Source organism: Carica papaya, chromosome 4 (genome assembly GCF_054855325.1).
Source record: "Carica papaya isolate Zhongbai chromosome 4, ASM5485532v1, whole genome shotgun sequence".
NCBI classification, from domain to species: domain Eukaryota; kingdom Viridiplantae; phylum Streptophyta; class Magnoliopsida; order Brassicales; family Caricaceae; genus Carica; species Carica papaya.
This window is the reverse complement of record NC_142312.1, coordinates 1,871,205-1,990,428: the sequence shown is the minus strand read 5'-3', so window position 1 is coordinate 1,990,428 and position 119,224 is coordinate 1,871,205. Positions and strand designations below refer to the sequence as shown.

At 35.1% G+C, this 119,224-nt stretch overlaps 22 protein-coding genes and 1 non-coding gene across 45 annotated transcripts; 11 read left to right on the top strand and 12 right to left on the bottom strand.

Annotated features, from left to right (window-relative positions):
* Positions 1 to 3,772: 3,772 nt before the first annotated feature.
* Positions 3,773 to 8,885, top strand: APK4 (adenosine-5'-phosphosulfate (APS) kinase 4). Of its 6 annotated transcripts, none has more exons than XR_015818248.1 (10): positions 3,773 to 3,990; positions 4,099 to 4,485; positions 5,394 to 5,531; positions 6,326 to 6,475; positions 6,576 to 6,694; positions 6,786 to 6,870; positions 7,033 to 7,079; positions 7,538 to 7,682; positions 8,144 to 8,254; positions 8,666 to 8,885. XR_015818248.1 is itself a non-coding variant. In XM_022052548.2 (9 exons), exons 2-8 carry the CDS (start codon positions 4,233 to 4,235, stop codon positions 7,634 to 7,636), a joined length of 891 nt encoding a protein of 296 aa, XP_021908240.1. In that variant the 5' UTR covers positions 3,773 to 3,990; positions 4,099 to 4,232; the 3' UTR covers positions 7,637 to 7,682; positions 8,151 to 8,377. The 6 variants fall into 6 exon arrangements, 4 of the variants coding, with proteins under 4 accessions (XP_021908240.1, XP_021908242.1, XP_021908238.1 ...); XR_002541259.2 differs by having other exon boundaries at positions 8,151 to 8,254; positions 8,666 to 8,884; XM_022052548.2 differs by lacking the exon at positions 8,666 to 8,885 and having other exon boundaries at positions 8,151 to 8,377.
* Positions 8,886 to 9,300: 415 nt separating this feature from the next.
* Positions 9,301 to 15,024, bottom strand: LOC110822343 (uncharacterized). 3 transcript variants are annotated; one of them, XM_022052431.2, is made up of 6 exons: positions 14,749 to 15,024; positions 14,158 to 14,305; positions 13,038 to 13,108; positions 12,732 to 12,935; positions 10,066 to 10,805; positions 9,301 to 9,740 (listed from the first exon to the last, which is right to left on the bottom strand). In XM_022052431.2, the coding sequence occupies exons 1-5, from the start codon at positions 14,974 to 14,976 to the stop codon at positions 10,596 to 10,598; spliced, it is 861 nt and encodes a 286-aa protein (XP_021908123.1). In that variant the 5' UTR covers positions 14,977 to 15,024; the 3' UTR covers positions 9,301 to 9,740; positions 10,066 to 10,595. The 3 variants fall into 3 exon arrangements, with proteins under 3 accessions (XP_021908123.1, XP_088073393.1, XP_088073392.1); XM_088217267.1 differs by lacking the exons at positions 9,301 to 9,740; positions 10,066 to 10,805 and adding an exon at positions 12,346 to 12,599 and having other exon boundaries at positions 14,749 to 15,016; XM_088217266.1 differs by lacking the exons at positions 9,301 to 9,740; positions 10,066 to 10,805 and having other exon boundaries at positions 12,346 to 12,935; positions 14,749 to 15,017.
* A 134-nt stretch (positions 15,025 to 15,158) lies between these two features.
* PUB49 (plant U-box 49) lies at positions 15,159 to 20,722 on the top strand. The gene is made up of 11 exons (XM_022052527.2): positions 15,159 to 15,607; positions 15,719 to 15,781; positions 15,896 to 15,999; positions 17,310 to 17,401; positions 17,495 to 17,584; positions 17,680 to 17,755; positions 17,874 to 18,247; positions 18,861 to 19,117; positions 19,202 to 19,490; positions 20,013 to 20,132; positions 20,236 to 20,722. Exons 1-11 carry the CDS (start codon positions 15,480 to 15,482, stop codon positions 20,455 to 20,457), a joined length of 1,815 nt encoding a protein of 604 aa, XP_021908219.2. The 5' UTR covers positions 15,159 to 15,479; the 3' UTR covers positions 20,458 to 20,722.
* A 5,555-nt stretch (positions 20,723 to 26,277) lies between these two features.
* Positions 26,278 to 28,366, top strand: SHR (GRAS family transcription factor). The gene has a single exon (XM_022052139.2). The coding sequence runs from the start codon at positions 26,652 to 26,654 to the stop codon at positions 28,155 to 28,157; it is 1,506 nt and encodes a 501-aa protein (XP_021907831.1). The 5' UTR covers positions 26,278 to 26,651; the 3' UTR covers positions 28,158 to 28,366.
* Positions 28,367 to 31,714: 3,348 nt separating this feature from the next.
* LOC110822317 (uncharacterized) lies at positions 31,715 to 39,899 on the bottom strand. Of its 3 annotated transcripts, none has more exons than XM_088217261.1 (3): positions 39,338 to 39,899; positions 37,883 to 38,489; positions 31,715 to 32,632 (listed from the first exon to the last, which is right to left on the bottom strand). In XM_088217261.1, exons 2-3 carry the CDS (start codon positions 38,435 to 38,437, stop codon positions 31,781 to 31,783), a joined length of 1,407 nt encoding a protein of 468 aa, XP_088073387.1. In that variant the 5' UTR covers positions 38,438 to 38,489; positions 39,338 to 39,899; the 3' UTR covers positions 31,715 to 31,780. The 3 variants fall into 3 exon arrangements, with proteins under 3 accessions (XP_088073387.1, XP_088073389.1, XP_088073390.1); XM_088217263.1 differs by having other exon boundaries at positions 37,883 to 38,468; XM_088217264.1 differs by having other exon boundaries at positions 37,883 to 38,385; positions 39,338 to 39,898.
* Positions 39,900 to 40,915: 1,016 nt separating this feature from the next.
* LOC110822330 (uncharacterized) lies at positions 40,916 to 45,555 on the bottom strand. Of its 3 annotated transcripts, none has more exons than XM_088217260.1 (9): positions 45,099 to 45,555; positions 44,723 to 44,919; positions 43,560 to 43,835; positions 43,396 to 43,454; positions 43,255 to 43,291; positions 43,045 to 43,116; positions 42,779 to 42,929; positions 42,289 to 42,459; positions 40,916 to 41,385 (listed from the first exon to the last, which is right to left on the bottom strand). In XM_088217260.1, exons 1-9 carry the CDS (start codon positions 45,303 to 45,305, stop codon positions 41,293 to 41,295), a joined length of 1,263 nt encoding a protein of 420 aa, XP_088073386.1. In that variant the 5' UTR covers positions 45,306 to 45,555; the 3' UTR covers positions 40,916 to 41,292. The 3 variants fall into 3 exon arrangements, with proteins under 3 accessions (XP_088073386.1, XP_021908110.2, XP_088073385.1); XM_022052418.2 differs by having other exon boundaries at positions 40,916 to 41,572; positions 45,099 to 45,554; XM_088217259.1 differs by having other exon boundaries at positions 40,916 to 41,572; positions 44,723 to 44,903; positions 45,099 to 45,237.
* Positions 45,556 to 48,096: 2,541 nt separating this feature from the next.
* Positions 48,097 to 51,881, top strand: LOC110822236 (ADP-ribosylation factor-like protein 8a). The gene is made up of 6 exons (XM_022052290.2): positions 48,097 to 48,337; positions 50,153 to 50,234; positions 50,323 to 50,355; positions 50,446 to 50,567; positions 51,238 to 51,399; positions 51,519 to 51,881. Exons 1-6 carry the CDS (start codon positions 48,300 to 48,302, stop codon positions 51,634 to 51,636), a joined length of 555 nt encoding a protein of 184 aa, XP_021907982.2. The 5' UTR covers positions 48,097 to 48,299; the 3' UTR covers positions 51,637 to 51,881.
* Positions 51,882 to 52,750: 869 nt separating this feature from the next.
* Positions 52,751 to 59,268, top strand: DG1 (Tetratricopeptide repeat (TPR)-like superfamily protein). Its single transcript, XM_088217258.1, has 9 exons — positions 52,751 to 53,432; positions 53,530 to 53,721; positions 54,852 to 54,933; positions 55,029 to 55,217; positions 55,665 to 55,778; positions 56,343 to 56,436; positions 56,507 to 56,664; positions 56,890 to 57,327; positions 57,920 to 59,268. Exons 1-9 carry the CDS (start codon positions 52,819 to 52,821, stop codon positions 58,754 to 58,756), a joined length of 2,718 nt encoding a protein of 905 aa, XP_088073384.1. The 5' UTR covers positions 52,751 to 52,818; the 3' UTR covers positions 58,757 to 59,268.
* Positions 59,269 to 59,527: 259 nt separating this feature from the next.
* LOC110822290 (Ribosomal protein L12/ ATP-dependent Clp protease adaptor protein ClpS family protein) lies at positions 59,528 to 60,588 on the top strand. The gene has a single exon (XM_022052367.2). The coding sequence runs from the start codon at positions 59,713 to 59,715 to the stop codon at positions 60,241 to 60,243; it is 531 nt and encodes a 176-aa protein (XP_021908059.1). The 5' UTR covers positions 59,528 to 59,712; the 3' UTR covers positions 60,244 to 60,588.
* A 2,387-nt stretch (positions 60,589 to 62,975) lies between these two features.
* Positions 62,976 to 69,150, bottom strand: TRB2 (Homeodomain-like/winged-helix DNA-binding family protein). Of its 5 annotated transcripts, XM_088217256.1 has the most exons (8): positions 68,998 to 69,141; positions 68,596 to 68,686; positions 67,601 to 67,800; positions 67,255 to 67,466; positions 65,933 to 66,017; positions 65,139 to 65,222; positions 64,278 to 64,624; positions 63,430 to 64,160 (listed from the first exon to the last, which is right to left on the bottom strand). In XM_088217256.1, the coding sequence occupies exons 3-8, from the start codon at positions 67,748 to 67,750 to the stop codon at positions 64,103 to 64,105; spliced, it is 936 nt and encodes a 311-aa protein (XP_088073382.1). In that variant the 5' UTR covers positions 67,751 to 67,800; positions 68,596 to 68,686; positions 68,998 to 69,141; the 3' UTR covers positions 63,430 to 64,102. The 5 variants fall into 5 exon arrangements, with proteins under 5 accessions (XP_021908090.1, XP_088073382.1, XP_088073381.1 ...); XM_022052398.2 differs by lacking the exons at positions 63,430 to 64,160; positions 68,596 to 68,686 and adding an exon at positions 62,976 to 63,395 and having other exon boundaries at positions 68,998 to 69,150; XM_088217255.1 differs by lacking the exons at positions 68,596 to 68,686; positions 68,998 to 69,141 and adding an exon at positions 68,414 to 68,577.
* A 1,378-nt stretch (positions 69,151 to 70,528) lies between these two features.
* Positions 70,529 to 73,856, top strand: FRO1 (NADH-ubiquinone oxidoreductase-like protein). 3 transcript variants are annotated; one of them, XM_022052544.2, is made up of 5 exons: positions 70,529 to 70,829; positions 71,119 to 71,207; positions 71,657 to 71,786; positions 72,256 to 72,285; positions 73,621 to 73,856. In XM_022052544.2, exons 1-5 carry the CDS (start codon positions 70,659 to 70,661, stop codon positions 73,672 to 73,674), a joined length of 474 nt encoding a protein of 157 aa, XP_021908236.1. In that variant the 5' UTR covers positions 70,529 to 70,658; the 3' UTR covers positions 73,675 to 73,856. The 3 variants fall into 3 exon arrangements, with proteins under 3 accessions (XP_021908236.1, XP_088073379.1, XP_088073378.1); XM_088217253.1 differs by lacking the exons at positions 72,256 to 72,285; positions 73,621 to 73,856 and adding exons at positions 71,862 to 71,974; positions 72,062 to 72,245 and having other exon boundaries at positions 70,542 to 70,829; XM_088217252.1 differs by lacking the exons at positions 72,256 to 72,285; positions 73,621 to 73,856 and adding an exon at positions 71,862 to 72,246 and having other exon boundaries at positions 70,542 to 70,829.
* Positions 73,857 to 76,504: 2,648 nt separating this feature from the next.
* On the bottom strand, positions 76,505 to 84,268 carry LOC110822430 (putative amino-acid acetyltransferase NAGS1, chloroplastic). Of its 2 annotated transcripts, none has more exons than XM_088217251.1 (10): positions 83,365 to 84,268; positions 82,162 to 82,249; positions 81,785 to 81,993; positions 81,463 to 81,614; positions 80,317 to 80,740; positions 79,438 to 79,535; positions 78,551 to 78,662; positions 78,136 to 78,295; positions 77,397 to 77,469; positions 76,505 to 76,952 (listed from the first exon to the last, which is right to left on the bottom strand). In XM_088217251.1, the coding sequence occupies exons 1-10, from the start codon at positions 83,725 to 83,727 to the stop codon at positions 76,796 to 76,798; spliced, it is 1,836 nt and encodes a 611-aa protein (XP_088073377.1). In that variant the 5' UTR covers positions 83,728 to 84,268; the 3' UTR covers positions 76,505 to 76,795. The 2 variants fall into 2 exon arrangements, with proteins under 2 accessions (XP_088073377.1, XP_088073376.1); XM_088217250.1 differs by lacking the exon at positions 83,365 to 84,268 and adding an exon at positions 82,435 to 82,998 and having other exon boundaries at positions 82,162 to 82,251.
* Positions 84,269 to 85,399: 1,131 nt separating this feature from the next.
* On the bottom strand, positions 85,400 to 86,553 carry WIH1 (cysteine-rich TM module stress tolerance protein). Its single transcript, XM_022052272.2, has 3 exons — positions 86,269 to 86,553; positions 85,940 to 86,105; positions 85,400 to 85,733 (listed from the first exon to the last, which is right to left on the bottom strand). The coding sequence occupies exons 1-3, from the start codon at positions 86,318 to 86,320 to the stop codon at positions 85,688 to 85,690; spliced, it is 264 nt and encodes an 87-aa protein (XP_021907964.1). The 5' UTR covers positions 86,321 to 86,553; the 3' UTR covers positions 85,400 to 85,687.
* Positions 86,554 to 87,017: 464 nt separating this feature from the next.
* On the bottom strand, positions 87,018 to 92,483 carry LOC110822394 (transmembrane protein (DUF2215)). 2 transcript variants are annotated; one of them, XM_088217246.1, is made up of 11 exons: positions 92,280 to 92,483; positions 91,857 to 91,984; positions 91,272 to 91,488; positions 90,849 to 91,006; positions 90,600 to 90,745; positions 90,002 to 90,064; positions 89,762 to 89,854; positions 88,821 to 88,982; positions 88,595 to 88,701; positions 87,910 to 88,082; positions 87,018 to 87,792 (listed from the first exon to the last, which is right to left on the bottom strand). In XM_088217246.1, the coding sequence occupies exons 1-11, from the start codon at positions 92,306 to 92,308 to the stop codon at positions 87,527 to 87,529; spliced, it is 1,542 nt and encodes a 513-aa protein (XP_088073372.1). In that variant the 5' UTR covers positions 92,309 to 92,483; the 3' UTR covers positions 87,018 to 87,526. The 2 variants fall into 2 exon arrangements, with proteins under 2 accessions (XP_088073372.1, XP_021908199.2); XM_022052507.2 differs by lacking the exon at positions 92,280 to 92,483 and having other exon boundaries at positions 91,857 to 92,057.
* A 597-nt stretch (positions 92,484 to 93,080) lies between these two features.
* On the bottom strand, positions 93,081 to 96,161 carry LOC110822469 (DUF4228 domain protein). The gene is made up of 3 exons (XM_022052600.2): positions 95,337 to 96,161; positions 95,093 to 95,262; positions 93,081 to 93,488 (listed from the first exon to the last, which is right to left on the bottom strand). Exons 1-3 carry the CDS (start codon positions 95,584 to 95,586, stop codon positions 93,357 to 93,359), a joined length of 552 nt encoding a protein of 183 aa, XP_021908292.1. The 5' UTR covers positions 95,587 to 96,161; the 3' UTR covers positions 93,081 to 93,356.
* Positions 96,162 to 97,562: 1,401 nt separating this feature from the next.
* LOC110822287 (cyclin-D1-1-like) lies at positions 97,563 to 98,345 on the top strand. Its single transcript, XM_088217249.1, has 2 exons — positions 97,563 to 97,906; positions 98,017 to 98,345. The coding sequence occupies exons 1-2, from the start codon at positions 97,619 to 97,621 to the stop codon at positions 98,167 to 98,169; spliced, it is 441 nt and encodes a 146-aa protein (XP_088073375.1). The 5' UTR covers positions 97,563 to 97,618; the 3' UTR covers positions 98,170 to 98,345.
* On the top strand, positions 98,344 to 99,038 carry LOC148266187 (cyclin-D4-1-like). The gene is made up of 3 exons (XM_088218036.1): positions 98,344 to 98,599; positions 98,696 to 98,811; positions 98,937 to 99,038. The coding sequence occupies exons 1-3, from the start codon at positions 98,344 to 98,346 to the stop codon at positions 99,036 to 99,038; spliced, it is 474 nt and encodes a 157-aa protein (XP_088074162.1).
* Positions 99,039 to 99,280: 242 nt separating this feature from the next.
* Positions 99,281 to 103,857, top strand: LOC110822286 (heptahelical transmembrane protein 4-like). Of its 4 annotated transcripts, none has more exons than XM_022052363.2 (5): positions 99,281 to 99,539; positions 99,681 to 99,732; positions 100,108 to 100,364; positions 102,299 to 102,569; positions 102,889 to 103,857. In XM_022052363.2, the coding sequence occupies exons 3-5, from the start codon at positions 100,111 to 100,113 to the stop codon at positions 103,540 to 103,542; spliced, it is 1,179 nt and encodes a 392-aa protein (XP_021908055.1). In that variant the 5' UTR covers positions 99,281 to 99,539; positions 99,681 to 99,732; positions 100,108 to 100,110; the 3' UTR covers positions 103,543 to 103,857. The 4 variants fall into 4 exon arrangements, with proteins under 4 accessions (XP_021908055.1, XP_088073374.1, XP_021908052.1 ...); XM_022052360.2 differs by having other exon boundaries at positions 99,285 to 99,539; positions 100,093 to 100,364; XM_088217248.1 differs by having other exon boundaries at positions 99,281 to 99,732.
* Positions 103,858 to 104,165: 308 nt separating this feature from the next.
* On the bottom strand, positions 104,166 to 104,239 carry TRNAT-AGU (transfer RNA threonine (anticodon AGU)). The gene has a single exon. It is a non-coding gene; the product is annotated as a tRNA-Thr (tRNA).
* Positions 104,240 to 105,356: 1,117 nt separating this feature from the next.
* Positions 105,357 to 108,139, top strand: LOC110822336 (Galactosyl transferase GMA12/MNN10 family protein). Its single transcript, XM_022052427.2, has 2 exons — positions 105,357 to 107,056; positions 107,818 to 108,139. The coding sequence occupies exon 1, from the start codon at positions 105,673 to 105,675 to the stop codon at positions 107,044 to 107,046; it is 1,374 nt and encodes a 457-aa protein (XP_021908119.2). The 5' UTR covers positions 105,357 to 105,672; the 3' UTR covers positions 107,047 to 107,056; positions 107,818 to 108,139.
* Positions 108,140 to 108,282: 143 nt separating this feature from the next.
* On the bottom strand, positions 108,283 to 112,564 carry LOC110806642 (P-loop containing nucleoside triphosphate hydrolases superfamily protein). The gene is made up of 2 exons (XM_022031594.2): positions 111,672 to 112,564; positions 108,283 to 109,234 (listed from the first exon to the last, which is right to left on the bottom strand). The coding sequence occupies exons 1-2, from the start codon at positions 112,418 to 112,420 to the stop codon at positions 108,583 to 108,585; spliced, it is 1,401 nt and encodes a 466-aa protein (XP_021887286.2). The 5' UTR covers positions 112,421 to 112,564; the 3' UTR covers positions 108,283 to 108,582.
* A 247-nt stretch (positions 112,565 to 112,811) lies between these two features.
* Positions 112,812 to 114,044, bottom strand: LOC110806556 (uncharacterized). The gene is made up of 4 exons (XM_022031490.2): positions 113,783 to 114,044; positions 113,637 to 113,703; positions 113,272 to 113,544; positions 112,812 to 113,168 (listed from the first exon to the last, which is right to left on the bottom strand). Exons 1-4 carry the CDS (start codon positions 113,855 to 113,857, stop codon positions 112,966 to 112,968), a joined length of 618 nt encoding a protein of 205 aa, XP_021887182.2. The 5' UTR covers positions 113,858 to 114,044; the 3' UTR covers positions 112,812 to 112,965.
* Positions 114,045 to 114,415: 371 nt separating this feature from the next.
* Positions 114,416 to 116,299, bottom strand: LOC110806398 (2-methylbutanal oxime monooxygenase-like). Its single transcript, XM_022031270.2, has 2 exons — positions 115,282 to 116,299; positions 114,416 to 115,181 (listed from the first exon to the last, which is right to left on the bottom strand). Exons 1-2 carry the CDS (start codon positions 116,230 to 116,232, stop codon positions 114,558 to 114,560), a joined length of 1,575 nt encoding a protein of 524 aa, XP_021886962.1. The 5' UTR covers positions 116,233 to 116,299; the 3' UTR covers positions 114,416 to 114,557.
* Between the last annotated feature and the right edge of the window lie 2,925 nt (positions 116,300 to 119,224).

Genomic DNA, 119,224 nt, shown 5'->3' with positions numbered 1-119,224 from the left:
TCTCAACTAAATCTTTTGCCCTCTTTCGGGTATCGACTCCTCTTCCTTCAACTTCCATCGAACCACTTTCATACTCCAATTAGCCGCTCACTCGCTTGAGTTGTAGATCTCATTAACTCTCTCAACCCTCCAAGTCGAAGAATCTAATCACTCTACTCGACTTCAATTGTGCAATTCGAATCTCGCTCTAGCATCTCCTCTTAATTTGCAGATAAACACTAATTGTATTATTATTTTCTTTTTAAGCGTACTTTTTTTTTTTAAAAAAAATTGTATTATTCTAAATTCAAACTTTATTAGACCTAATCAAACATTAGGATCTAATCTTCAATCTATATTTTATATATTTTTTTTGAATTCTAATTCCGTCTAATTAGATTTTAAAGTAATATATGTAACACCCCAAAATAGGATTTTAATGTAATTTAAAATTAATAAATATAATTTTTTAATTTTTCTTATTTAATTTAGAGTAAGCATGAAGTAAAAATTGAAGAATGATGAAATTAAAAATAACTTTGGAGAAAAAGAGTGAAAATTTAGATTCTAGAGATATTTTTGAAAGAAAAATCAGAAACCATAAGTAAAACTGCAATTTAGGAAAGTTATGCCACGTGGGACGCCCGGTCAGCAGCTCCGACGAACCAAGATGCGCCACGTGGTAGAGGACGCTGACGTGGTGCCACGCGGGGGGCCATGTGGACAATCTGCGTGCCCGCGATCGAACGACTCAGATCCGTTCCCGCACGCACGAATGGCTTAGATGCGTTCTCTCCCCAAACACGATCGGACGGTCCAGATTAAATCACGATGGATGATCCAAATTGGATCGTGATGAACGGTCTAAATTCACTCTCTATTTAATTGTGATTGAACGGTTCAGATAAAACGCGATGGACGGTCCAGATCAAAAGCGGATGGATATAAATAACTCTCATCCACACCAAACTCTAACCCTAGCCGCCAGACCCCCTCGTTGGAGAAGAAGATCCGGCCACCGAGAAGGAGACTGCTGCCACCTGCCGCCGTACCGGAGCCATTTCCGACCACTAAAAAAGGTAAAAATTTTCTCTTTTGCTTGGAATTCAATTCTAAATACATCTATGGCCAAATCAAAGTAAAAGAACTGGCCAATTGGCCGAAAAATGCAGGCAAAACCCGACAGCGCTGCCGCTAGGAATTTTACAAAACACCTTCGATGAGGCTCTTCCTGATTTCCATTCTGTGTAATTGTTCCACCATTTTGATCACCGTGTCATTCTCTACAAGTTGACTGGAGCAAAACACCTAACCACAACGTGAGCCAGAGGAGCCGCCTCACCAGAGAGCCCTACCGCCGGTGAATTTTGATTTTTTATATTTTTTTGGCCAACCGATACCCTTTAATAAATTTTCTCGTAGGGATCGATGCAGAATCAACTGAATTCGACCGAAAACGGTCGAAAATAGCCGACCTGAGGCGAACCGTCGCCGTGCCGGAATTCTAAAATTGGCCAAGTGGGGCATGTGATTGATTTTATGTTTGTTTAGGATATTTGTAGGTACTATTAGCGCGTTTTAATTTCTAAAGAAAAATTCAGAGAACCCGGGAATCGCCCGTAAGCGTAATCGAACAGCTTAACTTTTCGGATATCAAATCGAGTAAGGATCCCCTCACCTTATTCTCTATCATAGAATTGAAGTTTAAATAAATAATAATACAATATTTGTGTGAATTTAGAAAATGTGCATAATTAATTACAGATTGCTAATGGAGCCAGAACCAGAAATTCTCTACTGTTGCTTTGTTGATTATTTTACAATTCAAATGCATAATAGTACGTTATTAATTGATTTTATGGCTTTGAATGCATGTATGATTCATTCTATGTGTTTACTGCTAAATCGGAAAAAAATGAATGTTAAACAGTAAAAATTATGTGACGAAATGAATATATGAAACGACAGCTTTACTGGATATTATGAGAGATGGTAGACGGACCGGGTACATAAAGAACCCTACCGTAAATGTTGTCTCATAGCGGACGAGGTATGAAGACTTGATAATTTAGTGCTCATACCGAACTGGGTATGGGAACGACCTATTTCGCTCTTATACATGACATAGTATTAAGGTTTAGTAAATTAGCGCTCATACCAAACGGGGTATGAGGACGACCCGTAATTGAGAATGTTAAATGAAAGAATTCACGTGTAGTGAGAACATCCCTATGAACCCCCATTGATACCAGCAGATTGGTAGAAAAAGTAACAGTTATTGCTTGATTTATTGATGATGGATATAGATTTATAATATGTGCTATGATTGCTGATTATACATGAAATTATAATATGTATAATATTATTTTCTGTATAAATTATTTTTATGAATCTACTACGGTAAGTGAACGGTAAATGATTTTTATGATTGATAAATGAATTTGTTAAATTTAGTACTCATATTAATGTTTTTGATTTTTTACTAATATTTATTTATGTGTCGGTGATATAGTGTGATGTACTTACTGGACTAGTGTGACTCATTTCTTATTTAACAATTTTAGATCAAGAGAACCAAGTTCCAAAGTCCGAACCGCAAGAAAATTGCGAGTAGACGCTAGTTTTCTTTATTTTCCGTTTATTTCATTATTTCTTGTATTATTTTTTTTTAAATACTGAATTTTGCAGTCCCGTTTGGTTCTTTTAAGTTATCGTGTAGAGAATATAAAGCTTAAACATTTATTTCATTTCCGCACATAAGTTATAATTTATTTCTTTCGAATATTTCCGGGGTCGTTATAATTTACACCGTCTTCAATATGGTTGCACATACATCTATAAACATTAAACATGATGGAAATAATTTATTAATTATAATAAAACAATGTCCATTGCTCATCTCTCTGACTATATATACACATCTGAGACGAACTCAAAGCTGTAATTTTTCTTTTTAGAAAAAAAAAAAGAAAAATTATTCAATTAATTAAATATTCTCGCCTCCTTTACAAATTCATTTAGATATAAAAAAGAATAATATACACGTGTACTTGATTAAGCCAAGCAGAAAAATTATATTTTGAAGTTGTTACTTATCTGTACTCCATTTTGCCTACCTAAACTTTTGTATTCCATCCTCTCTAATTTATTTATTAAACCTAATTTGGATTTTCATGGATGTCCACGAACCTGATTTGACAAGAAGCACGTATTAAGTCTATGTTTGGATGTCAGTTTTTCTTGTGTCCTATTGGTATTAAATGTATAAAGTATAAAATAATATTTTCACACATTTATCTTTAATTATATTTACTTTATTATAACATTTTTATGCATTAAGTAGGTGCATGCCATGTAAACTCAACTTTTCTAAAGCTAATATTAATTCATAGAGTCCTAATCACCCTCCTTTTTTGCTAATACTTAACTTTAAGAATATTATTTAAATTAAATATAAGTTAGTGATGTTTATGGTACAATACTCAGTTGTTTGGTCTAATAGTATAATGTTTTTATTATTTTTTTTGCAGTTATTTTTATATATGAACGAATCATAATTTACTTAATAAAAAAATCAGTTTGTAATTTGGTAATCTATGTTTAATTTTTATAATTAATATTTAGAAAGAAAATATATAGAAAAAAAATGATAACTTTTTAATTTTATTTTATAAAAAATGTGTCTTAAGATAATAAATAAGTTACTAAATTAATAAAGTTTTATTTTATTTATAGAAATAACCGACGCTCTCCCGGAAGCGCGTGAAAATTGCAAACCGTTGATTCCTTTCCCCCCTCGCGAACTCTCACTTTCATTTGGCAATGGAATTCGTTGGTTTTAATTCTCATATATTCTTAATAAAATATAAATGATTGGGATCAGTGAGTGGATCACTGATCGGGATCTCCAGTATCGAGTTGTCATCGTCTGCCATCGCTCTGGTCAATAACAAAATCAAACCAGCTTTTCTCCAAAAACTGAAATCAAAATCAAAACCCTGCAAATCAGAGGTTCATCTCACTTTCTTCTCACTCAATCTAGCTGTATGTACACACACGCATATAACGAGTATACGAGACGATAAATATTTTGTTTTTGTTCTGTACTATATTCAACAGAGACCGTTAAAACCGCTGCCTCCTCCGTGAAGACCTCCCGACGCTCTCTTTTAATTTAAACGAAGTCTCCATTGAGATTTTAGCATCATCTTCTTCTTCTCTTTGGTGTTTGACGTTTACTGTCGATCGTGGCCATGGAGGTGGCGGGCGTCAGAGGAGCGCGATTTTTTATTTCCTGTTCGTTGCCGGATTTTGAATCTGGGATGTTGCCTCTGCCGAAGAATGCTTGTGTGAGACTGCCGGTGTCTAATGCATTTAATTTGGATAAGGGAGGGAAGCTGTTGGGACTGCTTGGGGTTAATGATGGCGGATTGAGCTCCTTGCAGCCGCTCAAGGCTACGGAAGAATCGATCACTTCGTTCTCTACTGGTTGTGCCGGCATTTCTGGTAACTTTTTCGTTCTGTAGTTTCTTCTTGTCTGATCATCTGCGAGTAAAAACTATGTGATTTGTTCTGAAAAAGAGGTCGTCTCCGTTTTAGAAGGGAAAACTTCTGAAACATTTCTTCTTGGGAATATTTGCTGAGTTGCTGCCAGTGAAAACGGTTTAGAGATGAGTTACGAAGTGCTTGCCTTCTTTGCTAAATGCCAAACCAAGTTATGGGATTACTGAGATTGGTTCTGGCTCTAAGAATTGACTATGTCCTTCACTGGCAAAAATGAAACTATGGTGTTTCGAGGTTAAAATGTGTGGCGGACTGTATTGGTGCTTGAATTAGAATACTATGTCATTCAGAACTGACTTGCGACTTCCATTGCACTGAGTAAGGGCGTGTAGTCTAAGATCTTCCCAAGAGGGAGAGTGCACATCATAATTTGTGGTAGTATAGGCTTTTGAGTGCAGGAATCAATTGCTATAGATGTTAGTCCTACTTGGTAATCTCGCACGAACTGGTTTCTTGTTCTTGCATATTCACTCTTTTGTGTCGTTCACAGAGAGAAGTTTGAGATGAGCAGAAGTTGTCACAGATTGTTCATTTTTCATTTTGGAGCATGTACGATTGAATGCAGGAAATTGGACATTTTTCCAACTCTAATTTTGTTGTAAATGCTATAAGTTATTCTCTGAAGTGACTCCTAAAAGATTATCTGAATGATTTAACAATTACATGTTGCTGGAAGTCAATCAATGCAAAATTAACTTATATGCTAAATCGAGGCAGTATAAATTCTATAATGGTTCTTTAGATTGTAAATCTTTTCTATGTGAATGTAATAGCGCAATTATAATTAATCAATTTTAAGATTTCTTGTCATGTGGCTCTAGTTAGTTTTCTAATTTTAGCGATCTAACTAGGTGAAAATCTTCGCCAGATGTCTCCCACTGGGTCAACAAACATTGTGTGGCATAAAAGTTCAGTTGATAAATTTGACAGACAAGAGTTACTTCAGCAGAAAGGCTGTGTCATATGGATTACCGGTCTCAGTGGTTCAGGTTTGTTGATTCTTTTACCTCTACATGAATTTGTGGATGTTTGATCTTGTCTTACAAGTCTTATGGTATATGATTAACATCCTGCATATAAAATAAACAGCTATAATTTATGGTCATCAGTATAGGGTTCATGTTTACCTTCTAACATTAAAATTGAACTAATTGTCTCTTGGTCGTGGGAGGACACTGATATTTATAAAGGTTCAGTGCAACTGGTTCACTGATATTCCCTAACTCTGGAAATTTCTGCTTACAGAAAAAATCTATAGAAACTTCCTATTTGCAGTGATCAACCTATGATTCCTAATGATACTTATCAGAATCATTGATATTTGTGCTAACTGATCGTTTTTCTCTTTTTGTTCCCATACTTATCATCATCCTATCTGTTCTGCTCCTAGATTCATCTTTTCTGCGCTTATTTTTTCCCCAAGTAAATGGGGTATAGAAAAGAATTATGCATTTCTCCTTTGGCTACCTTACTCCTATATACAGTTGTTGGGAGGATTAAAAACTGAAACTACAGTGTAATTGTCCATAAGACATTCTTTTTTGCAACTAAAATGATGAGGGACCTCATCAGTTCTGGTTGTTTAAGTTTGATTGGCTATATTCAGATCAAGCTCAATCCTGGATAAGAGTCGTTTCATGTTTTGCTTAAACTTGGTTGCTTATTCCTAGCTGTGTCCCCCTTGACTTTAATTGTGTCTTTATATTAGAGAACCAAAGAAATCACAAGATATTGAAGTTTATTTTTGTATCTATGGCTCTTTCTTCATGGACCATAATTTTAGGAAAAAGCACTTTGGCATGTGCTCTGAGTCGAGCATTGCACTCAAGAGGAAAATTCACCTACATTCTTGATGGCGACAATATCCGGCATGGTTTAAACCAGGACCTTGGATTTAAAGCAGAAGATCGAGCCGAAAATATAAGGAGGATTGGTATCTACTGCTTCAGTTCGTCATCTATGTTTTGTTCTTTTCACTTCTTTTCCCTTCTTTACTGATGATTCCAAGTTGCACGTCATTTCAATCTTTTCAGGGGAGGTGGCAAAGCTATTTGCAGATGCTGGCATTATTTGTATTGCTAGTTTGATATCTCCTTACAGGAGAGACCGTGATGCTTGTCGTGCACTATTGCCAGAAGGAGATTTCATTGAGGTATATGGGTTTTGCATGGATGAATGAAGCTTTTGAATGGAGCATAAGACTTTTGTTACTGGTGTAAGTTGCTAGCTCTTGCCCTTGACAGGTGTTCATGCATGTCCCACTCCATGTTTGTGAAACAAGGGACCCAAAGGGTTTGTACAAGCTTGCACGATCTGGAAAGATTAAAGGTATATATTTGGAAGAAGTAGATTGACTATTGCCATGTTTTTGCCTTTCCCCCATTTTTTATTCCATTGATCGTGTCAGTGATTGTTTTTCTCAGTTCACCTAGTATTTTTGTATTAGTTTGGACTTTTAACTTGGTGGTAATATGACTCTCAATCTCGCAGGTTTTACTGGGATTGATGATCCGTATGAGCCACCTCTGAATTGTGAGGTATATTTATTCATGGTGGTGGATAATGCCTTTTCCTTCTTTTCTTGTTTCTTATTAGAAGACTGGTTTTTCTTGTAAACTTGAACTTCTATAAAGATGGGCAAGAACACTAATAAGCAGATGTTGCTCTAAATAGCATTGTAAATTCTATTACTTCCCAGTTATCTGCCTATGTTCATAATTAAGTAGTTGACATGAACTAAGAGCAGTTCAGTTGTGGTAACTGGTGATATAAAACCAATTCAAGAAGGTGCAAAGTTCTGTTTTTGTTTATACCTTCACCTTTCATTCGTCCTTTGAACATGTCCAACCCAACGTTCAGCATAGAGGAACTATCCTAATTATGGAAAGTTAGTCTGTGTTCCATCAGTTATGGTTTTACCTTACTTTTCACAACTTCCTCAAATAAATAACTAGCTACACAATAAAATTAATTTTCCAACTGTCATGTTTTGCAGATAGTCTTACAAGACAAAGGAGACAATTGCACGTCTCCATGTGATATGGCTGAAATTGTAATATCATACTTGCAGGAGAATGGATACCTTCAGGCCTAGCTTTCAAGTACAGTTCTGTTGCCTAGTTGCTGTTGCTTTATCAATGGTAACTCTTTTTGTTTACTTCTGAAAGCAGGACCTTTCAAGGAAATTTCTCGCATTTGTCCAGTTCTAGATAAATAATTTTCTACTCTGAGATTAGTCAGTCTATTTGCTCAGTAATATTATTTGTGCTCTCTGCTCTCGCATAATTTAAGTTTTCCGAAATTCAGCTGATGGATGGTGGATTTGATCCTGGCTTTGATTACATAACCTGTATATAGTTTGTACCGGGAGGCGGTATCATGTTCATAATAAAAGTTAGTCCAGAAGTTCCTCGACGACTTGTACCCAAAATAAAAGACTTGTATTTATGGATCTATACTTCTCCAAGATTTCAAAGCAAAAACTTTCAATTATATGTGTAATTTATAATGTATCAGTGCCAAATTCAGTTTCAGTTCAGTTTTGAATTTGTTAGCTGTAGTCTATAGTGGCTTCCGAGCTTTTATTAACATTATACATCAGAATGCAGGTTCGTGTTTCCCGAGATGGAATTAGGATTCATAATTAGGGCGAATTATATGCTATTTATTGGTTATCGTGGAAGAGGGATGGGATGCAGGAATGAAGTTTGTGGTATGATAACTTCTAATCACATTTTTGTACAATCATTATGTAAACTTGGTAGAAAAAGGAGCAAGATTGGAGTCTATTGTAAGCAAGAAAATTACAAGAATATTATTGATTAAAATTCAAACTTACTATCTGCCTGCATGCACTATATGGCCATACATGACATTTTATACATCTCCATATATGTACATATATATATATATTATGTTTTTAACCCATAAGTTCTTTTGATGATTCGGGCTAAAACAAACTCACAAGAGATTGATTACCTGGTGTCAAAACACAAGTCCAATTACATGTTATTGAAGGTTATAACAGGAAAAAATTAGTTCTGTTTGGATAAGATTACCTACCGCGAATACAGTAGTAGTTGAGTGAGAAGTGACAGGTGACTGACTCCTCCTTTTATTGCAGGATTTAAATGACATGTCACACGAAACTCTCTTTCTTTTGAAGGCAAAAAAAATCAGAAATTATGAGGTTAAAGCTCCAAGAAAGTGCAGGTAGTCGACTGGTGGAGTGGAGCCCCGCGGCACCCTCCATATTATCAGGTCAATGTCACGATTTTTTTAAAATAAAAATATTAATTTTATTTTCTAATACTTTAAATTATTTAAATTGACCTTTATATTTTTATTTTTTTTAATTTTAATTATGTACTTTCAATTTTTTTTTTTTTTATTTAGTCTTGATAGTTAGTTGAACGAATTTCACGTTTAGATGGTATTCTAATTTTTAATACAATAAAAAATTAAAATTTTAAAAAAATAAGACCCTAAAACCACCTACATCCTCTTCTTTTTCTTTTTCTCCTCCACCGTAGACACGACCGGTTCTACTGTCGGCATTGCTGCTTCTGCGACGGGCTCCTTTTGCCCGCCGTGTCTAACCTCGGAGAGCTCAAATGGAGTTTTAGTTGCCTAAAGTCCTGATGAACCTAAACTGGATTTTGGCTAAATTCGAAATCTACCTAGAACCAAATTCTAATAATCAGATCAATCCATTAAATCAGTTCATACAAGAAACTATATATTATCGGAGGTTCAAAAGCAAGAGGAAAGCGTTAAAATAATCATTGAAAAACACAAGAAAGCAACCAACTTCCATAAGTGGATCAAGAAACTTTGTCATCCCAGAAAATAAAACATTCAAATTTCGTACTTTTGAGGGCTTGGTAATGGAGCCTCATTGACTAAATCTGACCAGACGGGCAAGCTAGCTAACCTCACCACGCAACCCTTCCTACCACCGACTTTGTCACCATCTCCAGTGCCGTCGTAACAAAAAGAAAACATATCAGCCCCTTACGAGCGCCGATGCTGCTAAATCGCCTCGAATATCTCCGAGAACCTCGATCGAGCTCTCACCTTCATTCAGAAGCGCAGGCACAATGGTCTCCTCCGCTCTGTCTTCTTCACAACCACCACCGTCGATTTCCGTAGGGTTTCAATCTCCTGAGTCATCTATCTTCTGTTTTTGTTAAAGAATTCTGTGGTATATGACATAAAAACTCATTATAAAGAGACATTTAACGCTTTCATTAGCGGTGATATTGTGTCTTAAAAGGTCTGAATTAAATAAAAAAATTTAAAAATAGTATAAAAATTAAATTAAATATTTTATTTTATTTTTTTAAACAAAATTCATTGTCATTGTGATGAAATTTTGTATTAACGGACAGTATAATATTTTTTTTTTACCAAAAAATAATAATATAACATGTTCATATCTATAGTTTTCTATTTTTATGTATACAATAAGATAATTTTATATATATATATATATATTTCCTTAAGAGAAGAGATTGTAACTACCTTATCCATAATTCGAAGAGAAATTGTGACATCCAACATGTGTAAGCGCAAATGCACGGTGCTGGTTTTTCATTTCATAGAAACTCAGAACTGAACTATATTCGATGCGGACGGAGATTTACAGAGACCAAGTGATGGCGAAACAGGACAATCGAATGAAGTACCGAAAGTAAAAACACAAACAAAAAAAAAAACCTACGGCAATTGCGAAATTGAATTTAAATGAAGGCGAGAGCTATTTCAGATCTTCGATGGCTTTGAACGGATAAGAAACAGAGCACCAGAGCCGTAGTGACGGAGACCGCGACGGAGCTGACGGTTTCGAAAGTAGTGGAGAATCGGCGTTCTTGCAGACTCCAGAGAGTGCTAGCGAAGGAGACCAGACCTTCGACAACCATTGCTAGGACTAGCGCCATGAATCAAATTTCAGAGAATGGGAAACCGGAGAATCATAAAGAATAGGGTGAGTTCTAAAGGGAGAAGAAGGTGGCGCTGTAGTTGGAAGCTGATCAAACGAACAGTGGAGGGGATTAATGGCGTTGATGGAGACCTCTCTCTTTTGGTTTTTTCATGAAAATAGTAATGACCATACAGTGTGTGTATGCATCATTATACGTGTGTCTGACAGAGAATTGGTTAATAAATGATTTAACGGTCTTTCGGCAGGTTGCAGACAAAGGGAAAAGAGGGGTTATTTCTGCGTTCTTTCTGGTTTCACCTTCCCTCCATTCCTGCAGTTTCTGCTCATCATAATAAATGCGTTATAAGTTCAATATATATTTTGACTTTTCAGTTTGATTCAAATTAATCTAATTATTAAATTATTTATCAAAACAGTTATTATAATTTTATCTTTAATTTCTTTTTCATTACAATTTCATTTCTTACATTTTCTATTTATTTTTATATATTCAGTTTGCTTTCAATTTTTAATTAAATTGATAATAATAATAATAATAATAATAAATTGAAGAATATTTTTATTAATTAATTAAAATTATTTTTTTAAAATTTCTTTTTTTAAAAATAAGTCAACCATATTGATGTATCTTGAATTGCGATAGTATTTATTTATATTTTAAAAATAATTTATTTAAATTTTTTTGTATTTATTATAATAAAATTTAATATATGTTTTATAAAAATTTTATTTACAAAAAATTCTACTAATTTTTTATAAATAAATTTACTAACCTATTGATAATACACTATCAAATTATAGAGTCAAATTTTTTTTTACCGATTTTATCCGTAAAAGTAAACACACTAACAAATCACGTAAAATCTTTGTTTTTTTTTTCTGCTTTCGCTATGGCGTAATTATAAATGCTTCAAAAATTAATTTTTTTTAACAAAATTGATTATTTTAAATATTTGGCGAACATATATCAAATTATAACAAAAATAAATATTATGAACTAAATTGTGATAATTATCAAAATTCAAAAAATAATTTGATAATTTATCATCTAAAATTCATTGTTTTAAACACAACTAAATAAGTTACTGAGATTTATAAATTACAATCAGAGAATTACAGCTGCATCGGCTTATTTTAGTTTATTTTTAGATTTTCACTTTTACCTTTATCAAAGTGAAAAATAATTTACCAAATTCCAACTTTTTAACTGCCAAAACAGAAAAAGAAATCCAACTAAATAAGCATAAGAAGCTTTTTAAGTTAGTTTTATGTGTTAATTTTCTTTTAATAAAAAAAATATCATTTTTCGATAAAAATAAATACAAATAAGTGTTAAAAAAATAGGTAATTCATACTAATATCGAAAAAAAAAATTAAGCAAAATGCGCATTATTACGGGACAAGTAAACTCGAGCAGAATATTTAAGGTTGATAATAAGAATATAAAGTTAGAATAGAATATCTAAGATTGTTTATAAGCATATAGTAAGAAATTAACTTTAATATTTTTGCTATGTACAAATGATATTTCAACAATTCTCTATAAAGGGAAGAAAGGGGAGCAGGGGGATTAAGCAGGAAAAGTGTAGGGCAGGGGGTAATTAGGAGGAAGAACAAAGAAGATTAGAAAGATAAGCAAGGAATTAAAATGATTGTCAGCTAAATAAATTTTAGGATTAATTATCATGATGCGGCTCATCTAACTTACCACTAAATCCTCCATGTATCTAAAACAATCTACTTCTCATCATCACTATCTCCAGAAGGCTTTCGCCTTCTCTCCCTCTTTTCTTTAGTAGGGTTTGTTTATAATCGTGTCATAATGATTATCTTAGAGTATGTGGCATAGTAGACACTGGTAAAGAAAATATTGAATCAAACATATGTAACTTACCACTAACCATATTAGGGAAATTATACTTCTCAATAAACCACTATATATGTTTTCTAAGATAAATTCAATACCAGACAGGCTATGAGTTGTGGTACAAGTCAACCCAGAAGTTCCTGCCAAGACTTGTCTGGTTTTAAGCAACAAGCAAGCCCTTCGAGATATCATTTCAACCATTGAGGAGACAAAACCAGGCCATCGGTTTCAAGTCTAAGCTCGTTTCTTCAGATTTTGATTTAACCGAGCAGAAAGATTAAATAAATAGTGAGTAGTAGTACTTGGCAAAGCATGTATTGATAACTTTGGGCAAGCAGAACCTCGCATTACGAGCGATTAGATAGAAATTGAAGTTACCTGCATTTCTCTGGCAATAGAAGGGAGCCATCTCTCCCCCCTAATTCTTCTCAGTTCTGCAACTCTTTCTTCCTCTTTCTTGGCTTTTGCTTTTGCTGCTCCCTCTTTAGCTTCCTGTCTAGCCAATGATTTTTGACATGCATCTTTGGCAGCAGCCAGTATATCAACCCCATCTAAAGCAACTGATTTGAGCTTTTTTCTAAACTGCAAACCAATGTAATTTTCAGGCAAAACAGAAATATACACAAGAAAAGTAAAAAGTACATCAACAATCATAACGGAGAATCTACACAGAAAAAAGCATACCTCCTTTGATTTCTCATCAATTCTGCTCCCAGGAAGGATTTTTGGTCTTTTTCTGGGTCCTTGAACTTCATCTGGTAGTACAAACATAATCTTCGGTCATCAACTCAAAATGGCATGAGAGAAATAGAGAGGGAAACCCCCCGCAAATCATTCAAATTCCTTAAGGCTATTTTTGGACCAAATTTACAAATACTATAGAATTCATATATAGCTACACAATTCAGTTCTGAGAAGTTGTATACTGTTATTAGGATGACAAAATTTTGAATTGTACAGGTTTTCACCTGAAGTTGAAAAAATACATTTCAAATTGTATTAAAATTGATATAATTAGAATTTGTTGTTCTAAAAAAAATTCCATATGAACTCATTTTTGGTTTAGTTAGGACGACTTTATTTATCTGATAGTCAAAAGAAGAGTATATTTTTATAAAAATTCTATAACACTTAAAATTTACTCCAAGAATAGTCTAATTTAACAGATCAAAACTTCTATAGATTGGTTCGATAACTTAACTAGAGATACAATGACTGGATCATACATGCACCTAATAATGCCGGAGGATTTCTCTCTTGCTCACATGAAGGCATGTGGACCTAAAGAAAATGAACAACTACCTCCACTTCTATGGCCTACAAGTCCCATGGCCTCCAATGGAGGAAAAAAGAGAAGATCCATATAGCTCATGGAAATGGAAGCCAGTACTTTTTCAGAAGCAAGGCATGCTTGCCGGCTTTTTTTGGTTCCTTTGCCAATCACTTACAGCAACTTATTAAACTAAATAATGGTGATAATAATAATACTAGCTGCAATGGGTGATGAATTGATCACGAATACTAATCAGAAGCCTCTGAGACATTTATGGCCTCCAACAGTTTCAGTCTTTAAATTAAATAGAAAAGATCCTGACTGTTTAAAAATAAAACTATTCTAAATCATCCATCCTCCACAGGCATGTTAGATTTTCACCATGACCACACTGTGGCTTTGTTGCCACTTTGAGAGGGTGTTGAATCGTATGTAATCTAACCTACAAGATCCCACAATGGTAACTGAAGAAGGCATCCAAAAGTTCATTGTGAGAGAAAAAAGGCAGAATGAATAATTAGATACACTCACCTACGCGATCAAATACTATACCGGGGGAAGAATATTTGAACAATCGAATTCCACCTTCTTCTTTTTCAGGCTCATCCTCTATCAAAGGAATATCCTGCTTTACAAACACTAATGTCTTCTCTAGGATTTCATCCAAAAGCTTCTGTCCCTGAGAGAAAGAAAACCAGTGAAGACAAAAACCAACTATTATCATACGGTTAGGCCAAAATTCAACCCCAATGGCCATTGGAAAAGACCATAGCTTCTTGAGCCCCGATCTTGGGTTTGGCCTTTTCCTGTGAATTATTAATTAGGTGGAAGGTCTTTGATTGGTTCCTGGCAAAATTTAGCTAGTTAAGAAACTGAGAAAACCACGAAGTCCATGGCATGGTTAATTGAGATTGAGAGATTAAGCATTGACAGTGATAATTGTTAATTTAAAGGAAAAACTGCAAAAGGCATGTTCAATTCACTTTTGCTAGTAAAGCTATAGTACTCGTCGGCAGAAATTCATGGAGGAAACCGAAATCATTCCCCGAAGAAGAAAGATTTTTGTTAAAGAAGTCAGAGCAAGAAAAAAGATTATATGAATATATAAAGGAGAGCAATGACCTTTATTTGGTAATGCTTGAGCTTCTTTGGCTTAAACCAGTAGTCTTCATCATCTTCTCTACAAGTCCTCGCGGTTGTCGTTGCAGTGGATGTCGACGTGCTTAAGGAACCATTGCAGGTGGAGCCAAAAGTGGTGGTGGCAGCAATTGATTGGATGGCAGATTTCCACTGGGGGTCTTCGTCTTCCTCTCCGCTACTGCTATCATGACCATCCATTGAACCCCTCATTTTCACTCCTCTCCACAGTGCAGCTCGGGCGAGGTTTTTGCAGAAAGAATTCAGGGTTAGACAGACACCCGAGGCGAGACCCAGAAAAGAATGGGCTTGACAGCCCAGTTATCATGGCCCAATGGGCTTCCGTATATATTGTAGTTTACATCTTAATTTGTCCAAGCGCTCAAACTTTCGCTTAAATGGGCTAGATGGTGATCCACGTCATCACATCACATCGGCTCCGGGTCGGAGTCGGCATGCTCACCGTCTCAAGAAAGGTCAGAGAAGAAATTTGGTTGCCCATCCAACGCCAAAAATATAACGGCAGCTTTCCTATCTTTCTCCCTCTTCAAGTAACCGAATCAAAGACATCAGCTTCTCGTTGTTCAGTGTTGGAAAGTACGCAGTCGCTCAATTAGCGAGCCAGACTACCAAAACCAGAATCATAAACCCTAATCAAATTTGATCAGGAGTTGATTTGCTGGTAATCTTGAGGAGAGCAAAGGCGAGACGGCGAGATGGGAAAGAAGCAGCATAGCAAGGACAGAATGTTCATAACCAAAACGGAGTGGGCAACAGAATGGGGTGGCGCCAAATCCAGAGAAACCCGTACCCCTTTCAAACGCCTTCCCTACTATTGCTGCGCGTATGTCCATGTCGTTTTATATTTTCATGTTTGCGTATGTATATACAGTATTTTATAGTTGCATCCTGCTCTTATAATTTTTATCTTTGTAATTGGGATTTTTTGGTGCAGACTTGCATTTACGCCGTTTGAGACTCCGGTATGCACGATTGACGGCAGTGTATTCGATATAATGTTCGTGTCCCTGTATCTTTTCTTCATAGTTCTCTGTTACTTCTCCTGCTTTGCAATTTCTCTTCCTCTTAAATATTGAATCATGGAGTCTTATTGGGTTTGTTGGTTTTGCAGGAATATCATGCCTTACATTAGAAAGTACGGGAAGCATCCTGTTACTGGAGCTCCATTGAAGCTAGAGGACCTCATTGCACTTACTTTTCATAAGAATGCTGAAGGTTAGCGTCTTCTTTTCATTGAGTCCGGTCTGCATTGCATGAAAGTTTTTGTTTTGGTTTGCATGCTTGATTTCGGGTGGTAGGGATGTTTTTTGCTTCAGGTCGTGAGAGTTCGCTGCTTTATTCATTTTCACTGAATAAGCAGAGGTAAAGGGTACAGACAGGAGAATGAAATAAAAATTACTACTGAATGAGTGCTTTGATGGAAAAAGATTTGTCCTTTTGACTAGCATATATGTGCATGTCTTCTTTAATAGGGCTGATGTTAGTAAAAACGAAGCTGGAGGTACCTTCATTTACATGAATCTGTTATTTGGTATAGATCAATTTGTAGAGTCGCTAAAAGTTTTCTGTGTGTATTAATGGTTTACTTGGAATAGTTCTAAGATGCAAGCACTCACTGGGGAATCAATATATTAGCAGCACAATTGAAGATATTGTTGCTTCCTTTCAAGGTCACTCTAGCTAATTTAGACATGTTTGGGTAGTATCTGCGTTGCTTTTAGGTCCTTAGACAAATTGCCAACAGTTGCAGATTAGGCTAGTATCTATCTTGCTTGTGGGTCCTCCTTCCACAAGTTGCCAATTGTTTTGGAAGATTGAACTTTTTTTGAATGGGATCTAGTCCAGATCATATGTATGGAAAAACAAGCAACTAATTTCTAGATATTTTTTTTTTAAATAAAAAAGTAACTAATTTAGGATATGTCTATGAAGTGTTTCTAACACAGTTCCAGTTTATTTAATTTAGAATATGTGACTTCACTAAAGTTACCTTGAATTTGAGTAACTCATTCTTTTCACTGTCGAGAGTTTTCCTTGTTTTCCACAAAACTGCTTTTCTGCATGGAAAATGCATGGTTGTTTGATTAGTGGTGCATGTTGGATGATTAGCTCAGCAATCATTTTGCCTGGTTGCTCAACGAGTAATCCCACTAGTTTTTTGAGGTAGGATAGGACTGCACATTTTTCCCATTTCAGTATTGTGCAAGGAAAAAGCACAAGGGATGGCCATACATGCATACGAAGGTATTAGAAGTCCCAAGGTGAATATTGATGTGATGTCTAGTGTTTGGTAACTTTGGCTACAACTTGCAACCTTAGAATCACGAAATATTTATATGGATGGAAGTGTTTGCTAGCAACCTTCTTCTGATGGTTTTATTGCTGGCTATGTTGGAATGTGATCTGAGTTCTTGCTGGTCTTGTCTTTAAATGCAAATCTTATGCTTTCTCTTTGAGTTCTTTTTGGTTCTACCTTATTTCTAATAGCTTCAGTATACTGAAACTCTTGGAGACCTTCTCTGTAGGAGAATACCATTGTCCTGTCCTAAACAAAGTTTTTACTGAATTTACTCACATCGTTGCGGTGAAGACTACAGGAAATGTCTTCTGTTATGAGGTTTGTTTTCTCTTCAATAGTCAATGTGAGTCATTTTCTCTGTTCTATATGTACAGTGTGGGAATACTATAAGCTCCTTGTTACTCTTTTTAGGCAATTAAAGAGTTAAACATCAAGACTAAGAACTGGAAGGAGCTTCTAACAGATGAAACATTCGCAAAGGAAGACCTTATAACCATTCAGGTAGTATATACAAACTGAATGATCTGCATCTAGTCATTCTTCTGGCTAGAATGTAAATGACTTATCTACCCATATTTTTCTGTTGTGTTTTTCAGAATCCTAATGCACTTGACATTAGAGTTACCCTGGAGTTTGATCATGTCAAACATAGTCTGAAAGTTGATGATGAAGGTGAATAGCCTTTTCCTAACTCTAGGACCAGATTTTAAATGTTCATACTTAATCTTTTTTATTGTCAATCTTAATAAAATTTTCAGTGATAATGACAATTTCAATATCTGTTTTTCAGAACTGAAAAAAATGAGCTCTGACCCTGGGTATAACATTAATATTACTGGGGATATCCAGCAGATGCTTCAAGAGCTTGGAACTGAGAAAGGGAGGCAAACTGCATTGCTCGGTGGAGGTGGCAGTAAAGCACAAAATGAAAGGGCTGCTGCTCTCGCAGCCATTTTAGAAGCAAGGTCACGCATCAAAGAGGGTCCAAATTCAGATTCAAAGGGAGAAGCTAAAGCCCAACAAGCTTTTAGTATTGTAGATGCTGCATCTGCATCAGTACATGGAAGAAGTGCTGCTGCAGCAAAAGCTGCACCAACTGATAAAACTGCTGCACGAATAGCTATGCACATGGCTGGTGAGAGGATGCCTGTGAATGCTAAGATGGTAAGTTTTCTCTATGTTTAACTTCTCTTAGGTGTCATAACTCCCTTCTCACCCCACTGAAAAAAAATGCACATCCTTGAGCAGCAGAAACAGCCATGGATCATCAGCTTGGAGTTCATATATTTCATTTGAAGTAGAAATGATTTTTTCAGAACATGAACTGTGCATGTTAATTGACATTAAGTATCCAATTGATATTTTTGTTCTGTTAGTTTTAACTTCAGTATCCAGTTTCTACAAGAATTCTATATATTGTTTATAATTTAATTTCTATCTAGTGGAAGAAAATTAATTCTTATGTTCTAGGCGATAGATTTATTTTCTGGGTCAAATCTAAGGATCTCATAGATATGAATATTATATTTACATAAATGTTATTGTGCAAGAATATTATTTTTAGGTATCCAATTGATACTTGATATTCTAATAAAATTCTAGATAATTTTTAATATAAATTCTTTACAGTGGAAGAAAATTAATTCTTATGTTCTAGGTGATGGATTTTTTTTCTTGGTCATATTTAGATATCTCATAGATGAATATTTTATGTCTATAAATCTTAATGTACAGTTGAACTACGCGTGGTTAGTATTAACGTGAGTTTTATTTTCAGGTAAAGAGCCGTTTTAGTTCTGGCGCTGCTTCGAGATCATTCACTTCAACTTCATTTGACCCTGTCACCAAAAATGAGTTTGAATATATTAAAGTGGAGAAGAATCCCAAAAAGAAAGGTTATGTTAAGTTGCACACAACACATGGTGATTTGAACATTGAACTTCACTGTGATATAACTCCCAGGACGTGTGAGAACTTCATCTCTCTCTGTGAACGTGGTTACTACAATGGGGTGGCCTTTCACAGAAGCATCCGGTACATTACGTGTTCTTATTTTGCATTGTCTATCCTGAGTTATTTCTTATAGTATAACTGTAGGACTAAGCCTACTGCATATAGGAACTTTATGATTCAAGGAGGTGATCCCACCGGTACAGGGAGAGGAGGTGAATCTATATGGGGAAAGCCCTTCAAAGATGAACTGAACTCGAAGTTACTTCATTCTGGAAGAGGTGTTGTCAGTATGGCTAACAGTGGTCCGCACACAAATGGTTCCCAGTTTTTCATCCTGTACAAATCTGCAAATCATTTAAACTTTAAGCATACAGTTTTTGGTGGAGTTGTTGGTGGCTTGACTACACTGGCAGCAATGGAAAAGGTTCCTGTTGATGACGATGACCGACCTCTGGTGAATATTAATTTCCAGTTTTCCCTTTACATTTAGTGATTATTTGAAACTTTTTTATCTACAGTGCATCCTCAACAATCTGCTTACTAAATGAGAGTTTTCTGGAATGATGGCAAATGTAGCATTTAACAATATATATTATCTGTTTAGTCTGACACAGTTTGAACTGTCAACATGTCTCTTTCAGTTGATATTTTCAGTTTCTATTGAGAATGATTCAATCTTTGTTAGATGCTGTTTGAAAAATGTGAGCACTGGAAATTATGTATTCTAAGTTTTATTGCAATATTCATCTTGTAGCATATGAAAGCCATAAGTTGGAGACAAAAATCAGGTTACGTGTGTGCATGACACGTTCGGTTTGTTTGGTTTTGTTTAGGAATTTCTTCCCTCATAATGTGTTCTGGAACTTTGACCTCAAAATGCTTGGACATTTCCCTTCTCATAAAAACTGTTAGCTTGAAAGAAGCTACTTCTATTCACTGTCTAAGCTTTTCTTTGGTTCTTGTGTAACTTGTACAGGAGGAGATTAAGATAAATAGCGTTACTGTTTTTGTTAATCCATACTCAGAGCCTGATGAAGAAGAAGAAGAAGATGAAGAGAAGACCAAAAATGAGAAGAAGATAGATGATGAAGAGAATGTCTGCTTCTACCCCCTTTTGTATTAGGGCATTGTTTTTCTCCTTTTTGTTTAAATATCTTTTTTCCTGATAATCACTTGTTTTTCCTTCTCTCACATTTCAGGATAAGGTTGGGTCATGGTATAGCAATCCTGGAACAGGAACAACAGAATCTGGTTCCTTGGGTGGTGTTGGTGTTGGAAAGTACTTGAAAGCAAGGAATGCTCCAGCTGGATCTGGTCCAATTACCAATGCGATTGACACTAGCTTGGCAACGAATGCGACATCAAAGAAAAGAAAAGTGGGGATTTCAACGGGAGAATTTAAAAACTTTTCTGCCTGGTGAGAATTCCCTAATCTTGTACCATAATGGCTGAATTTTGAAATATGCTTTGTATTTGGTTTAGTTTGCCTTAAAAACTACCCTTGTAGAAAATTATATATGAATCAGAGTAAAAGGGGCATGTTATTGATAAAGTTTGTTGTTTAGTCTGTATGTAGTATAAGACTCATGGAGCACAATCCACAGTAGTTCTGAGGCATATTTGGTCCAAAAACTTCTCGTGGTGAATGGTCATAATCTTATTAAAAGATGAGCAATTCTTTTCGTATCTACCTTTCTCATTTTACTGATTCCACTCTAAGGAAACACACTAATGGTTTTTAGTGTGAAATTCTGTTGATTGTTTGTTTGGAACCAGAATTTGGTTTGTATTTCTCGATTCTTTTTTAGAGGTTATACACGTAGACATAATTGAGAATAAGGAAGAAAAAGAATTTGGTGGATAAAAAGTTAAAACCCAGAAGACCTGAACCACAATGTTATGTGAATGGGCTAAGACTTGAGTTACCATACATGCCCAGCAAAGTCCAAATTCCTGAGCTGACATGTCGAGCTGAGATAATTCTCTCATTTAAAGATTCGCACAACAAGTGATATGTAACACTAATAGGCTTGGATCACTTACAAATCCACTTACAACCTCTAGCCACAGGAAAGAAACAAAAGATTTAGATATTCTTGCTCTTTACTTTCAGTATCTTTCACTGCTCACAAGTTTTCCTCCAAGTTTTCCATCTCAAAAACTTGTGGATAAGCTTTTCTCCCTCTCCTTCCCCTCGCCTTTTGGAACTTAAGTCCACCTTTTTTGTCAAGTTAAGATTTGAAAACTAGAGAGTGGAAAAAACTTCCCATGTGGCTGGCATGCATTTCTTCCTAGTTCTGCCAATAAAGGTGTGAAAAATCTAGTAACAGATATACTTTCTCTGTTAATATCATATCCTTAAGGAAAAAAATAAAGGAAACTTCTGTGCTTAGGATAGCATGCGCAAAACGAGGATGGTCCAACAATGTTGAAAAGCTGAAACTTTTTTGGAAGTTTCTTGCAGTTGAACCTGCCTGCTGTGGTTCTGAAATCGGCGTGACTAATGCCTTGAGTAGATTCAGTTTTTTCCCTACATGTGTACTTCTCTTCTATTTTGTGAAATAATTTGTGTCAAGAAGGGAAATAGTTGTTGGATGGAAGCGTTAGGGGCGTTAGAGGGAGACCTTGATAGTAACAACAGCTTACATTATGCTTGTTAGGAGTTCTCTTTGCTCTGGTTCTTGTGTTGTAACTTGTACACATGCTGCTTTTCCATTAGCTAGAAACAATTGCACAATCGACCCAGATGGAAATTCTATGCCTCTAAGTTATCTATTAGTTAATCGTGAGTACTAACTTTGTAATGTGATCGCTGATTTCTGCAGAATATTACTAAAAACACTTTTTTTTTTAAGATGGAATTATATACTGCTAAAACTACTGCAGAATGTTACAATTTGAAATAAAGTTATGTTGTTTGGAGGCACCGCAGTAATATAATAGCATTATAAGTAGATTAGATATATATATATACAGGTAGAGAGAGAGAGAGAGAGAGGGGGGATGATGAAATGAAATCCAAGTAAGGTTTGGAGTGAACGGTGAGAAGAGGGAGAAAGAGGGTGGTTCCAGTGGAAAATTCAGACTGGAGCAGACACTCATTTGGTGTGGCAGTGTGCACTTTATAGGCAAGGCAGGATTCAGAGGACAATTTACGTGTTGTTATGTTGCATAATGATTGATGCAGCTCTGCATCAAGAGCAAGACAATATGATCATATGGCAGATATCAGATGCATACATATGGGTGGCCCATCATTTGGACACACCCCTTTCATCACAACACGACACTTTTTACACTCTTTCCCTTTGGTGCTGAATGAATTGTTTTGGACGCTTTCTCTTCTCCACTGGCGTACATTCACCTTGTTTATGCATTTAGCTGGTACTCTCTGCCTCAGTGGTTTTGTCCCGAAACCAAAAATTCGAACTGTATAAACTCGAAAATCAAATTGACCAATATATTAAACTGAATTTTAGTTGACTTATAATTTGGTTCATGTTTGATGTGAAATATTTATTCGTGGTGGTCTGAGCATTTTTGCTGAAGCTGTGTTTCAGGTACATCATACTTATGGCAAGGCATCGGCCACTCACAAATAATTACTAAAATATAAATTTTTATTAAAAATAATTCTGGCTTATAAGTATATTTTATTATTTAAATAATCGTATACAAAGCAAAATATAAAAAGATTATATTATATGCGAGAATGTAATATGCTTCGGGATTAATGGTCCCCAAAATAAAAACATTAATTCGGAATGCACATATATCACCTAGAGCTGAGTGAGTTATTATTAATTACTCTAATGGCATCATGCCCACCACATGATTTGACCGAAATTAAATATTAGTTTCTACAAATATTATAATCCCTTTTTTTTTAAATTTAATTTAATTAAATTTACCATGATTAATAACGTAACAGCAGTGAATTAATAAAGAAAAATTATGTAACCCAATTTAATTAATATGAAATTATTTTTGAAAGAGTCAAGGTCCACCACGACACATTAATATACACGAGGAATGATCTTATTGCACCAATTGGGAAAAGAATAAATAAATATATATATACAATTGTGTATAATCAAGTAATACAATACTATTGATGTTAATAATATTGATTTCTGAAAAGTTGTATTGAATTCAATATTAGCTTAATTTATTAGATATGTCAATTCATTTGTAATTTTATAACATTTAACAATTTTTTCTTTGATGTAACATAATTTATATATATATATATGTCAACATAATTATTTAATTAAAAATTTTATATTTTACCCAAATATTATGATTTTAAATTTTATTAAATACATAAAATTTGTTAGGACTGATATTGTTGATTTATAATATTTTATTTAATTTATTAATACGATGTTAAGTTACAATAATTAAATTATGTTAAATTTTTATGAATTTATTATATTTTTTAAAGTAAAATTTATTTAACTATAGTAGTTATAATTAATAAAAAATTCAAGATAACTTTTTTCTTTCCTAAAAGAAGGCTGACAATTATTTTATAAACCTTTCATTTTAATATTAATTAAAATAGTTTTTGTTGCAATTAAGCTTATAAAAAAGAGAAGATTAAACAAAACAACAAAAAAGGGCAAAAAAAAAAAAAAAAGCCAGCAAATGAGGTCTAGCAAAAGATTAATTAATAATTAGTAATTAGTAATTAATTATTAATTATTTAATGAACAATATGCAAAAACCGTCCCAATCAGAAACCAAAATTGATGGAGCGACATTTCATCTAATTAATGTCTTATCAATCCTACCTTTTTTTTTTGTTTTGTTTTGTTTTTGCAACATAATCCTGACAAATTAAATTAATATTAATTGTGATTAGCATAAAGTTTTAATTAAATTCCTTTTATAAAGTCTTTGTCTTATCTTATCATGTGGTTCTGTTAGTCTAATTAATTAGAAAATAATTATTAATTAGTATAAAATTATAGAGTTGTTATCAATAATCTAAAAGCGTAGGGGAGTTTCTGATAGCATATTTTCCACATTAAAACATATATGTTTACTAATCAGACTACATTTTATTAATAATTTAAAATTTTAAATAATATAATACATAGTAGAGTACCAGCTACTAAATATTTAATATAGTGTTATGAAAAAATAAATTTATAGTTATTGATATTTTTAACAATTAATTACAGCTTTCCCCTCCACAACTGCAATTTTGTGGGGTTGGAATTTGAAAAAGTTGGAATATTATTTGTGGGGAATATTTATAAATAGATATATACATATATATATATGTCTCTGTGTGTGTGTGTGTGTATATTTGTGTGTTTTCATCAGGTATAATTCTTGGAAAATGGGCAATATGTATAGACTCTCTCACTGCTTTGTCTTCTTCAATGACAAGCTCTTCAAGAAACACCCTTCCTTAAAACCCAGATTTCAACAAAGGGTCTACTACCCAAATAGTCCAACACCATGGAATTACCTAATCATTGACAAACAAATATATATGTCTATGAAACTCATAAGAGTCAGACAAAATACTAGATACACACACACACACATATATATATATTATTAAACCAACACAAACTTAAGAACATACCTAAAAGGCTAAATCCTTAAATCTGTACAATCAATATTCTTAAAATGCATAAATTTTTTTTTTTTTTATATTGTCTACAAAGATTATATAGTTCATGTGCATTAAAAACTAGTTTGGAGAAAAAAAAAGATTGGGTACGTAAAAAAAGATTATGAAAGCAAATCAATATGGAAAAAATGAATTAATGGAGATGCACATAATATTTGAGAAGCATTACCTTACCTTATATAACCCACAACACAAATATATATAATTATATGTGCAAATTTTGGTTATAAAACAAAGATTGAGATGGAGTAGATAGATGATCAAAGGGAGATTATTGGAGTTGGGTAAGTGTGGGATATTATATATATATATATATATATATATATAGAGAGAGAGAGAGAGAGAAGGGAAGCTGGGAGAGAATATAAGTTACATGGATAGTGGAGTAGTGGTATATCTAGAGAAGTGGCCTAAAGTTGGATTGATGCAAATGTAGGGGGGTTAATTAGTGGGTATGGTTTTATATACGAAGGAAGGAAGCGTGATATGGGAATGTGAAAAAGAAAAAAAAGGTAAGAAAAGCACGGTCTGGAAATTTGGGAATTGGGTATAAAATTTTTTATAATTAATGAATGTAAAAAAAGGAATAATCGAGCAAGTCATTCATAGCTCTGACTTCTTTTTTCTTTTTTTTTTTTTTAAAAAAAAAAATGAGATTGGTAATGATCATGAGATTAGTATTATGTGTGTGTGTGTGTGTGTGTGTATATATATTATAAAATGAGAAAAGGGGTGCATGGTATGGGTGAATGTAATTAGTATGGAAAAGAGGGAAAGTGTGGGAGAATTTTGGCAGTGTTTGGAGAGGGATTAGGGAGCAAGGAATGTGGTATGAGTGAGTTTTGATGGTGGGTTTGATGATGGTGATGCACGCCGGCAGCTTTATATATATACCCTCTCTCTCTCTCTCTCTCTCTTTTGTATATACAAAACCCAATTGGCACGCCTGCTCCCACTAAAACCTATCACTCTCTCTCTCTCTCTCTCTATATATATATATATATATATATATACATATGAAAGAATGAAAAAGCGAACCCACTAACCCATTTTCTCATTTCATTCTCCCCCCTTAATTATCTTTTTTTTTTTGTTTAACCTTTAAAAATGATAAATAGTAATCTTTTTGTCGAAGAGATCACCAAACACTTTGTTAGCTAACTAGTTCATATCCCCACTTTTATCTTTCTTATTTTTCAAGGAAAACTCGGATTACCTTTTGTCTACCTATATATTTTATTTAATTCTTACAATAATGTTTGCATTACATCTAAAATGTCATGACCGGCAATCATACAAGTCAAGTAAATGGGTAATTATAAATCAATACGTACGTATTCTCAATACATAAATGAACGATTTAGAAAATCATATATAAAAATGGAATCTTCAGTAGCCATCAAATTTTAATTTTTGAAAAAAAAAAAGAAGAAGAAGAAGAAGAAAACCCCATTGTTTGGCAACTTAATCTTTTGCTAGCTAGTTTTATAAACAGCAAAAGAGGACTATATATAATATATATATTAGTCAATTCCCCTCATCAATATTTTAAAAAGACACGAACCCCACTCCATATTATTCTTCATCGGTTGCAGGAAAAAAGAAAAAGCTCACTTCATTTTTTCTCTTTTTTATTTCATAATTTGCTTTGATAGTTAGATTCCTCTTAGCTTCTTCATCACACACACACACACACACACTGTCTCCCTCTCTCTCTCTCTCTAATAATTTTTTTTACAAAACCCAACTAGTAAAAATCAAATCTTAAGATCCTGCCTTTAAATTTTAATCATTCCAAATTCCCAATTCCCCTCTGTTTAAAATCAAACTTATACCACCATACCCACCATTGACTCTTCTTCTTCTTCTTCTTCTTCTTCTTCTTCTTCTTCTACCTAACAGAGGGACATATCAGAGCTTTAAAGTGATTTATACTAATCTTATTGATGTGGGTCTCTGTTTGGTTAAATGGATACCTTGTTTAGGCTAGTCAGTCTCCAATCCGATCAGTCTTTCAACTCCTCTAGCCGAACCTCTAGCAGCTCCAGATCCTCCAGACAAAACCACACCTATCACCACCAACAAGACCAAGACGAAGAATGCTTCAACTTTTTCATGGATGAAGAAGACTTCTCCTCGTCTTCTTCTAGGCCTCACTACTATCCTTATCACCAGCCCCACCCCTCCACTACGCCCACTAACACCACCACCACCACCACCACCACTCAATCCCACCATGCTTTTTCCCAGCTCGACCCTTCTGACTTCTCCTTTTCCCCTGCTCCTGATCTCAATTTCGATTATTCGCCCAACTGGGCTACTACTCTTCTCCTCGAGACTGCACGCGCTATTGCGGACAAGAACAGCGCAAGGGTTCAACAGCTCATGTGGATGCTCAACGAGCTGGGTTCTCCCTACGGAGATACTGACCAGAAGCTCGCTTCTTACTTCTTGCAGGCTCTCTTTAGCCGCATGACGGATTCCGGCGACCGCTGCTACCGGACTTTGGCGTCTGCGTCGGAGAAAACGTGTTCCTTCGAGTCGACGAGGAAGACGGTGTTGAAGTTTCAAGAAGTAAGCCCCTGGACAACGTTCGGTCATGTTGCTTGTAACGGTGCAATCATGGAAGCTTTTGAAGGGGAGACCAAGCTTCACATAATTGATATTAGCAATACATATTGCACCCAGTGGCCTACTCTGCTTGAAGCTCTCGCCACTCGTACGGACGAGACTCCTCACCTCCGGCTCACCACTGTCGTGCCCAACAAATCCGGCGCCACGTCGTCGGGCTCCGCCGCCGTGCAAAAGGTGATGAAAGAGATTGGAAACCGAATGGAGAAATTCGCTCGCCTCATGGGCGTTCCCTTTAAGTTCAACGTCATCCATCATGCTGGGGATTTATGTGATTTGAATTTATCAGAGCTTGACATCAAAGACGACGAAGCTCTTGCTATCAACTGTGTGGGCACGCTGCACTCGATCACAACCGTCGGTAACAGTAGAGATTCGGTTGTGTCGAGCTTCAGGAGACTGCAGCCGAGGATAATCACTGTCGTTGAAGAGGAAGCCGATCTTGACGTGGGCGTCGATGGGATGGAATTCTTCAAAGGTTTTCAAGAATGCTTAAGATGGTTTAGGGTTTACTTGGAGTCGCTGGAGGAGAGTTTCCCGCGAACAAGCAACGAACGGTTGATGCTGGAGCGGGCAGCCGGTCGATCCATCGTGGACCTGGTGGCATGTCAGCCTTCTCACTCCATCGAGCGGCGAGAATCCGCCACGCGCTGGTCTAGACGCTTGCATGCAGGCGGGTTTAGCCCTGTGGCGTTCAGCGACGAGGTGTGTGACGATGTACGCGCCTTGTTGAGGAGATACAAGGAGGGGTGGTCAATGGCACAGTGTCCTGACGCCGGAATATTCTTGTCGTGGAAAGACCAGCCGGTGGTTTGGGCCAGTGCATGGAGGCCTTCAGGATAACGTACGGCGGTTCACACGCTTGATTTGAGTGAGTGGTTTTCACACGTGTGACGTGTTTTTTTTTTTTTTTCTGGCACGTGCTTTGGAGGACGAGGGTACTACGGATTTTGTGAAGTGTGTATTTTTAGAAGCCTCAACGGTGGCGATCTTAAAGAAAGCATGGAGAAATTTTAAGTATAAAAAAAAAAAAAAAAAAAAAAAAAAAAGAATTATTGATTTGGGTCTGATTTTTAATTAATAGAAAATTATGGGATTTTTCCGAGTAAATTAAATCTTCCTTCCTCTTAATTTTGCGATTATTTATTTTCAAAGGAAATTAAAGAATTAATGGCCTTTTTCTTATCCTAGTCTTTAATAATTATTCTCATTATATTATTTTCCACGTAAAACACCTACTCCATTATGAATAAATTGCTCAACAACGTAAAGGTCCTATATGTGTGTGCGTGTGTGTGTATATATATATATGTATACGTGGTCCAAATTAGCAATCAATAGATTAAATATTTAAAATTTTGATAACGGGTATGGTCTATAATTTAGATTTGAACAATTGACCTTCCTAAATTGTCTCTATATACGTCCTATTGATTACCGGTTGTGATGAAATTATAAATACTTTGAATGAATGATCATACCCTAACCCACCAAGATACATAGGTTCGTATATATATTATTTATACCGGTCGGTGTTAATATAACAAATTAATATGAATGATACACTAATTTATAATATTAATATGTTCAAATGGAGTTGGTATGTTGTGTAATTGTCTAATGTTTTTTTTAATTGGTAATTTAATTAATTAATTAAAATTATTACGAGTTAAGCAAATTAGCGAAATAAAATGTCGTTATCTAGTTATGTTAAGAGAGGGGGGGGTCCTTCAGAATCTTGGGACGGCCAATGGGCTTGGGCTGCGTTTGGAGAATCTCAAAATGTATTTTTTTAAAAGTTGTCTAGCTATTAGTGGCGTAAGGCCGCTAAGAGACTTAGTGGCCAGCATGTATACGTATGTGTGTGTATATATGTGTGTGTGTGTGTGTATGGATATATCAGCATTCATGGGTCACCTTCCATTTGAGAGAGAAAAAGAGAAAGTTAGCTTTATATTTGCCTAGTTATATCAATGGCCCCCACCGAAACTTCTATCAATACCTAGAAAAAGAAGAGGTTATTAATTAGCTAATTAATTGATTGATTAAGTTTAATTAATTTAATTAATTACTAACAAAAGAACAAAAAATAAATAAATAAATAGAGTTTCATGGTGCTGTAGCAACGTTAACAAGTGTCGTACTTTATAGCCAACGAAAGATGGGGGGAAAAAAGAGTTATAGTGGGAACTGCTTTTTAGGATTCAGATCCTAATCTTTTCATCAGACTCTCTTCCCTTTATATATATATATATATATATATATACTTATATATGTTTCTGTTTATACACACACACACACACACATATATATATATATATTATAATAAGAAAAAATTAAAAGAAAGAAGAAGTTGGCCCATATGTATCTGCTTTAAAAAAGAGATTAAACTTTGGGCTGTGTTTTGTACCATTGACGATGACCAGCTATCTTCCTGGGGGGGGGGGCGAAAAAAGCTCGACCGGAAACATGTTACAAAAGAAAAAGATATTAATTATATGCTAAAAAAGATGAATATAATAATTTCTTCCTTTTCTCTTGTTTAGTATGTGTGTGTGTGTGTGTGTATATATATATATATATATATATTTATGTATTGTTAGCTTAACGTAATACCATTTCTTCAATTCTAAATTTTCTAATTAATCATTGTGGTTACACCTAATTAATATCTAGCTAATTACACTTTTCAAATTGTGGTCACGACATAATCTAATTACTAATCATAATTGTACCCGTATATATATATATATATATATATTTCCAACTTCAATATTTTTCATAGACTTGTAGCCAATTTGGTAAATTTTGATGATGAACCCACCAAGTTAGTTTAATCAAGTGTTTCATTAATTTTAAGTAATTATATATATATATATATTTATTAATCAGTTTATAAATATATATTAATTATAATACAATATAAATGATTTTAAACTCAATAGCTTTTGTTACTGAAAAACCTATAAAATATTAATGTTGATGTGGTTTAAAAGTATGATAATTTTAATCACTAGAATATATGTAATTATTTTATAAATTAATATTATGTGCATTATGAAAACATAAAAAAAAAATCCTAAAAATCTCCTTCTATATAAGTTTGCTAGCTTATATAGACTATCGTAATCTATAAGAATAAATTTTTTAACTCGAACTCATATAATCGATGATTTTAGAAGTGTCACGATAACGTTAAAGATTGAGTATTTTTATTTATATTTTTTCGCAAATGATTAATCTGATATTTAACACAAGAATCATTCTTATTATATGATTTATGCATTTTTATTTTTTAATTATTTTTAGTATTGTTATTCTAAATTTTATGAATCCAAAAGAGAAGGATTCTGTAGCAGACTCGTAGTCTCACACTTTTGAATCTTTGATTATGTTGAATCATTTATTGATACATACATACATACATAAAACATATATAGAGAATATGCAATTGACATTTTGGGCAGGCCTGAAAATGGAGGGGGCTACAGCCTTTACCCAAAACTTAGGCCATGCCAGCTTTATGTAAAGACCCAGATCAGATCAGATCAGGTTCAGTCACCTTACATGGCCATACCATACCCTCTTAAAATTCATCATAGTCCCCTAGAAAAAAAAAGCTGCCCTTTTCGTAACAGATACATATAATAACATGCCCCGGAGGAATATTATATGTGTGTATATATATATATAGACATATATTGTAGAAAGTTAAATCTCAAAAACATTGGCCGCATTCAAAATTTAGGTCACTCATTCATTTCTTACACATCTGAGAAGTAGGGACTCCAGTGTACCTTCTTCAGTAAATGAATCATTTTCTTTTTTTTTTTTTTTTTTTCCAGAGTCTTCTCCAGTTTCCTTTTTCAAAGTTTTCTTTTCTAATTTTAGTTTTAATTTTTTTTCCCCCTCTCACATGCACCCAAAGCAGTAAAAGTCAGTACTACAGCCACATCATGCATGACTGAAGAACTATAACAATGTTAGATGGAAATTATTTTAACAATGTACTAGCCTAATTGCTTGGGAGAAATGCTAGCTCCTCAGTCAATAACTCCTGAATCACTGAAAAGAAATCTTGACCGCTTATTGTTTTATTTTCTTCAAGTCCATGGTCAGAATTTCAATGATTTGGTCCAGTTGCTCAGAAACTATATATAGAAACTTTGTATAACTGAGATGCTGATATCGATGGCTAAACTTGTGAATAAGTTCCAGCAGGTGGGTTTATCCATAAAGATCCATCCTCCTAAAAAGTTATATTAACAGTCACCTAACCAAGTAAGTATAAGTTTCCACTGGAAGTGTTTGACACTTAACCCATCTACATCATGTTATCGTGCTGTGAGAGCTAAAAACCAGAAGCTTTAAAATTATGGACAAAACAATGAAGACCAGTGTAAAAGTAACCAAAGAACCTCAGCATATATGATACAGTACGGCTAAAATAAGGGGAAAGCCTAGTATCATTTCGAGACACTCCACCCAGGAGGAAGTCTCCACTTTCTATGCCAATATATCGACACTCTTGACCATAAAGGGAATCCAAAACTATAATCAAATGGCCGATCAGCGGGTCCCCCAACTACTAAAGGCAACCATACATACCTTGAATCCCTCAGGTCAGCCGGATTCCACCGGTCTGCCATGAAGATAAACGAACCTGGAATCCCCGGCAAAGGAATTACATACGTACTCTGTGCAAAAAATGTAGTGAGCCGAAACACTTTATTCCCTCCAATACATGGGTTCCCAATTGTCTCCCATGGCCCCATAATAGACTCAGCTGCATGAGCCAGTGCTTCGTTTGGAGCCCATCCAGTGCATCCCGACGTGATCATGTAATAAGTGCCCCCGTGCTTAAACAGGGCTGGAGCTTCCCGGTGCTGTCCCACGAGAATCCTTCGTGCACTATGAGTTACATCAAGATAATCTTCGGTGAGTGGTCCAATGTGGAGTTCACTATTATCCTCAGAGGAATAAATGAGGTACGCCTTGCCATCATCATCTCTGAAGATTGTCATGTCCCTGCTATCACATCCATGGGGCCTTTTGCCATATAGATAATCAAATGGACCAGTTGGGTAGTCGCTAATTGCAATGCCAACTACAGCTTTAGTGTAGTTTGCATCGTCAATGTGCATCCACATTACGTATTTTCCAGTCCTCTCATTGTAAATCACTTTTGGCCGCTCTAGTACATTGGATTTGTGAAGATCATGAGTTTCATTTGCCTCTTCTGCTGCCAACACAATGCCCTCATTTTTCCATGTCCACAAGTCCTTTGAAGAGTAGCAACCAACTCCTATTATGTCAACCTGAATAGAAGGGCAAACACATAAGAACTTAATTGGAGTTCTTCGATCTTAGGAACTAAAAATGTGAATCACTGAACTATATTGTTCAGGCTGCGGCTGAAGAAGAGAATAATAGCCTGAGTGAAAGTTCAGTAGCAGGTGATGATATCCTCATAAGGTAAACCATATTAAACCATGAAGCAGCTTAGGACAAGAGAAAATGTAGTATTGGTTGCTTGCAGATTCAACCAACTGAAAGAATCCCCCAGTTAATTGGGTCCCTTGCTTCCTTATTTTACATTAGTATCCAACAGAAAGCATTAAGTTATGAGATTTTAAACAAAACAAGAAAAACGTTTCAGTAAAATTTACAATGTAAAACCCCCTTTGATAACATTAATTTGATTCTGGCTAGGGCCCAACAGTAGTTTCTCACTCCTCTGATGCTCAAGTCTACCAGAAAATAAGTGTCCTTGAAACAGCGCACTGCATAAAAATATATGCTTTAAAGCATTACGCACAAGTCTAATGGACCCCATCATTTATACCATTGCTGTAAAATGTCAAGTCCTACTAAAATTATTTCTGAATAGCACTCTTTTATAATCAACTAATAAGGAGTAACAGAAGCATCTTAGAGGAAAACAAAAGAACCTTCTTGTCAGAGTTTAGCAGTTGCTATTTAGCTTGACAAAGAATAGCAGATCCTATTCAGTTAATTGTGTTATTTTGATTTCATCAGTTAATTTATCAAGACCAGAAACCAAGTAGCGCAACTGGTAATTACAATTTTCTGTTAATATTTTATAGTGCATTTTCTTCCTTTTTAGGTGCATTCTTATCTAAAAAATGGTGATCTCACCCCTAGAATTTTTCTTATAAAACTATCTTTTTAATGTGGTCCTAACCCCAGGTATTTTTGTATGAACTGACCATCAGGAAATAAATTGAGCAAAAATAGAATTGATGAAGCAGAATTCTGCCACTGCATTTGATCCTATGAAGGTATTAGATGGTGGTCTGGACCTAGAAAACCAATTATCTAAGCACCATAATTGGAGAAGAATTCCAAGAAAGAATCAAACTAAAACTTCAAACTTGCCAACACCAGGATGTGCTTAACTACCTTTCTTACAACAAATAAATTTTTAAATTTCGTGCCATTGCCTTTGGCATTGCAGATATGAACACCTTTTACTGATAAGTTCAAACAGTAAACATGTTTCTCGGTACATGTAGATGGGCGACATAAAGAGTGTGTTTCCAAGGTACACAGATACCCAGCAAAATAAGTAGGTAGTCCATCCAAATATTCAGAAAAATAAGAAAATTAATCCATCCAAAGTTAATTTGGCCCAATTGACAGCTAGTGGAGAGAATCTTGCCTCATTCCTAAGAGTCCAAATTTCATCAGGTGATTCTCTTGTGATGATGACTTGCCGCCTTGTATTTGTATAAACTATGAAGGCGCAATAAGTATACACATTCATTCGAAGATGTGAAGAAAGTAAGTCACTTCTCAGCCCATGTATACAGTTCAGATCTCTATTTTCCATGCCATGCATGAAGTTAATATCAACGGCTCTGATTTTCTAATCCTACTGAAGAAGTTGAAAAATATTCTCTTAATTGATTTTAAGTATTTCAACTAGTTATATATTCTGAGCATTTTGTACTTGTTCTGATACATTAACTGGCCATAATTACACCACCTATTCCTGAAGCACATGTAATCTTAATTTTCCAATAACATTTATACAGTATCATCATGCTTCCAAGTCTAATCCAAATTCCTTGATATGAATGTACAAGAATCAGTGCACTGTTTTTTTTTTAGATAAAAATTAGAAGGAAAAATTAAGAATCAGTACACTGTTAGGTATCAAATCTAGGAATACCAAAGTGATGTTTTTCTGATATGCATGGAATAGAAACATAAAGGTTGCAATGTTAAGAAATTCTCACAGACAAGTTTATGCAGAACTCAAGAAAAGTAAACCCATTTCCTCTTGGATGGTAACCAATTAGGAAAAGGAGAGACACAGACGGTATCAGAGCTTAAATTCAATCCATCACGTTTCCCTAAGTTCTCAACATTAACTTCCCAAAATACTCCATCTACTTCTTGCAGATACATCCTGTCTCTCATTCATTTAAAAAATAAATAAATAATAATAATAATAATAACAATAACAACAATAATAATAAATAATTTTTTTTATAAAAAACCTAAACCAGAAAAGTGGGTCAGCTTGTTCGCCAGCCACCACAAGGAGGTGGTTGACACCACCTCCAGCATTAGTCTCAGAAGTTCCCGATAGGTGAAACCCCAAAACCACTGCAAAACAACTCTCGAGGTTTCTAAAAGTGCCCTTTCACTTTTTATTCACTTTTACAAATTGATATTGGACAAAGCGTGTTTGGAGTAAAAGGAAGATTAGATGGACTTGAAAAAATGAGCAAAGTTCTTCTAGTTACGTTCTATCAAGTATATAGTTCAATTACAAATAATTGTTTACAATCCGCTTTATGAAACTTGATCAATACAGATAAGTGGAGAAAATAAAATCAATCGACACTCTGCAAGGTTGCGATCTTTTGTAACCTATAAACTTTATGAAGATGCTATTTGGACTCGAAATTCTCTCCAAGGAAACTTATATGATACATGTTATCAAATGGTAACCCAATATTATCTTCCGATGCCTAGAATAGTAAAACAAAAACTCTATAGGGGAGAGAGAGAGAGAGAGAGAGAGGGAGAGCGACAGAGCCAACGAGAGAGAGCGAGAGAGAGAGAGAGAGAGAGCGAGAATAAGAAAACTTAGATAGTTGAAGGAATAATTTATGCTTGTTCATGTCATACAGATTCGGGCCTATTTATAGGCTGAGTCGGAAAGGAGAAACCGCCGGTTTGTTAGGCACTCCTCTCTATTACAACTCCTCTCCGATTTGTGGGGAAGGAGATTCAGGCCTATTTACCCTTTAGTATTTTGCATATTTATTCCATTTTGCCCTTGTATATTTATTCCATGTTGCCCCTCTACCTAACATATCCTTTTAGTGGTTTTGTCATAGACATTTGTTATTCTTATAAAGTTTGAGGACAAAAAAGAAGCTATTCAAAATTGAAGTAATAAGATTGATATATATATGAAATGGAGACGAAAAGAAGTAGAGAAACTCTTGAATCTTCATTTACACAAAAATTGAGTATATCTAAAATGTCGATAGAACCTAAAGAACAAATAAAAGATGAAATGGCGAATGAATTGGTGACTAAGAAAAATCTTATGGAAGCACGACAACTTAATGATCAAGAGCTAAATAATGGTATTGAAGGTACAAAAGAGGTATTTGAAATATAAGAAGAGATTATGAACAAGATTGTTATTCCTGCTGATCAAGTTGAGTTTTCTAGTCACAAATCTCTTGATTTAGCTGTAAGTAACGATGTTGTTGACATTGAAAACAACCATGTTCTCGTTAAGAAGAAAGAGAACCCATCTAAAGATATTGCTTCACCTTCTTTGGCTCCTAACAATAATAAGCAAACAACAATGAGGAAAGTTTGGTTGTTCTCCCTTTTATGGATTTTGTTATTCTCAATTGGTTCCGTATGTGTTCAAAATTCCTAATTTCGGAATTATTCATGTTTTCTCATTACAATTTCAAGTTTCACAAGCTTCGATTATTAAGAATACAAGTTCTAAATTTGATATTCTTTCTACTTCAACATTTCAAAACAAGTGGGGGAGAATGATGCATAATAGAAAACTCCTAAAATGGATATATTTTAATAACATAAGATATAAGTCAAAATCAATAAAAGAACATAAACGTTTTAGGAAGTTAACTAAAAGGAATAGGAAGATTTAATATCCTTATCTAAGTTTTGGAAAGTTTTATAATGAAGGAAGTAGGATAATTTTTTTCCTATTTCCTTTTTTCTAGATTTCCTATTTCTCTAGTTTTTTCCAGTCAATTTATTTTTCTATTAGCTAGGTTTTTAAAATTTCTTTTTTTTTTATGTACATTTGGTGCCTATAAATAAGGTAACTAGTTTAGTTATTAGGTAGACTATTTGTAATTATCAAATACTAAAATATTGCTTTGTTTATTGAGATCCGAAATCTCCAAGTTTGGTCCTCAATAAAATTGAGATTCTAGAATTTCTTAAAAAAATTAAACTAAGAACAAGACTTGAAGATTTTGAATCTCAACAAGTGAAGTAATATCTTAATATTTGCCTAATAATCATAAATAAATTACATAATAACTAAATTAAGTACCTCATTTATAAGTACCAAATGCATTAAAAATAGGAAATCTAGAAAACCTGGCAAATAGGAAAATAAAAGAAATTAAAAAGAAAGAACTATAGAAATAGGAAATAGAAAAACAAATCTTTTTATTTTCTTTATTATAAAACTTCCCAAAACTTAGAAAAAGAAATTAATCTTCCTATTCTTTTTAGTTAACTTTCTAAAACTTTTAGGCCTTTTATTGATTCTGCATCATATTTTCTGTTTTTGAAATATGTTTACTTTAGGAGCTTCCTATTCTGCACCAGGGAGACACCAGCTCTATGAACTGAGAGATTGAAATGAAGTAAACGGTGGAAGGGCCCTTCCGAAAGGAGTGAATATAAATACCATTTTTATACCAATGAAATATGTCATTGCATGCTATATTTACAATCAGTTCTGTCTTTGTTGCAAGGGAACATAATATGTCTTTCAAAATTGGGATAGTAGGAAACTTAGAATCTACAATACAAACACAAATATTCCATTTGAATCATCAATTACCAAACAACATTGAAAGGCATACAGAAGTTGTGCATGAGAATATGGTCACATGACCTGTGTCATTTGTTTTTTCTGAAATAAATAGTATTATTAACAATGGCACCAAAGGCTATGCCAACTCGTATACAACCCGTATCATACTCCCAAGTTGAATCTACCTAAGTTATTCTGAGATTTCTCAAGGAAATACCATCAAAAGCAACTAATTTGCAGAGCATAGAATTAGAATCAGGCATCCTATTCTATACAAGGAGCAACTCAAGTCATCTTAGCCTAAGCTTTAGATTCGTGAAGAGCAAAAAAGCTAGACAGAAGGAATTTCATGAACTAGCATAAAAATTCTTTTAATATCTAGTCATGCAAAGGGAAATTATGCAATATACCCATAAAGGCCTAAGGCTAGTAACATAGAATCAAGCTACATACCAAAACATGATTATCATAAAAAATAAATACTTACCCTTGCTGCTCCCTTTTTGTGAGCATGGTAGGTGGTTCCATCTTTATACTCTCCATACCAATAGTAAGTCCCAGATCTCTCATCATATAGAATGCCACCTCCATGAGCTTGAATAGGATTTCCTTCAGTATCCAACCAAATTCTACCAGGGAAGTAGTGGAAGCTATCATTTCCTGAAGCCTTCATTGGATCTAATGCAGTTTTGATACCTGGGAAGAAAATGTGCCGAAGTTGGGAATTCTCATCAAGAAATTCATCGATCAGTGTGGTTGTCCTCTTAGGTCTCCGCTTAGCTGCACGTGGGGAACGTTTACCCTTTGGTGGCGGAATTCGGATATTCTCTTCTTCCACTTGTTCAAGTTCACGGAATAGTGGGTGCCGACTCACTTGCAACTTAAGATCTCCACGCACCCCATCTTTGTTGCTTAAGAACGAGTATACATGAAGAAAAAGAACCAATCCCACCAAGCTCCATACAACTACAGAAAATGAACATCTACTCCCTGCATTTAAATTGAAAGTGGTTGGTTTTCTGTATTTGTTCCTCATCGTCATTTTTCTCTTCCTTTTTATCTCCAAGATAATGCTGCAATTAAGAAAATGCAACCTATGCAGATCCAACCCAACCAAACATAAGTATATAACTAATTTACTTTCTTGTCAAAAGATTTTATTGGATGGAAAATTTTAAGGAAAAACTCTGTCAAGACATGTATGTGGGATAGCACAATACAATTGAAACTGCACCAAGTTAAAAGTCAACCCATCAAAAACAGGTAGATGCTTATATAACCCCAAATTTTTTCATGCGCAACCACTGAGGCCATGTTCGGAATACGAACAGAAACTTACTTGGTTCAACTAGGAGAGTGAAAATTCTAATAAAAGAGCTAAAAATTGATCTTACAAAAAATTCGAAGTAATTGGAAGAACACATTTTCCATTTGGAGTTTCTTGTCCCAATTCCACATAAAACTTCCTATCAACTCAATTTTGTACCATTTTTCATAGGATTTCCAGCATCTGTGTGGATTTTCATATGAATTTTATAAAAAGAATTCCTGATTTGTTCCAAACATTGCTTAAATATACACGTAACTTAAAATGGAAACACACATGGAAAACTGATGGTAAAGTATAGTTTATTTGCTACCTGAAAAGAAAACGTTCCTAAATTTACAATTACTAACTCAATAGAACTATCAGTTCAAGAATCAATCATTACCAATACGGAAAATCCATTTCATAACGGATTTCAATCTATCATGACATCCACCATTATATCTCAAACCCTTATAAGGGATCCACAACAACAACCCCCCTTCCCCCCAGACCCCAAGCCTTAAACCCAGAATCAACAAATTTGAGAAGCCCCAAAAAGATCAAAAAACACGAGCATTCACAGAATCAAATTGTCCAGAAAACTGAATAGAAACCAAAAATCAAGCAACTTACCAGACAAAACCCGAGGGACGATGACCTGAGGCAAATTCCGCGACATGGGTGTCTCAGCATAAGCTCTTCTGAGGTCCAATAACACAAAATCACTTCCAGCACTACCACTGTCCGGAATCAATCAAGCAATTCTTCATAACACCAACCTAACTGACCACACAGTGAAACTTGAACAACTTGGTCAGGTCCCCAAAATCTACAGTGAAATTGAACAACTATACGAGAGAAACGGGAGAGACGAGAGAAACGGGAGAGACGAGAGAAGGAGGTTGCGTGGTTAACTCCTGGTTAAGTTGGATCTGAAGAAGTTGATGATTATGACTGGGGACCAAACCTTATATACAAACATCACTCTCTCCGTCGCATGCGTGTGGGGATTTAGTTGGGAGCTTCAACTTGGGAAAGTTGAGAACTCCAGAGTATTGCAAAGATTTGGATTTTGGCAGTTGAGTAAACCATGAACATACAGAGCGTATATAGGAGCAAAAAACAATAAATACTGTAAATCCAATTCAGTCGTAATGTTTTCCTCTTTCGTTGGTTGAATATAGAGTTGTATGCTTTAAGAAATTGGGATTTTTCTTTAAATATTATTCTACATAAAACCAACAAAAATGGAAATCCAAATCACAATTTTCTTATTATTATGGATAAAATCAATAAATTTATTTACATTAATAAAATTATTATGGAAAATCCAAATATATTTTCAACTTATTTTAAATTTTTCTTTATTTATAGATAAATCCATATCACCAACATTTATTTTGTTGTCAATTTATCACTATATATAAATATTGACAATATATAAAATTATTAAGGACAAGAATAATTAAAAATCAGAGTCGAAAACCACTAAACTAAAATTTTAAAAGAAAAATATTGTATATAATCTTTACATATTTCTTGTATAATGGAAACTCGTGTATATAGAATATCAAAGAATGTTGCATGGTAATTTTTTTTTATTTTTAAATATAAAAATGCTTAATATATGATAGTTATTTAGTTAAAATTTCAAAACATAAAAATAAATTTTAATTTCTAATTTACCATAACAATATATTTTATAATTAAATTTTGTGATCTAATCTTATATGCTGTGTCATAAATTTTAAAGTCAGCTTAGCTAATTAAATTAATCATTAACGTCAAATTAAGTTGGTGGGAACTTAAATCAAGCCAATTAATTGTATCTTGAGATTTAATAGAACTACGGATGAGGTGTGGCATCTAGAAATTTGTTCAGAGTGGTTGACCAAAATAAGATACACATTAATTAATAGCATAATTAGATTAATTAATGTAATATCTAATTAATCCCACATTAAAATCATAGATTAATTATTGATTTTAAAGATTCATGAAACTTGTCATTTGTCATATTAGCCGTTACTGCGACTAGTTGGTGTAATTTTGTCTGAACCAAGATCTAAAAATTTATATATATATATAATAATTACAGTAGTTGATAGTCAATTTGTTTAACATAAAATAATCGATTTATATGAACTAAAATTTTTAATATAAATGGAATGTTGTACTTGCAATAGTAACTACAAATGTGTATATACATAATTTCCAAAGCAACAATATTCTACTATCATTTAAATTAATACAAAATATTTTAAAAAAACATATAATGTTTCTCATTATATACATTATTCATTTGAATATCTTACAACCTTTGCAAAATATTGAAGTAATTCTTTAAAAATAAGTATAAACTGCTATATCTCTCTGTTGTCCTATAATAAGTTTATCTTCATTTATATTTTCTTTTATATTATGTAATAAGATAACATCCAAAATTATCTAATTTCTTTATCAATTTTTCAAAAGTAATCTACAATTTATCATGGTCTCTTCATTATATTCTCATACCTGAACTCTGAATGAACACCTAGAAAAAGACTTTCCATTCTCTTGATAAGCTTTAACCACCCAAAGCAACACTAAACCCACTGTTGATGTAGAAAGTGCCAACATAGATGCCCACAAGAATCTATAAGAACCCTTAATTGGCGGACACTGGTGCAAGGCAATATCTGAAAATGTATTTTTTACTATTTCACACTCTGTTAAATTCTGTAAATCTGTAAATACATTTAACATATTTTGAATAGATTGACTGTAAGCTTGAACTTCATTGTAAGATGACCGAGGAATAAATTTTCCTTCACCAATGCAAACTTTTGTTAAGTCCTGATTGTAACAGGTAAACTTTGAAAGAACCTGTAAATAGATTTTTAAACTAAGTGAGATTTTATTGTATTTAATCAAAACTTAAGAATAAGAATTTATGTTATATTTGTGAACAAATAGTTTTTTTAAATACAATTTATGTGAAATTTCAATATAATAACTTTTGTTTATAATTTTGAATAAGAGTTTTTGTCTTAAATGCAATACAAATTAATCTCGAAAAGATATTCAAAGTCGAATGAAACAATATATTTCATTCTCCTCTTTGAAATAATTTAAAATGTGTAGTTTTACATCTTTTTAAAAAATTTTATAAAGTTAATTTTCACGACTCGAAAAAATTTATATAATTTAATAATTAAAATAAGAATAAAATAGATTTCGTTAACAAAGTTTTTCAACTGCCCTAAAAAATGGTACCATAATCTTTTTGAGAGATCAATTTCGAGCCGAAAATCAACTTTCAATACTTCCAAATTTGAAATCAAACTCTTTTATAATAAAAGGTTCAAAACATGTCTAAAATCAACCTCAACTTCAATTCAAATTCAATATTGTCAATCTTAACTAAGATTAACCTTTAATCTACTAGAGTAGGATTCAAGCAAGAAAAAAAAATCAAATCAAATCAAGCTTCAAAATTGAGCTTAAACTCACTACTACTCAACCAAAGTGAGCTTTAGCATCTATCTATTTGGCTTAACTTGATTCATTTTCTCATCTAATGGTTAAGAAGATGTACTTACATTTGGTAAATCACCGATTTGAATGGCATTCTTTGAGCAGCTTTCTGGCACATAGCTGTAGTTAGGTGCTCCAGAAAAAGGGTCACATACCATTTCAACTCCAAAAAAATCATTATGTTCTTTCATCTTAAAGAAAAGTCGACCATATAACTCTTTTATTTTCAAGTTCAACTGCAAACATAGGAAAAAGAAGAAAAATAAATAGCAAAGAACCATCATCTTCTACCTTGCCAAACCAAAAGCATGCAAATAAAAAATAGAGTACAGTATAGTTTTTTGTTACTATTTAGTCACTGCGATTTAATTTTTTCTTCTTTTCCCCTAAATCTGTTTAATTTTTTAAAATATCTACACGTCCCAAACACAGACAATGATAATAAACATATGACTGAATTATCACAAACTACGGACTTGGATATGCAATAGACTACACCGCGGAGATAAAACTATAAGTATCCACATGTGAGTTTCGTATGAATCAATTTAGTACCTCAGTTATGAAATTGTGGATGGTGGAGCCAATTCCTACACGGATTTTATCTGCGTAGAGCGAATCCATGCAAGGAAGTATAGAACTTAAACTGTTGTTTTGGGGCTTCTGCATAAACCCATCAATTGCTGAACAAGTATCTTTTGCAAGACTGCAGATACCAATATATTATCCATTGTAAAATTTATGTCATATCACCAATTGTAAAATGGAATATTATCATCATCACCGAGAAATTTACAGGTCCCTATGCAATATTTACTCACGTATGAATGAAGAAATCAACTCCCGTCAAAACCCAGAACAGAGTTACTAAGATCCAGCACAGAAAAATAACCCTGAAATGCAAGAATAGACAATTAAAGCAGTTTACTGTTTCAAATTCTCAAATTTTACTGAACTACAGGCTATGTTTGGACCAAGCACAATTTAGCTACCATGTCAAGCTAACAGAGGAATATATGAATTCTACTTACATGACAAGTCCAGGGTGCCAATGCAACAGGAGCAGAACTGAACCAAATTAACCAGCAACCCCTTAGTCTAATCAACTTAGTCTTGATGAACTACTTGATATACATGTATATGTGTATATATGTCTGCAAATACAAACTTACTCACTGCAGCAACCAAGAGTGCCAAATTGATCGATGCCAACACAAGATGTGATATGTACCTGTATAAACACAAAGATCATATAACACAGTTTGAAAAAAAAAAATGAAATGAAGGCTAAATTAATTTGGTTAAAGGAAATACAAGGTGGATTTCTTTGGCTTACAGAGTCTGGATGGCTATATCAATTGTATGCCCATTTTTCCTGACAAAACGTTTGATGGTATTGTATTCCTTTCTTAGCCGATGAGTAGTAACGTTCAGTCGCAGAACTGTTCGTGAATCATAAGGCACTAAAAGATCTTCAATACTTGTCAACGCGTCCATCACTCGGCGGATGCTTTTCCGAGCATCGCCTCCGGCTCCCATAATGGTCTCTTTCAAATTCTTCGTCCTCTTTAAGCTCGTCTGGTTCGCTGCCATCGCGAACCCAGTCGCAATTCTTTGAATCCAGACCATGAATTACATTTTATCAGCTTTTCTGCCTAAGTAAATAAAATATGAACTTGCTCATTTGGTAAAAGCAAATGCAAGCAGGGTTCCAAGTTGGGTCGGCAAGCCATGGATAATAAGAGGGCGGAAATATCCGGTCCGCTTCGGTTCGGATATGGGCCGGATCACACAACAAAAGAATGGCCCAATTTTGGTCCATAATAATTGGCCCATCTATTTTCTTGGGCCAGACTAATCTGTGCCGGCCCAATCTGTGCCTCTATATCATTAAAATTAAATTTATGCGGACCCAACAAATCTAAAAAAATAAATTCATGAGAAAACAAATCCGAAGGAAGGGAAAATGTTTTGATAACGAGTAAAGACATTATGGGATCTTTGTATTATTCAAAAAAATTTGCGTAATTCTAAGTCTAAAATAAAAGGAGAAACAAGTTTAAGCAACCTACAAATTTGTAATTTCGAGCTTTTGAAATTTAATACGTTCTTATACTTCCGAAACCTTAGTAACAAAAAATAACGAGATTTCAAACTCGTTAACTAACCCTAATCGTAATTGAATAACTTAAGTCTAAATTAATAATTTTTTTAGAAAAAACTTGGATTAATTAATGAAAACAAACAATTCAATTCAATCTATCATTTGTATTTTAGTCGTAACATCATTCCATATATAGTTGATGAGTGTTGAATGATACTCCGTATAATCATGTCTGGAAAAATATCCCCAACGTTTTTTTCCCTCTTAAATTTCTATATATTTTTGGGAAGCTTGTCATCTTCTGATTTAACTTCTACTTACGCGTCTTTTGAGAGCGAGAAGAGAATGTGAACAGTCGAAAAGGGAATCAAAAAAGAAAAAGTGCAGGCACTTACATGGCGAGAAAACTGAAGCAGATAACCAGCAAGAACAATAAGAAATAGTGATTATCGGAGCGATTAACATCTCGATCTGGGCTTGAAGGAGACCCACCTCCGAAATGCTTAACAGCCAAGAAAATCCCAAATCCCAGCCCGCACAACATCCAAGCTCCGGCAATGGCGTAACCATGAACTCCTGTAAATGCCGCAGACTGAAAAAGATGATTAAAAACGAAAACACACATTATCAATATTCACGAGGAACTCGTATTGTTGAGTGGACCCAGATTCAGATTTCTTATCGATCAACGAAACGTCATAAGAAAAGACAATATTAAAGACCCAGGTGTTAATTTATGATTAGTTAATTAATCCACGAAATTAAACTCACAGCCCAATAATGCTTGTCTCCGATGTCGTATCCGCCATGGTAGAATTTGAAGTGCTGCAGAGGATCGGGTCTATTGAAACGGTGTCCTTCTTCAACCGGTGACGACGACCCGTAAACCAACGTCGTCCTTTGCGGCATCACAGACGTGAAAGCCAGAAGAAAAAGAAGCGGATAAACAAGTTGGTCTCTTCCATTTGATCCCGACATTGCAAACCCAGATTGTAAATTTTCCGGGAAAATAGTGAAAAGGTATATACATAATGTTTGTCTGGAAATTGCATGAACTTTTAACTGATTATTGCGGTGCTTGGGCTGGATGTTTGGCTTAGTGAGGAAGATAAGAATAGCTTGTGGTTATGGATTTAGTAAAATATATTTTTTCTTACATTGAAGGAAGGAGAATATGATGAGTTAAACGAATCGGGCGGAGTTGAATTTCTACTTCCCCGGAATTCTTACAAACTTTTCTCTCTCTCTCTCTGAAAAAAAAAACTATTAATATTAAATTTTACAAACATTTTTCTTTTAAATGTTGTTATATTTTAATTTCTTTTTTATTAGCTTCTTACACGTATACACTCACATTGGTATTCTTAATAAAAATATAGTATAAATATAATAAAATTTTTTATTTCAAATTAATTTTATATCGATTTTAAATTATATTTTTTACTTTTTTATTAATTTATTTGTTTTTGTGTTTTTAATTTTTTCTTTTTTGGAAAAATCAATTTTGATCATGATTATCTTAAGAACAAAAATAAACCCACGTGACATATATAATTAATAATTAAAGGGTAGTGTATGTTATATTAGAATGATAAACAAGATAGATCTTCTCATAAATTTTAATTTACTTTGATAAATTTGAGAATTCATCGTTTTGAAATTCCATATGCTCAATTTGTATACTTATTTTTTAGTTAAATTAAGTATAAATTTACAAATAAATTCTACACTAATTTTGAATTAACAAAATTTCAAAGTGTACTAATTTTTTTATAATTACCATTTTCTCTCTTTACTCTCCAATCAATTCTAGGAAAATCTATGATATAATAATTTATTATCTATATTACTTCATACATTTTCTTAAAAGTGAAAAGAAGTATACTTTTTCTACATATTAATTGAATACATTCTCTCTCTCTCTCTCTCTCTCTTCTTTCTTTTCCTTTGGGTATTGGGATTCACACACACGCATATACACACACACACACACACACACACACATACACACACACACACACACACACACACATATACACACACACACACACACACACACACATATAATTACTTTTATGCTGTTTTTTAGGTGATCACATAAATTTCCACCCATCCCTTTTGTCACCCAAATCTTTGACCACAATTTTATGGTTTGCACTTGAGAGAGGAGAGAGGTGGGTTTTATGGTGGTGATTAAATATGGCAAGGCAGGATGTGATTAGGTCAAACCCCTAATTAACCAGTGTACAATTTGGTGTTTAGTTAAACCCTAAGAGATTAAATAGCTTGCTTTGAGTTTTCTCTAATTTTCTAATTTTATGTTTTTGACGAATGTCACCTGACAATCACAATATTAAATTAAATGAGATTTTGTAGTGGATTGTTCGTTTTAACTTTTAATTAAATGATAGATGAATTTAACTGTTAGATATTAATACTTAAAAGATAAATTATTTTAGTGTTTATATTCTAATACTTATAATTTGTTGTCAAAACTCAACTATTGTCTTATTTATTATATTACATAATATTTTTTACTAAAATTATTGCATAACATCATTTATAAAATAATTAAAATTAAATTTGATGCAGATTATAATATAATAAAATAAAAATTATTCTAATACTTATAATTTGTTGTCAAAACTCAACTATTGTCTTATTTATTATATTACATAATATTTTTTACTAAAATTATCGCATAACATCATTTATAAAATAATTAAAATTAAATTTGATGCAGATTATAATATAATAAAATAAAAATTAATTTACGGTACAACTATTATAAAAAGTTTATATAAAAATAGTATTAAAAATTCGATTCAATTAATTTTATGGTTAAAACTTAATTACTTCGTTGCTAATGTTAAATAAATTATAATAAAATTTGATATACTAAATATATCACAAATGAATGATTTTAAATCAAATATAATATTATACTTGATGTGCACGAAAGTTAATTTAAAAATATTATTAAGATTAAAATATAAAAAAGCATTTAAAATATGACAAAATTATATGGAACGAGGACGCTTTTCCCTTTTCTTATTCAATTACTTTACGTCATTGTCACAAAATCATTGCGTCCAACTTTATAATAAATATACTAAATATTTTTTATAATAAATATTTATTTTTTTAAAAAAGGTATTTAGGCCCATTATAATAAAAATGGGCCAGCTTGGCTATAAGTGGGTTGGACCGAATTAAAATGGGCCGGGCCCAAAGCCCATTAGTTTTGGTGTCAGCCGTCCACGCCAACTAAAATCCTCCGTACGTGTCGGATCTCTTAACGTGCACAGTGGATAAGCAAATCTCACCCACCAATCAACGTCAACCCATAATTTAGACTCCGAGTACAGTGCGGTTCACGCGCCAGCCCCTGAAATTGGTGATTCCATTTAATGATTGCCTCCGAATTTCTCTCACTTCCCGTGGAATCATCCTCCGATTGGTTCGTATAAAATATATCGCAAAAAAACTTGCGGCTTTTGGCCCGAAATGTTTTAGTGATTTCACCACCTGACAAAATCTTAATCACTGATTTGCTTAATTTAGGGGGGGGAGGGGGGGAATCACTCGACGTGGACGGTCCAGATTGATCCTAGATGGGGTCGTATTGAAAATTAAGAAGTAAAGCATGGTTACCGGATTATTACCCACCGTAATTATATTCCTAAATATTTTTTTTTAATATTTTGTATCTGTACGAATTCTAATTATTGTACAATTAGAAAATTTGAACTATAAATCACATGATGTACGAATTACGGTAATCAGTAGCTAAGGAGGGAAGGAAAAGGAAAAAAGGGAGGAGGAGAAGTTTCCGTTCTCCAGAGGTCAATTCAAGGACGAAGGAGAGCGAAAATAATCTCTTCTTCTTCTGGTACAGAGATTAATTTATTAGATCTCTTCTCTCCCTTTCTCTGTGATTCTCTGTATCTGTTGCGGGTTCTTTGATCATCAATGGGTTTGTGGGAAGCTTTTCTCAATTGGCTCCGAAGGTCAGTTCCTACTTTCTCCGCTCGATATCGTCTTCTGTAAATCAATTGTGTAGATCATGTATATGTATATGCGAATATGTTTTTGGCATTTGATGCAAGCTGCGTTGTTATAAAATTCCTTGTTTCACATGTCGTCTGTGGGGATTTTATTACCTTCTGCTCGAGAGATTTCTAAGCAATTATTTTTGCGCCTTTCCAAATCTTACTTATGAGCTATGGAAATTGTGGGAATTCAATCAATTTCCGGTTTCGTTTTCCTGGAGCACTTCAATTTTTTTTAGTTACGATTACTCCTCATACGGAGCGCAATTCTTTCTGGGTTCCGCAAAAATTTCCTACCAGTTTTTCTTTGGTATGATTTCTTTTGTCATGTTTCACAGTATGCTAAATTATATTCTCAGTCTGAATATCTTTTTTTTTTTTGGTTTGATTGTGGCTGACATATTGAAGATAAGTAAAAACATATACGGGATGCTTCAATCATGATTCTGGTTCTTCTACTCGATGACTTGTATTAGTTTATGGGAATGGAACTGAATATGATGACATCACCCCGGGACTAGGGACATGGAAGGAACACTTAAAATGAGAAGACCGAGGATAAAAACGACAAAGGAGATTAGTTATTGTGGGAGCAAAGGAAGTTTCCTTGCATTGATTGAAGTCTGGATAGAGTTGTTGGAATTTCTGCTTAGCGGATATGGATAGTAGAACCATGATGGAGGTTTTGCGAATCATTTACGTCATAAATGGAGAGAATTGGAGATTTTGTGAATCCTTTACATCCATTAAAAGGACGTTAATATTACATGTCCTTGTGTCTTATCTTGTTTGTCCAGGGTGATGTTTGATCCTAGTTTATGATCTCCTTGAAATGTTTAGGTAGCTTAATTTTTTAACTCCACCTGCAGATCAAGTAGTACTATTTGAATAACGAGCTTTCAACTAAAATTAGGAATTTGAAGACTTTTGGTGCTTGGTATGGGTTGTAAAAGGAATGAATTTTTGTTTCTATATGCCTGGAGGGAAAAGATTCATCTTCAGGCCTTCATTAATTTGTTTAATTTTAAACAGATGGGTACACTTGACATGTGGCACAGGTGGCATTTTATCTCAAATCTCATGCATATCACGTGGGCGCTTTGGATTCATATTCTTTTATGTTAGAGATGTGTATCTGCCTCAACAGAAATAAATAGTATGGAAACTAGCCATTTTGTATGAATAAAAAAGAAGCCATTAAACTTATTTGACATTTTTTCATACTTTATTGAGAAAGTTTATTTCCGGGATATTTCAACTTCAAAGAAATAGTTTTCATTCTGTAGTCTTCAGAAGTGGGATAATGCTATGTACAACAATCTCTGTAATTGATGAACTTATTGGAACAAAGGGCAGTAGTAGCAGGCTAATAGTTAGGCTTGTCACAAATTTGTTACTTTTGTTATATTATTTGAGGTGTATCCCTGTTCCTGTGGAAGCCAAAGGATTTTTGTGCGTATCCATCACAAGAACAAGATCTCTAAGAGCAATCTTCATAAAAATGTTTATATGAAGGGAGATACGGAATACACTGGATTTTTATATATTACTACTTCTAGGACGTAGGTATTTGTATGGTTAGTAACTGTTAACAATGATGATGCATTGTTTTTGTAAGATCTATACGTGGCTATTCAGCCGCCAATCGTGGAATTCATGTACTTTGAAATTGCTATTCCAGGAGACATGGCTTCTTTAGTATTATCTCATCCTTGGTTAACTTGGTCATCATGAAAATTACATAACCTCAACTTTTTTCTGTTTTTACTGCAGCCTCTTTTTCAAGCAGGAAATGGAGCTCTCCTTAATAGGACTTCAGAATGCTGGAAAGACCTCACTTGTAAATGTTGTAGCAGTAAGTAAATCATGCCTAAAAGGTCTTCTAGTATCTTTCTCTATTATTATTATTTTCTTCAGGCTGATATGTGAAACTTGCTTTTCAGACTGGTGGGTATAGTGAAGACATGATCCCTACGGTCAGTTGAACTTTTTAAGAAATTTTTCCTTTATTTTTCTGGAAAACATACAATAATGTTCTCATTCCTTACTTCGTGTCTATTTTTTAGGTTGGATTCAACATGAGAAAAGTAACAAAGGGAAATGTTACAATTAAGTTATGGGATCTTGGTGGTCAACCTAGGTTTCGCAGTATGTGGGAGCGGTACTGCCGTGCAGTATCTGCTATTGTGTAAGGATCTCATTTCCCATTTTAATTGACTAGGCGTCAGGATAGCTTTCTAATAAATTGGTTTAATCTACAGAGAATTTGCCTTTTGTTAGCTCCCCATTTAATCGTTGTTTGCATTTTTTAAATTCAACGAACCTTCTTCAGTGTTGATACTGATGATCTTTTTTTCTTTTTAAATAACCTTGTATTTAGGTATTGTAGTATTGCATTCTCTTTCTAAATTAGATTTTTAGTTTTTCTTCCTTGTTTTACCCGGGGTAAAACACAGTAGTTTTGAGTTGCATGCACAATTCTCAACACATTTGGCAGCTAGAAAAAATCCGTTTTAATCTTGAATTGTTGTTCTGGAGCTGATTTATTTAAATTTTGACTTTTGTTCTCTTCACTTAGGACAAATGTTTGCCTTTAATCATGGATTGGTTGTTGCGAACTTTTGGTGAGATTTAATAATATATCTTAGATTGTAGAATTGTTGCATAGCTATGTTTGCAATATTGATGAAAGTGTGAAAATCTCATAAATTTAATACTTTTCTTCTGAATTAAATTTGTATTTATTACAAAAATCTTTCTGGATCATGTTCTTTGTTTCTTGTATAATCATTGCAAGACTGCCAATCAAGTTCTATTAAGTGTTGGGTGAATTTACTGTTAGTTTTTATGATTTGTAGTTATGTGGTCGATGCTGCTGATCCTGATAACTTAAGCATATCAAAAAGTGAACTTCATGACTTGCTGAGCAAACCTTCACTTAGTGGTATCCCTTTACTGGTGCTTGGCAACAAAATAGACAAGCCAGGAGCTCTAACAAAACAAGCTCTGACTGATGAAATGTAAGACTTCATTTACTTCACCAGTCAGTAAAAGTAATAATCAAATTTGGAATATAAAGTTTGCTTTACCACATTATACTGTAAATTTGGTAATTAAAATGTTTAACTATGCTATCCAGGGGGCTCAAGTCAATAACTGATAGAGAAGTTTGCTGCTTCATGATCTCATGCAAGAACTCGACCAATATTGATTCTGTTATTGATTGGCTCGTGAAACATTCTAAATCAAAGAGCTAAGAACAGTCTCATGTTCTGGAATCGCTGTGCTATATCTCCTCAGTTACTTGCTTCGCGGACAAACAATTTTTCCTGTCTACTTGTTGGTTATTGGTTAATTGTTTATTTTCTTTTATGTGCTGCTATATTCTGTAAATTAGATATTTATAATTGAGGAAGGACCTAATGGAGCTTTTTGAATGCTTAATGCACTCTGTTCCTGTTGCACTGTTGAGATGTATTGTATATTAGATTGTTTTCCCTTATGTTAGTGTTGCTCTTTCATCCTGATGCTTTCTCCTTGTTAACAATGCTGCAGTGAGAAATTCTGATATGACGAGATGAGAAATGTTAGTCTTTCTGGTTTGGCCTTTTTCGCAGATTTGACATTTGCCGGGTTTGAAAGTTGAATGAGGGAGGCTGTAGATTATCTCAGCTCCTCTCAGATTCTTCACTGGTTGCATTGTCTGATGAAATGAGTGATGAGCTGATGATTCAGCTTCATTTTCCGAGTCTCACAACATGAAATAAGAAATCACAAGGCACTTTGTAGGTTTTACTGAAGCAAAGGGTGAACATTGTGGTACTGTTAAAATGCAGATTGAAACGTTTCTAGAATTGGTACGTTTATTGTAGAGATGTTTCGAGGGATCACTGTGATTTTTTCAGAAAAAAACAAAGGAATGTCTAGCCTCTTGAAGATATTTTTATAATGAGTTATGTGTATCTTGATTTGTAAGGTTTGGAATTTTAATAAAATATATACAAACTTTAAAATGTTGTTAGAAAGTTTATAAGTTGAACACCAAATAATTTTTGAAGATAAAAAATTAAATTTGTTATACTATAATGTTTGCATTCTTATTGCAAATAAGACAATAGGAAATTTAGGCTTTATGGGTATATTTAGAACTAACAAATACTTTTTTTACAAAATTTGGATTTTACTTATAAGTGTATTATTATTATATATAGAATTAGAAAAGTATAATTTTTATAAATTAACAAATTTAAAAATATTTTTAAAACTAAACTTGTAAGTAGAGTTGAAACATTCAAATTTTTTTTAAAAAATAATTTATTTATTTAATAAAAGATATTTTTCCACGCTTAGGCCTTAGCCACACGACACTCAGATTACGGCCATAAAATCCTCGACTCGAGGGGGAAAAAGAAATCCCACTGGACGGTCACTTCCAGTTCATGGACGCTTCAACGGCCCCCTCGCCTCAACTCCCGCTAAATCCTCCACCACAACCGCCATTGAAGTTTGAGCCGGACACTGAAAAAATCAAACAAACTCTTCTCAAGAAGGGCGTGCATCCAACTCCCAAAATCCTCCGAGCTCTCCGCAAAAAGGAAACCCAGAAACACAATCGCAAGAGTAAACGCCTCGCGTCCGAAGTGGACTTAGCAACGCCGCTCACCGAGTCGCAGCGACAAGCGCTTGCAGAAGAGTCCCATTTCCAGACCCTGAAACGCGAATACAAGCGCTTCAGCAAAGCAATCGCCGTTAAAAATGGCGATGTTAAGAGCGGTGGTGGTGTTACGCTGATGGTTGGGAAGCCATGGGAGGGGATTGAAAGGGTGAGACTGAAGGAGCTTGCGAGCAGCAGAAACGGAGAGTTCAATGGCGATAAGCTGAGGAGAGAGAATCTAAGGGAGTTGATGGAGATGCTTGAGCGGGATTTACAATGGGTTTTGGAGGATGACGTTGATGTTGAGGGAATTGATCGTTTTGGGAGCGAGAACCGGGAGTATGACCCGGCTAAACGGTGGGCTAGCGAGGGAGAGTCCATCCGGGTTCTTGTTGATAGGCAAGTCTCATTTTTTCCCTTGCGGAAATTCATGGACTTTCATGTAGAATTTCAAATGATTTGGTGGAAATTCCTGTTCAATTTCTGTATTGTGTAGGTTGAGTCGTAGGGAGATTACTGAGACGAACTGGAAATTTGTGAGGATAATGAAGCAATCTGGTTTGCAGTTTACTGAGAATCAGATGCTTAAGATTGTAGAGAGGCTTGGCGGTAAGGGATGCTGGAGACAAGCTATGGCCGTTGTCCGTTGGATATATGCAGACAAGGAGCGTAGGCATTTTAAGAGCAGGTAACTTTTGGCCATGTTAATTTTCTGTTTTTTTTTTCACTTCTTTTTGAAATTAAGAATTCAGGGATTGATTTTTAGTTTCAGCAGTCTAAGATTAGTATATGGGTCTTGCACGCCCTAACTTTAAGTAGATAAGGTAGCTACAAGTATATTAGAATAAAACATTTGCATTAAATTTTCTTACATAAAAACGAACCTTAATTTAAAATCTTAACTTTTAATTAAAAGAGTTTAGAAATTTATAGTTGGTACCTGCCGGGAAAAATATTGGCTGGTAAGCTCAATATTGACCGGTATTTGACCTATCATAGACTTTTAATTATACTGTATCGGTATTGGATGAATATGATACAACACTGACCACACCGATTTGCAATATCATCATCTTTCGATTTATTAAATACAAATTTCAGCGATTATATTTGACATAGTTTAACTTGGTAAGTAACCAAGTTACCTTAGAATTAACTCATAGTGTGAGAAAAGTATTGATTTGGTTTATAGATAATCATATTAAGAGCTGATATATGTTTGTTTCCTGTGGGGTACATAATTTGGTCAAAATGAGGGTGGGAGTGGGAGCTTTTAGATCTAAACTGATGGATGAAGGCATCTTTGGTTTCAACTTGTCTTGTTTGACATTGCTTTGATGCAAAACCTCAAGGGTCTTTCCTTGGCTAGATTTGTGTACAAGTTCCACTTTGTTGGAAGGTAGCAGAAGCACAATCTATGTATCAATCAGCTAATCCATGGAACAGAATTGTGAATTTGAGGTTGAGAGCTGAATTCAACCTGGTACTTGAGTAGATCTTCTTTGGTTTTTAGGGTAACTAACATGCCACTCGAATGTAATCTGTTATGTAATTGTTTAATGGTAACTAATACACACCCTTCATGCTAGAGACTTTCTATGTCCTGTTGGCTTTTCGCAATTTCTTTTCCAATGAGCTATTGTTTGGTATCCTCTTGTCTGCTGTTTTATTTTCTGTGTGTGTGTGTGTGTGTGTAATACACACACATAGATTACATGATTGGAAGTTCATATGGTTGAAAGTTTGAACTACATGCTTCTAATGTCAGCCAATTATCTTAAAACCTTGCTTATGCTATGAACTTAATTTTTCCTGTAGGTTTGTTTTCACAAAACTCTTGTCCGTTCTTGGGAGTGCAAGGAGACCCCAGGAAGCTCTGCGCATTTTCAATCTGATGCTTGTAATAATGATTTGATCTTGTTATGTTTTGCTATAAGATTCTTATCTTTCTCTTTTGGATGTTGCTTGGTTGACTCTTACTCTTCAGTCCTGCAGGGAGATTGCAATATCTATCCTGATATGGCAGCTTATCATAGTATTGCTGTTACACTTGGTCAAGGAGGTCTTCTGAGGGAGTTGCTGAAAGTTATCGAGTGCATGAGACAGAAACCTAAAAAGATTAAGCATATGAGAAACAAGAATTGGGACCCTGTGCTGGAACCTGACTGCGTTGTGTATAATGCTGTAAGAGAGCATCTTTATCTTGAGCTATTTTTGCAAGTGATGCTGGATTTCCTGGCCAACCATGCTATAGCATTTATGTTTCTTGTGCTTTGGCATAAGTTATGAGACCCAGTAAATTATTTTGCCAACCTTGTTTAAAATGTCTGGGCTTCGCCTAAAATTAGTATTTTTTGCTTTCTGCAATGTTTAAAACATAGAATCACAAATAATGAGAAACCATAGATAACACATGGTCAAGGAAGCTGATTTTGTTTCTGGCCTTTTTCAAATCTATTAAGGCTGATCTCTAGTCCTGGCTGGGGTTACACTTGACAGATCTTTGTTAGCATTAAGACTGGTTCACACCCAAATCAGTCCAGCTCATTACCACCTCTACTTTGCATTCCGTGGCATTTAAAAGATCTGCATGAAATTAATTGCACTTAGTTATGGTGGATTGAATACCAGGTTCTAAATGCTTGTGTTCCATCACGCCAGTGGAAGGGTGTTTCTTGGGTGTTTGACCAGCTGAGGAAGAGTGGTTTGAAACCTAATGCAGCAACATATGGACTTGCAATGGAGGTAACAACTTGAATTATAAGCCTAAAACTTCTTTGGATGAGTTACTTTCAGCCATTGGTTTTTTAAAAGAAATAACCATATATTGGATTGGGGATCTGAGGGCAGAAAATAGTGGAACCTAAAGCAGAATAATCAGGAATTGCCTATATCTGAGAATCTTTCTATCTTTTGGCATCACCTGTTTCTCAAAAGAAAGGTGACAACAGGGTCTGCACTCAACATGTGTATAAATAAGTACAAGCATTCAATTGTTTCTACGCTGAAGCAGGGTCAAATATTAAATTGTGGTTTTTGGTTCAAATTGTATGGCAACTGCTGTACCTTTACGGAGTTTACATACTCTTTGGAGGAACTTAGATATATGCCTGCGGCTGATGTTTCAGTATCTGGTTAAATACATAAGCATCATATTTACTCATTGGACCTTTATTTTCTGTAAGATTATTTTAATTAAGTGGATTTCACTCTATGCTCTTATTATGGAGACAGTGCCGTTTGTAAGTATATTGTTCCTTGTCAAAATTATACTTGGATCAAAGTCTTACTAGAGGTTTTTGTTGAAAGGTAATGCTGGAATCAGGAAAATACGATCTTGTTCATGAGTTCTTTAGGAAAATGAAAAGAGCTGGAGAAGCTCCCAAAGCACTCACATACAAAGGTAGCTTCATTTTTCCTTTCCAGTGGTGTTCATGCATGTGACTCATTCTTGTTTGTTGTGAACTTTCCAGTTCTTGTCAGAGCTTTTTGGAAGGAAGGCAAAATTAATGAAGCTGTGGAAACAATTAGGGACATGGAACGAAGGGGAGTAATTGGAACAGCTAGTGTATACTATGAACTAGCTTGCTGTCTTTGCAACAGTGGGAGATGGCGAGATGCTATGGTAGAGGTAAGTTTCTTTTCCTCTGGTTACATGTTTGCATTTTTGCTGATCTTGAGAAAGCACAAATGAAATGCTGTGACAATGATTGGAAAGCATATTTACATTCACTAGTTACATTATTATTTATTTTTGACCTACTCTTAATGCTGCAGGCTTTATATTCACCTTTTAGTCGTTTCTAATATGGATTCAATGTGGAAGATTTAATGGTGTAATCAAATATGCCTGCAGGTGGATAAGATAAAAAAACTTCCTCACGGTAAACCTTTGGAGGTTACATTCACTGGTCTCATAAGTTCTTCCATGGATGGTGGGCATGTCGATGATTGCATAGCCATATTCCAGTACATGAAAGACCATTGTGTGCCAAATATAGGGACAGTAAATACCATGCTTAAAGTTTATGGCTTGAGTGATATGTTTTCTGAGGCTAAAGAGTTGTTCCAAAAGGTGAATAAAGCCAGATCAAGTCGTCAGACTTGTCAGGATGATGGTTACATTCCCCTCATCCCAGATCAGTATACATACAGCTCAATGCTTGAGGCTTCTGCTAGGGCTCTCCAATGGGAATACTTTGAGTATGTGTACAAGGAGATGACTCTTTCTGGGTACCAGCTAGATCAAACAAAACATGCATTGCTCCTTGTGGAAGCATCCAGAGCTGGGAAGGTAGGCCTATTCTTCTTATTTTAAGTAAAAAAAAATATATTTTTTTTTAAATCCTAAAAAAGTTAGGTTGGGCTTTTAACATATTGTGGACAACTCTAACTAATGGAACCCATCCACCACAGAATGTTTCTTATGTCCAGAAATGTAACAAGTTTGCTGAGACTTAGCCCAAATTGATCACTACAGTCTCATCAACATACTAATGAGTTAAATTCTCATTTTGACTGAGTTGGACATTATAGATTGACCGCCACTATCTCGTACTATACCTGTAAAGTGGTAAAATTTACATTTTTAATAAGATTCGAACTAATAACTTTTAAGTAATTCACAAAAATTTTAACGAATATACCACCATATTGATAGTCTTTCCAGTAAAATACTTAAGCGAGGGAACTATATCTGTCAGTCTCCTGACTGAACTGAAATTGAATTGCTAGACAGTTTATGTGACTTTACATTTGCAATATTGAAATGTCCTCTTAGATAATTTTTCTTTGTGCAATTGGCAATTTTGAAGTTCAGACGTATTAATAAGCCTTAACCATGAATTCAAGGTTGATTTACTTGGCTCATTTTGTTCTCAATCTAGCGGTATATACTAGAGCATGCTTTTGACTCTCTTCTGGAAGCTGGAGAGATCCCTCATCCATTGTTCTTCACTGAGATGATATGTGAAGCTACTGCTCGAGGTAATTATGAGAGAGCTGTTTCCTTGATCAGTACCGTGGCTCTTGCCCCTTTCCAGATCAGTGAAAGGCAGTGGACAGATCTTTTTGAGGAAAATAAGGACAGGATTAGACAGGAAAATTTAAAGAAGTTGCTGAATGCTCTTTGTAAATGTGATGTATCATCCGAACCTAATATGTCAAGCTTATCAAGATCATTGACATCTCTATGTAGAATTGACCCTTCAATAGAATCAATAAGCTCAGTTTCTTCTGGTAATGGAGCAAGAAGGTCATCTTCCATGGACAGTAATGATGAGGGATGTGATGATAATAAAATGGAAAGTTTATCCTGTTCTGCAAGAACTAGCATGGTCTGTGTCAACACTAATACGTATGATTATTCACTTTCTAAGAATGATGGTGAAATTGCCAGTAGCAACTCAAGTGCCAACAAGGATGATGCTGCCGCAGAGGTGGTCATGAGGTCATCATCAAATCATGATTATAATAGAAATCATTTGTCCGAGCTTTGCTCCAAAATTGAGGTTTTTGCTATGAGTGAAGAAGCATCACATGAATCTACAGAATTTTTCGACAGTGATCCTTCAACCTTTAACTTGGATCAATTTGAAATCCCAATGATGGATGGTGGATCTGATGGATCTACCTTGCCTTCCGCCGAACAAATACTGGAAGAATGGAAGGAAAGCAGGAGAAAGGATGGGATAATTTTTCCTTTTCAGCTTGGACAGAAATGACACACAAGCTCTATTCGGCATCAAAATGCGAAGCATTGTTGTCGATGTATGATCACGATGATATCTTGATGGAGTGGTTTTTTCCATAAATAGAACACATGAAAGGAGATGATCTGTTGATTTTCACTTAGACCAACTCTTACGAATTTTGGGGTGCAAAGTTGCATATTGGTCTGAATTTCTGGTTACTGATACATTATCTGAACCTCTTGCTCCTCTGAACAGTAATTGGTCTGAAATTGTTGTTGCAAAAACAGCCTCTCTCTCGCTCTCTCCTGAAATCCAAACTCCAGATCTTGAACCCTACTAAATTCTGGCACGAAATGAGTTTAAACTTAATATATCTTTATTTACACATTGGATCACGCCAGTGCCTATGACATTAGGTAGCACGTTCTGTGTTTGATGAAAATGCTATGTATATATTTGGATGATTTGTAAGTTTGAGATGTAAATTATACTCATTACCTTCCATTATAATCCCAGCTTCATCTGCCATTTTGTTTTTCAAATTCGTTGTAATGTTCAGGAGTAAGGTTTCTTTTAGCCCTCAGAAAAATTCTCTGCAATTCTACAGTTTACTAAAAGTGAAAGATAACAGTCCATGCACAATTAATATTTTTAAAATAAATTTTCTGCACCAAAATTAAATCTTTCTTGAGAGAGAAGATTGTAAAAGCCCACTTCTTGAAATCTATATGATACATTTAAAAATTTTATTTTTAATATATACTGTGCCTACAAATATCAACATGTAATGATTAATATTTAGTTCTCAAATTTTCATCGCTGTGAATAAAAGGACCTCGACCTGTACTCATCACTGACTACCATTCCCAACCTAGGCACTTCCCCCACCATCACTGACTACCGGTCGCAAATGAAAATCACACAAAAAATTTGACCTTTGTAAAACCCCAATAAACCTCTCATCTCTCTCCAGCCTTCCCCTAAAAATGTCCTCCGCAATCTCCAAAATCAATGCTAGATCCCTACTCCTCCTCCTCAGAACTAAACCTATCAACGCACCCGCCGGCGCCGTCACGCCTAATTCTGTCTCTCGCTCTCTCTCTACAACCCCCGAGACCCGTTCCCAGAAACTAGAAAGGATCGCCGACGAGCTTCTCGATCTTACGAAGCTCGAGCGACACGACTACTCCATCCTCTTCCGCCTCAAGTTGGGGCTTAACCGCTACGGGCCTGCCGTGTCGGGTCCCTCTTCACCGGGCCCAGCCGCCGATTCCGGGTCTGCTGAAACCAAGGCCGCAGAGAAGACAGCTTACGATATCAAACTGGAGAAGTTCGATGCAGCAGCGAAGATCAAGATCATCAAGGAAGTAAGGACTTTCACTGATTTGGGTTTGAAGGAGGCTAAGGATTTAGTGGAGAAGGTTCCTGTCGTCGTAAAGAAGGGCGTTACAAAGGAGGAAGCCGATCAGATTGTTTCGAAGCTCAAGGAGCTGGGTGCCACTGTGGTATTAGAATGATGAATTTCCGATTTTTGGTTTAATTTTTTTTTTTTTTGCTGTAGAATAATGGGTATTTAGATAAACGATTAATGAATGGGAATTTTGGGGTTGAGTATAACTGACATGTTCTCTTCTCTGTTGACATCTTCACCTTTTGGGAATTATCAATGAGTGATGAATTTTAGGGTTCATTTCTAACCAGAACTTCCATTGTTTTGGGAACTAAAAGCTTGGTAGCGTCAAGTTGTTATTCAGCTTAGATGTTAGATTAGCTCATAGCTCAATGAAAAAGGAAGAAAGAAAAAAAAAAGAAACCTTGAAAGGAGTAGGCTTTACATTTGAACATATGATTTGTTCTTGGAACATTTGTTGTCTTGCGAGTTGCAGAGTCGTGTTCTAGGATTGTGGCAGAACTACATATGGGTGGATTTTAATCATTGCGCTTACTGATTGTTCAAAGTAGGGTATGTTTGAAATGAATGATGTTTCTTTGTGTAATTGGTTCAGAAACTCACATATTATAACCATGAAACGATGGAAATCTCATTCAAAATGATAAAAATTGGCACTATAGACAATTTTTATCAATTTAGAAGGGATTTAGATGCTTTCATAGAGCAAATAAGTGTAGATCTACAAATGAATTTCACAAACAAATTTCATTTGTTCCAAACATCTTCTTAGATGTGGATTTAACTCAGAGAAATTGCATATGAACTTGCGTGCATCTTAAGTTATTTGACAATGAGAACACCAGTGGTTGAGGTTGGTTTATGTATCATCTACTTAGATTATCTGAAAGAGGAACCTTTCTCTGTTATAGTTTACAGACTCAATAAATGTCTTGAAACATTTAATTGGGAGTTGGAGGTTACTTTCTTATTCTCTATTCAGGACATGCCAAGAGCAGTTAGCTCAATTAAAATCCAGCATTCTAAATCTCCCTTTTTAAGTCCTGGGTTCAATTAAGTGAAATTACTGCTTCCGGTTGTGAGGCAATTAGGACATGCCCAGAGAAGTCCGAGTTTCGCCCTTTAACCACATTAAGACATGCCAAGAGCAGTTAAGCTCATCTGGCATTCAGTGTCCTAGATCACCCTCCAAGTCTTGAATCCATGTCCCGTTGAAATTATGACTTCCTTAAGTTAGAAAGAAATTAAGACATGTCAAAGAACTAAAAGACAGTGCCCTTAGCAAAACCCAACATTGTTAGGCACAGACCTAATTGAAAACATGGTTGTTGAGCTGTGTATAACAGCAGTCGAAACTTGAAATCTTTTCTTTTTTTTCTTTCTCTGTTTGATGAACATGGATATTTTGGTCTACATGGCTGATTCTTGTTCCAAGTCCTTGAATCTTTGGGTATACTGTGAGAGCATGATTTTTTATACCAATCATGAAATTTTAAGCTTATAATTATAGTTAAAATACAATTGTTATGATCGTTGAATTATAAGTTTCCAGAATTATTATTATTCTTTGAAGATTTGCATCGAACGAGTTAAAAGATTAAGTGCTTATTATTGATAACTCGAGTTTGCACTTTTTACTATATTTTCATATTCTTAAACTACCAGTTGGTACAGGTATTGAGCTTCAAGTATTTTCATTTTCTAGTATCTAAAGGGCTTTAATTTTTCTTAACTGATTGGATCTTCGCATTCTCGTAAATATTGCAGGCAACTTTTTATGAGTTTACATATTGAATTAAGGATATGTTTGGAGTCATGAGTTATTTTTTGTGAAATTTGTTTGAAAATACATAAATTTACTTCTAAAGGAATGACAGTTCAATTCCATTTAACTTCTGAAGTAGAGATTGAAATAAAGTTCACTTAAAATTTATTTGAATATAAGCTTTCATCATCCCCTTGACGATTGAACATAGTGTTGAATGAACTCTGTCAAAATAGGAGAGTCTTTGAAGGGGATTGTTTCTTATTTTCTTAGCATTAGAGACTACTAACGAGTTTTATTGAATTTGTTTTTCAAATGTTGAAAAAACATAATCAAACTACACTCCAGTCGACTCAGTCTCTGAGTAATCAAATCAAAACTTACACCCTTAACCAAATGCCACGCTTGAGGTTGGCTTATTTTGAGCTGTAAGCATTTTGAGCCCGTGTTGAGATCATCACATGTTTGGTTCATATAAGTCAATCAATCCAACTTAAAAATACTCATATATTACAAACAATTTCCAACAGGGATCAACTAAATATTGTAGATCGACTCCGGTCTCTTTATTTCTTTTTTGCCGATTGTATTATTTATTACTCGTTGCAAAAAAAACGAAAAACAAAGGAACAAAAGTTTAAAAATTACTTCGAAATACAACTTTTATGATTTTTATGTAAAATGATTTAAAAGCTACGAAGTTTCTTTAATGAATTAAAATTAAAATTTTAAAGAATTTTGAAATGATTATACTTCATTAAGAAATTTTTATTTCAACATGTTTAATTTTGTTATTTTTGTCAAAATTTTTATAGTCACTTACAAAAATTATGTTTCCTAACAATTTTGTAAGTTTGATAAAAAAATCATAATGGAAAAACCTACTGCTTAATTGTAGTATAATACATAATTTAATTATTCTTTCCTGTCATCAAGGAGAACAAATCAACAAAACTTACGCCACAACAAAATTCTACATGCCAAAGGCCTGGAGTTAAATCCCTAACTCTATTTAAAAAGAAAACAAAAAGAGAACATTTCTAGTAAAGAAACGAACGTAATAAAATCACTAATTTCCAGTATTAACACCGCACAGAAACCTTTCATATTGCTTCCAGAAAGTCATTTGTGAAACGACAGTTTTCAGTATTCACTCTTCCTCGTCATGAACTGTCAGTAATACATTGACCATAAATCTAATACGACATCACAATCTTCTATTTCTTCTACTATTTCCTTACTCCCTCATCATAAAAACTTTTTGAAATTAAGCCTATAAGAAGCTCCTATGGAAATCATTCCACAGAAACAAAAACTGTATCCAGAGATTAATCTCACATATTCCACATTTACAAGCCTGATGATATATTTACAGTTAACTGACATGGTGTCCTTAGATATGTATGTATCATGCCAGTTAGATTTGACATCTGCACCTTGTGCATTTCACATGCTGTACCATCACCTAAGACAGGATATCCACTTCATGCCATCTGCATCAAATTTCCAAGACAACAAGAAGATCAACCACTAAAAGTACGATGGCAATTTTTCCTAAGGTTGTGTCTGATTCAATTTCTACTCAATTCTCCACGCTAAGAATTGGATTCTCGCAGTGAAAAGAATCAAAGCGGGAGTTATGGAAATTAAAACACAAACAATTACGTTCTAATTATTTATATTACAAACTGAGGCTGTTCGTAGCAAATTTTTAATTTTTGCAAGATTTCTTTGCAAATCTATATTTACTTCAACTAGAAAATATTACAAATTCTATTAAAACTCCTCATGAAATTCCATATAAGGCTAATTTTTGTCATTTTAGTGAGAAATTTTTCTATTTCCTAACTGAACTAGCCTAACATGGAAATTAAAACTAGAAATTGTCCAGAAATCCAATGAAAAATGAAACAACAGTAGCTTATTATTGCACATCTAGACAATGATTCTTATCTGGGAAACTCATTTTATTGGAGGTCGAGAGGAATAGAAGGTATTATGCTGCTTTTTCCCTTTTCCATCGAAGTGTGAAATTAGGCTGACAAGCTGACTGACCAATATACCTTGGTTCTCTCTTTGTTACAATAGAGAGAACCACCTTGATTAAGGAAGTCAGGAAGAGAGGGAAAAGACGGAGCGGATGGCAAGAAAAACAGCTACCTGTTTGACTTTATCAAATTTGCTGGAATACTTTGGTTGTTCAGCCGATGCATAGATCCGAAAAAATAAACTTTGAAGGCTCTGACTCTTGGGTGAGACTGAAACTGAAGTATCTTAAAATATACACTATGACCAGCATTTCAAGAAGAAAAAATGTCCCAATCCGTATGCTAAAGAGCACTTTTAAGAAGTAAGTCAGTGAAGTGGGGCCTTACCAGGTACGAAGTGTCTTATATTTCAAAGCCTTAAATGCTGCTTTGGCAAATATTTGTGCTGCTTCTGCCTCTGCTTCTGCTTTCTCTGCCTCCCTTGCCGCCTCTTCAGCCTCCGCAATTGCAACTTCTGCCTCTGCAACTGCTCGTGCAGCGGCTGCTGCAGCCTCTTGAGCAGTCATTCCCTTTATCTTTAATAGCTCTCCATCAATCTGGGATTTAGTAAGAATGTTGATACTTTTCTCTTGTTTCAAAGAATCCTTCTGCCTTCCTTCAAAAACCAATGGAGGAGACTTCTTTTTAACTCCAGCAATTGCTGAACTGGGGGCAATCCTGTACTTGTGCTTAATCTGTCAGCACAAACAAAGATAACCTAAGCACAGATTATGACATCCCTGCCTTTCCATAGCTCTTAGAAAATGAAATGTACTAGCCCTTACAGACATAAATGGATGCATGTCAAAAAATTCACTACCAGCATTACACCCATGAGAGAGATATCAATCTCAATGAATACCTCATCTGTATATAATGTGATTTTTTAATTTTTTCCCCAACATCCAAAAATAGTAGTCTATAATATCTACACTAGGTTAAAAGCATTTTCTGCAATCACCTTGAAGAGATATCTTTTGTCATTGCAAAGATCCAAGCATTTCGTTCTATGCTATGTTGAAATACGCACAATTTTTTTTTTTTTTTTCCACCCCATGGATGTTTGTTATCAGTTACTGTTATGGCAATGCAAAAAAATTAGTATTATCTTTTTGCCCCATGAATTCTTGTTGTCAGTTACTGTTATTATTGAAATGTGGCAAAGTCTGGATATTGTAATTTGTCATAATTCATTATGCAGAATAATACCTTGATCAATGTGCCATTTGCAGTTAAATGCTTCAATTTTGTAGCCACCAGCCTTTTAATGTTTGTTGGTGTTCGATAGTGCTCCTGCAAAATAAAAAATTAATAGGGAAATTGGGAAAAATAATGAAGCAACTACAAATAAAGACAAATACATCAACGCACACAACCATCTATCAAGACTTACTTCTGGAAATTGTCTCACTTAACTTTTTAAATGGGTTATGTGCTTCTTCTGACGAAAAAATAAAGTTCAAATTATGAGATGATACTTTTTGTTTTTTGCTATAACAAGATGGAATATAACAAACAAGATACCAAGAGGGTGCACAGATAGAGAAGTAGAAATTTACGGCCCAGTCAATATATGAATTAGGTCATCAAGGTCTTCATCAGATTCTAAGACAGAAACTTGATAAGAGTGACAAGAGAAAGGAATGGTAGAAGCATTTTTCATAAGCAATATGGTAGCTTAATACTACGTTACCAAAATTCTTAATATCGTTATTATTATTGGATGTCAATTGTTATTAACATTTTGAAAAGGAAAACTAAATATAACTTTGATGTCAATTATCTTATTATTATTACTTTCTAAACAAGAAACAAATTCATGAAAAAGAAAAAAAAAAAAAAGAAATGCCAGAAAGGAGGACACCTACTCGAGAAAGAAATTGAAGAGAAAACCTTCACAAAATGTAAGTATATGCACCAAAATCTCCTGCTATTTGATTAATTCAGTATTTATTTCTGCAAAACAAAGTTTGAATCCATAACCTCAGGAAAAAATTTAGTACCTCTATATATTCAAAAATTGAAGCCCTGTCAGATCCACGTAACTCCTTCAAGTTGGTGATGGCATCTAATACAAGATTATCCAAACTACGACATAGAACTCATCAATCAGCATATTGCATAAAATAAGATAAACAGGCTTAATTGTTTTTTATGCTGTATAACAACTGAAAATTTCACTGTATCTTTGAAAAATAAATGTAGCTTCAAAACATAGACGTTTTTTTAGCATAGGAGTGTCCCACAATGTATCATTTCCTTAAAGTGTAACGAGCTAAGTGCCATGCTTGGCTGTTGTTTGTTACTATCTTTGCTAAGATAAACAGGCTTCTGTTAATTGTCTTTTATGGAGTAAAACAACTGAAAATTTCCACCGTATCTTTGAAAAATAAATGTAGCTTCAAAACATAAAGGCTTTTCTAGCATATGAATGTCCAGCAATGTAGCCTTTCCTGAGTGCATAAAGAGCTGACTAAGATGCTAAGCTGTTGTTTGCTACTATCTTGCTATTTCCATGTATTTCTTCATAGTTGGAGTCAACAAGCACATTATTTCATCCACTCACTTTATAGTCCCCCTTCTGGTAACTAGTTAGTATGATATCAAAAGTGGATAAGTAATTATTTAACATCATAAGGTTCATGAACAATAAACACCGAATTTACAAGACTTGGATGCACCTCTAGAAACTAAGTTAAATGATCTGGAGAAGAATTACAGAACTACTATTACCATTATTTTTAGTATTAATATATATATATATATTATTTATATCACTAAACATGCTGGTGGTGTTGTATTGTTTATAGAATATCAGTAACTTAATTATGATTTATTTTCGTATTTGGTCAGGAGTAATATCAGCTCACTTAGTTTAGTATTAGTTTTTCTTTTCTACTAATTATTGTTATTCTAGGTGAGTGTTGAGAAAGCTATAAATATGTACATTCTATGGGTTGTAAAGAGTATTGATTCCAGTCAATCCATATTTTATGCTTCAATGAATAATTTATTCTCTTTTGTCTTTTTAGTGGATTCCAAGAATTTCTTGTTTTTCTGGTAGATTCCAGTAAAACCAGGGGTTTTTCTAGGTTAAATTTCTAACTTAGATTATATTAAAGCAAATGCATACACGCTTCAACATGATCAAGAAATCTAACCATGCTTCTTTCCTCCATCAGTAAATTTAATAATATTATCTACCACAACACTGAAACGACAATACTCAACTACATGCCACCCACAATAATCTAAATTGACTAACACAAAAATTAGTCCAAAATAATTGGAGAGGATGAAATATAATGTAAGAAGAAGAGATAACCTCGGAATTGGTTTCTTCAAACCATCAGCTCTTGATGTCCCACTAGAAATAGCAAGAGGCTTAGCATCTACTATTTCTTCCGCATTGTGGGATACGTTGATCAAAGTCATTGCATTTTCATCTTGTTTAGGAATTGGAATCCTTTTAAGTGCAAGCTTAGCCTTCTTCCTAGATCCCCATATTGCTGTGACATTTATATTTCTCCATTTATCCTGTTAAGAATTGCAACGTCCAAATTACTACGTCACAATTCACCATGAGATGTTGTTTGAAAACAAATAAGTATATATTATATAGTTCGATATATTTGGCAACTGATATAGCATGTCAAAGTCCAAGCCATTGCCTTAAGATCCACATTCGAGCGAGACTGCAATGTGGCACTAAACACGGGATCTGAAAGTATTGTACGCCATTTGCCAGTCCCATGCTTAAGTACTCCAGCTTTAAGTGCTGCTTCTTCTTCTGCCGTCCACTTCTGCTTAGGGGCACCCATTAGTAGACTATAAATCCCCCCACAGAATCTAAGAAACTGATTTCTTCTGCCTGCAGGAATAGGCCCAGAAAAGGATCATCAAACACCAGTAAATATTAGTTGAATACGTGCAATATAACAGAGACTAAATGATAAATAATAGAATTTGAACTGAATACAAGAAGAACTCCCAATATAAACATAATCACTGAGGAAAGGAGAAAAAATGGAACTAATTGCAGAAAATGCACACGTGCTTCGACTTCAAGATTACATGGCAAGGTCTCGATTCACATTGATTTGGGTCACATCAAAGTCCCTACTATTAGACATCCAATGATATGACATAACCCTATTATTTCAACAAGAGAGACATTTTTGAAAGTCCCTACTATTAGACATCCAATGATATGACATAACCCTATTATTTCAATAAGAGAGACATTTTTGAAATGATTCAACAAGAGACATTTAATAGTAAGAAATTCGAGCTCAGAAGCCTTCTAATCCTATAGCGCAATCAGCAATATTCAAATCAGCATAAACAACATGGCATGAGTTAACAAAGGCTTCATTGCAAATGGCATTAGGAGCTTCAGATATTTGACAGTGAAAGCAAACAAATCACAAGCTTTATGTGCCCAACTAAAGGAACAGAAGTTGAACTTCATAGAACTGATTTACCAACTACAGCTTCACAACTTCCTATGACGAATCACATAGCTCAGCTTCACAACTTCCTATGAGAATCACATAGCTCATTCGCCCAATTAAGGAAAAGACATTAGAACCAGAAAGATTCAGAACCAAATTATATGTTAATCCACAAGTTGACTAGTGCTCTCACGATCTAGCGATATAAATACCTTCGCTCCAAAGTTAGATAAAGCAAGTAAATCAACAAAACAGTTTTGACTGCAGAATTGGCACCACGAAATTCACCAACCCCGCATCTTCCTGGAGAGAAAAATATCGTAGAAGATGCGAAGCAGAAATGCAAAATAAAAATTAATGAAACGAAAAAACGCAAAACAGAAAACAAGAAAACTAACCATTGTCGTAGATACACCTAACTACAGATAAATCAAATGAGGTCATATAGTAACTCAAATAAAACAAAACCACATCATCAACTTATTAAATGAAGGAACTATAACAGAAACGGAATACGCACACATATATGCGTGTGCGTGTGTGTTTATATACGCGCAAAAGCTTTTGCCGATAAGGAACTGAAGAGAAACGGAAAAATAAGGAGCAAGCCTTACCTGATCAAAGACCAGAAGTGGTAAATCGGCATTTGAACGTGATAATTAGAAAGAAACCGACATCAATTTGATCATTTGCTTAAGGAAAATGCCCGAATATAATAAAAGGGAGACGAGAGTGAGAGAGAACCATTAAATTAAAAAACTCATTCTGCAATATATTGCAGCAGGCAGAAGGACACTTCTCTTGCCGCCCCTATTCTTTTCCAAAATATCAAAGTATCCCGATATTAGAGGTATTTATCAATTTGCGCTCCTCTTTTAAAATATTACACTGCGGCCTCGCTTATTACATATTTAATTCATTTTACTATTTTTTTAAAAAAATATATAATAATTTTTAATTAAAATTCATATATTTTATTAATTATATAACAACTATACAATAATAATAACATAATACTCTAACAATGGCATGCACGATGTAATTTTTAACTACCTAGTGTATTATTCAAACTCATACTTTTAAAAAATTAGTGGAATTATTTATCATACAAATAAAAAATCAAATATCTTTAAAAAATAATAATAAATATTTCGATTTATGTGATCTTCTTTTTTTTATTATAAAAAGTTGGATAATAATAAAATACACATATAAATCTTATAATATTATTTTTCACTATGCATAAATCATTACATAACTAAATTTTAAATATAAATCTCTAAAATATAATAAGAGTATCATAATATTTTTATTATAAATATATATATTAAAAAAATAAATAACATTATAATGCTCGGTGCATAAAATGTAATATAAAAATTATTTAAAAAATAATAATATAATATTTTTAATTTTTATGTAAATTATTTCTAATATATTAATATAATAAATTTTTAATTTTTTATCTAAATATTTTTATTGCTTTGACATTTACTCTGAAATTACAGTAATATTTTTTTTTTTGTTATTTTTTTTTCACTATTTCTCAATATTTATTTATTTTTTTAAAAAGCCACACTATTTTGTTGCAACTATCTTTTTTTTTTTTTTTTAAGAATAAAAACTATTATTATATAAGAAGGTGTATAGTTTTAATTGTTATATCTATACGCCTTCAATCTAAAACCAAGTATTCTCTGAATACTTCTCCTTCTTATTTTGTAATATTTCTTAAAATAAAAAAATTCAAAAAATAAATCCATCTTAAAAATTAAAATTCAATTTCAAAATATTATAATGTTAAGATATATTTTATATACTAAACATAGGTTTTACTTATCTCGAATTTCAATAATTTATAAAATCGTATAAAATATTTTTGTAATGTCATCATAGTTTAAGTATAATGCACAAATTATGGATTCTATATCAATTTGTAAGATAATCTCTTGAAATGCATATAAATTTTTGTGTGCATAAGAAATCATATATGTTGGGGGGAAAATAATATATTTTATTAAGGAGGGGAAATTATTGATATCAAATAAGAATGAGGACCGTTTGGAAATATTCAGAAATGAGAGGGTACTTCGTAAATATTGGACTAAAAAGGGAAAGTCTGTAATTCCGAAAAATAGCAATTTCACAAATCGCAAAAGGCTGCAAGTAAAAATTGTAATTGAAGAAAAAAAAAAAAGTTGCAAATTCATCTTTACATTTTCAAGGGCACTGGGTGGCAGAACTCAATCGAACTCACAGATTAGCTTGGTACGACATGGCTTCGAGCTCTCTGCAACGAATCACGGGCCAAGGGTACCGGGCTCTGCACACTGCAATGCGTCCTCTTGCTAGACCTTTCTCAACGGACGCATTGGTCGAAACCGAGATCAAGTCCGGTGAGATCGGCATGGTCTCTGGGATCCCTGAAGAACATCTTCGCAGAAGGGTATACCCTTCCTCTCCTCCTGCTTTCTTCGACGTCTGCGAATTTGTTTATTCTTTAATTTAGTTCTCTTGATTATCCTTTTTGTTTTCCCGATTCTATGTGCACGTATGTATTACATTCAGATATTTTCTGGGTTCATACTACAGTCAAATATGATGAATTAGGACATATAATTTTCTTCGATTTTTTATGTCAGGCAGCATTGAAGTTGGAAATATTAAGAACAAATTGATTAATTTGGGCTTCTAGTAATTTGCGGTTTACTTGAATTATTTGACGTCTACGGCAGGTGGTAATATATTCACCTGCTAGAACTGCGACTCAGCAAGGATCTGGAAAAGTTGGAAGGTGGAAAATCAATTTTCTGTCAACACAAAAGTAAGTTCATTTATCTTAATTTATATTTAATATCGCTGAAAGAAGTTGTATTGGCTTCATTTTTATCCTAAAAGATTCACATGATGGTATCTATGGTCTTCTGTTATGAGGGTTTTTGCTGGCACCGTTCTTACTGCTTGGGCTGCAATTTCGTTCTGCAATGTCATTGCATTAGGTTCTTGTTTAGCAACATCATTCGTCATAACGGTGTCTGCTAATGCTAGTATTAACTTCATTTGATTTGTTCACCGTGTTTTGGTTTCTTTGTTTCCTTATCAAAGAAAAGAAATATTAGTATTATCTTCACAGCAAATACTTCCGTTTAAAATGTTTAACTAGAAGAATTTTCTTGGTTATTTGATCAGTTTGGATTTACTTGTGAATGTTCTCATGTAATGAATAAGATCTTAATCATATTGAAAGTTTCTTTGTCAACCATTGTACCATAGGTGGGAAAATCCTTTGATGGGTTGGACATCAACGGGAGACCCTTATGCCAATGTTGGTGACTCTGCTCTCAGCTTTGACAGTGAAGAAGCTGCAAAGGCATTTGCAGAGAAACACGGATGGGAATATGTGGTATGTTGTATTGTATTCTCTCTGCAGGCTTTTTATTTGTAGGGCTTAAATTTTAAGAATCGTTTTGATTTTCAGGTAGATTTAGTGTATTATCTTTCCAGTGGCATTTTGTTCAGGGATGTGTCTGTATGCACACATCTGCCCATCTCTTCCTCTATTGGCTAGGCCATCATTCAGGGAACCTTTTGGTAATCTCTTGTGAAGTATCAACTCTAGTGTCTTCCCTCCAAGTGTTCTAAAAAATTAGAGTTTTACGGTACCTTTGATGTTAATAGGAATTATCCTAGCAAACTTAGCCATGCTGAAGCGTTGTGTGAGATGATGACCATTGATCCAAAGCTCGCAGCTGTTCTTGGTTCAGTTTTGCTTACCATGGCTTCTCTCTATCAGTCTCTTTCACCGCCGTAGTTTTTGTATACTCTCCCTGTCTGTCATCCTCTATTCACAACACTTCCTGATTAATCTGCAGGTGAAGAAGCAGCAGACACCATTGTTGAAGGTTAGTAACTCTTATCTGAGAATTGTTGTTGCTCATCACTCTTATCATTTGCATGAGCTTTCAATTGGTTAGGTAATAGTTCATACCTTTGGTCATAGAAGAGTAACATGCTTGAGTGTTTTCAGAATGCTTTTACTCTTAATAGTTGCTTTTTAAATAAGCATTTTACTTTGAAAACCAATAGAACATAATTATGGATATCTGATATAAAAACTAAGAACTGTATTTCTAGCTAATCTATAAGTGTACTGGTATGGATAAGATTAGGTCTTTTAGTAATATTAGGATTTCATTTATAGTTTTAATTTTTTTAAGTCAATAAGTTTTCGAGTCGGATGCTTTCATCTCAGTTAGATTAGGATTTTATTTTTAAGCATTGTGGATACCTATCTAAGTTTACTTATAAGATCAGGTCACGAGTTAGTAGATTATGGTGAGATTCCTCTCAATACTTCAGTTGTGACTTAATCATGTTTTTTAAGTGTATTGCCTACAAACCCATCTTAGATGTGATGCTTGAGGATCCAATGTGTGTCTCCTAGTTATTTTCCTGTTTTTCTCCATTTTAGGTGTGACATCTAAGAATTCTTTGAATTTGTCCCAATTCCTAAGTAGACAAATCAATACTCAACTCCTAAGTCTAGTTGATATAACCAGGCAAGACACAAGTGAAGTGAACATGTGACAGAGAGAGAGAACAATAAAGAATTTACTGGAGGTTGAGAATGTACTTACATCCAAGAGTTACCAGCAAAGTTTTCAAGATGAAAACTTCCATCTAACAACTAGGACTTTTTCATGTGTATTGGATTAAGAAGAAAACACAACCTTGCCAGAATACCCATTGATGAAAGAATGCCTTGGGTAAAAAATACTGTATTGCATCCCTCTGGGAATTTTTTGTAAGCAGTAATCTCTCTAAATACGAGTAATAACTGAATATGGCTTGTATGGAAATTGTTAAATTTCATTAGCTGGGCAGTGGCATTTAGTTGCGCTATTCAAAACATTGTTTTCTTTTGAAATTTAGACTATGGTAATCATTGTGCCTACGTAAACTGCATGATCATGACCACAATTTTCAGTATGTACAAAGAGATTCGAGTTTCGGAGAACAATCTATCAGCTCTTTGGCTAGTACTCTACTTCTATGCTAGTAGTCTGTGGCCTTACATGTATGTAGATGTAGATGGTTCTCATTCAGTTTTTGCCAATCTTGCTTTGGGATCATCTGTTCATATCCAAGTGCTAATGAACAAATTCATGCTTCTGTAGAAGTGGGAAATGTCCCCTTGCAAACCATAATCTATTGAAACACGCATCTTGTGGTTGCAGGTGAAGGCGTATGCAGATAACTTCAAGTGGAAGGGCCCTCCCAAAGCTGAATAGGGCTAAGTTTATTGCTATTCTTGTCTCCTGATTCTGTCATAAGAAGCAAGGTTAAGGCTTGCAGCCTTTTTTTTTTTCTTGTCTAGTTGCAAGTTTCTACAAGTCAATACTCTGTAACATCTTATGGGATGGTTTCTAAGTGAATTCTTCTGATAATAATAACGGACTGAGGGGTTGTACTCTTTTGCCTTTGTCGATAACTTGTAAAATTTGCTTTACTTCTTTTTTTCTTTTTAAATTTAAATGTACTGATTGGCCGAGCAGCCAGCCAGCTAGGCTAGCCACCGGCAACAGGGCCCTTTAGAGGACTTATGGCCCCACTCGGCCATCCCTCAGCTCTAGAGATTGTTTTCTCTTGCCTACTCGAGTGAAAAGATTACGTGTTTATAATTATCCTTATATTTATAGTTTTCTTAAGAATTAAATTAAATTGGTCACGAGCATTAAAAGAAGAAATATTGAGTAAGAGAGTGAGAAAGTAACTTGATTTTCTAGATCAAAATTTACTTTGTGCATGAAACTTATAAAGATTTAGGATCTTAAAGAAAATAAATTTATAATTTAAATACGGAAGCAAATAATATGTTAGAATTTCTATTTCTTATATAGTAAATTAGAATGTTTAATAGAGTTACGAAAATGTCTATATTACTGTGACTCGTAAAAAAGAAATAAATAAATGATTTAAAATAAATAGATAAATGTCCTAGAGTTAACCTCCACTAGCTCTTAAAGAGATTTATGAGGTAAACTACTCACAACTCACAACCTTCTTACTGATTAGGGTCTAGATTTTGATCCTCTTGATCTGTAATAATTAATGTACTAACTCAATAAAAATATCATACTATTTACTAATACAGAAAACTGAAGATTGGTAAAAATTGGAAAACAACTAATGGAGCTCTTATTTTAATTAAATACATTTAACTTTTAAAACGTTTTTTTGATATTTATCGTTACGAGTTTTTTAAAAATCAACTTATGAAAACTTATATTCATACCACTTTTCATTTTCACGCACAAGTGAACAAAAAATAACAATTTTTTTTTCTTACTTGCGTACCGGTACCTTTGAGAGTTCATAAAGGTGTCTCCTCTATGTGTGAACCCAATATCTAATTTTAATAATTAATTGGCCATCCTCATATCTCGTCCGTTAATGGATATCAAACATTTTATCGTTTCAATACTCTATTCGGTATGAGGGTGAATCATATCTGCTAAACCTTTCCGATAAGAGACTTCCCAGCCCTATTTGACTGAAATAACGTTCACGACAGAGTTTTCTATATACCGAGACCATCCGCCATTTCCCTAGGTGCTCAGTAAGTTTTTCACATAAAGATTCTCATCAACAAAATAACTAACAAATGCATACTAATATCTCATATTATATTTATAAATTAATTAGATGACATTTATATATACGATATAACTTATCATAATAAGAGATCGAGTAACCAGATAACCGAATAAACCAGATAAATCAATTAAGAACATACAACATTTAATAACCAGCACGTAGAGCAGTATAAAAAAATAAACAAGAAATTAGGACAATTGTGAATTAACTGGTTCCGATTCCATTAGTGACTTGTAATTATTTTTAGAATTTTTTTAATTTTTCACAAAAATACAAAATTACATATCGTTAAACTTCAATTTACCGTAATCGAGAATAGGGTGAGAGATCCTTACCTGAATTATTGTTTCGAGATATTGCACTGTCTACTACACCTCATAACGAGTTATAGATTTTCTAAATTTTTTATGCGGAATTTAAAATACTCATCACATACCAAAAAATACATCAAAAACTCAAAATCAGTATCCAAAACCCTTTATGGCCAATTTTAGGATTCTGCCACCGTGCTCCGGCACTGGCTCTGCCGTATAAGGCGGCGATTCGCCTTGAGTTAGTCAGTTTTGGCCGATTTTGGTAAGTTTTACATGTATCCCTGCAAAAAAATACGTTATGAGGTTTCGATTAGCCGAAAAAATACATTTGGTTCTTCTTCTCCGGCGAGGTGTTGGCGGCTAGGGTTTGGGTTCCCCTACGACGTGAGGTATTATATCAATCCCGCGTCAATTTGAACCGTCCATTCGCATTGACGTGGAGTAATGAAGGTCATCCAATCTTTGTTAGTTTAGGCCGATTGCATAGGCGAATATGGGCCGTTCATCGCGATTGATCTCGTCCGTCCGATCACATCTAAGGAGAGAATGAATATGAGTTGTTCACATACGCGATATTGAACCTGGATTGTCGAATCGCTGGGCACGCAGATCACCCATGTGGCCTCCATGTGGCGCCGACGTCAGCGTGTTTTGATATGCAGCGTGTTTCGATTCGTTGGGACTGTTGACTGAACCGTTCCACATGATCAATTTTTTTTTTTTTGCATTTTGACCTATTATTTCTAATTTTTCTTTTAAAAATACCCATCGAACACAAATTTTCACTTATTTTTCTTAAAATTATTTTTAATATCATCTTTAATTCATATTTTTTTAAATTTAATAAAATGAAAATAAAATAAAATAAATAATTATTTTTATATAATTAATCTAATAAGAAAATCATCCTCGGCCTATTTTTAGGCTCGGATATTACAAAAACAGACTGAGTATATTATTATAAAGAAAAAGTCAACAAGGAGAGAGTTCTAACCGAAGTTTGGGTGAATAGGTAAAAAAATTAGGTCCAAAAGCAGACTGAGTATGTTATTTATAAAGAAAAAGCCAACAAGGAGAGAAAGTTCTAACCGAAGTTTGGGTGAGTAGGTAAAAAAATTAGGTCCAACCCACGTACGTCCACAAATAAACATTCTAAAACGAATAATAATTTTTCATAATTCTTATCTAAAACCATAATTACATTTCCTCTCTGAGTCATGGAACATATCACCTCTCTAGTAAATAATCCAGGAAAAGGATAATACTTATCATGAAGACCACGAAAGGCCTAAAAGTTAGCATCAACCTTATAATTTTACGGTAGATGCTTTACATCTCTTAGAAGCCCTTGTTTTTGTAGCTTTAGCATTATGCCGCTTCAGCCACCACTGAAAGATAGTCGCTTCAGTCACTGCCAAACGATATTCTATGCTCCCTTACCTCAACGAAGATGTTTTATTCGATCAACAGTAATTCCACTCATATCAGGTAGTAACTTCTTCATGTAATATTTGGACCTACGAGATAAATTGATCTTCTTTCTCCTTCGCTCTGGTACCATTTCAATGGAACATTCTTCAAAGCCACGTCTCACAAACCTATTAAGGCCAGAAATCCGTGCTACAAGTTAGCAGTGATTTACTCGAACATTACATACAATAGACATACAATAGGTTTAATTGCCACAGGAGCATTTGATAAAACTAATTCCTGTATCTTATTATTGAGACATTCAGAGGCACAAAACCGCCTTAATGGATCTTTTGTTAACGTGCTTGGAAGTAGAAATTAATATTGAAGGCTGCTAAAGTTTATAAGTGGACTAATAGTGCTTAAAAAGCACATTTTATTTCTAGTAAGTGGTAATCCAAGTTCCAATGGATAAAACAGAATAAGTGAATCCAGTCACTGCATCATGAACAGAACAAATTTAATCTACAATAAAAAACATTACAATTATACACTATTTTCCAGAACCATTAGCTAATATAATATCTAAAAGCACACATCAAAGTTTAGGTCACAGGAGATTGAAAACAAACCAGTCTGCAGTACGAGTTGTCAGCAGAAAAAGCATCTCCAATCCAAGTGAGGATGCCTTCTTCTCTATGTAATCTGCATATATTTAGATGCTGGTAATTAGGAAGCAACAGATATCAAGGGCTAAAAAGTTGCATTATCAACAGAACAAAAAACTAGAAATAAGCAATCAAACAAATTCCACGAGTTTCATCATGATTTCCAGGGGAGAGACCAACAACCATAAAATCCATTTCTCTTTCTCTCTCCAGCACTACTACTGACATATGAAATCAAATTTATTCACCACAACCGAATCTTTTATGCTGTCTGAATTTAGCCATTATTGCTAACTGGAGAGAAAGATTCAAGACATTGTCATTTAAATCCATTCTTCAGACAGCTGTAACAGTTGATTGAATTGAGAATTCAAATTCTTTTTGCCAAAATGCAGACTTTCAAATCATACACAATGAATCACTTAATTTCATGCTGTCATTTTGTGCTATATGTCAATACTTGATTTTGTTGGCTAACAACAAAACAAAATTCCCTCTCCCTTGAAAACAGTTCTTATAAAGTAACTAAAAGAAAAATGGTGCATTTGCATTAATTGTTATAATACTTGCAGTACGGAAGTTAAGAGACATTGCGAGAGATTAATCAGTGGAGTGTTGAGTAACAGCATATATATGGACATCTTTTATGACAAGCCAATACTTCAGGAAAAATGTACATTTATAGAGGAATTCAATACTGTACCAAGTAATTTATCTCCTTGTCCTTGTCCACGGCATTCAGGGGAAACTGCAATAGCAGCAACCTCCCCATACTTCTCCTTGAAGAAAGGAAAAAGAGCAGCACAAGCAATAATTTGACCTTCTCTTTCCACAACAATGAGTGAATCCAAGGCTTTAAGTAGCTGTATTCCAATTAAAAAAATAAAAGAAAAAGATCAGAAGCAACTAATCATTTGCTCCCTTCAAGAAATAACATTTACCGTCCTTATTTTGTAATTTTTTAAATATATATATATCTTCCAAAAAATTTGTACCTAAGACCTACTTCACCTCCCAAATATCCTAACTCTGCTAAGTATGGTTTCAGATTAAATTACAAACTTACGATAGTTGAATCAAACACAGAACAAAAAATCTAAAAAGTTAGGAGTGCAAACCTCGCCATCAGTTCTATGTACCAATGTCCCAGATTCCTCCAAAGGTTGTATTATTTCTCTTATTCCAGCCAGATCTGTCACCTTGGCCATTCGGGTTCCCTCATAAAGGTCACTGAAGAACAATACCAACTCCCAAGTCAATAAATTCCATTAAGCAGTTTGACTAATTACTTGACCACTGTCTCATCCAAACTTTGTCATTAAGTTACTTCAGATTCCCAGATATCTGGAATAAAATTCAGACAAGGACCCTGCCAAACATTTGCATACATAACACAAGAACAAAGCATGTCCCATAATTTTTCACAGGGTATTCTTTGCTTCTGCTTGCTTGAAGATCTTTTACCATAATTCTCTCACTTTAAGAAAAGGAACTTTTATCATAAGACCTGGAAATTCGAGAGTCAGGTTCATTTAATATCACTACAATTAAAATTCAACTTTATAAATTAATAATTTTTAGAACTTTGCAAACAAATGATTATAGTTAAGGTTATAGGAAGTACCTGATTTTGATCACCAGGACACCGATTGAAGCACATTTTTAAAAAATAAGGAACAGAAAACCAAAAATATTCTGGTAAACCTTAACTGCTCTTGTCAAAATTAGTGCTAATATGCTCTAGAATTATGCCATGCCGTTTGAACATTCCTCAGAATGCCAACCAGGCAATTGATATATTATACTTCACGAGATTGAATGTGCAAGTGCACGCATGTGCATTTGTCTTGTAAAGATTTTAGAAAGTAAGTCAATCAAGGAACAGCAGCTATCAATGAGAAGCGCAGTCTACTGTTGTGAAAATGGTCAATTAACAAAGAAAATTAGAACCTAAAAACAATTACACTTGTAGCTGAAAGAAATAAAGAAATTGCTGCAGGTATACCTGGCCACCATTGTCCCCATTCCATCTCTTTTAAACAATTCTAACAACAAAACTCCACCGATAGTGCCATCTAATAAATGAACTCTTTGAACTCCTCCCTGATAACAATAAGTAAAATGATTGGCAGTGATACAAACTAAAGGTAGAGCACTTGAAAGTATGTACATCATGTGGAGTGATTGTTTTAAGCATGCTACTCAAGCATCATACCAAGGAAAACTGCATATTAAACCATTGGAGCAACATCTAGCACAAGATGAAAGTAAACTCTTTTTTCAATCTTTAACAAAAATAGACACAATAAGAAACCAGTAGATAATATTTTCAAACGAAAACCCAATAGATATACAATTTCACTTTATATCAGTGGAGACAAAATTTTGACAACTGAACTTCTCAGGTCCAGAAATCAGGATAAGCAGCCTCACTAGAAAAAGACACATGTTCAACTGAACCTTTTCACTGGCTCCATGAATCCCACAAAAAAAAGTAAATATAAGTATCTATTCAAAACAAGATCCTTTTGAGTGAGTTCATGAAAAGGTTGCTATTTAAGTACAGGCAATGATTGTTTAATGCAATCAGTATCTTTTTGGGTTCACCATTCTTGATATCTGACTTCTGGCTCTCAAACACGTAGTTGATATCTAAATCATGCAAAATGTTGATGAGAAGTAAATAAAAAGGACCAGATTCAAAATGGGGTTTATCCATTTGTCAGGAGAACACATCACGAGACAGAGAACAAGATCAGTTCCACTCAAGTAACACATTCTAATAAATAACTAAAGCATGATGAAGAAAAATGAAAATGCAGGAAAGGAAAGCATCAATATTTATGAAAATGGACACCAATGAATTAGCCTATCAGATACTTACTCTGCAAACAAAAGCTGCTGCAGCTAATTCTGAAAGGTAACCATTCAAACGACTTAACCTCTCCTGACCTCCAATAGCAAAGCCCTGCTCACCAGACCACATGCCATCACCATTATCAAAACCAACACCATTTTGAAAGGTTACACTACTCCTTTCGTGAAGAGCACTTCCATTCTGAGAGGAAAGCACACCCCCATTTGAATCATCATGTCCAAGACAAGCGAGATCTTCTTCACCAACAGCTTCAACATAATTAGCAGCTATCTCACTTTGCTTGGCCCGTTCACGGATTAACATATCTGCTTCTTGAAGAGTCAAGAAACGAATAAGGTGTCCATTCTCATCCAGGATTGGACCATCTATAATGCAAAGAAGCTTATCTGCTCCAATGGCTAAAGCGCATGCAGTAGCAACCTCATATGTGCTGAAAATGCCAAACAATTTTAGGAAGAAGTAATTAACCTCATGTAAGAAAGTACCACAATTTAGGAGGCGAATCAAGCTTTTGAGGTGGGGTCATGAACATGCAGTTGAGGTACAATACGATCATGTAACCAATCACTTATGCTCAGTAGATTAGAATATCTAATGCAAAGATCTCTTGTAGTTACAACTTCAAATCCAAATCCTTTGACAAGTTCAGGACAAATAAAGCATTAACTTCTTTGCTGAAATGAAGACCGAGCCTAAAACCAAAGGAGTAAGAAGATGATGACTGAAAAAAAAAAAAAGTTCCATTAGACAGTACAGATTCAGAAGGTGATTGATTATGTCAATTTTAGAGAATGATACAGACTAAATAAGAAAGAAAATCTTAGACAGTATGGAAAGAATTCCTCCTAACTACAGCAAATTCAGTAGAATCAAAGTCAAATAAAGCTCATTTAGTCAAAATGACATAGACTCTATCAGCTTAGAAAAATCAGAGATTTAGAACAGCTGTAGGACTATTACGCAACATTTTTTACTTGAACAAATCCAGTCTCAATAACCAAAAAAAAAAAGGAAAAAAGCAACAGTCCACCAGGGATTTTTGCATGTATTTTGAAAGGTTTCTATCACATGTTAGCCTTGGGGAATAAAAAAAATCAATACTACACGAATAATCAAGTGCATTGTTTGTCATCAAAAAGGCCTTAGGCGTACTTGCAATTTAGAACTTCACCAGAGCTGGAGTGGCCCAGGTTGCTTAACAGAACTATACAACCACCATCAAGCCTCTCACGCATCCTAGTAATGTCAACCTTCTTTACTTCACCTGTTGCTCCAAAATCAACCCCTTCAACAACTCCTCTCCTCTGCAATAGTCAGAGGACTCACATTGGGAATGGCAAGGGAACAGTCATGGAAATGTAAATATAACAAGAACAATTTTACAGGGAACTGAACCCCGCACACTAGATAACTAATACCAGACTCCAAGTAACGTCAACTCTTGAAGAAAATTTCCATTTCTATAAAACCTTACTTTTGCAGCAAGGAAGTTACCACTGGCAACACTAACACCAACTTCATGCCATCGACTGCTATCACCATGTCGACGGATATTGCATATTGGAGGTCCTGGAGAAAGTTTTGCCTCAATCATTGTACGAATTCCTCCTGCAGCTTCCATTGCTGCCTTTAGAGATTCGGAATCTGTTATTCTGTATCGACCTACGTACTTGGGCTCATGTCCTACAATTAAAAAAATATGAGGTTAACTGCTACTCAAGCAACTCATGCGATAGAAAAGGCACAAATGGAATTTTCTAGTAACTGTAGTAATGAAATTGCAATTATTAATTGCAGGTATGCACAAAGAAGCAAGAAACTCATAGGTCTGCTAGTTGTATTCTCAGTCACCTCTCTCAGCTAAAAGCTTGTCAATTTGCACGTGCGTCCCGGGAACCAGAACGAACTTGATTCCCAAGTGATGAAGAAAAGCAATGTCCTGCATCCATAGCCAAGTTTAATCTTTGAGAAACTATAATATGTAATTTATATTATTCAAAAAGGAAAATATATAATTTAACATGCACATAGAGAGACAACTACTCTCTTATTTTCTCACAATACACACAGAGAAGGAAAACAACGTCTGCTAAGGAAAAAACGATTGAAGAGAAGATTTTTCCTTCAGAAGAGGATCCAAGAAAGGGCCAGAGATGATTTCGCCGGAGATAATAACGATGAAGGTTGCCCCTCTGTGGGCCCACAAGTACGGCCACGCCTCACGAAACCATCGCACAAACTGCTTGTCATCCACCGCACCATAAGTATCGTCCAAGCCGCCGCCATTTTCTGTGTCGCTAAACACATTGCATTTAACCACAGACCGTTGCAGAATTCCTGCGTTGCACCCATCTAACGGTTTTCGCGGCCGGAAGTGGAATTTCAGTCGCGGTTTTTCTCTGCCGCTGCTTCTCAGTTTATCACGAGACGAGAAGAGCTCACCTTTCTGAATGCTTTTAAGAGGTATGGAGTAGCTTGAACAGGAAGTGGCCATCGAAATGAAATCTAAACAGTAAATAGTGTCTATTGTTATTGCTCCTTACTCGAATTTGTGCTGGAACTTTTATTGTCATAGAATAAATTAATCGAGTGGGGTAAAAAGAATAAATAATGAAGGATTAGGGAGAGAGCAGAGCAGTCGGCAGCAGACATGATTATTTTGACCACGCGCCGCCGCCAGACAAATGGTGTAGGGTTGTTTCTATTTTGTCTCTCTGTTTGAAGTTGGTTTTCCTGTTCGGGCCGGATCTTTTATTGGGCCTAGTCCACTTCAGAATTTTGGCTAGGTATTAAAATTTTTCATATATTTTTATTATTTAAATAAATTATTAATATTATTTTAGTAATTTCAACATTAAATAGGAGACATTATAGTAATTCTATTATTTTGAATTAATATAAAGTATTTGATATAATAATTTTATACTACTCGACCGAGTTATTCTTTCCCATTTTGCTAAAGAATAAACACGCATATACCGATATTTACTAACTTTGGTACTTTACTCCAAGGAGAACGTTAAATAGCAGAAAGGCAAATGAATATCGAAATACCTTGAGAATGGTGTCCAAGCCCCGACAACCGGCGATGACTTCACTAGACAAGGCGACGACGAAAGTACTCCCTCTGTGCAAATGAATATAAGGCTGAGCCTCCCTCAACACCTCCACAAATTTCTTGTCTTCATCCCCTCCACTCCCACACTTTACTCCAAACCCATTTACATTTAACCCGCGACCTCTCGCCACCATCGCCCATCTCCTCTCCCTTTTTACTCCCGATCCACACCCCACCACACCCTTCGAGTACCCCGACTTGAAGAACCCCGCCCCGCCGCCGTTCTGCTCGCACGACCAACACCGTCCGATTTGCACTGGAATTCTCGGCCTCGAACTTGACGACTTGCAAGACGCCATACGGGTTTCTCTCAACAAGAAAAGAGGAAATCGACGGATGGATGGAGAAATTTATAATAGGACAGATGGGTAGGTAGTTGTGCGGCTAATGGTGGGAGGAGGGTTTGGGGTAAAGAGGACAGAGACAAAGCGAGAGTGATTAGTGAGGTAGGGAAGTCGTGCCAGATCGGCTTCTGGATTACTACACGTTGATCGTCTGGTTTCTCGCAGAGTGGCCAGACGCCATCGTAGATCACGAGTCATATTTACGAGCAGTTTCGAAAGGAATGAGTCATCAACTCGATCTTGAGTGGGAGTAAATCGCAGATTAACGAGAACCCAGAAACCAAAACAAGTCTCTTTTGAAAGAATGTTTTACGCATATGTAGATCATCATAAAAGATACAGAGAAGACGACCATTCTGGTCTGGTCTGGTCGGGAGAGCCCCTTTTTCTTGTGGGACAGGGGAACCTAGAATTAGCTGTTGACTAAACGGTGTATGAGGAAATGTAAGGTGACAAAACTAATTTGAATTTGAAGCCTAATTATATATATATATATATATTTAATGATATAATACAATTTTGAAGGATTGCCGAAAGAAGAAACTCTGTGTATTTAATATTAAGGTGTAAATTGAGGATGGATGTTTAAAAGAGAAGCAAGTTGAGTAATGACGATGTCGTCGTCTCCTCTAAAATATCTAACGGTGCTCTTCCTGTCGCCAAACCAGAGCCACCAGTGATTTTCACGGTGGGTCACCTCATACGCTCAATTATGCAAACAGAAGAAGATTCTAAACATTTAGTCTCTTCGTGCAACTTAAAAGTCGTAAGCCACCGGTGGTAAACCTAAGAAAATAAATAGTGCATGCTTGAAATTAAGATAAATTAACAAAAATTACAGGCATAATATTGGTTTAATAAAAAATAATTTTTATATATTATTAGAATTTTGTATTTATTTACTAGACTGATATTTTTAGTTTATAACATTCAAAGTATTCACCAAATTAGCTTTTATGTAATTCAATGCATCAAGTAATTACTAATTTTTTTTGTTGCAAATCAGGTATGTTACTTTTTAAGTACTAAGCTTAAAAATTTCGTGTATATATATGCCGTTAACATGTAAAACGTTTATATTATTATTTTAAAAATGATTAATGATATTAAAGTATTTTAATTTAAAAAAACATTATAACGTGACACTATGGTTTGTCTTAAATTTAAATTAATGTACCTTTTTGAAGCATGAATTTTTTAAGGCCACAATTTGGCGACCGTTTTATTGCATGAAGAGATGTCGTTTAGGTTAGGACAACGTTAGATTGAACTTGTTTAAGAATATTATTGTTAGATTCGTTGGCGGCTTCAAGTCTCGGGGAGAACGTTGTGGAAAATCCTGCACGCTAGAAAATCGAAATCGCAAAGTGGACTAGGGATTGGAATAGATGACGTGGATTGTGGAATTATCTATATTTAATTTAATATTTTATCTCCATTTTCAGTCTATTTTAAATATTATTTATTATATTTGTTTGAAAAAAAAAATACTTTTTACATTTAATATAATAATATAACTTGATTAATTTGTTAATAAAAATATATTTATTTATTTATTTTGATGGTATGTCTCATTAACCCAAACCTTTATTTTATAGTGTTTTAATTTTACCCAAACACATACAACTAATTTAAAAATAAATATATTTCTTTTTATGTTTAATGTGGGCTGGACCCACTTAACAAATTATATACATACACACATAGTATATGAATTTATGAAATAAAAAATAGAGATATTCGTTTCCTATTTCTCCATGATTATATAGAAGGAGAAACAAGTCTTTAGCTTCATACTAAAGCTAAGGTTGATTCTCAACAGACATATATATCTTGTTGGTATTTTCCACGAGTGGTAACTCATGATAAGCTATGAACCGTCGATTATGATCAGAAGCTAATCTTGATCGTACAATCAGAAGCAAGCATCCAATAGGCAACAACAGCAAAGTGCCGCCAGGCTGAACACCAAAAAAAAAAAAAAACAAAAACAAAAAAAAAAGAGCTGATTGATTTTGAAATTCATTAAAAATGTATGTTGTTGTAAGAGATGAGGGAAGTTTTTTAGAAAATAATAAAAATTAAAAATTAAATAATTTTGAGTAAAATTAAGAGAGTATAAATAAATTTAATTTTTAAAGAAAAAGAAGTTGACGGGAGTACGTACCATCCCTCGAGAAAGCTAGGCTCCTGCCTTGAAGGATTAGAATAATAAGATGCAGGTGGAGGTGGAGGTGGAGGTGGAGGTGCTGGGTACGGCTGCTTTGGAGGATAGCCCGGTGGATAACCTTCCACAGGGTATCCTAACGGTGGATAACCTTCCTTAGGGTAACCTACAAGCCGTCATTCAAAAAAAAAAAAAATACAAAAATCAGCAAAAACCAGCAACGAAAATCTCAACAACCAGTACTTGAATCCAAATAGGAAAGAGATTAATACATATGTATACACAATATAAACACACACACACACACATATATATATATACACACACACCTAGAGGAGCAGGAGGAGGAGGTGGAGCAATTGCAGGATTGTAATTGCTCATGTTGGAATACTTCGGTGATGTTGTCGATGAGTAAAGAGAAATTAGATGGATACGTTGAAGGGGATGAGGAGTGTGGGGGTGGTTTTATAGAGAGCGGAGCTCCTTTTGAAGGCGGCAATGGCGAGGCGTGTCTGGATTCGGAAGCTTCGAGTTTCAGAGAAAAATCCCCAAAGTACAAACCGCCAAACGTGGTATTAAGATAGAAGAAATTAAGCAAGTAGATTAGCATAAAGAGTCTTGATTCAGAGCATAATTTGATAACTTGTAAAGTTCCTTACCCATTCAGAAAGCCAAGCATATTCTCTCTGCTTTTCTCTTCTTGCTAACGAAAGAATAACAATGCACGTTCATGCTGTAATTTCCACGTCAAAAAAGCGGGAAAAGAATAATACTTTCAGAATCATTATATGTTAAAATTTATAATATTAGAAACTGAATTTCGTACTTTTTGAAAATTAAATTTTATAAGTTTATTAACTTTTATTTAGGAGAAATTTCTAGTCATTAATAAGAAATTTGTATTACTTTAATATACATAGTATTTTAAAATATAAGTAAGTATTTATTATGTAATTATGAAGTGTTGGATGATAACTCACCAAACCAAATATATACGATTGATTAGACAAGTCCATGGTGAGAAAGAACCTTGACAGTGGAGAAAATGAAGGACAGGCTAGAAAGTCAACACTCGATGTAAAGATAAATACATTATATTACTGTAATCACTCAACTAAGTACTATTAGAATCAATCAACTAAAAATGCTTGACGAGGTTTACAAACATCTCCAGATTACGAAGTGTAAATACTCTGGGTTACTTGCTACACAAATTTGAAAAGGATGAGATGATAAGAAATTGGGGAAGACATCATGGCAAACAGAGTTACTGGGCAGGCATCTGTATCATCTTCCGGATTAATACACACCCCTGGAGTTCAAGCCACTCATTTCAAACTTCCTCGCAGTAAAAATGATGAAAGGCTCGGTAGTATGCACAGACTAAACTAAGATCCTAACTGTTACAACATCAGGCTGATCGTGTTCCTTTGTTATTGACTTCGAATCGGAAACTAGAAACCCGTTATGATTTTTTTCTTTCAGTTTCAGCAATTGAGTGGCAACTTCCTCAGAACATTGACTTTCAACGAGATCGTATTGGCTTGCTCAGAAACCAAAGGAAGCAAAATTTGGTTATGTTAACTCTCAAGAGGCTGATCCAAACCAAAGGAACCTCCATCTTTTACGCTGACGAGAAGTAATGGGAGTTACACTTATTCTTTCGGCATTTTTGGCTACCCATTTTCCAAAATCAGGGGAAGAAACAAGTTCCTCAACTGCCTTTTCTGTGGAGTCTCTAGTGAATCTTTCCCACTCATCTTTGGAAAAATTCCTCCTCTCAGGCGTCTGATGGAAGGTAGAAGGGAAAAAACCAGGACTTGAAAGCTGACCAGGTGGTGTCCTGGTTATACCTGAACAAGTAATGGCGTATATAGGTAAACAGCTATATTGTTGTAAAGGGACTATGATCGGCATTTTAGAAAAAAAAATAATAATAAAATAAAAAATAAAAACATTATCATGCAAACCTTGCTTAGGAGAACTGCATGAATTCAATGTTAAGTGCTTGTATCGGTGTCTAAGGAATTTTGAAGCTTCAGGTCTCTCGTACAGAAATTCATCGAGATCATCAACTGGTGATAACTCAGGGGCATGAGCTTGAACTCCTTTGAAGCCCTTTTTCACCAATTTGAATAATCTCCTGTAAGAGTACTCCAATATTATCTTTCTATTAAAATGCATACTACCATAAAAACTGGGATAATAAGACAGCAGAAAATCTAAAATATGTTATATATACAAATATAGTAGGGACTTAGGCTACTTTTGGAACAAATATAAAAATCTAGGGAATTCCTTCACAAATCAATACTTAGTTCAATCAGAAGATGGTGAATATTTTTTTTTGAAATACAGAAGACGATGAATATATTTTCGAAAATGATAAAAGGTAACCTCAAAAAGAAATCATATGTGGAATTAGGAAAATGCAATCTGATTTCCATGAATTGATCTAATATGGAGTTCGTTCTTTTAATTCCAAACCAAATTCCATATTAAATCAAATCTTTTGTCAGCATTTACATATCCTTCTAGTTGAACTTAGTGTGAAGTTGCAAATGAATTTTGCAAAATTTCTAGATTTACTACAAACATAGCCTTATAATTTGTAAATTAATGGAAAAAGATCACCGTTGATAGTCGTAGACTTACTTGAAGATCCTGCGCAAGAACTTCAGCCTAAATGTTTTCTTTAGTATTAGTGAAACTACTACTGCAGATATAAATGCTCCTCCAGCCAGCAAAGGATCCAACGAGCTCTGGGCACAACACAATAAAATTTGCAAACCTAAATTAACACTCATGACTTCTAAAATTTTTCCCTAACTAAAAATCCTACAGAGATTTACAAGAACTTCAAAGGTGACAAACTTCAAACCTGAAGAACCATAACTCCAGCCAGAATGCGGATGGACCATGCAACAAAAGATGATGTGCTGGTATCAACTGATCCATCTTCCATCAAAACAAGCTTGCGGACAACCCAAAAGCCCAACCATGCTCCAGCCAGAAAAAGAAATGCAAGCAGAAAGATCGCCAACTGCAGTAATATTTTAATAAAACGTTTAGCTAATGAAAGGGAATACTAAGATAAATACCACGGTTTAGTTCCACAAACTTTGGCATATGGCATATGGATCACGAAAACAACTGTTTACAGAAATTTTATGGAGTTTTCTATCTTAAGACAAATAAAGATAGTAACACGAAAACAACAAGCACCAATTACACATGCCAACAAGATGTAGCAAAGGGAAAAAGGGACATGTAGTGGAAAGCATAATAGACTTTATAAACTTTTCAATTCTCGATTGCAAGACCACTTATATAACTAAAAAAAAGTGAAATGGCAGGTCCCCTGTACAGGTAGTCACTACAAGGGAAAAAGGGAGCGAGGGGGGACTTCTGTCATATGCTGTAAAGAGGACTCTGTGAGGCATTAATCTGAAATGGGGTAAGTTACCATATTTAGATTGCATCTAATCCCGAAGAATTTACAGTCCAATTATCCCTAGCAGTTGATCTCGAAAAAAATAGTAAGAAAAAATGATTATATGCTGTAAAGAGGGCTCTCCCAGGCACTAATCTGAAATGGGGTAAGTTACCATATTTAGATTGCAACCAATCCCGAAGAATTTACAGTCCAATTATCCATAGCAGTTTATCTCAAAAAAATAATAAGAAAAAATGAAGATCAGGATGTAACTTACTGTTCAACTACCAAAAGGGTCACAGCATTCATAAATGAGATTTTTTTTTAATACAGTGCTATGCAATATGCATTAAGGAAACTGATGAGACCATTTACAACTTACATACAGGATTGTACATATCTTCACTGATTCCCATCTCCCTAAGAATTAGCCGCAACAGCCTCGGAAAGTAGCCTAGGAGAAAGGATCCAAAACCAAGCTTCACAAAAGAGGAAAAAAAAAAGATGTTTAAATAAACTTAATTTGCAATAAAGTTTCTTTTCAAGAAAGCCCTCACAAAGAAGGGGTGGGGCGGAGGGGCCGGGGTTTATAGCTAAGTTATCAGAGACTTGATATTTGTACTCACAAGAGATGAATATAGAACAATGGCAAGTGAACTCTTCCGTCCAGTTGGGAGAAGCTTCATCCCCTGTGGATCCATTGAAGAATGTAATGGAAAATGGCATAAAATAGATCAGAAGAAAATATAACCATAGACTAAATTATAGCGCCACATGAAATACAGCAAGCAAAATATATACAGAAACAACAACCGAATAAGTAAGGTGTTTCAGGTAGCTAGAAACTCCATCCTTGACTATACAAAGCCAAATGTAAAAAAAAAAACCAAACTAAGAACTTATAACCAGAATTCAAGCAATCTATTAGTAACTAATATTACCAAAGAACTCAAAGAAAAAAAGGCATTGCAACAAACACCACCAATATGAAAAAAAAAGCTGGTTCAGCATAATCCAAGTCAAGTACCTCCACATGTTCATTTATTTCAACAATTAATAAGAAAAAGAATTCACAAACTGGTAATTTTTGACAAATATTTATACGAAAACAATCTATCGTTTTACATTCAATAAATCTTGTAATAAACTGCCTATCCATAGATATCAATGATAGTTTACAAACAATAAAAATTTAAACAGTTAGTATAGCATTGAAAAACGTACCTGAAAAAGGACTATCAGTACAACAAGGATGATTCCAACAGCCATGGCACTGCTGTAGTAAAAGACTAAGGATTTGCTCAGGGCAGAAGCCAAGCTCAATAACACAGTGCCCAGGATTAAAAATATTAACCGGTATACGAAAAATTCTGCAAAAATAAAAGAGTGGTGTAAATGAAAGAACCATCTGTACCAAAAACCAAGTAAGATTAAAGACAATTTACAGATTATATTACGAAAAGAATTAAGCACCTTCTTCAATTGACACCTCAAGGGTTTCCGAGGATAAACCAATCACCCGTACATCTAAAATTTTGTGGTCAAAAGGTGACATGGCTCGAGCCCATGAATCCTGGGAAACTTTCTCCCACCTCCATTGAGGGCACATTCCTATCCCAAGAGATCTATTCCTGCCAACAAAAAGAGAAGAGTCATGAATCAGAGTAATAACACTTCCACTTGCCCCTGGCCAAAACAAGAATGCATAACTCCAATAATTTTGCATTCAACAGAAGAAACCAGCTCAGTTGAGAAAATACAAAACTTTTCCATGTCTACCTCCTTGAAAACCTTAAGATGATCAGAGAAAAATTATTACAGCATACCAATTGTACAGATGAATAAGTTATTAGCTTTGTAAGTTTGGTTGAACAATCACATAACATACTCACTCACCTATGAAAACAAGCTTCAAGGAGTGGTTGTCGGATGATTGAACTATTTTGAGTGACTTTCACCTTCGCTGAATGCGCATACTTATCCAAATGTTTGAGCCTTGAAATTCCCTGGATATGTACTCTTTCACAAAGCACGGCTGTGCCTGGCTTCAGTCCAGGAGAGTTTTTCACTAGCAACCTAGGAGATATTTGCAGTGTACTGGACTCACCAACAACTACAAAAACCAAAAATATTGAAGGCAGAGTAAATAAGAAACAGCTACAGCTTCGATTAGTTACTGCAATTTTGTTTCACGTCTTGTTGCAAGACTGAAATATCAAAATTTCCCCAATTATAACATTCCAAGTAAACAACAGAAAATCCACCACCCTAACTAAAATTCTAAACCTTTTTCTTCTTTTAAAAAACTAACAGTGTTAACAACCCGATTTTTCATCGATTTCCCGTTCAATGCCTAGATTTTGCAAATAGAATCCAAGATACTACGCGTCCAATAAACTCGTTTTTTAGTCATCATGAAACAAACCAAACCCTATATTTCAATCGCAGGAGACGAGGAATAAAGATAAGATAAGAGAGTACCTAAAGAGAGTTGTTCGGCGGAGACAGTGAAGACTAATACCGAGAAAGCCACTAACAGGAACCGGAGAGTGAAAACGGAGCTCCGTACCCGGTAACCCATGATTTCCGCTTCTCGTCTGGGTCTGCAACTGACGGGAGGAGAGAAGAGAGGAGGCACACATTTGAAAATACAAAATATAGATTGGGGTATTTCTGGTATTTCAGAAATATAAAATTTCATCGGTGCCTGACCCATAAATTAGCTGACGTGTAAAAACAACAAAATTAATTTTTACATTTATAACAACAATAAAAACTTCCTTAGGTGAATCTACCCAAAAATAAATAAATAAAAATTCTATAAAAATTTATGGGTTAAATCGAATAATTTCTCAAGAACAATAACTAAGAGACCTGATACTACCACTTGAATCAAGAACCTACGTGCAGATGCTCACGATTGGGACGGTCATACGAGTGATTTGGAAGAGGTCTCGAAAAGTACTTAGCGCTCATTTCAACCAATTCTCCATAATCTTTTCTCTTGGCTGTGTGGCATGACTAAGCGATTCTGCTCACATCGGACGACCTATATGCAAATGAGAAACAGCCATCAAAATTGAATTATCTCTGTACCTTTTAGAAATCAATAGCTACATCAAAATTTATTACTTATGGACTTACACATATGTTTTCTCAAAAGGGAAAAGAAAAAAAAAATTAATCTTTGATTAGTTTTGATAATGAAGATTATTTGGGGTAGGTAATTTTAATTAATTACTTGAAAAAAGTTTTTTTTTTTTTTTTTTTTCTTTTGAATCAAAATCCCTTCGTCCTACTCAAGCAATGATGAGAGGAAATTGGGTCTGTTTTTGTCTATTTGGATGAGAATGGAAAAGAGGCCACATGTAATGCATTCTACGTGTTTGATAAAATGCCAAAAAGAGGTGGTCTCTCCATCATTATTCACTGTCATCCTATAAACGAAAGCAACAGGTCAAGTTGTTTGTAGATAAAAACATATTTTTATTGCCAATTTTGTTGTAGGCGTAAAATGTCTTAAAACACCTTTGCTTTTATGGGTTTTAGAGGAAAGAATGTATGGTATCATCAGTTCATTATTGTCTACAATTCCAATTCCGTATAACCACACATATGATTCCCCATTTGATTAAGCAAACATATGAGCAAGGAAACGAGGCAATAATTTGGAAAAGCTATTGAATTTAACGCATGAGGCTGTAATTTGAGGCCGGAAATTCGTTTAATAAAACATTAGGTACACATAATATTCCGGTATACAGAGTCTGATCCTCCCAAATGCCCGTGGCTAGGCCTTACATATAAACATGAACCAAAAAAAAAAAAACGGAAAAGATAAAAGAAGGGCGAAGAAGAAGAAGAGGGTATTGAAAATAGTGAAAGGCTATGGGGCGGGAGGGGTGGGATGATGAGAAAAGTTGTTTGTTTTTATTGGAGAAATATTAGAGTGGTTTTTGATTTATAGGGTTTGTGGGGAATTCAAGTTCCAAGCTCTGCAATGCTCTGTAAGGCTGGTCTCCATTGCCCCCCACCACCATTATGCTTTCCTATATTTCTGCTGCTGCTGTTGCTGTTGCTGTTTCCTGGTCGATGAATAAGCTCATCTTCCGCCTGTGCAAAGACGATATGTATAAAAGAAAATCCACTATCACATGTACTGACACAGACACTGACAATTTCATATTTATTAAAAAAAATTTCTAAAATTTTTTGCTTACCCTTTATCCCCAACAAATGTAATAATGACAATATATTCATATTAATATTGAATAACATGAATCCATGAATCATTGCTATAATCTGTTGCATGCACTTTTTCTCATGCATACAAACAAAGTACTGCACACGCAATTCTGAATGGAAAATCTACTTGGATAGATTTTTTCCCCATATTTCTTCATACATGTTCCTCACTTGCACAATAAAGTACATGCATAAAATTATTTCCTGGTCCAATCCTTCTAATCTAACTTTTTACCCAACCAAAAAAAAATCAGTGTTTTGATAATCAGTCTGTAAAAAGGAAAGATAGTTACCTTTACAATCAGTTTACAATTTATCAACCCATGAATTATAGATTACACTAACTTATTCTAAATATCATTTACTTTAAAAAAAAATACTAAGCAGTCTAGATTACACTAACTTTATATGTTTCAACCAAGAATCATTACAAATAGGTCCCAATGCAATCTTACCGAGGGAAATTACTTTTCACTGTAGTTTTGAATCAGGGAATCATCATCAAATACTCAATTATTTCACAATGCAATCTTTTTTTTTTTTTTTTCACTTTCATTTACTGTTCTTCCAAGGGAATATTATCTGATTGACTAATTAATTTACCATCATCAAATATATATCAACCAAATTTGTATGTATAGGATGATTAATATTCTCATTACGGCAGATGAAGCAATAATAATTTCTGATAAAAGCCTCCATCTAGTCTCTTTACTCCTAATCCCACTCCCTCATCTTTTGTTTAATAGCCAAACTGTACACTTTTCATGGTGAAATTAAGCAAACTGTACTTGCAGGACTTAATCATGACCCACTTTCTTAAACACAGAGAAGATGTTTGATTGTCATGAATTAAGTACGACTAATGAAATATAAATTAGTCTACAACAATGTAAAAATATAGGGTAGTTTTTTTTTATTATGTGACCAATATAATAATAGAATAAACACTTTGAATTGATTTAAATTACTTATTTATTTTTGTATTATTTTTATTTGTAAAATATAAGAAATAATAAACTTTGCAAAAGTATATTTATTAATTTTTAAAAAATTTAAAACAAATTTATTCCCCTTTTCATTATATATATATATATAAAAGAAACTTATAACCCACTGCCTCTCCCTTAATCTTTTACCTCTCTACTGTTAACAACAGTAAAGTCCAGTTGACAGAACAGAGGAGAAGCAGAGTAAAAGTAAAACGATAAAGATACAGATCAAGGTCATCAATCAATTAGATCTGCAGTCACAAATTTACAACTCTCGAAATCTGGGTTCCAAATTATTTCACGTATCACCATTTAAATCTTCATTAATTTACCCTGACAATTGCTGTTTTCAGTAATTTTCTTTTAATCTTTTGATGGAGTGTCTTCAGTAATTGTAAGAATACTGATGTACATCAGAGTTGTTTAGAGTTTTCTGGTAGAGTAAGGTGACAATCAATGATGGGATAAACTATTTCTTACCTTAACCGAACTGCAGTTCTCGGATTTCGACTTCGGGTTCGTGTTGGGGTTCGAGTTTGGGTTCGGGGCACCCATGTCATTCTTCTTCACCTCAAGCGCAAGAGCTCCTCTGTCTCTCAACAGCTTCCCTAGTTTCACGCTCTTTTTCGCTGCAAATTCCTTCAACACATCTGGAATGAAAGAGAGATTGTTTAGTCTACAGAATATGTTTTCTTAGTTTGCCAACGGGTGTAATAAAACCTACCTTCGAAGCTTATGAGACGATAAACATGGCCGATTAACAGAGTATCGTCGGGTCGCAAGAGCTTAAGCTGCTTCAATGGCGTCCCGTTTTCGTTCTTCAAAGTCGGTGATGTCACAACTAAAGCAACATAGTGGCCTGGATTCGAGCTCATGACCTCATTAGCGCTAACCGACCAGTAAACCCTCTCGATCTTGTTCCCTGGATGTTGAATCACCACAGTCGCCGCCTCTGCCGCTTGACAATTCCCCATTGACGCTCACAACACACCAACTCTCTCCACCGAACAAGAACCCAACGCTATAAAACGACGGTAATGAGGACTCGAAGATAAGATTTCCGATTAAGTACCGATGTTTTAAATGCTGGTTATGTGAGTATACTTGAAGTGTTAATCAATGGCAGCCGACGCTTGCTCTTGTAAAGTAATACACACAATCCAGACGATGTGACGAAGAGATCACTGTAACCCAAGACAGAGACCAACAACAAGAAAAAGAAAAGAAAAAAATCAAGAACAGAGTGCGAAATGATTTCTCCTGGGATTGAAATAATTGGGTTTGGTGTTCCTCACGCCATTAGAGGTGGCTTGAAGGTGAAACTAAAGCGGTGAGACGGCACAATTTATTGAGAAATGATGAAAAAGTGATGTGTGAAGGAGATGGAATGGTCTCTGACTTGTTGAATCAATCAGTTACCACACACCGCCATTACGAAAGAACATCGAGGAAGCGTAGAGGCTAATAAATCACGCTACTAATAACACCGGTTTTCTGGTACTGAAAGGTTATATATATAGACATATAGTATGATGGAGTTGTAATGGAGACGTGTTAGATCTGCAAGGCCACGTTGGTTTAAGCCTACACGGAAGAGGAAGAAGAGGAGAAAAGTGTGGGGGCCACCCATCAAGCAAACTAGATCATACCGAAATCAATGATCCGATGGGCCTGATCACCGTCTGATTAAAAAAAGTTGGTTAGGTTTTAAATGAGGAAGGAACAAAAATTCTAGCTCCAAACAGTAAGCTAAAACCTGATACCCGGGCTTCCGGGTCATTGACTAATTAATTTGACATGGTGGGAGTTGAGCTGATACACAATTTGCGTACAGATATTATTTTTTTAAAAAAAATTAATTAATTTTTTACACACATGATATTTAAAAATTTACATGTAAAAAATGTAATTTAAATATATCAATAGGAGATTAATTATATATAAAATATTATCTGATTATTATCCAGAGCATTGTTGGTCAAAACGTGGGTGGGAGGTTGAAAGAGCACTTTGATTTGCGGTAATGAAATTGCGCCAAATCGCTCGTTGCATGCTGCACTGCATTTTCAACTGAATCACCCACTCACATCACGCTAATACTTTGCATGCCGTCACATTAATTAATTACCTGATAATTCACTTACTTAGCCGTCACTAATTGATTTAATTACTCCCTTAATCTAATTCTAAACCCAATCAATCTCATAAACTCGCTAAGGCCCGGAAAAAATTTTGAGTTTCTTTTTCACAACTTTTGTGCACTGATTTTAAATTATTTAGTATATTTAAATTAAAATTTTAATTCATTAATATATTAATAAGATTGCAGTAATTAAATTAGGTTATGTTTAAGTAAATTTATTATATTTTTATAAATAAATATTTCATAGTAATTAAATTTTTTAGTTAAAATTTTTTTACTTGAATAGCCCGACCCGCCTTCAAGTCTGGGCCTGGAATGGTCCACACAAATTTTCTTGGTCGACAACAGTATTTTGGGCTTTGGACTTCATTTGATTTGGACCCAGATTTCTCTCTTTGGAAGAGGCCGATGAATGTTTATTCGGCCTGGCATACATGCAAAAGGCCCATAGTTAAATATATAATATGATTTTTTTAATAAAAAGTAAAAAATAATAGGATGGATATACAAATTATAGTGTAATATTTAATTGTTTTAAAATAAATAAATAGAATTAAAATGAAAATTGAAAAGTACACATGATTCATTGGACCCGGACCCGGACCCGGACCCGGGCCCAGACCCTCCATTCAGTTTTGGTTTCAGTAGTTCCCACTACTTCCCAGGAAGTTTCCTGAAAAGAACTCTGGACCCCACATATACCCCACGCCAGTATCAAACAGATGCATATGGGTCCCACATTGATGAAAACGTGATTTATGCATCCACTGTTTGGTTGCTCGGAATTTATATATAAAACTAAAGAAAACACCACAAAACACCGCAGAACCTCTTTTATCTTTTCTGGCCAACAACAAAGTACGATGTCTGCATCCGACGAGTGTAGAACTCTTCTTCTTCTTCCTCCTCCTCATTCCTTGTACTGCAACGAAACAGCTTCCGATGTCTTATTAGACCACGTGTCATCGTGCGGTACTGACACGTGTGATGGTCATGGTACATTAGATACACTCGACGATGAAGACGAGGATTCTGTAGAGTGCATGTTTGACTCGGAGCTTGATCGAATGCTGTCAGTTACCGAGATTTCTGATCTCCGAGAGGTTGTTGCTGCTGCTCATCGAGACGACGCCGTCCACTGGATGTTCGAGGTATTTTTATTATTAATTAATTGTTTACGGTCTGAAATAATTAATAGTTTGATTTATTGATTTTCGGAGGGATTGGGTTGTTAATGCTGCGAGTACTTTGAATTTTACAGGTTCATTCTTACTACGGATTCAAGCCTGAAACCATATATCTTTCTGTAAACTATTTAAATCGTTTCCTCTGTTCTAAAACTCTGCCGGTAATTAATTCCGTTCTGGCTAATACGGAAAGAACTAAGACCACCGAGAAGAAGTTAAATTATTAGTTAATTACTAAAATTAAATTAACGTCGTTCGAGTAAATTATATTTGTACTCATTTTCACAAAACGTAAATTTAAATTTAACTGTGTTTTCGTCTAAATTTCGGGGTGTACGCAGAAAAATAAAGCCTGGGCGATACAACTAGCGGCAATAGCATGCTTGGCAGTGGCAGTAAAAATGGAAGAAAGAGAAGTGCCATTTCTGTTAGACTTGCAAATCAAGAAACCAAAGTTCTTGTTTAAACCGAAAACAATTCAACGAATGGAACTTGTGGTTATGGGGAACCTGAAATGGCGATTGCGCATCATTACACCTTTCAATTTTCTACCTTATTTCACTTCAAACCTACTTTCTTGTTCTCTTCCCACCAAATCTTGTTGCTTCACATGCATTCTCTCCCTCGCTTCTCATCTCATTATCACCACCTGTACAGGTAATTATATACACGTATTATGTTTCTTTATTATATATAATTTACACAGAAAACTTTGACCTGGGTTAAAAAGCTTGATTGGGATTTGTGAAGCAGAGATTGATTTCTTGGAATATCATCCATCCACAATAGCAGCATCTGTGGTGCTGTGCGTGACAGATGAAGTTGTTGACGATCAAAAATTAGGATGCTTACACAAGAGAGTCAACAAAGTAAGCCTAACAATTGTCTCAATTTTTTAAAGCAATATAAAGTTTCACTATACATTTCTCTATTTATAAAATGCAATCACAAGGTAATTAATCACATACATACACGATTTGGTCGAGTGTTACAGGAAATGGTGAAGAGATGCTGCAGCCTTATAAAGAGGGAGTATGTTGTTACCGCCAACCACCAGATGACATTACACAGCATGAGTTGCCAGCACCCAAATTAGGAGTCAACTTTTGCCTACAAAATTGATCTTTTAATGTTGGTATTGAATGGTGTAATTAAATGTAACGATGGTGTAATTATTATTTATTCCATATAAAAATATTTTTTAAATTAATATTTATTTACTACAACAATAAAAAATATAAAAATAATCAATTTTTTCACTATTGAAATACTATAAAAATTTAAAGACCGTTTTATAATTATATTAAAGTGTAAAAAAAACAATAGAAAAAATGAAAATCGAAAATTAGAGGGGCTTTTATCGAATAAATAAAAAGGTGAGGGGTCCACTATAAAATCGACGAATTGTTCCCATCTATTTGGTTCGGCGGGGTCTCACTGTCGCCATAAATCGTGCCAAAACCGCAACTTGTTGCCTACAAAAAATGAAAAGCTTTGGCTCCTCCGCGATTTTATTAACGATGCGTTCTCTTCGATAAATTTCTTTCGCTTGCGTTTCTGATTTGCAGAACTTCCAAAAAATTTCCTTGCTTTCCGAGTGCGTGACCTTGTCTGTTTGCTTCTATAGTTTAAGATTTTTCTCCTGTTTCCTTTTGGCGTATTTTCGATAGTCTCTTCTTTAACGCTTTCTTGTTTGGATTTGCCTCTGTAATCTCGCCTGATAATATTCAATATACAGCGACTTCGCTTGAAGGAATTCTCATCTGGGTCTCTTCTCGACTGGTTGTTTGGTGAGTTTTAACGTAATTTTATCTCCGGTTCCCCTTAAATCTTCATTTTCTTTAGTAGTTTTTTTCTATGATTCTCTTTTTATTCTTTGTTTTCCATCACCATTTCATTAGACGAATGGAGAGAAAGGTTTGGTTTTTAGCTTTGTTTTTTGAAAGATACTTTTATGCGTACCCTTTTCTTGACCTGTGAAGATTTTGGACTCTTTTTCAATCAAAGAAGCTGAAACGTTTTTGCCTTTTCTTTTCTCTCCCAAATTGAGCTTGAGTTTAGCTGGTATGTCTGAGATTTAAAAGCTAGCTTAGACGAATTTGTTTTGAGAGTTGTTAAGAGGGGCTTGTTCTATTGATTATATTATGTAGGTTTGTTTTGAGCAGAGGATGGCTGGTGAGGGAGAAAGTTTTACGAAAGTATCATCCGAAACTGTTGAGAAGCACAGTTTATGTTCTTCAAAGGGAGGGAAAGGGAAGAGATTGTGGAAGAAGGTGAAGTATCAGCTGGTAGAGTACCATTCTTTACCTGGTTATCTAAGGGACAATGAGTACATTGTTGGTCATTACCGATCGGAATGGCCATTGAAGCAAGTTCTGCTTAGCATTTTCACCATCCACAATGAGACATTGAACGTGTGGACGTAAGTTTTTTTCTTTCTTTTTTTTTCTTTTTCTTTTTTCTTTTTTAAAAAACACTAGGCACTATCTCCAACTTTTATCATAGTGGTTTGTTATCCGATCTTTATGTGGGAATAATACCCTGCTTATGATATTGGATTCCTTGCTGTTAAACGGACTGATGCTTTGTGCTTCTTTCTTTTTGTGGAGAGAAGCATATGTTGCGTATTTAAAATGGTAGTTCTGATCTGATCTGATCCTAGCTTTTATATGATCTCTGAAGGAAATAGTTGAATTGAAAGAAATCCTTTATGTTTATTACTGAAATAAGGATCATAAATTTAAATATTGTTTGAAGAAAGAAATCTCAAGGTGGTTGTATTTGCTAGTTGAAATATTTGAGTTAGAATCAAATTTATTATCCTAGTTGATAGCATTTCACTGATGGGAAGGTATATGAGTATGAGTTTCTGGTGGTTTGTAGACCTATAATTTATTGCTTGCACGTTAACTATCAATGTAGTAGGCACTGTTGATTCTTTCTACTAATCTAACGTACATGCAACTTTGTGAATCCATTTGGCTTATTTAAAATTTCAGTCTTGAATTTAATTTTTGCTGATTGTTTAGTGGATAGAAATAGGTTAAACAATCTTGTCTTCATTTTCGTGGCAGAGCACTTGGTTGTTCCAAATGATGGACATAAGCTCTTAAAAGGGAAAGAAAAAGGATTACAAAGTGATTTCTCATATACCCAGGAATTACTTTCTTGAGCAAAATATGCTATTCATAGATATAATTTCTCCCTTCAGGACAATAGCGGGCAATATAACTCTCCCTTGGGCTTTCTTGTTAGTCTTCATGGTCCCTCTGTAGGAGGAATGGAAATTATATGAATGTAATATAAAAGTTGAATAAAAGAAAGACAAGGGAAGGGGATTTGTCTTTACCTCCACCTGTTTGGTTATGCACTATGGGGGAATCATATTTGTGACATATTTAGTGCTGTTATTAGAATTTTTGGAAATTACCTGCAAATTTAGTCTTTCCTTATTGTAAGAGACACAGACATGTAAGGATATTCCAAAATTTGTGAAACTTTTGAAGTGTGTTTTTTGTGTAGCTTATTGAAAATAGACTGGTATTCGACTTGACATTGAAATAATTTTTGTTATCATAATGGGTTTAGGACTATGTCATATTCTTATATTTAAACTTTATTTGGCCTCTTGTTTTTAATTGTTACTTCTTTTGTCTTTGTAGGATTTAGGGTTTCAAAAGCTGGTTACATGCATACAAGAACTAATACTTCATGCATGTCTTATTATATTTATTATACCTTCTCATTGTTGAAATAAACTGCAGCTGGCATTTGGATACTTTTGCTGAGGCATTGAGTGTAAAAAAGATACCATTTTGGAAATTGAAATTTAAGTTGAACTATCTTGTTGCGCCTACAAGAGATGCTAATATTTATTTTTGTTTCTTTGTGTAATAAGGAAGCTTTAGGATTTTTTTTACTTTTCCCTCCTCAGATGATATGTTGCTAATTTCAGACTTTTGGAGAATGTTATATTAAAGCTCATGCTCATAATATTAATTGAGTACTGGCTTTTCAACCAATTTGATGTTAATGATTGGAAGATAATAGCTTTTAAAATAATTTAAATGGTAAAACTCTGGTGGCATGAATATTAGCTTTCACGGTGTATCAGTATATCTTGGTATTTTCTCTATAGAGATAAATAATGTACTCCTTTGACAAACATACATTGACATTATTTGAAGGCATTTACATATAGCTCTTCATATTCCCAGCAGTCGCCATTGATGAAGCTTTAAAAGATTATAAGCTACCGTGTCACTGGATTTCAGTATATGTCTTGGTTCTTTCCATAGAAAAATAGATGAGCTGCTGGTATTACATCTTTAACAAATATTTTGGCATTGGTTGCAGGCATTTAATAGGGTTCTTCCTTTTCCTTGCACTCACCATATACACTGCAATGAAGGTCCCTAAGGTTGTTGATCTTCAGTCCTTACAACATATCCCTGATGTTTTAAGAAAGGCTGATCTGCACAAATTGCATTCAGAACTCTTGACATGCCTCCCTTCCTTGCCAAACATCCCTGACAGATTTAGGTCAGGCTGGCATGTTGTAGATCTTCTATATAATTGTTTGCCAGAGCGATTTTCCAGTGGCAACCACACTGATGTTTGTGTTCTGGTAATGCTCTCTTTTATGATGTTTATAGAATGTTGCCAACTCTGTTAGTCAATCATTGCAGGACTTAAATTCTTTTATATCATTTTCTTTTTTCGGTTGAAAGAAGTATCATTAGAAAGATTTAATAAACCAGAGTCCTTTCTGCAGATGTCTTGATGTTTCAGGAAACTTGTGTTTTGTAGTAAAAACATTTCTACTATATGCAGAATGGAAAATAAATCAACAGAAATTTACTTCTGTTTAATTCCTCTTTAGATTTTTTTTCATGTATTAAGAACTTTGCAAGGCTAATGGCTTTTATGCCTTTGACTTTTTGCAGCATACAGTGAAGGAGGATTTGGCAAACATAATAGCACCATTGATGGTGAGACCAATAACACGCTGGCCATTTTTCGCTTTCCTTGGTGGGGCAATGTTTTGCTTACTGGCAAGCAGCACATGTCACCTTCTTTCGTGCCACTCGGAGCGCCTGTCGTACATCATGCTCAGGCTTGATTATGCTGGAATTGCAGCCCTTATATCTACTTCCTTCTACCCTCCTGTCTACTACTCCTTCATGTGCAATCCCTTCTTCTGCAACCTTTACATGGGATTCATAACCATATTGGGAATTGCCACAATCTTGGTTTCCCTCTTGCCTGTGTTTCAGAATCCGGAATTCCGTAGCATTCGTGCATCTCTCTTCCTCGGTATGGGCTTATCTGGTATTGCACCTATTCTGCACAAACTTATCTTGTTCTGGGAGCAGCCAGAAGCACTTCACACAACCGGGTATGAGATCCTAATGGGACTTCTATATGGGCTTGGAGCAGCTGTTTATGCAACAAGGATTCCAGAGAGATGGATGCCCGGAAAATTTGACATTGCAGGGCATAGTCACCAGCTCTTCCATGTTTTGGTAGTGGCCGGAGCATATACTCACTATCAGGCTGGATTGGTTTACCTGAAATGGCGCGACCTGGAAGGATGTTGAGCCGCAAAAATTGGATAAATAAAGTCAGACTAGAGATGTCTTTAGCATTTAGGAGGGATAGAGGGTAGAAATGCAGTGTTTTGGAGGTTTCTACCCCATCGCCACTCTTTCTGATTCATTCATAAATATGGACTATTAATGATTTGTCCACACACACTGGAAATGTAAATCTCTGTACTCAAGGGATGTATTAGGCAGAAATAGAACAACCAGTTACGCTGTTTCTTATAGAAACCTAATGGTGTATTAGCATGACAGGTAGCTGATCTCAGAGTAAAAGGAAGAAAGTAATAGAGTCTGACGGTTCTGACCTTATATTTTATGCTTGATCTGCCAAGAAACTTGCAGGACTTGAAATTATGATTTTGGCACTTCAATCGGTCTGGTGTTGTTTCTAACAAGAGTTGTTTCTTCCACATTGGGATTAAAAAAAGAAACTTCAAACCCAATAACTATCTGAGCCAGGAAAGCAACCAAACATTTACTGATGATTCGTTTTCTCACAGTAATACGAAAATTATTTTGGAGGAAGAATGAACACGGCAGGAATTTTCTTCCATAAAAAATAGTAAAGAAGATGACAGAAGTACTTTCACAGTGAGAAAAAAGAAAGAGTAAAATGATGCTTTCGTTGAGAGTCGAACTCAAGACCTCCCGCTTACTAAACGGGTGCTCTAACCAACTGAGCTACGAAAGCTTGGTGTTAAGTTTCTGCCAACATAAAATAAACTAGGAGAGACCGTGTCAGGATCTGTAATGTCAGAGCATCACATGAAAGGGTCTGGGGTGTTATAAACTCATACTACGAGTCCCATTCTGTCTGTTGTTGATAAGTCCTGTTCAGTCTGCAATTTAATGGCAGCCACATGACAGTAGGGCTGCCTCCCTTCATCTCCACAAGTCTTACTTTAATCATCCCCGTCTCGTATCTTTTCACGTTACGAAATCAAATTATTTGTATTTCCTCAATTCTCTCGAATTTCAATTCTAGGCGTACATTTCCAGATCTCATTACATGACAAAACTCTACTAAAAAGCTTGTCTTTCATCTTCACCTTATTGTGTTTTCCTTCGCCTACTTTTCTTTCACATGGGTATTACAAAATTCAATACAACATTTATATAAGCACCTCTTTTTTGTAACCATTTGAAGAAGACAGTAACAGAGGAATTATTTAGTAGACTCCCCCCTTGCTGTCACTGCTTTTCAGAACACCATCGCTTTAGCTCATATTTGTCAAAACTACTGTTTTTTGTGTTTAGATTCGGGAGGTTGAACCTCCTTAATTTCCAGCGTAATTTGCTGCCAAGAGGACCGAACCAATTAATGAAAAGACAGAACAAATTTATTAATTAATTTCTAATATTAGAAAATTGATAATCGCCTTCGGTCCCATCAAACCGTCAAAACTCAACCAATTTTTTTCTCTTATTAAATTTTTATTTATTTTTAATTGTATTTCGTACGTGTTGAATTATATACCCGTATCTGATACGATTACATTCCTAAACTAAAATTTTAATTAATTAATTAATATTTACCATTCTTAATTCAAAGATAAACAGACAATTAAACGGAAATAACGGAAAATTTGCAGGGGAGTCCAAAAGCAAAGACAGAAAATCTAGCCCCCCAAAATGTCGGTCGCATCTCACGTGTCATAATCCACGTGTTATTTTCAAATTCACACGTAAGACGCATGTCGGGGCCCACTCAACCGTCGTAGTTCACGCCTAATCTCGCTTGAACATGCACCGCGCATTTTAGCATTACCGGCGCCAAGAAGCCGACGCCTCGTTTTTATTTATTTTTTATTTTAAAATCAAAGCCAAACGCTGCAGCGAACACATTAGCAACGAGGGTCACTGTAACGCAGACTCAAAACGGCCATTACTCCATTAAAGAACCAACAAATTACGGTGGTGGTGTTTGTTTTGGCTGCACTATCTGTCTCGATTTAAAACGTTTCGGGCAGTTTAGGAAAGCGGGTATTTCGTGATTATACAGTGTAAATTATAGAAATTAAACTTTTGACTGATTTGCATTTAAATGGCTAGTGATTGACTAGGAAGAAAGAGACAAACAAGGCACGGTGGTGGTAGGAATCAGTTTTCTGCTTGTGAAGTAGAATGGTCTCGCCTGAGGTGTCACATCTACAGATATCTTCAATGGTGAAACATGGCGGTTTCAGGAACAGAGCCTCTTTCTGTTTGGCTGATGGGTTAATGTTTCTCGGTGGAGCATTTTTGGCTCTTTTGCTTGTTTGGTCTTTCTTCTCGTTTTATAGCTCCACCCCCAATTTCGATCCGACAATTGGCGATCCGAAGTCAGTACAGAAGGCCTCTCCCGGGTCGGCACCCTGCGGGCATGAGCTTAACCGGCATTACGACCCGCTGGAGGAGACATTTTACGATGATCCAGGATTGAGTTACTCGATAGAGAAACGGGTGACGAACTGGGACGAGAAGAGGAAGCAGTGGCTGAAGCTTCATCCATCGTTCGCCGCCGGTGACAGGGAGCGGGTGCTGATGGTGACGGGGTCGCAGCCGTCGCCATGCAAGAACCCGATTGGCGATCACCTTCTGCTGAGATTTTTCAAGAACAAGGTGGACTACTGCAGGATCCACGGGCACGACATATTTTACAACAACGCTTTGCTGCATCCTAAAATGGGTTCGTACTGGGCCAAGCTGCCGGTGGTTCGCGCGGCGATGCTGGCGCACCCTGAAGCGGAGTGGATCTGGTGGGTGGACTCCGACGCGCTGATCACCGACATGGAATTCGAACTTCCCTTGCACCGGTACCGCCACCATAACGTGGTGGTCCACGGGTGGGCCAAGCTGATATACGGTAAGAAAAGCTGGACCAGTCTCAACGCTGGGGTTTTTCTAATCAGGAACTGTCAGTGGTCCATGGACCTCATCGATGTCTGGTCGAGCATGGGGCCAATCACCCCGGATTACGCAGAGTGGGGCCGCATCCAACGGTCTACTTTCAAGGACAAGCTCTTTCCGGAATCCGACGATCAGTCGGCGCTCGTCTACTTGCTGTACAAGGAGCGAGAGAAGTACTACGACAAGATTTATCTTGAAGGCGAGTACTACTTCGAAGGCTACTGGGCGGAGATAATGGGTACCTTCGATAACATCACCGAGCGTTACCTGGAGATGGAGAGAGGCGACAGAGATCTCCGACGACGGCACGCGGAGGTAGTTAGCGAGCGATACGGTGCGTTGAGAGAGGAACGGTACCTGAAGGGCGAACAGGGAGGGAAAGGGAGCCGGCGGCGACCATTCATCACGCACTTCACGGGGTGTCAGCCGTGCAGTGGGGACCACAACCAGATGTACTCTGGGGAGTCGTGCTGGGAAGGAATGATCCGCGCCGTTAATTTTGCAGACAATCAAGTTATGCGCAAGTATGGATTCGTGCACCCTGATTTACGCAAGAGTTCCCCCGTTGAACCTCTGCCGTTCGATTATCCTGATGAAGGGCCCTGGTGAAAAGAAAAAGGTACAGTTTGGTCTGACTGCTAACATAACCTGTTGCGTGCGTTTTTAATGGACTTGGGTTATTATTATTATTTGTCTTCTTTTGCTTTTTCCTGACGTAATTATTAAAAAAAATATCACTTTAGGAAAAGAAAGTAACCATCTTTTTCTTTTGTTCATTAGTTTGTAGTTCAATAGCATGAAATTTTCATTGATGATTTAAGTTGTATTCCCACTTTTATCCATAAAAGAAAAAGGTAAAACATACAAGAAATCTGTTCTGAATCATTGATTTGAAAGATAATTCTCTGTTCTTGACTTTTCAGTAGAAGAATGATGTTGTTTGGTAAGTGGGTTTTTTTTTTTCTTTTCCTTTTTTTAAGCAAGAGATAATCAAACAGAGAATCTCAGAAATCAGAATTGGGTTTCTAGTGGAAGGAATTTATTGACTTGCTTTTGACTAAAATTAGGTTGGTTTATTAGCGGCGCCATCAAAGGGTGTTTGGCAATTGGATTCTGAGTGTAAATATCATATAAAATTGTTTAGAATAAGAGTGTCGAGTATCTCTGTCATGGAGGCTAGCCTAAGTATAATAATTAGTATTTCTGAAACATTGTTTTTATTCTCAGCAACTTTTTTTTTTTTAGCTTATTAATTGGGTTATAATTGACTAATCACTACTACCTTATATACTTTATGGTAGTGAATGTGCAAAAAATATAGTATATGTGTGTGTATGTATATGTAAAGTTTGGTAATGATTGTCTTCTTCTGCATTTCAGAGAAGGGAAACAAGGCATGATATGTGAAGATCCAAAGTCTGTTTCATCCATGGCATGATATAAAGATGATTGAGAGTATGATGAGGCCCAGCTGCTGCTGTTTGAATCATATTGGCTTCATATACCCCATAAAAAAAAGTGGCTCCTCAAGAATTTATTACTTCATTCCTCATGTTTTCTTTTTCTTTCTCTTTTTCATTGCTTTAGCGGTTTACCCCTTACTGCGTAGTAATTTAGAGTTGAGAAAGAGGCAAGGAGCCTAAGATGGGTAAAGCCATTTTTATTTCTTAAAAGATAAAAATCTACCATACAAAATTTTCCATCCCAATGTGTCAAATGGGAAGCCTCAACTGTGACTTTCCAGGTCTTTTCCCAGTTAAATTATTACAATGGAGTTGTTGAAGGAATTCAAAGAAAATATTGACTCCAATCTAAATATATATTGTTTCATTAACAATACGAAAATTTAAAATAAACTCGAGCATAAAATTAACCATTTACTGAAACCAAATAATACACTCTCCTACTACAGAAAGTTCTAAAATTTGTCATTCTGCCATTACACTAGACATGGATCAAATTGGGCACAGATGACAGAACCCTGTAGCAACATTGGCAACTACACGTTCACTCTGCACAAATGAAACGATCAAACCAATTTTCTTTCCCATGGAAAGACGCAATCGCTGCTATCCCACTTGGGCAGGTTGTTTGATGAAGTCAGAGGTTTAAAACTCGTCATCAAGATGGACGAGAATGGTATTCTCAAGATTGCATTGCATTGGCATTGGTGTCATCTTCTTTATCATCAACCTCACTGAACATATACTGACTCTGAAAATCAATCAAGTACTGCGATGATCTCTTCACATCCAAGAACAAACTGTAAACACGGCGAATATCCTCAATCTCTACAACCTTCCCCTTTCGCTTCTGGCATGCCAATCCAGAGGCTGTTATGAGATGAATGGCATACCTCAAGGATGTATCACGCCCTATCAATGTCAACAGTTGTTTTCCATCTTCAGACATCTCTACGTCTTCCTCTTGGCACCTGATGTCCAGAATCTTTCGAATTTCTTCATCATTAAAGGGTTGTGTAGTGATGATGAGAAGACGATCAAGAAAATCAATTGGAATACCGTGTGGGGATCTGTAATTTGTTCCTCGGATTGTTGTGATCCCTCTGTTGGTGGCAACGACTAGTATTGGAGCCATCTCATTCTCAAGGGCACGGTTTAAGAAAGAAAAGCACTCAATGTCAAGCATGTGCACCTCGTCAATAAAGAGGACACCTGGAACAATCTCGGCCTTCCCTTCCTCCCTCCATTCTGCCACCTTTGTATCAATCTGTTCCCTCACTTCTGAACGAATTTCACCTGTATCACCAGTGAAGAGAGCTAAAAATCCCTGTGTTCTGAAATTAAAAGGTGAAGCTACAGTTAGCAATGCCAAATAATTTACATACTGTAGAAAGCCACAACTTAAGCAATAAACATAAAGCAAAGCGAGTTGCATGCATGTCTATAAGCATAGAATGAGTGGGGTGGCATCCCGCGTTTCAACAATATTAGCAGAGGACAATTTCCTCCTTCTGGCCCAAAGAAAGGAGAAAAAATAAGAGAACAAAACATATTAACCATAAAATATGTCATTCTTGTCTTGATCCAAAAGAAGGTCAATTTCTTACATCTTAACAATAAGATATAACATTCTTAACTTGATTCGGAAGAATATCAATTTCTGCACCAAAGGTACTGCAAAGAACAAAAACAATGTAGTCATAAATAGGAATAAACTCTTGTTTTTTCTCCTTCCAAGAGGAACAACAACATGCCTTCAACTTCAGCAAACTCTTCTTTTTTCTCAAGAGGAACAGCATCTTCATGTTCATTAGCTTCAATAAGACTATAGGTTGGTTGACTTTCTATCCTATCTATTTAACTTTATTACCACAACATTCTTGGAATGGAGAATTTAGTCACATTTTTAGTGTTCGATTCACAAATCACAGTTGACCAATCCTGCTCCCATCTCAAATTCCTTGGAGTTGGATAAAAGGTAGAACTCGAATACTTCTTCTTGTCAACAAATATGAGAGAAATTTAGTAATTCTTATCTTTCCAAGGGGAAAGAATTACTCCTGTTGAAAGCACTCAGCAAAAACTTAAGGTTTATTATATGCCTCTTTTCACATTGAAAGGAAGATTCTAAGAGGTTGGGGAAAATTCAAAGTGGTTTCCTTCGTGTGATCTGGAAGGTAGTAGGAAGTTCTGTCCTGCTGGGTTGGATTCAATTAAGTCGCCTATCAATAAAGGCAATATGGCCTCTAGTTTACACTGAAATTTGATGCCTTTGCGGCCAAGTGCTCAGGAAATTTCTTTGGGAGGAGAGTCTAATTTGTCAAAGAGTTCTAATTGTTGGATATTGGCTGGAGGGATGATGGTCGATTTCTGATGAAGTGTTTGAGCCCCATGGTTCAGGCGTGTGGAAGTGAATTAGAAGGAATGGAGTATCTCTAGTCAAAACTGCTTTTGCAGCAGAGTATGTAAGCAATCTTAACTTGAAAGGACCCTTTTTGCACCAATCAATCATTGATGAACCAATTTCTGGTCCTTTCGGATCTCCATTTTAGTGACTGGAAAGAGGATCAGTGCTTAGTTTCTTTGTTGCTATTCATGGGTAAAAATTCAGGCATGTGGGAGGTACAGGGCTGTTTGGAGTGTCTCTAAGAAAGGGGTCTTTAAGGTTGGAAGCTGCCACAAGGAGCTTACGAGAAATTTCATGAATGCAGACAAAAATAAGTTTTCCTGAAAAGCCATTTGGTAAAGTACTGCTCCCTGTTGAGTTGTTTTCCTTTTTGTTGGGCAGCTGCTTGAACATAGTTTACAATAGACAGTCTTATTAAAAAAGGAAAAATCTGGTTACTGGATGCTTCTTGTGTAAAGTGAAGGAGAATCCCCATGCCATTTACTTCTTTGGTATAGCTGGACTAGAAGGTTGTGGAAAGTTGCATTAAATATTTGTACCATAGAGTTGGAGGTGGCTGGTTCCATTCAGGAGGAAATTTGGACATGACAAGGCATGCTGGTTCTAGACAACAAGAGTACCGTTAAACCTTACGATTTTCAAGTTTGTCACAATTCAGAGAGATATAAAGCTAGGAGCCTTGAAAGAGAGGCTTCTTAATTTCACAAAGTTCATGACTTCTGGTTAAAGAACCTAGTTTTTTGGGTTAACGGCCAGTATGTCCAAAGAAGAGAAGTTTAGATCTTAGAAAGATCCTGAAATAGAAAAACATTAGCTTTTGCACTCTTATGTACATGGTTGGCATCCCCTTGGTGCCTTATCTACAATACACTTCTTTTGCCGGAAACAAAGCAAAATGCTCAACACCTAACAACTAAAAAGGAAGAATCCAAAAATAAAAACTTCATTATGTTTCTTAAAAACTTCTGCAACAATCAACTAATTCATAATTCATAAACACTGTAACAGCGTAATATGACATGGAAATTATTGTGGAATACACAATGTATTACATGGTAATCTGCATTGGACTATTTTTACAGCATGGATATGCCAATTGAAGCTAAAACACCAAACCCAGGAAAATCAAAACGACGGATTCTCTCAGTATCAAGCTTATAAACTATAACGCATGTCACAAAATGATCATTGTATACTGTAATCTTTAATATTTTAATCTGAATTTCTTCCAAAGCTTTCATAATTCATATGTACCACTCAGCTGAATTTGACCACCTCCATCTGAAAAAGCTAACAACTTCCCATGAACATGAACTACTAACTCAACACTGGCATCATCATAAGAGAAAAGAAGAGATAAATACCTGCTGTTGATGACATCGATCTCGTGAAGCGTGACACAGTGCACAACCTCCTTTCGCTTTTGCAACTCTCCGTCGGGGCATTGCACAAACTTGGTCTGAGGGCCCATGGCATCGTAGTCTCTGGACCTCGTAAACGACCTACCCAACTTCGTTATCTTTCCCGAGACCTTGTCTATGGCAATCACATCTCCACTCTGCACCTTCTCCTTCCCCAAGGCCTCTATCATCTTGGCGCCAAGGTCGTAAACAGTCTCCATCTCAGTGGTCTTCAATGTCAACTTACCGGTCTTCGAGGCTGCCCCTGATACAGCAGGTCGGTCGATCTGGATCTCAACCACCTCACCCTCGATGACTTCGGTCTCTTCTTTAATTCGGACCCCAATGGCTTTGCGGAAAGCTTGGGTTAGGGCTTCTGTTTTCGACATTTCCAGGGAGAAGAGCTCGCTGCCGGCTATCATGGCGAAAGGGGTCTCCAGGCCCAGCGACTTAGCCATGCCCATGGCAATTGCTGTTTTGCCCGTGCCTGGCTGACCAGCTATAAGAACGCCACGTCCCGCAATTTTTCCTTCCTTAATCATCTGGAGGATAAGGCCGGCGGCTTTTCTGGCAGACGACTGACCCACCATGCCCTCCGAGACCGCTCGGGGTTCCAAGGCGGAGTCCAGGCCCAGGCCACGGATGTGAGAGTGTGCGCCTATGCGCTCGATTCGGGTTAGGTCTCGGGTCTCCGACAGCTTTAGTTCCGCCATTTTTTAGTGGCTTAGTTGGAGATTCTGGAAGGAGGCAGTAGGGTTTAGGGTTTTCACCAGAGATTTTTGGTTTAGAAGGTGGAGGAGGAGTAGACTAAATCAGAAATTTTATGCCGATTGGTTGGGCAATATTGTAATTTCAGATTCTCCCGATGTCAAGTTAAAACCTTTTTCTAAGGAAGCAAACCGAAGCTTTCAAGAATCAAAATAGAAGCTCCAAAGTCCACTTCACTTAAAAAAAAAAAAAAAAAAAAAGCTCCAAACTTTATAATTACATATTTCAATTTTCATCTGTCTTTTAACAACGGACAATTTCTTCGAACTTTAACTCGCGAAGTTTTTACATTTTCAAGTGAGTTTCTCAAATGACAATCGTAAGTGGTCGACCATCTTGTCAGTCATAAGAAATGTTTAATGAAATTTTAACCCTTTTGTTTACAAAATCTCCAAAAGATAAAAACAAGAAAGGTAACAACTTTGGGACAAAACAGAGAACAAGGGAGCGGTTTGGCATTTTACACCAACTCTTAAGAAAATCATTTCTTTTAACTATCAAATTTAATAACTGATAGATCTTGTTGAGCATTTTCTGCACTGGGAAGCTCCAAATTTTTTTGGTCACAAATTTCTGCTTCAAAGGACTTGAAGCTTTCTTCTTGACCGCAATTTTCAGCTCTTTCTTTGGCAAGCCTCTTAGCCATTCTCCTCTGCTTCAGCTTGTTCTGATTACTACACCCATCTTTCTCTTCTGAACATCAAATTTACAGACTTCTCCAGATTAATTGCCATAGCCCACGTAATCATATTCAAATTTCGAAGAGGAAACAGTTGAATTGATCGTAGAATCAAACCTGGCTTCTCGCTAGCATTTTGTCGAACAGATTGTGGACCATCATGTTCCTCATCCGCATTTTCTCGAATAGATTGAGACTCGTTTCCAGCTATGTCGCTCGGGCCGCCATCATTGCTGGTTGATGAAGGTAACAGAGGGCCAATAAGCTTACCGCGACGAGAAGCTTCTTCCTTGAGCTTCTTCTTGCGAAGTCTCTTCCTCTGGGCTCTACTCAGATTTTGATGCTCGGTTTCATCGTCGTTTGTACAGATATCGCCCTTTACAAAATCATCTGAATTCATTCAAGGTCCAACAATTCTCAAATGAGTATACTTCATTTTGCCAACCAACAAAAACTATAAGCAATAAAAGCCAATACCAAACCTGGGTCTATAGCTTCCACATCAAACAATTCACCTGGTCCAGACTCCGGCTCCTTGTCGTACTCCGGCTATAAACAAAATATTACGACGAGTAAATGACGAAACCAAGGAGAAAAAGCAAGAAAAATAGCAGGACAGAGACAGTACTTGTGGTGACGTTGCAGGATAAAGCGTATCGAGAACAGCTTCACGGAACTTTCGTCTTCTTTCTTCGCGTCGCATTGATGGAAAATTGGCTTTTTTTCGTTTGGCGATTTGATCTTCAGCTTGGGGAATGATCAGATACTCCAATTACTTTTTCTAATTACTTTACCTAAAAAGAACTCACTCTTATTCTAATTAAATCACTTTCAAGTTTATATATATATATTTATACAAAATAAAACTAAAAAAGTACATTTCAAATTAAACTTTGAAAATAAGACTATTATTCAATCATATATTAGAATTAGAATTTAGAACAAGTAGAAACTGATGCCTTGCTACGAAATAATTATTAAGATTTTCAGCTAGCTTTGTTTGTTCTAAACTTTTATAAAAAATAAAATTTAAAATGTATTACATATAGTTTTCAAATTTATTATCTGATTGATGCGAGTATGAACCAGTAGAACTATTCAAAAAATCAGTCAAATTTAGGAGATCCCAGCTTGGACCCTTCGAGTCTAAGATGTCATGGTTTGAACTGTCGAAGGCAACTTCAAGCGGCTAAACTCGTTCAGAGGAAACTCCAAGCATTCAAGCATGTCTAAAAGAAGATACAAACAGAGAAGAGGAAGATTCATGGGGAATTGTGCATGCGTGTGTTTCGAATTGTGTCGTTGATCCTGAATTTCACGTAACTAATTTAACATATCAAATTTTTATTTTCAAAATTTATTAAGTAAACCATAGATATGATATGCGAACAGTTCAACGAAAATTAATTCTGGGCACGGCAATATTTGATTGGCACAAGGCAGAGAGGTATCTTCTTGTGAACAACAAGTCCACCTTCATCTTCCATGTTAATATCATCTCTCGTCATCCCACCAGGCAGCTCCCAATCAAACCAGTACAACAAGTTAGCCAACGTATACTCAACGTTGGCAGCTCCCATGGCCAACCCAGGGCAAATTCTACGACCGGCACCAAATGGCACCAACTCAAAATGATACCCTTTGAAATTAACATCAGTATCTTCAAATCTCTCCGGGTAAAACTCGTCTGGGTTTCGCCAGCTTTTCGGATCTCTTCCTATCGCCCATGCATTGACATAGATTCTTGTTTTAGGGTACACATCGTAGGCACCTAATTTACAGTGGCGCATGGTCTCTCGAGGGAGTAGCAGAGGTGCTGGTGGATGCAATCTGAGAGTTTCTTTTGCCACCATTTTCAGGTACTTGAGCTCCGCGACGTCGTCTCCGCTCAACACTTTTGGTTTTTGCAAGGTGCAAGTTCGGATTTCAGCTTGTAATTTGCTCATCACCCTTGGGTTCTTCATTAGCTCTGACATTGTCCATAGTATTGTGATTGCACTAGTGTCTATTGCGCCAAGAAATGTATCCTGCAGGAAACAAACAAGAGAAGTTAAGGAGCCAAGAACTATGCAAGTTAAACTCTAACCTGTGTTCATATAGAATTTACTATAATTTATCATAATTTACCAGGAGAATTGCCTTGACATGATCAGCTGTAAGATGAACTGAACTGGTTTGATTTCTCCAAAGTTCAATCAAAATATCAACCAGATCTTCTTGTTCAGGTTTAGATCTGGCTGGGTCAAGGTGCAAATCTAGCATCTTCTGTAAGTAAGCATCGACCTGGACGAAGATCTTCTCTCGCCTAGCACTGAGCCCTGTCAGCTTATCCACCGATCGCCCTGTCAATGGAAAAAAGTCCTCGGCGGAGAAGCTACCCAGTACATCCATGACTTCATTAAGCACTTTCTGGAACTGCTTCTGGAACTTATCTTTTCCATATATCTTCCCGAATGCAACAGTGCCAATTACCCCATCGACAAGACCAAATATTTTATCATCGAGCTTAACTGGGTTTCCCGATTCTTGAGCCAAAGTATCCAGCAGTTTGTCAACTTCAGCTTCCCTGGCGAACCAAATAGACTGAGACCTCTTAGGGCTCATAAGCTCAAACATGAAGAGCTTGCGCATCTCTTTCCAGTAATCATTATAAGGAGCAAAAGCTATGTCCAAATAATTATAGCTGAGTTTCTTCGGACCCGGGGAAGCTGGCCGCGTACAACAGTCAAGATCGTTGGTCTTCATGACTTCTTTAGCCATGGTAGCTGATGATACAACGACTGCCGGTACGCTGCCGAGTTGCAGGAGCATGATAGGACCATGTTTTTGGCTCAGCCGGTGAAAAGATCGGTAGGCTAAGCCGCCGACGAGTTGGTGCAAGTTGCCGATGATGGGAAGTTTAGGAGGGGTTGGAGGCAGGTTAGAATTTGTTGTTTTCTTGTTTTTGAGAAGAAGACAGAGGAGAGGAAGGAGGAGGAGCAAAATGGTGGGAAGTAGCCATTCATGAGAGTTGCTGTAATTGGCCAACATTCTACCTATTACGGTAGCCATTGATGAATATTGATCGATGTATTTCATTTCAATTTCCCTACGTATACATAGACAGAGAAATGTAATATTGCCTATATACAGTGTACATACCAGAGCCTCGGATTAAGAAAATCTTCAAATAAGGTAAGATATCCTCAAATATTATCTTTTTAATTTTTCAGATATTTTTCTATAATTGGACCTTCTAATGTAAAGGGTAATAATTATAAGTTAATTCAATATATTATTTTAAAATTAATTTTCATATGAACCCACTTAACATTTTGGGAAATGTACAATAATATCATAAGAACTATAAAATCAAAATTTGAAGCAAAGAAACCTATATTTTAAAATAATTTTATCATCTATTATTTTTTTAATAATTTTTTTTGAAACATTATATTTTTTAAAATAAATTTATGAAAAATTATATCTTTTCAAACACATTTTTAAGATTCGACCAAAAAAATTTCTTAAAAATTATAATCACAGTTTCTAATTTATATTATAACTTTGCATTTGAATTTCTATTTTAAAAAATTTTTCTTTTGAACTTAGGAAACTCATTAAATTTTACAGATTGTATTAAAATAAATATAATCCTAAAATAATATACTATAATTCATATAATGTGTTAAAAACTTTATATTAAACATCATAACTTTGCACTTTAATATCTATATAGATTTTGAAGCAATTTTTATTTTGAATGTTCATAGCTCTCTTTACTTATAGGTAAATTATTTCTCAATATTTGATACTTTTATAATATTTTTCCTTACATTTTGTTTTTCTATTTTTTTTAAGTTGACCTTGACCAATTTAGTTTATTGATTAAATTTAACTTATATTAATTACCATTTTGAGGAAAGTAATTAAAGAAAAAATGGTTAATTAGGAAAGGTGAAAGATATTTATACACATAATTTATATTTATGTAACTTTTGATAGCGTGCAAATAGTAAAATATAGGATTAAAATGATAAACAAAATGTAATAGTAATGTTTCTTAATTTGATTAAATACACTTAACTCTATATATAGCTACTAATAATCAGTATGATGACTTGTGGGTGACCATATATATATATATATATAGGATATTTGATTAAATACACTTAACTCTATATATTTACTAATAATCCACATGCTGACTTGTGGGTCACCGTATGTATATATATATATAGGATATTAACACCACAAGAAGTAACCCTATATATAGATATACATACATACATATATGGGGGGAGGAAGGTGGAGTATCTCATTATATTTGTTCTATAATTCAATTGAGTGAAAAGAAATTTCTATTCATCTCTGCTCCCATCACTCCACTGCATAAACAATTTTCTATTAATCTCTATCTATAAAAAAATTCTATCGATATATATATGTATATATACATCAATTCGTACTTGATTATTTATAATTCTTTTGCACATGTATATTTTATTGAACCTTTGGCTGGAATAGTAATAGCACTCCTGTGTAAGCTATAATATTATAATGAAGATGGATTCCAGTTTGCTTTTATTTTTATTCTGACCAAAAACTAATGTAGCTATAAACAATGAATGCTGGGATGACTTTACAATGCTCATAAAAACTTATGTATTGGCGATAAATAATCGCAAACCACACACCTTGGGAAATCTCCTTCGTTGGAAGAAATACTAAATGTGAAACTCTCATTTAAAAATAAACTCATCAATAGTCATTAGGCTGCTAACAGTCGAGATGAAATTGAGATGAGAGACAGGGATATTAAGTTTGACATGGAGAATGGAATAACAAAAATTAATTTTTCAGATAAAGTGCATAACCTCCTAATACAAAATATGAAATTTATAGTGATTATTCAACTGCTTGGGAAGTCGATTGGGTATAAAGCACTTTGGCCAAAACTTCATAGCTTGTGGAAGCCTTATGATCGATTACATCTAATTGACCTAGATAATGATTACTACATGGTCAAGTTCCACTCAATAGAGGACTACCTACACGTTCTTACGGATGACCCATGGGTTATATATGGCCATTACCTCACAGTGCAGCCTTAGTCCCTTAGTTTCTCTATTACAAATTCGGATGTCACTAATGTGGTGGCCTGGGTGCGATTTCCTGGCCTGTCCATCCATTATTACCATAAAAGTGTGATCAGAACTATCTCTAAGGTCATAGGGAAGATATTTCGCATTGAGTATAACACTGAATCCACTGAATTGGGCAAGTTTGCTCAATTGGCGGTTGGAATTGATTTGACCAAACCACTCATTTTTAAGTTCATGTTGGATGAGCGCTTACAGAGAGTGGAATATTACCTTGTTAGAGGCTTGTTCTCGAAGTTAACAGCTACTGTGATTACTCAATTGGAGTATGAGATAACAAACCATAAAATTTATGATACTTTATTTAGCATGCATGTAACGATCCCGGAAATTTAAAAAGAAAATTTATATAAAAATTTTGAGTGCGGAAGCGAAATAAAAAGTTCTGATTAATATCCCTTACACAATAACCGAAACGTACTAACAATATGAAAGAATAAGTTAACTAAAGAAAATATTAGAAATGAAATACTATAAGGAAAAGTATAAAATATTTAGACATCTACTCGCCGTCTTCCTGCGGAATGAGCTCGGGAAGTAAGTCTTCATGATCTGAAATGGTTAAGTAAGGAATGAGCTACACTAGCCTAGTAAAGACGTCACACTATATCACTGTCACAGAAATAAAGATTGGTAGAAAAACAAAGAACGACCAATGGAGCACAATTTTTAACAAATTCATTAATCAATAATAAAACCCTTTACTGTCCACTTACCTCGGTAAGATTTATGGAAACTACCCATAGAAACAATAACATCAAAGATATCGTGAATTCATACACACTTTGTAACATAGCACATGTCATACTTTTATATTTCAATAATCAAACAACAATTCTCCTCTTTTATCAGCCTATCAGTATCCATGGGGATCCATAGAGGTCCCCGCTACACGTGAACCATTAACTTTAACAACTTGATTTCAGGGC

Bases quoted from the DNA above. Each gene is read 5' to 3' on its own strand.
- APK4 (XM_022052548.2), top strand. From the start codon at position 4,233: ATGGAGGTGGCGGGCGTCAGAGGAGCGCGATTTTTTATTTCCTGTTCG. The intron at 6,476-6,575 runs GTATCTACTGCT...CAATCTTTTCAG, and splicing joins CGAAAATATAAGGAGGATTG to GGGAGGTGGCAAAGCTATTT. The intron at 7,080-7,537 runs GTATATTTATTC...CATGTTTTGCAG, and splicing joins AGCCACCTCTGAATTGTGAG to ATAGTCTTACAAGACAAAGG.
- LOC110822343 (XM_022052431.2), bottom strand. From the start codon at position 14,976: ATGAGGGGTTCAATGGATGGTCATGATAGCAGTAGCGGAGAGGAAGAC. The intron at 14,306-14,748 runs GTCATTGCTCTC...TCTTTCTCTCAG, and splicing joins TCAAGCATTACCAAATAAAG to GGACAGAAGCTTTTGGATGA. The intron at 10,806-12,731 runs GTAACTTCAATT...TATGATGAGCAG, and splicing joins CTATTGCCAGAGAAATGCAG to AAACTGCAGGAATGGAGGGA.
- PUB49 (XM_022052527.2), top strand. From the start codon at position 15,480: ATGGGAAAGAAGCAGCATAGCAAGGACAGAATGTTCATAACCAAAACG. The intron at 15,782-15,895 runs GTTCGTGTCCCT...TTGGTTTTGCAG, and splicing joins GGCAGTGTATTCGATATAAT to GAATATCATGCCTTACATTA. The intron at 20,133-20,235 runs GTCTGCTTCTAC...CTCACATTTCAG, and splicing joins AGATAGATGATGAAGAGAAT to GATAAGGTTGGGTCATGGTA.
- SHR (XM_022052139.2), top strand. From the start codon at position 26,652: ATGGATACCTTGTTTAGGCTAGTCAGTCTCCAATCCGATCAGTCTTTC.
- LOC110822317 (XM_088217261.1), bottom strand. From the start codon at position 38,437: ATGACGATGAGGAACAAATACAGAAAACCAACCACTTTCAATTTAAAT. The intron at 32,633-37,882 runs GTAAGTATTTAT...CCTTCTATTCAG, and splicing joins ACAAAAAGGGAGCAGCAAGG to GTTGACATAATAGGAGTTGG.
- LOC110822330 (XM_022052418.2), bottom strand. From the start codon at position 45,305: ATGTCGGGATCAAATGGAAGAGACCAACTTGTTTATCCGCTTCTTTTT. The intron at 43,836-44,722 runs GTAAGTGCCTGC...CTGGATTCAAAG, and splicing joins TGCTTCAGTTTTCTCGCCAT to AATTGCGACTGGGTTCGCGA. The intron at 42,930-43,044 runs GTGAGTAAATAT...TGGTATCTGCAG, and splicing joins GTTGATTTCTTCATTCATAC to TCTTGCAAAAGATACTTGTT.
- LOC110822236 (XM_022052290.2), top strand. From the start codon at position 48,300: ATGGGTTTGTGGGAAGCTTTTCTCAATTGGCTCCGAAG. The intron at 48,338-50,152 runs GTCAGTTCCTAC...TTTTTACTGCAG, and splicing joins TTTCTCAATTGGCTCCGAAG to CCTCTTTTTCAAGCAGGAAA. The intron at 50,568-51,237 runs GTAAGGATCTCA...TATGATTTGTAG, and splicing joins CGTGCAGTATCTGCTATTGT to TTATGTGGTCGATGCTGCTG.
- DG1 (XM_088217258.1), top strand. From the start codon at position 52,819: ATGGACGCTTCAACGGCCCCCTCGCCTCAACTCCCGCTAAATCCTCCA. The intron at 53,433-53,529 runs GCAAGTCTCATT...TGTATTGTGTAG, and splicing joins ATCCGGGTTCTTGTTGATAG to GTTGAGTCGTAGGGAGATTA. The intron at 56,437-56,506 runs GTAGCTTCATTT...TGAACTTTCCAG, and splicing joins CAAAGCACTCACATACAAAG to TTCTTGTCAGAGCTTTTTGG.
- LOC110822290 (XM_022052367.2), top strand. From the start codon at position 59,713: ATGTCCTCCGCAATCTCCAAAATCAATGCTAGATCCCTACTCCTCCTC.
- TRB2 (XM_088217254.1), bottom strand. From the start codon at position 67,750: ATGGGTGCCCCTAAGCAGAAGTGGACGGCAGAAGAAGAAGCAGCACTT. The intron at 65,223-65,932 runs GTACTAAATTTT...TTTATTTTGCAG, and splicing joins CAATTTTTGAATATATAGAG to GAGCACTATCGAACACCAAC. The intron at 64,625-65,138 runs GTATTATTCTGC...TTGTGCTGACAG, and splicing joins CAAATGGCACATTGATCAAG to ATTAAGCACAAGTACAGGAT.
- FRO1 (XM_088217252.1), top strand. From the start codon at position 70,659: ATGGCTTCGAGCTCTCTGCAACGAATCACGGGCCAAGGGTACCGGGCT. The intron at 71,208-71,656 runs GTAAGTTCATTT...ATTGTACCATAG, and splicing joins AATTTTCTGTCAACACAAAA to GTGGGAAAATCCTTTGATGG. The intron at 71,787-71,861 runs GTATGTTGTATT...TTTGATTTTCAG, and splicing joins AACACGGATGGGAATATGTG to GTAGATTTAGTGTATTATCT.
- LOC110822430 (XM_088217250.1), bottom strand. From the start codon at position 82,804: ATGGCCACTTCCTGTTCAAGCTACTCCATACCTCTTAAAAGCATTCAG. The intron at 79,536-80,316 runs GTAAGTATCTGA...TATTGTTATCAG, and splicing joins CAGCAGCTTTTGTTTGCAGA to GGAGGAGTTCAAAGAGTTCA. The intron at 77,470-78,135 runs GTACAGTATTGA...AAATATATGCAG, and splicing joins ACAAGGAGATAAATTACTTG to ATTACATAGAGAAGAAGGCA.
- WIH1 (XM_022052272.2), bottom strand. From the start codon at position 86,320: ATGAGCAATTACAATCCTGCAATTGCTCCACCTCCTCCTCCTGCTCCT. The intron at 86,106-86,268 runs GTGTGTGTGTAT...GACGGCTTGTAG, and splicing joins TCCTCCTCCTGCTCCTCTAG to GTTACCCTAAGGAAGGTTAT. The intron at 85,734-85,939 runs GTACGTACTCCC...TTTGGTGTTCAG, and splicing joins CCTAGCTTTCTCGAGGGATG to CCTGGCGGCACTTTGCTGTT.
- LOC110822394 (XM_088217246.1), bottom strand. From the start codon at position 92,308: ATGACCGTCCCAATCGTGAGCATCTGCAC. The intron at 91,489-91,856 runs GTACTCTCTTAT...TGGTTTTTGTAG, and splicing joins CGCCGAACAACTCTCTTTAG to TTGTTGGTGAGTCCAGTACA. The intron at 88,983-89,761 runs GTATGTAAGTTG...ATATTACTGCAG, and splicing joins GTGAAGATATGTACAATCCT to TTGGCGATCTTTCTGCTTGC.
- LOC110822469 (XM_022052600.2), bottom strand. From the start codon at position 95,586: ATGGGGAATTGTCAAGCGGCAGAGGCGGCGACTGTGGTGATTCAACAT. The intron at 95,263-95,336 runs GTAGGTTTTATT...CTTTCATTCCAG, and splicing joins TCGTCTCATAAGCTTCGAAG to ATGTGTTGAAGGAATTTGCA. The intron at 93,489-95,092 runs GTAAGAAATAGT...GTCTTTGCACAG, and splicing joins AGAACTGCAGTTCGGTTAAG to GCGGAAGATGAGCTTATTCA.
- LOC110822287 (XM_088217249.1), top strand. From the start codon at position 97,619: ATGTCTGCATCCGACGAGTGTAGAACTCTTCTTCTTCTTCCTCCTCCT. The intron at 97,907-98,016 runs GTATTTTTATTA...TGAATTTTACAG, and splicing joins CCGTCCACTGGATGTTCGAG to GTTCATTCTTACTACGGATT.
- LOC148266187 (XM_088218036.1), top strand. From the start codon at position 98,344: ATGGAAGAAAGAGAAGTGCCATTTCTGTTAGACTTGCAAATCAAGAAA. The intron at 98,600-98,695 runs GTAATTATATAC...TTTGTGAAGCAG, and splicing joins CATTATCACCACCTGTACAG to AGATTGATTTCTTGGAATAT. The intron at 98,812-98,936 runs GTAAGCCTAACA...CGAGTGTTACAG, and splicing joins TACACAAGAGAGTCAACAAA to GAAATGGTGAAGAGATGCTG.
- LOC110822286 (XM_022052363.2), top strand. From the start codon at position 100,111: ATGGCTGGTGAGGGAGAAAGTTTTACGAAAGTATCATCCGAAACTGTT. The intron at 100,365-102,298 runs GTAAGTTTTTTT...CATTGGTTGCAG, and splicing joins GAGACATTGAACGTGTGGAC to GCATTTAATAGGGTTCTTCC. The intron at 102,570-102,888 runs GTAATGCTCTCT...GACTTTTTGCAG, and splicing joins ACACTGATGTTTGTGTTCTG to CATACAGTGAAGGAGGATTT.
- LOC110822336 (XM_022052427.2), top strand. From the start codon at position 105,673: ATGGTCTCGCCTGAGGTGTCACATCTACAGATATCTTCAATGGTGAAA.
- LOC110806642 (XM_022031594.2), bottom strand. From the start codon at position 112,420: ATGGCGGAACTAAAGCTGTCGGAGACCCGAGACCTAACCCGAATCGAG. The intron at 109,235-111,671 runs GTATTTATCTCT...TTTTAATTTCAG, and splicing joins ATCGATGTCATCAACAGCAG to AACACAGGGATTTTTAGCTC.
- LOC110806556 (XM_022031490.2), bottom strand. From the start codon at position 113,857: ATGCGACGCGAAGAAAGAAGACGAAAGTTCCGTGAAGCTGTTCTCGAT. The intron at 113,704-113,782 runs GTACTGTCTCTG...TTTTGTTTATAG, and splicing joins ATCCTGCAACGTCACCACAA to CCGGAGTACGACAAGGAGCC. The intron at 113,545-113,636 runs GTTTGGTATTGG...GAATGAATTCAG, and splicing joins TGTGGAAGCTATAGACCCAG to ATGATTTTGTAAAGGGCGAT.
- LOC110806398 (XM_022031270.2), bottom strand. From the start codon at position 116,232: ATGAAATACATCGATCAATATTCATCAATGGCTACCGTAATAGGTAGA. The intron at 115,182-115,281 runs GTAAATTATGAT...TGTTTCCTGCAG, and splicing joins ATGTCAAGGCAATTCTCCTG to GATACATTTCTTGGCGCAAT.